The following is a 123,453-nucleotide window of genomic DNA, read 5'->3' on the forward strand; positions in this document are numbered from 1 at the left end:
AATATCTTCAAACCATCAGCATGATGTTGTCATGACTCACTGGGGATAGTGCGCTGCAATATCAAGCTGCACTGCTCCCCAAGACAAATGTGAAAAAGTTTGATCAACCCACCTAATTGTTTAATTTAGGTTAACATAATACAAGCACTAGTTTTGTAAACTTAAATAACTGTTTATTGAACAAATTGTCTTTAACCCGTGGCAAAAGAAAGAAATATGAACTTCTAACTCTATGGGCAGAATTTTCTGTTCGACGAGCGGGGGTGGAGCCTGCTCACTGACACGTAAAATGACATAGGGCGTGCGTCCTGACATCACACCGTGTCATTTAGATTTTCAGGTTGGTGCCCGCCGACCTGTCAATGGCCTATTAAGGCCATTAAAAAACTAATTGAAATCATTAATGGGCCTGCCTGTCCAACCTTAAGGCTGGCGGGCAGGCTGAGAGCCCAAGCAGGCTTCTGAAAAAGCATGAAACCTCATCCATGGGTGGGATGAGGTTTCATGAGTGATTTAAAAATCTCGAAATATTTCAAAATAAAAGTTATGGACATGTCCCAACTCATGACACTGCCGCACATCCACCCAGATGGGGGAAAATGTTGCCTTGTAACCTAAACTCTACCCCTTTTTAAATCCCTATGCATACACTTACAAGACAAACAAAAACATAGATTTTAAAGGTGGGATAAAACAGTTCAATAGCACCAATTCTGGAGTACAGGATGCAATGGGTTGATTTTGATCAATGTCTTCCAAATTCCTTTCAGTTCTTTGTTGATGACGTGAGGCGGTCTTCCAGCACTTTGTCTTTAGTTTACTGGTTGAGCACTTGCCTTTCAATGCCTTGAACAGTAACTTTCCCCTTTGCCTCCTAACAGGGGTTTTCAGAAAGAGAGAGCAGGTTATAGAGATACGAGGAGAAAAAGCCAGCTAGCTATTATTGTAGAATTATGGGAATCTTACACACAGGAGAGAGAGGTTTTAGGTCTTTTTCCTTTAAGGCAAGGAGCTATTCTGCTGTACTGCTCTCACTCAAACCCTGGTTGGGAGCCAATTAAAACGTCGTTGCCAGGCAGCTCCCCGTTAGACCAGACTGTTCCTCAGCACCATCCTGTCTTTCATGGCACATTCTGTTCCAGGACAGCAACACTGTATATATCCCTCACACTGTTCCAATAGGCATGTCCTTCAAACTGCAGCCATTATAATTTTAATCCACAGTCCAACAGAGATAAAAAGATATGTTCTTTACAATGTGTAATGGTGATGCAAAATATAAATAGGACCATGTGGTGTCGAGTACAAATGTCAGAAAGAATAACATGTAAATTGTATTGGTTTTGCATGTACTAATCCAATTTGCCTGTAACTTATTTTGTCTTGTTGCCAAAAGAGCCAGCATGCTTTGGCCTACATACTATGTCCTGCAAATGGAATGTCCCATGCTTCTTTGAATAAGTCATGAAGGAACACCTATGGTAGCACCATCTCTGCAAACACTTTGGTACCTGTCCCTCAACTGGTTTTGATCACTATAATTAAACCAAAACCTTTTCCTCAACTGTAACACTGCTATTTCAGGTTGAGACACTTATCTCATGCAGCGCAGGGCATCAGAGCAGCTTGATGGGCTCCTTAAAACTTAGGCTTATCCTGAGAGAACAAGTCTGATTCCTTAGAAAACTATCTAATCATTACAATCTTCACTGAATTTTATATAAAAATATGCCCATGTGACCTCAATCCATCCCTGCACCTCTGAGCTAAACAAACCAGCACCACCAACATGTGGAATGTGCTGGGTCTGTATACTAGCCAAACTTTATAGGTTGATCTGGGCGATGGAGGTAATTTTAAAAAGCCTGAATATTGTAACTAATGTGTTTTGATGAGAATTGTAAATACACATCTTGTTTCAGCCATTGATACATTCCAGTGGTACTGGAGGCCTAATATCTTGGATCCCTATGAGTACAATTATATGTGATCACTTCATCAGGGAACTGGCCCTCTGGTGGCCTTTCTGATTCTAATTACAATGTCCTCTAGTGGTACATGCACTCATATTAATGTTGCAACTGAAATATTAGCACATTAAGGATGCATTGTCTTATTGCAGCACTTTTTGAAGCTGAACCAACATGCTGGTTATTGAATGAATAATCCTTACCTTGTGTGGCATTTAAAAAAAGAACTATTAAACAGTGCAGGAAAAAGAAACACATTTTTGTGAGCAGTCACATGAGCATATAGAGAAGTTGCTGGAATTTCATACTGTGGGGAAGCCACATCACACTAGTGTTGGGGCTTGTTACTCAGAAAAGGTTCCAATAGATGTAGCTCATTGACAAGTTTTGTGACCTACTGTGGGTGTTACATTGCCCCAAAGATATTTAGCAGCCTAGCTTAGAAACAAACTAATTGCAGAATAGAAATTATGCTTAACTGACAAGTATTCAGGACAAGCAAACTCAATGGTGCTAGAGTGTGCCATCATTGTATGTATTGCCTATAAGATAATATTTCATTCTAGTAACTGTTAATATTTAACTGTTAACTTCCCTCCTCCTCAAGTTCGCAATATGCTTCAAGAAAGCACAATGCACTTGGTGGTGTATATAGAACAGACTTTATTGATGTCCAGTATAAGTGACTGGCCCAACTAGATAAACACAGTGGCATTTGGTGTCTCGCTCTATCTATCAAGCTCTCTGAAGAGCTATTGAAAACCATGTTCCTTTGTACACCATATTTTGCCTACATCAAAAGTACATGTCACAAATAGGACCTCATGATGTATGCTGAATCCCTTGAAAGCAATCTATTCATGGAAACAATTGTAGTTGTTCACTCCAAAACTATTTCCATCAAACAAAACTTCCTGACTTAACTGTTTTCAAATCCTTTGACTAGTAGGTTTATTAACCTTTATCTTTCTATACTATAGTTAATGGATTCCAGTATGTTTATTCCACTAGCCACTAAAATTATACTTTAATCATGTTTGATGTCATTATTGTCCCTTGTTCCTTTGCACAAGCATTTCTTGTGTATATAGGTCATTTGAAGAATAGAGTGTAGGCAAGAAAGAGATTGATTTTTTTGTCCACAAGAGAAAGCAAGGGATGTGGGTAGGTTGGGGGTGGGGTGTTGAGTTGAGGTAAAAGAGTAGCCATCATTGTATTGAATGGCAGAGCAGGCTTGAAGGGCCTTGTGGTTTACTCCTGTTCCCATTTCTTATATTCTTAGAACACTCACACTAAAAACAAGACAAGTCACAATTTCCTCTTGTGACACTTCAAAGCCGTCCTGTTTATACTGGAAAGCCTGTTGCTTTAAGATACAAGGATGTTTGACTATTAACCCTTAGTGTCCAACAGTAACAAGATTACACTTTGTGTTTCAGAAGATGAACAGTGTGTGACTTGAAGGCAATGAATAGAGCTCTGGAGCCAGAAAAAGTGAATCAGAGTTTGTTGGATTGCTGTTGGCATCAGCCAGGTTGATGTAATTTATATGGTTTTATTTGGGGGTGGAGGCATGGAGAGAGGATTTAGACTGAAATAAAACTTAATTTGTACTTTGCAGCCAACCAGTTGAGCATTCCTTAAGTCTTCCAAGAGTACCTTGCCCCAGCAAAAATAATTTTAATTTGAACTCTGTGATTCTTTCAGAAGTTCTTTGATTTTTGTACAATTGTAAACTGCCCTGTTTAGTGCAGAACATAACCCCTTACCCATCCCCAAATCTTTAGGTGTTCTGAGGTGTACTATAGCACAGTTACTGGTTACAAATCCCATCATACCAGCTAGGGAACTTAAATTCAGTTAATTAAATCTGGAATTAAAAAGTTAGCATCAGTAATGGTGACCATGAAACTACCAGATAATTGTAAAAACCCATCTGGTTCATGAATGTACTTTAGGGAAGGAAACATGCCATCTTTAACTGGTCTGGCCTACATGTGATTCCAGTCCCACAGTAATATGGTTGACTCTTAACTACCCTTTGAAATTGTCTAATGAACCACTCAGTTGTATCAAACTGCTACAGAAAGGTATAATAAGAATAAAAACAGGAATCACCCATAATTTACCTAGGCACTGTATTTGAACAGGATAAAGGCACAACCAACCCAGTCAACCCTGCAAAATCCTCCTCATTAACACCTGGGGACTAGTGCTAAAATTGGGTGAGCTGCCCCACAGACTGGTCAAGCAAAAACCTGACATGGTCATACTCAATGAATGTTACCTTTCAGTCAACATCCCAGACCCCTCCAACACCATCACTGAGTATGTCCTGTCCCACCGGGTGGTGGCACCATGGTATACAGTCGGGAGGGAGTGGCCCTGGGAATCCTCAACATTGACTCTGGATCCCATGAAGTCTTACGGCATCAGGTCAAATGTTGGCAAGGAAACCTCCTGCTGATTATCACATACTGTTCTCCCTCAGCTCTTTCATGTTAAACTGTTCTAATGAAAGGTCACAGATCTGAAACATTAACTTTGTTTCTTTCTCTATAGATGCTACCAAACCTGCTAAGTATTTCCAGTGTTTTCTGTTTTATTATTATTAAAGAATGCGTACACTAATTAGAAGTGCTTAAACTGAGACTGTAAACAAACACATAAGAGGAAGAATTCAAGCAAACTGGCACTAGGGCAATGAAGTTTTGCACAAGTATGATGCTAAAGAAAAGGAGAAGCAGTAACAACAAGACCTTGGAATAGCAGAATAATTTGCAATGAATACAGTACTGGTGGGAAAACTAGCCTATGATTTGGTGCACAGGAGGCTTTATTCATCCAAATCCACTTTGAAAACAATGACTGGGAAGACACAGCACAGGAAGAGGCCATTTGTTCCATCATGTCTGTTCCTTCTTTTTGCTTGAGCACTCCAAATCAATCCCTCTGCTCTGTGCTCTCCCCATGGTTCTGTATCCTCCGCTTCAAACATTTATCCACTTTTCCCTTAAAAGATGCAATGGTCTCTGCTTCAACTGCCTGCTCCAAGAACTCATACCTTCTCTCCTTACTCTTTGTGACAATTTTACATTGATGATCCCTCATCACTGACTCCCAATAGTCTTTATTCATGCTATTTTAACCAATTATAATTATTATTTTTAAAAATCCTATTAAATTCTTCCACCTCCAGCACTATAGGTGCCTAACCGTGACTTTGTTGACAAGTAGCATGTGAAGGTTTGCACTAGTTGTTACTTTGATGAGCTGTTAATAGTGGGGGAAAATATCTTCCTCATGGCTACTGTCTCCTATGGACAGTGTAACAGCTTTGGCTTTGCCATTGCAAGAATTATTATTGGAGTAATAGCACATTCCCACAATGAATTGTCATTTTTCTTCTAGCAAGTTATACGCCTTAGCAATTCTAGAGTCGGAAATTGTTTCCTGAAATAGTCTGGTTATGTGACTCTGCTTAATTAGAAAAACCACAAGAAGTGCTTTAGCTTTCGTGGTGGCATTCATTCTGACAGCTGTTTGATTTGCAGCTACCCAGGTGTTGATGCTGCAGGATGCAGTGATAGCTTGCGCGTTGTCTTCTTGTGTTTTACAGTTCCCAAATGATATGACATCTAGACAGCCCTATTGTTGCATTACTGATCAGCACAGTATGTTTTTCAAAAAGAATGGTGTTGTCCAGTGTCAATCCACCATTCTTTATGAATCAAAGTTTTGTGGGCTACTCTGGGTTTTAATAGCAAATGTCATTGGTTTCTTTCTTTGCCACAATGACAAGAAGATAGAAATGAATGCTATGCACAAACAGAACAATTCTCAAGCAACCGATTGCTCTTCTGATCAAAACAAAATTTCAACAGAGAACTTCAAATCTGATATTGATAGTATTCTACTTGTAGCAACATCCAGCGAAAGAGTTGGAAATGCATACTAATTAAAACTATGCCATGGAACAGTTATTCAGTCACAACAATAATGTTGTGATTTATACAATTTCTGTATAAATTGAATGAATTAGTTTACAAAATTGGCTTTGTCTATGGCAAAATGTGGAAAGCACAATATGATAGAAGTCAGCGACTGCAAAATTGGGCAGGGCAGAGCAGGAGTCAGCGACTACAAAACTGGGCAGGGCAGAGCAGGAGTCAGCGACTGCAAATTGGGCAGGGCAAGAGTCAAAAGCTGAATGTAGCCAGGATTGTAAGCTGCAGAGTCACTGTGGTCTGCGCACAGGAATCAATCCTAGTTGACACTGGCCAGTCCTCGGTTGGTTATCCTGGCTGTGAAAGAGATTTTGTCTTCTGGTGGGTGCCTTGGCTTTAGAGCAGCTTTAAGCATTTGAATTCCTGAGAAGTGGGAGCCTGCAGTCTGGAAGCAGAGACGTCCTCTTTAAAGGCAGGTATTTGCAGTTCAAATGGGGAGTATTTGTCAGAGGTGCAAGGCTGCTGTTTGGACAGGTGGAATTCTAAGATGGGAGCCCACATTGCAGTTCTCCTGCAAGTCCTTCTCTTCCAACACCTGTACTATTATTTCTACAGTCCCCCAATGATCTATGCTTGTGCCCCCCTCCTATCTCTCATTACATGCTGCCCCTCGGTGACATCAGGTTCTACAGGTACGCTGATGACACGCAGCTCTACTTCAACACCACCTCTCTCGCTGCATGTGTTGTCAGATTGCCTGTCCCAAATCTATTCTTAGATAGACTGCAGTTTCCTCCAATTAAACATCAGGAAGGTGGAAGATCTTCATCTCCCACCAAAATCTCTGCTCCCTCTCCACCAATTCCATTCCCCACTATCTAAGGCTGAACCAGACAATTTAGAGCTCACATGCTATTTAATCCTGTGTTGAGCTATCAGCCTTATACTTCTCCAACACAAAGCCACCTGTCATAACATTACCCACCTCTGCCTAGTCTCAGCTTACTGGCTACTAAGACCCTCAAATTGGCTACTGAAACGTTCAACCATGCTCTTGTTCCATCTAGATTCAACTATTCCTATTGCTCACCTGGCTGATCTCCAATTTTCCATCTTTCATAAACATAACCTCATGTAAAACTCTGCTGCCCATTTTCTAATAGGCACCAAGTCCTATTCACCCATCACCACTATGTTAGCTGACCTACAATGGCTCATGAAAAAACAAAAACAGAAATACCTGGAAAAGCTCAGCAGGTCTGGCAGCATCGGTGGAGAAGAACAAAGTTGACGTTTCAAGTCCTCATAACCCTTCATCAGAACTGAGTAAAATTAGAACTGTTCTGTTGAAGGGTCATGAGGACTCGAAACGTCAACTTTGTTCTTCTCCGCCGATGCTGCCAGACCTGAGTTTTTCCAGGTATTTCTGTTTTTGTTTTGGATTTCCAGCATCCGCAGTTTTTTGTTTTTATCTCCAATGGCTCATGGTCCACCAATGCCTTGATTTTATAATTTTATGTTCAAATTCCTTTAGGGCCTCACTCTTCCCTGATCTCTATGAACTCCTCCAGCCCTAGAACTGTCAAAAAATGTGTCTTATTCTAACTTCCTGTGCATCCCACTCCCTTCACCCCACCATTGGTGGCTATGCCTTCAACAACTGTCCAGGCCCCAAGCTCTGGAATTTGCTCCATAAACCTCTCCACCATCTTTAAGACACACCTGAAACCCACTTCTTTAACCAAGCTATGAGTCACCCATCCTATCTTCTTTAACTTGATGTCAGGTTTTAGTCTGCTTAAGCAATCGGGAAGTGCCTTGTAAGGTTTTACTGTGTTAAACATACTGCATAAATAAGGGCTTTTTTTAAACTATGATGATGATGGCAGAATCTTCACAGGTGAAGATCATGGGAAGCCATGTCTCTACAGTAGCATGGTCGTTGGTGACTGAAGAGGCCAATTCCATCTTTCCTGGAAGTCCATGTTTGAATCCCTCCAATCAGGTTTCTGCCCCAGCACAGTACTGAAATGGCTCTTATCAAAGTCAAAAATGTCTTTACACATCCTATGTTGCTGTGACAAAGATAGACTATTACTCATTGTCCTGTCGGCTTGTCTGTAACCTTTGAATCGTTTGACCAGGACATCCTCCACAACTGTTGTCATCCAGTTGGGTGGGACTGGCAGGCTCTTGTGCAGTTGGGGCGCAGGGTCCTGGCTTGCAGGAGTTCTGGTTGCCTGCACCTTTCTTCAGCAGCCAGTTTGTTTCAAACCTGTGGGTTGTCCTGCGCAGCAGTCTCTGTTGGCAAGTCTCCTGCCCCCACACCGGCTGGTCAACGCCAGGTAGAGAGAGAGAGAGCTGTCTTTTCGGCTGGTCTTTAAAGCATTTGCGAGGTGCACCTCGAACTTGCTCGCCGGAACACAGTTCACCATAAAGCACTGCTTTTGGCATTCTGGAATCCTCCACGTGCTGCCCAGCGCAATTCGCATTGTAAGAAAATGCATTCGATGCTGAGCAGACTGGCTCTGTTGGCGACTTCATTGTTTATGATGTAGTCCTGCTCTTTGATCATGTACATGGAAAATAAAATCCTAATATAAGGGCATCTTACCATTCGTGCACCTTTCAGTTTAATGGGACGATTAGTGTTATATTAGGGGTGCCTGACTCTTAAGGAAGCACTCGTGTTGGTTCTTGTTCTGATGACACTGTGGGCCACACCCAGTCTCGCCCTAGTGGCGCAATTAAAATCGTCCTTTTCCAGTGCTGCTATGGAGGCTGCTTCTGTTACCGATTCTGGTAGGATTTTTCCCTCCATCTTTTTTGTTGAAAAAGATGATACAAAAAAGCCATTTAAACGCGGGGAGGGGGTGAGTTTATGTTTGCGAAGTGAGATGGAGTAAAGTAGGTCACTTTTACTGAGCTTTAAAATTGAGCGAGGCTTGGAGGGGGGCCCGGGGCCTGTGGAAAGAGTCGACACAGCCAAGGCAAGCGTCGAAGGGAAGGGAGAAAATGGAGGATTCATAACTTCTTCATACCCCCTCCTCCCCCTCCCACCCTCCAAGAACTCGATACTTTGAGGAAATTAGAGCTACTTTTTCCTCCGGTTTTTGCTCGATGCGGTTATTCACTCCGCTATGGTAGGCGAGAGGGGCGCAACTTCCGGCGGGTGCATCATGGCGGCCTATGTGACGGACGAGACCGGTGAGTGCGCTTCTTACCTGCTCCCGGGCGTCAAATGCTTCGCCACCTTTCACCCGACCCCGGCCGGCAGCTCTCCCGAAGGCAATTGCCTCTAAATGCTCACCGCTGCTTTCTCCTTTTCTATCGCCAAAATCCCCAGGCCCGCATCCATTATGAGCTTTAACTGGAGCAACTGCCGGCGAGAAGAGTTAGGAAAGTCCGAGGCGGTGTTTGCGGCCTAGTGCAAAACGCCTTGCAAACTTGAATTCATAAATCTGGTTCATTTCTTTAAATACTCAATTGAAATGTTATGAAGATTTATAATGTTTAGCTCACATATTCCAAAACTGATTTTTAAAATGCTTTTATTAAAATACATTTTGAAATTATAAATTCATTCGATCTTATGTTTGATAAGGGGTCAAAAGTATATCACTTCTGAAGTCTTGATATGAAAAGTCTAAAGATTGAACGATAACTGTGATTCATATTCCAATAATCAATGACTTTCATGAATTGCTCAGCGCCCTGGACTAGCTGAATGTTGTCCCTGCTTCGCCATTTTAAACTGTGATTCTTGAGTTTGATACCTTTTTCAAATAAATTGAATGTTTGAAGAGTTAAAATGTATGGCCCAGTAACTAAAATGGTGGGTGGGTACCACTGATTTTCTGGGATGTGCTTTTGCCCTTATTCCACGTTTGGTTGGTCCTGATTTTTGCCATTGTAGAAAGCTACTGAATGAAAGCCAGGAGCTTCCTCAAAGGGAGGCAAAATTGTTGAGGCTAAATGTAAACTATGCTCATGGGCACTGGTGAGAGGTAGATGCCTGGAAGTAGGTTTGCAGCCCCTTCCCTCAATCGGGCAAGGTATATTTGTTTCTTACAATTGTCACATTGTGAAATTTAAGAAAAGCATATTGCATTGTGTGGTATGAAACCATATAGGATTTGGCACTAAGCTATCAAGCTCAATGCATGCAAAATGGTTCAATTAGACATTTGAGGGTTATTGTTGCTTATGGAATTTTGTTCTTACATTTGTTTAGTTATTTATTTACCAAAGTTTGGTTGGTGCCTCAATAGAGCCTGATGTTTTGTTTTTAAGTGCTGAAACCTAACTTTTCAATATTTTAACCACTTCCTGGCTTCAGTGGGGCACCAGGGCCAGGTGAGAGTTGAGGATTTGGGTGTTTACTAAATCAGTATTAAAGTGAGATTAACAGGGCTATAATTTATCGTGATCACCTGGAAGATAAAGCTATTGTGGGATTTAACCTGTAGGATTTCGTTCAATAACTTCTACGTTTTTAAACGTAGGATCCCACTTTTTAATCCACAGTAAAAACCTAGCCATGTAAATATTTAATTTTTATTTTTCTTCATTTGTAGGGAAATATATTCCTGCATCTCAGCGCCCTGATGGGACCTGGCGGAAACCAAGGCGAGTAAGGGAAGGATATGTCCCTCAAGAGGAGGTGCCAGTGTAAGTAACATTTTATAGAAACTAAATATTTGTAAGGCAAAATTATTTCTAACTTTCCGTTTTGTGAAAAGGTATGGTGTAGCATCTAATTGCAGCATATGTTCTAACTGCCAGTCATAATGCCTCTTACTACCTACCTACTGTCGTCTTCAGCAGTGCGTCACTTGTCACTTGCTGACGGTCAAACCTACAAGAGCTACCTGGGAGTGTTTTAGCTTTCAAAAATTCAGACAGTTTCTTTTGCACCACATCTGTGCATATCATTTAGAGCTTAAATTCTAACTGGCAATCAAATATCAGCTTTGTCCTGGGAAGTTACAGATGGGTGAACTTGCCAGGTGATCACTACCCACTGCTACACACCTGCAAGTTCATTGTGTTGGTGTTTGACTTAAGGTGCAGTAGAACTCTGCCTGAGCTGTGTCTTTAATTGTGTTGTGGTATCTTCATCAAATGTGAAAGGATAACTATATTAACAGTTTGTAAAAAGGGGAAGGAATGCTTTCAATGCAGAGACCTTCCTAGTTGCATTACTGATAATTAAGAAAAGTTTTGGGTTTATTTGAAGTACATGCATTTTCTTCAGCCTATGTACACCACCAACTCTGGTCTCATTGTCACAGACCAGCTTAGTGTACATTCGCCCCACACACAAGATTAGGTTTGAATGCTAATTAGGAGGCACCCAAACCTTAAAACTTCAGTATCTTTTGAAGCAATGAAAGAAGTTGAATTGAGTTATACCCTGCAGAAGTGCTCACTGCCAGGTCCTCCTGCTGGCATGACCTGAGCTATCACCAGCTTGGTGACTGAACCTTCACATCTCTGGAGCTCAAGAATTTCACTCGCACCTACCCCGCTGGCCTCGTTGGGTAAAGACACTGTTCCTTGCTGTACTAAGCAATAAGGATTAAGAAGCCCCACATTTAATTTCTCCATCTGTGTAACCTCAGCATGCAAGGGCTAAGAAGGGAAAAATCAGCTAGGGCTTCAGTTCTGAATTGCTATCCAGCAATCTCTGCTGAGACCCACAATGTGATGTGGAGTCCAAGAAAATTAACTATATATTCTTTAAAATTTTGAAACTAGAATGATGTAACTTTTTCTCCATTCCCACACGCCTATCTTTAAGTTGAGGTGAAAAAATCTGGTGACCTCTTATTGTGTTCAGCGGATCCATTATCATTTTTGCTCCTTGTGTTGCAAAAATCCCTTCGAATTTACAAGTGAGGCATTATGTATTGTACATGGCATCCACTTCTTAACACAGCTGACAGCTGGGAACTTAGTATTAGTGAATCTGTTCTAAGCCTCTTCCATTTAGCTTTTGCCAAAGGAAACAGTGGCTTGGGGGTGGGGTGGGGGGTGTAGGTGGCTCTTCCAATGATTGGTGCCATATATATATATATATACATATATATATAGGGTAAAGACTTAGAACATAAGAAATAGGAACCGGAGTAGACCATTTGGCCCTTCGAGCCTGCTCTGCCATTCAATAAGATCATTCCCATCTAACCTTGATAACCTTTGATTCCCTTGCCTAACACGAATCTACCTACTTCTGCCTTAAAAATATTCAATGACCCTACTTCCACCACCTGCTGAGGAAGAGTTCCAAAGTTGCACAACCCTCTAAGAGAAAAAATTTCTCCTTATCTCTGTCCTAAAAGGGCGACCCCTAATTTTAAAACAGTGCCCCCTAGTTCTGGACTCACCCACAAGAGGCAACATCCTTTCGATGTCTACCTTGTCAAGGCCGTTCAGGATCTTGTATACTTCAATCAAATCACCCCTCACTCTTCTAAACTCCAGTGGAAACGAGCCCAGTCTGTCCAACCTTTCCTCATAAGACAACCCACCCCTTCCAGGTATCAATCTAGTAAACCTCCTTTGAACCGCCTCCAATGCATTTACATTCTTCCTTAAATAAGGAGACCAAAACTGCATACTGTATTCGAGGTGTGGTCTCACCAATGCCCTGTATAATTGAAGCATAACGTCCTTACTTTTATGTTCAATCCCTTTTGTAATAAAGGATAGCATTCCATTAGCCTTTTTAATTGCTTGCTGTACCTGCGTACTAACTTTTTGTGACTCGTACTAGAACACCTAGAACCCTGTGCACCTCAGAATTATGCAGCTGTTCTCCATTTAGGTCATACTCTGCTTTTTTGTTCTTCCTGCCAAAGTGAACAACTTCACATTTTCCCACATTAAACTCTATTTGCCAGATCTTTATCTACTCACTCAACCTATCTGTATTCATCTACAGCCTCCTCATGTCCTCTTCACAACATACTTTCCTACCTATCTTTGTGTCATCTGCAAATTTAACTACCTTGCCTTCACCCCTCTCATCTAAGCCATTGATGTAAATCGTAAAACGTTGAGACCCCAGCAAAGACCCCTATGAGACTCCATTCGTCACATCCTGCCAATCTGAAAAAGACCCATTTATGCATACTCTCAGCTTTCTGCCATCCAGCCAATCTTCTATCCATACTAATATGTTGCCCCCTACACCACGTGCTTTTATCACAGATTTTTGCAGTGAGTTTCAAACCACAGTTCAGTGATGTGGTTTTGCTTATCCTGATTACTTGGGCTTCAATTTCGTGGTATCAAAAGTGCTTAATTAAACTACCTTGTAACTCATTGATGATCCTGTTTATAAAATGCTGTAGCAGCCCCAATCCTTTAGACGAAATTAATGAAGTGCTGCTATACCAATCTGATACCAGACTAACCAGCAGTGCTAGAATACGGAGCAATGACCTTGTATTACTGTTTCTTAAAGCAATTATGTCAAAATTTAGATGTGCATTAATGATGTGTCCAGAATGCCAGAATGTAATGTTTAGGGACTATAATTTTTAGCAACTACTTATGGGATATGAGCTTGCAGAGACTGCCTGATCGCAATCACATAGATTACTGTAGAGAAAATTGGACACCAGATGATTCTGAAGAGGCAAGGAAATTACCCTGGGCAATTCTTCCTGGCAAGCTGCAGAATGGCATTAAAGATTTGCAGGCAGGTTGCTCACATGCCCTTTTAGCCACAGTTAAGATCTGGAGAGGAAAGGAGAAAAAAATTTTTTTAAAATTTATTCAATTCTTTTCTCCCCACCCTGCTCTTGAAGGCATTGGCTCTTTGAGGTTTCCTATTCTTGGCATGTGAGCCAAGATAATATGTCGGCAAACTATTTGGCTGGGAGGATGCATCAGGAACCTAATTCTGACCTTCAACCCATCTCCACACATGGACTTTCTGGTAGATGCAACTGGATGGTGATTGGGAATGGCTGACTTTGTTTCTCTTTCACATTCCCTTCCCTCCCACCCACCACCACCACCAAACAATCAAACCCAGGACTAGCACATGTACCGTTACCCCACAAGGCCATCAGGGAGCTCAAATAAAATAATTTGCGAACATACCCAATGTTGCCCAAAATAGTAAACTTTAGAAGAAAAAATTTTTCTGTGTGCAGAAATAAAGGCAGAAACATCAGTTTTTATTTTTGACCTAACGTAATTACCACAGGCACAAATTTTGAAATATGCGTTATATGCAAATAATTCTTTAAATCCCTGAGAATGAAATCAAAATTGGGATGAACCTGTAATCCTTTAATATTTCCTAGCATTAACAACCCACTTAATTGGGATAAATATTGAAAGACCTTTAATTCAGCTGATGGCATGCGCAATTTTGTGCAAAATGGCTACGCAAAAGTTGAGAGAATGCTATTTTACTCAACAGGTATTGCATTTCCAGGGGCATATCTTCTGCATTATAAAAGGTATTGGATCTGAATCTTTACTGCTCCCTCGTGATGAATAATGCACGCCTTCTGATTCCCATGCTCGCTCACTGCGCAAAGTAGCTTTAATATTGATTTTGGCACAATGTCAATGTTAAGTTTTGTCTTTTTTAATAGGAAAACATCATCCATCATATTGGCACCCAACGACAGTCAAGTTTTCCAAGTATTGCTGGATTGCAGTGCACCCACACTACTCACTCATGTAGCAGATCTTGATAAAATGCACTTTTCACATTTATGTGCAAAGGGCCTTTTGTTATTTAAAAACTATTTCAACATGTGGCATTGAATTAACACACTCCATCGTGAAAGCTTAAGATATTTTGAAATTTAATAAACCTAGTTAGCATGTTGGATGTCTTGGAGTTAGCAAGAAACACAGGAGTTCATTACAAACCATACCTTCCTCACTATGACTATCCTTCTAAAGTTTGCATTCATAACTAGAAATATTCCTCTAGTTTTGCATGACTCTCCCTTGAACTGTTTTACCTCTTCACTATTTTTAAAGAAAATTTACAAATCTACCTCTTGTGGCATTGTGGATGGCCAAGACATCGTTAACATTTTCAGATTGAGCTGGGTTAGAGGATGGGCAATAATAGAACTGTTTTGGTGGGGGGTGGGGGCGTGTGTTGGAGTTAAAGAATTAGGTAAATAAAGGGAGGCAAGAGAAATGGAGGAGGTGGAGTAGGGTGAAGAACATGGGGAAGAAATGGTAAAGTGGAAGAGCACAGTAGAATGGCGGTGGTCACTGGGATGGATCTCTGCCTTAGACTTCAGTGCAGAGATCTTAGGGATGAAATGATAATGACTAGACAGTTCAGCCAACAATTCAGCTGTGATACTGAACAAGGAATTTAGATCAGTGAGTTTTGGTAATTGAGAATTCATAGTTAGGCATCCGTCAGGAGAAGACATTGGTGTGATTAGAAAATGGGATAGGGAATGTTACTGAAAACTGGAAAATGAAGCGGGCTAAGTGAAATCTCCAAGGGGAGCTACAGGCAGTGTGGGGCTGGATTGGCAGCCAGCTGGCGGGTTGGAACAGACAATGCAATGAATGGATGGGAGGAGTAGGGTTGGCGTGGGAGATTTAGCCACGGTGAGCAAATAGGAATTTTAGTGCAATCCTTGAGTTACTGCTTATTTGGGGGGGTGGATGCTCTTGGTTAAAAAGGAGGTGCTGGTATTGGGTGAGGGTGGGGACAGCAGGATTTGGGGGACATCTTTTGGCCGAAATCATCCCTTCTGTGGCTTTCATATTCTTTTTGCTTTCTTTCCCTTTAAAAGCAGGCTTCTGTTGACATTTCTGTCCTGCTTTCTATGCTTAGTTTGAGAATTCACTTGAGGTATTGTTTGGGCTGTTGCATCATGTTAAATGGTGACTCTGTTTCCTATTTGTCATGTTGGTGGCTCTGTCAATGTAGCACCTTTTGGAATTCTGATACTACTTGTCATTTTTAATATTGGAGCTTGAGTTTTTAGCTTTCTATCTTTTTAAATATTTGGTCCTGTCATTCCATCTTCCATCTTTTTATCAACCTCTAATAAGCACAACCTGAATCAGTGCTGTAAAACGTCATGCTATGATGGAAAGTTCAGTTCATACTTTTTTAAGCTTGATAAATCCATTTTCTCTCATTCTTTTTCAACCCTGACCTAGGTCCAAGTAACAAATACAACATGCTTTAATGTTCCTTTTCCTCTATTCCACACTACATCCCCCGCTATTTGTTCTGCTTGCAATATTGCATGCGCAAAAGTAACTGCATAATTGGAGATGTTTAATTTAATGTTCAGTTAATGCCATGCCCCTGCAGCTCCCTTTGCCTGCTTTATTCATTTCAATCACTGCTATGGTGATACCTTGACTGTTGGTTCAGCTAATACAGACCAGACCTGACTTGGTGTAAAATGCTCCCTTTTTGATTTGATGCACGAGTTCATTGATAACCAACGGAACTCTGCTTCTTTGTGAACGTGTACGCTGAGGCGCAAGATTGCTCGGGGCAGCGCTAAGCACAGGCGAATAAGCCACTTGCACTTTTTGACTGGCCAATTGCCAGCCCTTATCTACTTTTTAAAAAAATGTCAAAGGAGAACATTGTGATGCCATAACTGCAAAAGATTGTTCAGAGAGTGATGCAAAACTTATACAAAGCAAATGAATCTTAATCTAAAGCCCCTAAATCAGTAATTCGCAACAACTACTTGTTTGTCAAGTAGACACTTTTCTATTTGTGCACCAGTCTTCAGATAGTACAGTGTGAGCAAGATTTTATTACTGCTTTTTTTCAGCCTATAATTGTGTAAAGCAGTAAAAAGTTACTGTATTATGGCTACTGTAAGTTTTGGGGTTTTCTGCAAACTGCTAACAACTGTAATGAGCAAATGTCTTGCCAGATTGACCCTGGTGGTTGCTTTCAACTAATTTTTTTTTACTGCTTTGGGTGATTTAGCTTAAAAAGAGAAGCAGCAAAGTGGCTTATTTTCACTTTGCCAGCTCCTAGGCTGGTGCATAAACAGCTGCAATGTTTAGTAACTAAATTAGCACTTTCTTTAAGGAAGGGATCTTAGTGGAAAATTTTCACTGTTCTTGTGAGCAGCTTTTATGAGAGTTTCTTCCCATATCCCTTGAGACAGCCATGATGAGACTGTTATAACTGCCCTCAGTTAAAGGCCATCCTTTTTCTACATAATTTGAAGCAAGAATTATGTTGACTGTTGGCAGTAGTATTCCCTAAGTCTTCATGTTCCCACCAACCACCAGAGCCAAATTTGAGGGGTACCTCTTTTTTTAAAAAATTCATCCACAGGATGAGTGTGTTGCTGTCTAGGCCAGCATTTATTCCCCCATCTCTAATTGAAGGTGGTGGTGAGCTGCCTTCTTGAACAGCTGCAGTCCTTGTGGTGTAGGTACACCCACAGTGCTGTTAGGAAGGGAATTTCAGGATTTTGACCCAATGAAGTTTGTTACAGTTGTTTCTAGCTGCAGCCTGTCATCCGACCTGATGTGCAGGATTTAAAACCTTTCCGTGTTCTCTGTGTAGGTGCAGATGTGCTGTATACTGACACAATAACCATTATACTACTGAAGGCTGGATTCGCATGCCTATAAATAAGCCCCTTTCCTCTGCCACCCACCTTGATTACTCATTTACTTCTCTCTCTCGCACGCACACCCCCCCCCCCCCCCAAACCTTCCCACACGCTCTAATTTGTATGGGGTGTTGTTCATCAGGTGCCGTCTAGCCTCCCAAGTGGCCATTCTTTAAGTGTCATTCCTCTGTTATGTCAGTCTCAACAAGCTATTTAGTTACCAGGGGCATCACAGCCAGGCCTGATCCTGTATTCATTTGAGTGAGGCAGCACCGCTAAAGGAAAAGAGAGATGTGCTCCAGCAGGGCAGGAGTGCATGTTAACAGAACATGCAGTATGTTGTAAAGGGGGTGGGGGGGGGGGGGGGAAGTTTTGACTCACTGTAGATTTTTATCCCTGATAGCTGGCCACCACCTCGAGGGCATTTAGGGATGGGGAATAAATGCTGGCCTTGCCAGCGACACCCACATCCTATGGAAGTGTAAAAAAAAAAAAATTAGACCAGTCACTTTTGAGTGATTGCTTCAAATGGGGGGGAGGGGTGGGGGGGGATGTGGGGGGTGGGGGGGCGGTGGGGGGTGGTACTGGAATTGATGTGGCAGTGGTGTGCTTAGAAATCAGATGAGGATGTCAGGATCAAGTTTGACTGTTAATTCTCTGCATAGTTGGCACACTCTCAGTTCAGGCATATAGTAGTCACTTGAATGAGGTACCAGAGGGTGGATAGTGCCCATGGAACAGTCACCCAGCAAGAGTCAGGAGAGGCTCAGATCAGGAAAAAATAGATTAACTGTTTTTGATAACGCAGTCTGATTGTATCCCACTTCGCATGGCCTGTTATTATCTGTATTTGTTGTGTGCAGGTACGAAAACAAGTATGTGAAGTTTTTCAAAAGCAAACCCGACCTGCCACCTGGCCTTAACCCAGATGAATCCGCCAAAAGCAAGCAGCAACAGTCAAAGCACGATGGAGAGCTGGCTGGGTTATCCAAGTCAGCTAAACGCAACCTCAAGCGCAAAGAGAAGCGCAAACAGCAGCAAGAAACTGACGGCACCGCCGAGGCCGATGAGCTGAGTCAAACATTGCAGAAAGCCACCATTGGTGGTGGTCGCGGCAGCAGTCCAAACTCGCAGGCTGCTGCGTTGCAAGGTGATCACGATGGAGTAGAAAAGGCGAAGAAGGTAAAAAATCTTAAAAAAAAACTGCGCCAAATCGATGAACTGCAGCAAAAACTAGACTCTGGGGAGATTAAACAGGCAACGAAAGAGCAGCTGGAAAAGCTGAGCCGCCGGAAACTGCTGGTGGAGGAGCTGGAGGGTTTGGAACTGAGTTAATAGTACTAACTATTGTATGCTGCCAAGGATACTGGGAGAGTCATTGTTCCATACCCACACAAGATATCCACGCCAAGTAATTATCAGATAATACAGGTTCGTGTCTTAAAGAGACCAAGGGTCACACAATAGGACGTCATCGCCTACGCTGGTCCTCGTGCTGCCTTTCACACTGTTAGTTTTATCAGAAATGGAGGAAATATTTTTCCAAAAAGTTTAATTCCTAAGCCTTGAGAATGAGGCATGGAATAAATGTACTATTCAGTGGACTGCATTGGGTATTCTCTGTTAGACTCAGTGACTTCAGAATATTGTCTGTGCACTGCATCTGTCGTCGTGTGCTTGGTCTGGACTAGGAGATTTGCCATGTCAAGAAGCCTGACCATCATCTCATTCCTTCATGTTGCTGGGGAGAAAAAAATCCAGTGTTCAATTCAGCAGAAATTTTCAAGGCAACTCCCCACCCCGTCCCTTTTTTTATTGTATGCTAGAATTCAGGCCAAGAAGCACATTTGATGAGGGGAGTAAGATGCATTGTTGAATGGGAACATTGAAGTAGAAATGACCCTCTTTGGGATGCTGCTGCACTTCTGATTATTTTTGAATTGTGCTTGCTCCCAGTAACATGATGGGGGATAATTAAATTGCTATTTGTACGTCTCCCAAATGGTGAGCTCTTGTCTAAAGGCTTTAATAAAATCATTTTTGTGTGTCCTTCAAAAGTGCAGAAAGAAAATGATAAGCACTTTTTTATGAAGTGCTAGCTGTGCTTTAACTGGTATAAAGTTAACAATGCAATACTGGTTTGAAGTCATCAACTTGAATGGTGCTGTTAATCTCTGTTCAGCTTTGATTTCAACACTGTTTGTCTTGTGTGCCATCACTATCATTTCAGAGTTGTGCGGCATTCCCTGAACATGGACAACAAGCATCACCATGAATTATCAAGAATTTACCTACAGACCAGCCATTGCGCTTCAATGTAATTCACTCTACGTGAAATTCTTTAGGATGTTTCTCAGATGAGGCGCTATATAAATGCAATCCTTTCTTTAAGCTACCCATCTATATTAAATGCAAATGTCTGTGGGATGGGGGGTGGCACTAATATGTGGTGGGGTGTGCAGTGGGGGTAAGAGATATCTTGACCACAAGAGTCATTGGCTTGAGAAATAAAACCAACTTGCGTACCCCAGCAGTAAGACATGAACATTAGCATGCGTGAGGGCAGGTGCATAATGGCTAACGCAAACTCTCTATTCAGGTAATGGAGGTAATTTCGAGGGTGATTTTGCAGCTCCGGATTCAGTGGCATACAAGATTTCCGATCAACGTGATACATTGGCTGCAGATGGGTATGGAATGGGCTGTGGCATTGGTGGTTGTGCTGCCAAATTGCAATGCTTTGGGGAAGTTGGCAAAAGAGACCTCAACTGCTGGACTGATTCTCAATATGGGACAGATTGTCTGCCTCAATATATGCAGGTAATGTATTTGCCCTCACATGCTAACAGCCATCTCAAACTCTCTATGTAATACAGAGGCAAACATTTTGCAGTCATCTAAATTCAATGCTATATAATGAGGATGCCAGTTAATTGTCTAAGGGTTAAAAGCCATATTTTATATCATTTTTAAATTGTCCATTCTAAAGGAATACCAAAATCAACTCCATCAGTTTTCTTTATAATTTAATTACTAGATAACAATTTATTTTTATGATCTGATTAAGGATTGAAAATGAGTTATGAAAGCGGCCAATATTGTATTTGGCGCTTTCCAAGTTTGTTAGTCCTTGTATCATTGACATTTTAACTTTTTTTAATAATTGTATACTGTATATATTTTAGATGTACATTTAGGAAAGTAATCTGGAATGATATGCACGGAATATAGAGTTAACAAATGGAGCAAAATTCTTCGTGGATATGACTTCAAATGGCAGCTGGTAATTAGTGTAAATTTCACGGTGTAACTGTCTAACTTGCAGTCTTGTTTTTGACTGGAGTTCTGGTTGAATATAATCCAGATTTAATATAGATCATCTTTTTGCAACATTTAAGTGCTCTCTGATTGAATGCTAAGAGGTTGTGGAAGTGTTGATGATCTCCCTGATGAGAGCAATGAATTCCCTTTGAAAAACTTAGTGGTTGCAAATGAGCAGCAAGGAGCTTGGTGCAGAGGGCCTAAGAATGGTTCTTGGGACCTTCTTATCATTCCAGCCTCCCAGATTCAGTGTTAGTATGATTGGTTTCTGAGACAGTTTTGGGTGCACATTATCCCACAAGGACACAACCGAATGAGGACTTGTGGAATACTTACCCCAACCTGCCACTTTTAAATTTTATTAGTTAATTTGTACTAAAGCTTGTGTTGATAGGAGAGCAGCACTGATGCTTTCAATAACAATATTTACTGTAAACCTGGGACCAAACCAGTCTTAAAATGAGTGCAAATTGTTGCAGCAGTAATGTGGTATTACATTATGGGATGCTGGCTCCTGCCAACAGTTCCTCACATGCAGCTAGGGTGAGTGGAAAATGGGTTTATTTCTCCAAGGAAAGGTGAGAATACTGAAGGATCAGTTGCCTTGGTTTACTAAATGTGCACACCTGTCTGAAAAATGTAGCACTGCCAGAGGCCTGTTCTCTTGACTTGTGCTTGTACAGGGGCAACTTGTGATGCAGGAGAACAACACTTATTTTCAAATCCAGTTTTCTGTTGTTTGGAAGGTGCTAGTTGGATATATCCAGTATTCACCTCCCAGTCCCAAAGCGCTGGCAGTCTCTGGTACCTGAGTAAGTGAGCCTTTGCTTGAGGGCATCCAACCCAAGTATAATCTTCTGCTCATACTGTGCCCTTCCTGCAGAGGTCATGTTCCCTAGCCCAGCAACACTGGCTAATTGTAGTTCCTCCTACTGCCACCCCATTCTAGATGGGTTAACAGACTGCAAGGAACTGGGCATTGAGTCTGGGAACTCTTAAGGACTTAGTACCACACTTGGGTTATACATTTACCTATTAAGACACCAAGTGAGGTTGGAAGAAAATTACCAGAAATGGTTGACATCGTTCACAAAATATTTAACTGGCAGATACTGTAATAAGTCATGCAGTTTTTCTTTATTTGTCTGTTCATCTAGGTACTTGGTCTTCCACCCTTTTCCTTTCCAAAACTTTGAAGGTTCAGTAACAACCTACAGCAATAAGATGGAGACCAAGTTTCATAGATTACATTTTTTGTAATTACTTCAGCTTTTCAAATTTTTCCATGACCTTTCTTAACACACCACTTTTTATTGCTCCCACTTTACCTAATAGCACTTGTAATGATTCCATGATCAAGGAGCAGGCCTATGATTGGTGAACAGAACTAGGGAAAATGAAGAAAACTACCTTCTATCTGGCTTGAGCTGCCCTGGCAGTCTAGAGGTTTGATTGGCAGCCTGTGCTGAGTTAGCTGATCTCTGCAGTACTTTGGGTTATTATATGCCTGTAGTGCAAAAATTCAGCCAGGGCTTGAGTTCCTGCTTGCTATCCAGTAACTCCTAGAAAGTGTGCATCTATGGACAATGGATGACCATTAGGATCGAGGTAGAATGGCCTATCGCTAGAGGCCGTAACTTGAGCACAATGATTGGCCACTTAAGCTAGTCGGTACTGTTGAAAATCATACCTTTTAGAATAGATTTCATTTGGAAGGTCAGTGCTGATGAGTGAGTATACATATGCTGTCCAAATACGGTTTTTTTTGTGATAAAATTCAGGCCATTCTTTTTGGGAGCCCTTACAAAATTGATTTTTTGGGGGGGGTATAAGATTGTGGGGTTGAAATAGAGTCCTTAAGTATGACTTTGAAAGTTGAACAGTATTATTAATCTCCATATGAGTTAAGCAAGTATTACTTAGTATTACTAATTTCTTTAAGCTTCCCCCCTTCTCTTCCCTCTCCCGGCTTTGGTTCGTTACAGGTATGCAGTTCTTGGTCACCCATCAATACCTTACTTGAGTGGCCATTTAAATAGGAGCTTAGATGAGTGCTGGCAGACTATTTTGATCATTAAGGGCATCATAACGTGGCCCAAATCCATCTGCTCCTGATGTCCATATATTTGTGTGCTTCCAGCAGTAATCATTGGTTAGTGATTGAGAGTGGGAGCCAGGGTTGACTTTCCTGTCTTAAGCTTTGGGAGGTTGACTCAGCTTTTAGCATCCCTTCAGATGCTATGGCCAATAGCTAGCTCAGCACAGAGCAAACATTGAATCTGATGCTTCATAGTTTGTATGGCTTAGCATCTCGAAGTGATGCTTTTACCTATAAGGTCACTTGGGAAACTAGTTTTATTATCTATTCCCCTTTTCTTTGGAAGCATTCAACAAATGTGAATCCTGCGGTTGGGTACCACAGTTTGCAGTGCTGCATAGACAATGCCAGGTTTTCACTCTTCAAAGAATTGAAGAGTAACTTCTATCTATTGGTACCAGCCCACTCTATAAAAAGTACATGCTGAATTTGATTCAGGGTGTTGGAGATATCTAGTATTCACCTCCCGGTTCTTGGTATTGGAACATTTGACTTTAAACAGGATTGAAACTTAGAAGAAAAGTGGAAATAAAATGTTTTACTGTAAGTAACTATCAGAAATGTGTTGCTTGCTGTGTGTGATGTGTGGATTATCAGTGACTTGGTTTAAAAAAAAAGCTTTTCCAGAGCTAGTGAATAAAGTTGAAATATATGTTATCAATCAATGCCTGTGCTTGCTTGCTTTTAGTTAAACTGTTCATCCAGAACGTGGATGAAGGTAAATTCGCGGTGTCTCAGTAATCACTTGATTTACTCCTAGCCCAGGTTTCAGTTAGCAGCTTCTTAAACCCCAGTTGGAATGGAACTACAATTCTTTACGCAAAACATTAGGTACCTAAAGTGGAAAAATATTAGCTATGCATTGATGCACGATAAAAGGGTTTGTCTAAAGAGTCATCTGAGTGCAATATAACTGATCACTTCCTATGAGCCTTTGGATGTGGTGTCAAATTCAATTTCCACACTACGCAAGCTGCTACCTAATAATAATATAGGAGCCAGCTGTGGCTTAAATGGCAGCACTCTTGCCTTTGAGTTAGTAGGCCAAGGGGCAAAGTCCAGCTCCAGAGACTTGAACACATAAACTAGGCTGCCCTGTTGTGAGTTTCTGTCTTTCAGCTGAGACATTAAACCAATGCTTTGTGCTCAGGTGAACACAAATCCCTGGCAGTATTTTGAAGAAAATTGATGCTGGTGTCCTGCCAATGTTTATTCCTCAATCAGTATTGTTAAGACAAATCACCTGATCATTATATTCTTACTTGTGGGACCTTGCTATGCGCAAATTGCATTTCCTACATTGCAACAGTGACAACACCAAAGTACTATGTTTGCTATAAAGTGCTTTGGGACATCCTGAGGTTGTCTAAGGCACTATAGAAGCGCAAGTCCTTTGAGGGGAAAATTACCTTTTATTTTCAAATTACATATTTGCAGATTGAATACCTACTGTTAGCGATCCAGCTAATTGCAAGTCAAAATCATTGTTTAAGAAACTTTCTTGTAGTTGAGCATGCAGCCCAGGTAGGTCCCAGCTCCCGTGCCTGGTCTTGATCGAGTCAGCAGATGTCAGCCAGGAAGGCAATACAGAGCACTGCAATTGGTCTCCATATCGATGGGTTCTGGGAAGGAAAATAATCCACGATTCCCAATGCTCATCACAATCCATTGACCCTCCCCCCCGCCCTTTTTTTTGTGGGTGGGTGAGGACAGGGTCAGCATTTCCTGTGATGACTCATAATAAAATACCCCTCAAACTTGGGTGACATACCAGAGAGTGACAATGCTCATGGAACTGGACCTCAGCAAACAATCAAGTGACTCGAGGAAAATGAAATAGAAATAATTATTCATAATTCTCAATTGATGCAGTTTAAAATGTTAAAATCTGGTATTATAAAGCTCTTGGGAGTGCAGCAGTGTATTTTTTTTAAAAACAGACCTACCACTGGTTTCTGTGCTACAACTGACTTTCTGCATCATGTGGGAAAATCTGTTTCTGACTCATCCTTTTTTTGCCCACGGGTTGATGTCCCACAGACTCTACTTATGTCTAATTAGATGATGTGACAACAGAAGGTCCAAATTCAAACAGTCTATCAGGTCAGTATGTGTCAGAGGTGTCTTGAATAGAGAGCCAGAGGAAAGGAAGTTGGGAAACTAAGAATGTGAATGTGTGGCTCGGGTCAGATCTGAATCAGATGGTTAGGGGCTCAAATCTTACTCCAGGGAAAATAATCTCGGCTGACACTAATGCTGAGGGAGTGCTGCACTTTGAGGTGCCATCTTGCGGATGAGATGTTTAGCAGAGGTCCCATCTGCCCTCTAGGGGAGATGTAAAAGACCCTGTGACAAGATTTCTTCGCAGAGCAAGGAATTAAGATTGTCTTGGCCAATATTTAATCCCTAAATCAACATCACTAAAGGAGATTATCTGGTGATTATCACATTGTTTCTGGGAGCTTGGTGTGTGCAAATTTACTGCCATGTTTCTTATATTACAACAGTGAATATATTTCATTGGCTGTAAAATGCTTTGGAGTGTCCTGTGGTTGTGAAAGGTACTATATAAATGTAAATCTTTGTTTTGTGAGGGAGCGTAAGGAGTGATTTCTCATGGGTGGATAGTGAACATTGGAAGGTGGGGGTATGTGGGTGATAAGGAAAATGAAGTGGTCAGAGATAATTTGTGATTGAAGTATTGGGTGTGGAGAGGCTACAAGAGATGATGTAGTCAAGGGGTGCCATGTAAAGTAGTGGGGAATCTTTGAACAGCAAGCACTGTCTAGGATTCCATGCCCTTTAGCCATGTGTTTTTGGTTTTTACTTGTGGGTAAAACTCCTACAATTGGATGTCTTAAATTACTAGGTATGTGTGTATGTGCTGCGTTACAAAAAGCCTGCTTAAACAAACAACTTGCCATTTTGAAATGTCAGTCTTCGGGTGAATGGTGGTTGAAATGCTAAGAAACAAGTCTCTACCATTTCAGAAGGTAATGTGGGTATATAGTGTCTGACTGCCATCTGGACCTATTACAGTTAGCTGCCGGAGTCATGGTGTAGTTCTAGATGTACAATAGGGACAGAAAATTAGAAGTAAATTTTAGCTGTTTGTAGGAGCTCTGATGTCAATATGAAAACAATTGGTTTTAATCGTCCCCCCACTTTTGACCCCTATGTTTCTTACAACAATTCCCAAGCAAGGGCACTGGGTAAACCAATATCCGGCTTCTGTCAGTTTCTCGTTGGTTGGACAAGAACAGTTCAAGTTCACTCACCCTTTGATATTCCATCCCTCCTATATTGGTCTCTGCTTGATATCTTGGCCCAATGATTGGAAAAGCTCTAAGATAAAAGCAAAAAACTGCAGATGCTGGAAATCCAAAACAAAAATAAAAATACCTGGAAAACTTAGCAGGTCTGACAGCATCTGTGGAGAGGAACACAGTTAGTGTTTCGAGTCTGTATGACTCTTCAACAGAACTGAGGAAAAATAGAAGAGAGGTGAAATATAAGCTGGTTTAAGGGGGCAGGGGGACAGGTGGAGCTGCATAGAGGTGCCTTTAGAGTCTAGGAATCTACCTAAACCTCCTTGAATATATATTGTGACTTGACCTCCACAGCCCTCTGTGGTAGAGAATTTCATATGTTCACCACCCTCTGAGTGAAGAAGTTTTTTCTCATCTCAGTCCTAAATGGTCTGCCCCGTATCCTGAGATTGTGATCCCTTATTTTGGACCTCCCAGCCAGAGGAAATATCATCCCTGCATCCTGCCTGTCCAGCCCTGTCAGAATTTTATACTTGTCAATGAGAGGGGATCTCATTCTTCTAAACTCCAGTGAATACAGGCCTAGCCGGCCCAATCTCCTATGACAATCCTGCCATCCCAGGAATCAGTCTAGTGGACCTTGGCTGCACCCCCTTTATGGCAAGTATATCCTTTCTTGGGTAAGGAGCCCAAAACTGCAAACACTACTCCCGGTGTGGTCTCACCAAGGCCCTGTACAGCTGCAGTAAGACATCCTTGCTCCTGTATTCAAGTGCACTTGCAATGAAAACCAAAATACCATTTGATGCCTTAACTGCTTTTTGCACCTATGTGCTTGCTTTCAGTGATTGGTGTGTACAAGGACACCCAGGTCCCTTTGTACATCAACATTTCCCAATCTATCACCATTTAAATAATACTCTGCCATTCTGTTTTCCTACCAAAATGGATGACTTTACACTTATCCACATTATACTGCATCTGCCATGTATTTGCCCACTCACTCAACCTGTCTAAATCGCCTTGATGCCTCATAACACCCTCCTCATTGCTCACATTCCCAACAAGTTTTGTATCACCAGCAAACTTGGAAATATTACATTCGGTTCCCTCATCCAAATCATTAATATATATTATGAATAGCTGGGGCCCAAGCACTGATCCCTGCAGTACCCCACTAGTCACCACCTGCCATTCTGAAAAAAACCCATTTTATTCCTCCTCTCTGTTTCCTGTCTGCTAACCAATTCTCAATCCATGCCAATCCCCAATCCCACGTGCTTTAATTTTGCACACTAACCTCTCATGTGGGACTTTATCAAAAGCGTTTGAAAATCCAAATACACCACTTCCACTGGTTTTCCCTTTATCTATTCTGCTAGTTATGTCATCAAAGAACTCCAGTAGATTTGGCAAACATGATTTTCCTTTCATAAATCCATGTTGACTTTGTCTAATCCCGTTGATATTTTCTAAGAGTCCTGTTATCACATCCTTTATAATAGACTCTAGCATTTTTCCTATCACTGGTGTTAGGCTAACTGGTCTGTAATTCCCTGTTTTCTCCCTTTTTTAAATAATGGGATTCCATTTGCCATCCTCCAATCTGCTGGGACTTTTACAGAATCTATAGAATTTTGGAAGATGACAACCAACACATTCACTATTTCCATAGCCACCTCCTTTCATACTCTGGGATGTAGATTATCAGGCCCTGGGGACTTACTAGCTTTCAGCCCCATTAATTTCTCCAGCACAATTGTTTCACTAATACTAATTTCCTTCAATTCCTCCTTCTCACTAGACCCTTGGTTCCCTAGCATTTCTGGGAAGTTATTTGTCTTCCTCCATGTAGACAGAACTAAAGAAGTTGTTTACTTGCTCTATTTCCTTGTTCTCTATTATAAATTTTCCCATTTCAGACTGTAAAGGACCTACATTTGTCTTCACTAATCTTTTTCCTTTTTACATACATATGGAAGCTTTTACAGTCTGCTTTTATGTTCCTTGCAAGTTTACTCTCATACTCTATTTTTCCCCCCTCAATCAATCTCTTGGTCCTCCTTTGCTGAATTCTAAACTGCTCCCAACCCTCAGGCTTGCTACTTTTTCTAGCAATTTTATATGACTCCTCTTTGGATCTAATACTAAGTTTCTTTTGTTAGCCATGGTTGGGCCACTTTTCTTGTTGCTTTTCTGCCAAAAAGGAATGTATAACTGTTGCAACGTATGCATTAGTTCCTTAAATATTAGCCATTGCCTATCCACCATCATACCTTTTTAATGAAGTTCCCCAACCTATCTCAGCCAACTCACCTCTCGTACCTTCGTAGTTTCCTTTGTTTAGATTTAGGACCCTAGTTTTGGATCGGACTACTTCACTTTCCATCCTAATGAAGAATTGCATCATGTTATGGTCACTGTTCCCTCAAGGACCCGGCACAAGATTATTAATTAAACCCTTCTCGTTGCACAAAACCAAATCTAGGATAGCCTGTTCCCTAGTTGGTTCCTTGACGCACCAATCTTTAAAAAAAATCTTGTACACACTCCAGGAATTCATCCACCACAGTATTATTGCTAATTTGGTTTGCTCAGTCTATATGTAGATTAAAGTCACCCATGGCTACTGTAGCACCCTTGTTACATGCATCTCTAATTTCCTGTTTAATGCTGTCCTCTACCTTACCACTACTGTTTGGAGGCCTATAGACAACTCCCACTAATGTTTTCTGCTGTTTGTTGCTTCTGAGCTCCGACCCAGGGTGATTCTACATCTAGATTTTCTGAGCCAATATCCTCTCTCACTATCGCGCTGATTTCATCTTTAACGAACATTGGCACCCCACCTCCTTTTCCTTTTTGCTTGTCCTTCCTTAATATCAAGTACCCTTGGATATTCAGTTCCCAGGCTTGGTCACCCAGCAGCCACGTCTCCGTAATCACAATCACATCATACCCTTTAACGTCTATTTGCGCTGTTAGTTCGTCTATCTTATTGCAAATGCTCTGTGCATTCAGACACTTCCTTTTTAACATTTTTACACATCTTTTTTGTACTCTGGCCCTATTTGCTGCTAGCCCTCATTTCCTCCGCCTTCCACTTTTGCTTTCTACTTTTCTGGCTTTCATTCCTATCTGTGTTTCCCTCTTGGGCTCCCATCCCCCTGCCACTCTAGTTTAAACCCTCCCCTACAGTAATAGAGAATACCCCTGTGAGGATATTGGTCCTGGTCCTGTTGGGGTGCAACCCATCCAGCTTGTACAGGCCCCATCTTGCCCCAGAATCAGTCCCAAAGCCTCAGGACTCCCTCCTGCACCATCTTTCCAGACATTATATAATTTCATGTTGGTAGTGATTTATAGATTTGTTTTTCTTTTAAGGTACAATGTGATGTTTAATGAGCTAAGGTTCACAATTGGTCAGCTAAAGTGTAAAATAATTCTGATGAGTAAATATAGTGGAACCTCCATCTGGTCTATTCTCCTATTCCTGATCTCAGTAGCACATAGCACTAATCCTGAGATTACTACCTTTTGGGATCCTGCTTTTTAATTTTCCTAGCTCCCTATATTCTGCTTTCAGGACCTCATCCCTCTTTTTACCTATGTCATTTGTACCGATATGGACCACGCACTCTGGCTGTTCACCCTCCCTCTTCAGAATGTCCTGCAGCCACTCAGTGACATCCTTGACCCTGGCACCAGGGAGGCAACATACCGTTCTGGTGTCACGTCTGCAGCCACAGAAACGTCTGTCTGTTCCCCTTACGATAGAATTCCCTATCACTGTTACTCTCCCACTCTTTATTCTCTCCAAACCACCACCCCCACCCCCACCCCCCAACCCCACCCCCACCCTGCAGTGCAGCTGAGTCACTCGTGGTGCCATAGGCTTGGCTCTTGCTGCATTTCCCTAAGAAACCATATCCCCCAGCAATATCCAAAACGGTAAGGCTGTTAGTGAGGGAGATGGACCAAGGGGGACTGTCTAGTTTTGGCAGTCACCCATTCCCTTTCTGCCTGTGCACTCTTTACCTGTGGTGTAACCACCTCACTGTGCATGGTATCCACAAAGATCTCAGCCTTGCAGATGCTCCACAGTTACCCCAGCTGCAGCTCCAGCTCCGAAACCCAGCTGCAGCCGGAGACATTTCCTGCACACATGGTTGCCCTGAACACTGGAAGTGTCCCTGACTTCCAACATTTTTTTTATTCATTCATGGGATGTGAGCATCGCTGTCCAGGCCAGCATTTTTATTGCTCATCCCTAATTGCCCTTTTTCAGAGGGCAGTTAAGAGTCAACCACATTGCTATGGTTCTGGAGTCACATGTAGGTTAGACCAGGTAAGGGCAGCAGATTTCCTTCCCTAAAGGGCATTAGCGAACCAGATGGGTTTTTACAACAATTGAAAATGGTTTCATGGTCATCAGATCCCAAATTTTTATTGAATTCCAATTTCACCATTTGCCATAGTGGGATTCGAACCCGGGTCCCTGCAATACCAGTGACAATACCACTATGCCACCTCCCCATGAGACATCTCACAGGAGGAGCATTCAACATGGCTGAGCTCCCTTGCCATGACTTACCCTTAAATTACTCCCTTTACTTTTACTTTCTCTAGTTTAAGGAATATTAAATATATACTTGGGACCTTTACACAACTACTTAAACTAAAGACCAATTTTACTTTAAAGACTGGACAGTAAAAATACTCACCCAGTCCTACTTACCAAGGCCACTGCTCCTCTCGTGCTGGCTCCTGGTCCCGCTTTGATCTCTGGCCTGGTTCCCCTCGCTCTTTAAGGCCTCCACTCCTTGCGTTATCAAATGCCAAAAGCAAAGGAGTACCTCTTTCCCTTCCTCCCCTAACTCCTTTAATCACCCAACTCCCAGCACTCTATTCTAAACTGCACTCAGTTGGCTAGCTTTACATTTGCCTAAGACAAAGGCTGGCTGACCCAGTCACAGAAGAACCAGTTTCAGCTGCTTCTTTAATTAATTAAGCCCAACTGCCCACCCAGTGGAGACCTTGTTAAAACAAAAACAGAATTACCTGGAAAAACTCAGCAGGTCTGGCAGCATCGGCGGAGAAGAAAAGAGTTGACGTTTCGAGTCCTCATGACCCTTCGACAGAACTTGAGTTCGAGTCCAGGAAAGAGCTGAAATATAAGCTGGTTTAAGGTGTGTGTGTGGGGGTTAAAACCCTGCTTAAGGCTGTGAACTTTAGAATTTAAACTATAGATTTCAGTTAAATGCTAACTACAAACAAAATTAGATTTTTACAACAAGGTATTAAAAAATTAACCCTCCTTACTCAGCATCCAGTCCTAGCCTAGATATGTTTCCTTTGTTCACTTTCCTGCCATCCCCTCAAGATACCAACTCAGGCATCCTAGACAAAAGCAAATTCAATATAGAAAATGAATGAAATATCAAGAGGAAAAAAAAACACCCCAGTAGCTTGCCTGGAGGCCATAATTGAGTGAGCTAGTGCAGTGAGCAAGTCAGCAACCTGACATCACACAGTGTTATGCAGATCAGAAACCCTTCACTGCAAAATCCAGGGGTTGCTGCTTCAATTGAAGTGCCCCTACTGACAGATGAGCAAACAGTGCAGACTGGGGAATGAATCTGGGACCATCTGGTCTGTATGGCTGTTCCCCATGCAGTGTTTTCTCTACAAGGTCTGGTGGCTTCTTTATATAAAGAGTGAATGCGTGACTATTCAAGGGATTAAGTGAGGAGATTCATTTGGAGAATTTTTTGTGGAACTTCCTTAAGTCAAGCTGTGGCTTCTTAGTTGCAGCCTACATCATACTCTTAAACATCAGCTGCTGCTTAATCAGGAACTTCAAGGTCATTTTAAAGTGTGGATGCTGATCATTATTCAGATTTGTTTTTCTCCTGTCAGCACATGTCTCGCCAGAGACATGGGGCTAGTTGGGCTGTTTATTTTTCCATCATAGCATTACATCAAGATCATTTGCCAGCAAGTGCTATTTGAGTCCATGTGTCGTTGTGTCTGATAGCCCGAGATTGGACCTAAAACCTCAGTTGCCAATGGCAATCATGCAGTAGTAATTGGCAAGCCTGGCATAGAGGGACATTGGCGCTGGACTAGTAATCCAGAGACCCAGGGTAATGATCTGGGGACCAGGGTTCGAATCCCATCACAGCAGGTGGTAGAAATTGAATTCAATAAAAATCTGGAATTAAAAGTCTGATGATGACCATGAAACCATTGTCGATTGTTGTAAAAAAAAAACCATTTGCTTCACTAATGTCCTCTGTCGTGCTTACCGCTACAAAATCACAAAAGGGGAATGAAATTGGACGGGCCACCTGGCATCAACCTAGGCACCGGAAACAGCAATCTCAGCCTTGTTGACCCTGCAAAGTCCTCCTTATTGACATCTGGATGCTAGTGCCAAAATTGGGAGAGCTGCCTCACAAACTAGTCAAGTGACAGCCTGACATAGTCATCCTCATGGAATCATACCTTACAGATAATGTTCCAGACACCACTGTCACCATCTCTGGGTTTGTCCTGTCCCACCGGCAGGACAGTCCCGGCAGAGGTGGTGGCATAGTGGTATAGAGTTGTCCTGGGAGTCATTGACATCGGACATTTTCCATCAGGTCAAACATGGGCAAGGAAACCTCCTGCTGATTACCACGTACTGCCCTCCCTTAACTGATGAACCAGTGCTCCTCCATGTTGAACACCACTGGAGGAAGCACTGAGGGTGGCCAGGGCACAGAATGTACTCTGGGTGGGGGACTTCAATGTCCATCATTCCAAGAGTGGCCCAGTAGCACCACTGCTGGCCGAGTCCTAACTGACATAGCTGCTAGACTGGGTCTGCGACAGGTGGTGAGGGAACCAACAAGAGGGAAAAACCTGCTTGACCTCATCCTCACCAACCTACCTGCCACAGATGCATCTGTCCATGACAGTATTGGTAGGAGTGACCACCACACAGTCCTTGTGGAGATGAAATCCTACCTTCACATTGAGGATACCCTCCATCGTGTTGTGTGGTACTACCACCGTGCTAAATGGGATAGATTTAGAACAGAGCTAGCAACACCAGACTGGGCAATCATGTGGGCCATCAGCAGCAGCAGAATTGTACTCAAACACAATCTGTAACCTCATAGTCCGGCATATACCCCACTCTACCATTACCATCAAGCCAGAGGATCAACCCTGGTTCAATGAAGAGTGCAGGAGGGCATGCCAGGAGCAGCACCAGGCATACCTAAAAATGAGGTGTCAACTTGGTGAAACTATAACACAGGACTTGTTGTGTGCCAAACTGGATAAGCGATCCCACAACCAAAAAATCAGATCTAAGCTCTGCAGTCCTGCCACATCCAGTTGTGAATTCTGGTGGACAATTAAACAACTCACTGGAGAAGGAAGCTCCACAAATATCCTCATCCTCAATGATGCAGGAGCCCAGCACATCAGTGCAAAAGATAAGGCTGAATCGTTTGCTACAATTTAGAGCCAGAAGTGCCGAACGGATGATTCATCTCAGCCTCCTCCGGAGATCACAGATGCCAATCACCAGCCAATTCAAATCACTCCATGTGATATCAAGAAACAGCTGAAGGCACTGGATATGCAAAGACTATAGGGCCTGACAATATTCCGGCAATATTGCAGCTCAACACTGGCATCTACCTGGCTCTGTGGAAAATTGCCCAGGTATGTCCTGTATTCAAAAAGCAGGACAAATCCAACCTGGCCAATTACCACCCCATCAGTCTACAATCCATCCATCAGTAAAGTGATGGAAGGGGTCATCAACAGTGCTATCAAGCAGACTTGCTTAGCAATAACCTGCTCACTGGCACCCAGTTCGGGCTCCGCCAGGGCAACTTAGCTCCTGACCTCATTACAGCCTTGATTCAAACATGGACAAAAGGTCTGAACTCCAGAGGTGAGATGAGAGTGACTGCCCTTGACATCAAGGCTGCATTTGACAGAGTGTGGCATCAAGGAGCCCTAACAAAACTGGAGTCAATGGGAATCGGGGGGAAACTCTCCACTGGTTGGAGTCATACCTAGCACAAAAGTAGATGATTGTGGTTGTTGGAGGTCAGTTATCTCAGGACATCATTGCAGGAGTTCCTCAGGGTAGTGTCCTTGGCCCAACCATCTACAGCTGCTTCATCAATGACCTTCCTTCCATCATAAGGTCAGAAGTGGGGATGTTCGCTGATGATTGCACGATGTTCAGCACCATTCGCGACCCCTCAGATACTGAAGTAGTCCATGCCCAAATGCAGCAAGACCTGGACAATATCCAGGCTTGGGCTGATAAGTGGCAATTAACATTCGCATCACACAAGTGTCAGGCAATGACCATCTCCAACAAGACAGAATCCAACCATCGCCCCATGACGTTCAATGGCATTACCATCACTGAATCCCCCACTATCAACATCCTGGGGGTTACCATTGACCAAAAACTGAACTGGACCAGCCAAAAAAATATTGTGGCTACAAGAGCAGGTCAGAGGTTGGGAATCATGTGACGAGTAACCCACCTCCTGACTCCACAAAGCCTATCCACCATCTACAAGTCAGGAGTGTGATGGAATACTTCCCACTTGTTTGAATGAGTGCAGCTCCCACAACACTGAAGAAGCTGGACACCATCCAGGAAAAAGCAGTCCGCTTGATTGGCACCACATCCACAAACATTCATTTCCTCCACCACCGACGCACAGTAGCAGCAGTGTGTACCATCTACAAGATGCACTGCAGGAATTCACCAAGGCTCCTTTGACAGCACCTTCCAAACCCACAACCTCTACCATCTAGAAAGACAAGGGCAGCAGACACATGGGAATACCACCACCTGGAAGTTCCCCTCCAAGTCACTCACCATCCTGACTTGGAAATATATCGCCGTTCCTTCGCTGTCGCTGGGTCTAAATCCTGGAACTCCCTCCCTAACAGCATTGTGGGTGTAGCTACACCACGTAGACTGTAGCAGTTCAAGAAGGCAGCTCACTGCCACCTTCTCAAGGACAATTAGGGATGGGCAATAAATGCTGGCCCAGCAAGCGAAGCCCACATCCCATGAATGAATTTTTTTTAAAAATGTGAGCCAGCAAGCTTCTGGTTTTGGAGTTGATTAACCTTTCTCTGCTAGATCAAGTGCATGTTGATCCGGCTTTTCCTGTCTTTCTGGTATCTTGGCTGGTAATTATCCCTCAACCAACATCAATCAAACGCATGATCTGATCATTATCATGAAGACGTTAATGGGACCTTACTGTGCAAAAAATGGCTGCCATACTTTGTACATTACAAAAGAAATCTGTTGGCTGCAAATTTCCTTGGGTTGCCCTGAAGTCATGCATGGTGCTAAATAAATGCAAGTCCTTCACTTTCTGCTTTCTAAATATTGAAAGAAACATTTGCACATTTAACTGTCGGAAGAGTGCTCCACCAGTGTCTGTAGGTGAGCAGTACACGGCTTTCTCTTGCCAAGGCTCTTAGTTGTGCAGCCAGGCAGGGGTCGGGAATTATAAATGCAGCTTGGCTCAAAATTGAACTGCTTTTAATGCGAAGTTGAGCGAGTATACATTAAGGCAACTGCAGCAGTGATGCAGATAAACTTCAGACCTGTGTGAGTCTTTTTCTGTTGGCCATCATTGATAGACCATACTTCAATAGTGAATGACAGCAATGTGGAATCATCCTAGAGTCTTAACAGAAGTGGTTGCTGAGATTGGGAAAATTAAAACCAATGTATTTACAAACTCCCTAGATTTTGGAAAAGTCCCCTCAGATTGAAAAAAATAATGAATGTGACTGCTCTATTCAAAAAAGGAGCGAGACAGTAAGCAGGAAACTACAGGCTAGTTCGGCTAACATCTACCATAGGGAAATTGCTGGAATCTATTATTAAGGAGGTTATAGCAGGGCACTTAAAAAATCTCAATGCACTCAGGCAGAGTCAACATAGTTTTATGAAAGGGAAATCATGTTTGACTAATTTATTGGAGTTCTTTGAGGAAGTAACAAGCAATGTGGATAAAGGGTGTGGATGTGCTGTACTTAAATTTCCAGAAGGCATTTGACAAGGCGCCACATCAAAGAAAGAGCTCATGTGTAGGGGGTAACATGTTAGTATGGTTAGAAGATTGGTTAGCTAACAGGAAAAATACTAAGCATAAATGGGTCATTTTCGGGCTGGCAAGATGTGACAAGTGGAGTGCCACAGGGGTTAGTGCTGGGGCCTCAACTATTTACAATTTATATCAATGGCTTGGATGAAGGGACTGAATGTATGGTTGCTAAATTTGCTGATGACACAAAGGTAGGTAGGATAGTAAATTGTGAAGAGGACATAAATTGGTTAAATGAGTGGGCAAAAAATTGGCAGATGGGAATATAATGTGGGAAAATGTGAACTCATCAACTTTGGCAAGAAGAATAGAAAAGCAGCATATTATTTAAATGAAGAGAGGTTGCAGAAACCTGAGGTTCAGAGGGATCTGGGTGCCCTGGTATATGAATTACAAAAGTTAGTATGCAGGTACAGCAAGTGATTAGGAAAGCATATGAATTAGGAGCAGGAGTAGGCCACTTGGCCCCTTGAGCCTGCTCTGCCATTCAATAAGATCATGGCTGATCTGATTGTAACCTCAACTTCACATTCCTGCCTACTCCCGATAACCTTTCACCCCCTTGATTATCAAGAATCTATCTAGCTCTGCCTTAAAAATATTCAGACTCTGTTTCCACTGCCTTTTGAGGAAGAGAGTTCCAAAGACTCACTATCCTCTGAGAGACAAAAAATTCTCTTCATCTCTGTCTTAAGTGAGCGACCCCTTATTTTTGAACCCCTAGTTCTAAATTCTCCCACAAGAGGAAACAGCCTATCCACATCCACCCTGTCAAGACCCCTCAGGATCTTAAAGGTTTCGATCAAGTCGCCTCTTACTCTTCCAAACCTAAATGTCTGACCTTTCCTCCATAAGACAACCTGCCCATTTCTGGTATTAGTTTAGTAAATCCTCTCTGAACTGCTTATAATGCATTTACATCCTTCCTTAAATAAGGAGACCAGTACTGTACATAATACTCCAAATGTGGTCTCACCAATGTCCTGTATAACTGAAGCATAACCTCCCTACTTTTGTAATCAATTCCCCTCAATAAATGATAACATTCTATTAGCTTTCCTAATTACTCGCTGTACCTGCATACTAACCTTTTGTAATTCATGCACTAGGATACCCAAATCCCTCTGCATCTTGGAGCTCTGTAATCTCCCACCATTTAAATAATAAGCTTTTTTATTCTCCTTGCCAAAATGGACAATTTCACATTTGCTCACATTATACTCCATTTGCCAGATCTTTGCCCACTCACTTAACCTATCTATGTCTCTTTGTAGCCTCAGGTCCTCTTCGCAATTTACTTCCCTACATATCTTTGTTTCGTAATGGAATGTTGTCATTTATTGCAAGGGAATGGAATATAAAAGTAGGGATGTTTTACTGCAGCTGTACAGGGCATTGGTGAGACCACACTTGGAGTACTGTGAATTCTGGTCTCCTTACTTGAGAAAGGATAAAAATGCATCAGAAGCAGTTCAAAGAAGGTTCACATGACTGATTCCTGGAATGAAGGGGTTATCTGATGAGAAAAGGTTGGACAGGCTGGGCCTGTATCCATTGGAGTTTAGAAGAATGAGAGGAGACTTTCTTGAAACATATAAGATCCTGAGGGGACTTGACAGGGTGGATGCTGAAAGGCTGTTTCCCCTTATGGGAGAGACTAGAACTAGGGGACACAGTTTAAAAATAAGGGGTCTCCCATTTAAGATGGAGATGAGAAGAAACTTTTTCTCTTAGAGGGCCATAAATCTTTGAAACTCTCTTCTCCAGAGAGTGGTGGAGGCAGGGTCACCGAATCACAGAATTTTAATGGCACAGAAGGAGGCCATTCGGCCCATTGTGTCTGCACTGGCTCTCCAAATGAGCTTTATGACATAGTGCCATTACCCTGCCTTTTCCCCGTATCCCTGCACATTGTTTCTATTCAAATAATCATCTAATGCCCTCTTGAATGCCTTGATTGAACCTGCCTCCAGCATACTTCCAGGCAGTGCATTCAATGACCAGGCAGGTCATTGAATAATTTTAAGGCAGTGGTAGATAGATTCATGACTAACAAAGGAGTCAAAGGTTATCAGGGGTAGGCAGAATGTGGAGTTGAGGCCACCATAGGATCAGCCATGATCTTACTGAATAGCGGAGTAGGCTCGAGGGGCCAAATGGCTACTCCTGCCCCAAATTTTTATGTTCATATGTACCACATCAGGAATTGTCGCCTCCAGGAAAATGGGGTTAAGAAAAGCGATTAGGCAGCTAGGGAGGGGAATCAAATCAGTCAAAGTTCACATTCCTGATCGCTGTCCAGTGACCCCCAACTGGAAAGGATGTGGTTTTGGTTGAGGGCAGGATGAGGCTCATCTTCCATCTGTCCAGTTCACCTTGTATTATGCAGTATTGTCTGGCTAAGAGGGCAGCCAGAATATTACTGGGCCAGTGCTAATGCCAAATGAGTTAGCAATGAAAAGATGCATAACATCTCCCTTAATCCTTGTGCAGAGATGCCTAGCGTTTGCTTGTCACCTCCCCCTGCTGTGATTGTCATTGAAGCCTAATGTATGGAATTGTAAATTTGGCCCACCATGTTGGGAATCAAAGGGAACAGAAAACTGCACGTAAAAAAATCTTGTGTGTGTACTTCCCTTGCTGGAAATTGGGAGCTTAGTTATTTTTCCTAATAAAATTGCATCATAGAGAGTCACTTTGCAAGTAGAGAGGCTGCGCCCATTCATTTTAAATCTTATAGTTTTGTTAACTTTGCTGGGAGTGTTGGCCACAGGCTATTGCAATGTATTGCTCAGATATAATAGAAGCAACCTAGCAATGCAGTAATTCTTGAGTCCTCATTTCCCAAAACAAATTAGTTGGAAAAGTAGAAATGTTTGGGTCTTCAGCAGTGACATTTTGCACCAAGTGGACTGACAAAGTACAGATTTTTATTACTTATTTTGGGATATCCTACTCATAATTGATATTATCTATAACCATGCACAAAGTCTCCAGTGGGATGAAAGGGACATTCAACAGTCCATTATATCTTGTTCTACATTGTAAGTAGGAATTGCCAACATAAGGCTTCTTTGTTCCTGCAAGGAGGTCGAGAAGACACTTTGAATGCCTCAGTGCCGATACACAGGTTTGGAAGTGATGATGGCTCCTGATTGCTATCCATTGACCATTGCTGACAAGTGTAAATGTGTACTTTGGGGTTTATTACAGCTAAATGTGACCCTGCCTGTGCCCAATGTCAACACCAACGCATGACAAATGGCCACCTGGATGATATCTTGAAAATTTTCTGGTCAACTTTTCTATTTCAACAGTTTTCTTACGCTGCTGTGGCTCAGATTTTATTTATTCTGATGTATTATTTAATATATTTATCACATAGTATTCTTGGAATAAAAAAGCATACTCTGGAACTAGTCTGGTAAACTCACTCCATTTGGCTGTGCAGTGGTTATTTTTTCATTTGAGAATGTTGGGCCCAAGCTGTTGTAATTGCTCAATCCTGATTCAAACCTTTAGTTGGCTAAATTGAGTTTTTAGAAGTATCTTTACAGTGACACTCGAAGGATTTTTTTCATTATTAACTTACGGGATCTGGGTGTCACTGGCTAGGCCAACATTTATTGCCCATCCCTAATTGCCCTTGAGAAAGTGGTGGTGAGCTGCCTTCTTGAACCACTGCAGTCATGGGATGTAGGTACACCCGCAGTGCTGTTAGGGAGGGAGTTCCAGGATTTTGACCCTGTGATGGTGAAGGATCACCAATATATTTCCAAACAGTCCGTCTCCAAATGCAGCATGACCTGGACAATGTCCAGGCTTGGGCTGACAAGTGGCAAGTAACATTCGCGCCTTGCAAGTGTCAGGTAATGACCATCTCCAACGAGCGAATCCAACTATCGCCCCTTGATGTTCAATGGCATTACCATCACTGAATCCCCCACTATCAACATCCTGGGGGTTACCCATTGACCAGAAACTGAACTGGACCAGCCATATAAATACTGTGGCTATAAGAGCAGGTCAGAGGCTAGGAATCGTGCGACGAGTAACTCACCTCCTGACTCCCCACTTGCCTGGATAAGTGCAGCTCCCGCAACACTGAAGAAGCTCGACACCATCCAGGACAAAGCAGCCCCGCTTGATTGGCACCACATCCACAAACATTCATTCCTTCCGCTACCAATGCACAGTAGCCGCAGTGTGCACCATCTACAAGATGCACTGCAGGAATTCACCAAGGCTCCTTAGACAGCACCTTCCAAACCCACGACCACTACCATCTAGAAGGACAAGGGCAGCAGATAGGTGGGAACACCACCACCTGGAAGTTCCCTTCCAAACCACTCACCATCCTGACTTGGAAATATATCACCGTTCCTTCACTGTCACTGGGTCAAAATCCTGTAACTCCCTCTCTAACAGCACTATGGGTGTACCTACACCACATAGACTGCAGCGGATTAAGAAGAAAGCTCAACACCACCTTCTCAAGGGCAACTAGGGATGGGCTAGAAATGCTGAACTAGCCAGTGACGCCACATCCCGTGAATGAATACAAAAAAAGTCAGGATGGTAGTGGTTGTGGGTTTGGAAGGTGCTGTCAAAGGAGCCTTGGTAAGTTTCTGCAGTGCATCTTGTAGATGGTACACACTGCTGCCACTGTGTGTCGGTGGTGGAGGGAGTGAATGTTTGTGGATGGGATTCCAATCAAGCAGGCTGCTTTGTCCTGGATGGTATCAAGCTTCTTGAGTGTTGTTGGAGCTGCAAATTCCAGGCAAGTGGAGAGTGTTTCATCACATTCTGGACTTGTGCCTTGTAGTAGATGGTGGACAGGTTTTGGGCAGTCAGGAGGCGAGTTACTCGCTACATGATTCCTAGCCTCTGACCTGCTCTTGTAACCATAGTATTTACATGGCCGGTCCAGTTCAGTTTCTGGTCAATGGTAACCCCCAGAATGTTGATAGTGGGGGATTCAGCGATGATAAAGCCATTGAATGTCAAGGAGCAATGGTTAGATTCTCTCTTGTTGGAGATGGTCATTGCCTGACACTTGTGTGGTGTAAATGCCCTCTGAACAAAGGCAATTTAGGATGGGCAATAAATGCTGGCCTACCTAATGACGCCCAAATCCCATGAACGAATAAAAAAAATGTTACTTGCCACTTGTCAGCCCAAGGTAGTCACTATGACTGCACTGTCATATGTCACTCTTTCCTGGAATAATCATAGTGTTCACAGTGGCAACATGTCACTAATTTTTGTCATGATGCAGAAATCAAAATTTTCTTGATACTCAGTCCTTGAAACAAGTCAGGCATTTCCAAATGGACTAAAGAGGTCATATTGGGTGAATTGGTGAGCTTTGGAGCCAAAATGAAGGAACGAGCAGATCAACATGAGTGGGGAAGAATACTGAATGTCAGGATATATATACTGTACATCTATGGATGGCTGTAGTGAATTTTAGGATATACCTTGGTTGGAAGCATAGCTCGGGTAGATGTTAAAATATAATGTACATGCACACAGAATCATAGGTGTTGGAATATAATATAGAGGCAAACCAGGGTATCGTGGGTGTTGGCATATAATGCAGGGGCAGTGCAATAAAGTTTCATAAAAACAGATAGAAGCCCTGGTACCAATCCATATAGTGTGTTTACTTACTGAACCATCAGCAATCCACAACAACTTATACTTATACAGCATCTTTAACATTGTAAAATGTCACAATGCTCCTGTGAAGCACCTTATCAAAGACAAAATTTGACATCATACTATTTCTATAAAAATATTGATTGTCCGATTGGTTTCAGGCTGTTGTTCTCTCTAGTGTGCTGTGCATGTTGGAAATAACCTGTGACAATGGCACAGTGGATTAAAGCACTAAGGCAAGCTTTGCTGATGACTTGGTGAGTAGCTGAGGCACATAAAGCAGGAAAGTCCTAGTTATGATCTCTGCTCTGTGCTGAGTAGGTTGATCTCAGCCGATTAATGCTAGGACTGTTTCAAATGTCTTCAACACCCCTCAAAGCCATCAACTGGGGATCGTGCTCCAGCAGCCCTTGCTGGAATCATGTAGAAAAATGTCAGGTGGGAGAACAGTTTTAGGCTCCAGTGTGAAATGTGGTCCTTCGGTTAAGGGACTGGGAGTACTGCCTGTGAAGCATCACTATAAAAGGAATCAATTCTATCAGGACAGGAGTGGGTGAGAAAACTGACAAGAAAATTATGAATAATAGGTTTGCATGTACTCCTTGTCAACAAAACCTTACTTCCTGCTGTTATGTTTTTGCCACACATTACACATTCTTCAGTCCACATCTATAATGAGAACTGCCGATGTAAACGTGTCACACCCTCCTGCCTGTGGAGGCACTAGAGTACCTCCATTCTGTGTCTCCCAGCTCCTCAGGCAAAACTGCTAGATTCCAACCAACTCTACTCCTCTGTTTCCCAAATTTCTCTGTGTTTTCCTGCTTACCTAATAAATAATGTAAAATCAAGCTATCCTATCAAAATAAAGATAGAATGTACCTTTAAAAATGGGGCTTGAATTGTGGCTGCGGACCCTGATTCAATTATGCCTTCCCTCAAACGCTGCTTCATTTGAAGGTTATATTTAGTCTTGACTGCCTCTGTGCGATGGCATAGGAGCCTTTCTGCCTGATGGAGAGAAAATTATTTTCAAGCTACTCCCATACACCTCTTGGTAATTAAGCCAAATTAGCAATGGCACAGCCATGGATTTTCTCACATCTGTTGTTTCGCCCGGCAAGATCTGGCCCATCTTGTACCTGATCGCTGTCCAACAAACCCTGATCTCGAGAACAAATATATTTTAAAAGTCAGTGTTTATGCATATATAGCTTGATTAAAGGCCCGTGAATCTCACACTAGCACACACTGAAAATTAATAATTCTACATGACCAGTTTCTATATTATGGCTCCATATTTGCACAGTTATTTGTCTGACAGCACCTGACCCAAGTCCAATCATCTGTAGACCCATAGCTCAGGAGGAGCCACTGCGTCCAGGAAAAGTTGGGGATGGGGTGTGGGGATGATGGCAAGGTGGAATTGATAAAGCAGCTGTTTTTGTTTTAATATAAGGTTTCTGCCATGAAATGGAAATAGGTTGAGGATTAAAATCAGTGAGTACAAGGCAGAGAGAGAGCATCAGAAAGAAAGGCTTGTATTTATACAACGCCCTTCATGACTTCAGGATGTCCCAAAGTACTTCACAGCCAATGAAATCATGGAATTCTACAGCACAGAAAGAGGCCATTCGGCCCTTGGTGTCAGTGCCAGCTCTTTACCGTGACAAAATTATGCTACTTGGGCGAGCAGTAGAGAACGAGGATTTTAAATGAGAGCTGTGACAGGTGGAACAAGGTGAGATGTTCAAAGGATGAAAAAGTGCAAAAGGAGGAGGACAAATCTAAGGTGAGATTTTGTGATAAGAGCCGCACTGCCACAGCAACGCTCTGGATGAGGCAAGTGATGAAAGGTATAGCCAGGTAGGGAGGCATCACTTAGGGGGAAGGTGTTATCACCCCTCAGCCACATTTCTGACAAAACCATGATGTCAATGCAACCATCCAGAATAAGCTCATAGATGGCAAGAGTCCTATTCACAAGTTAATGGACGTTCTAGAGGGAAATGCGGAGAGAGGTGATGAGAACTGAGTCTACAGGGTCAGCACTGGGAGGGGTGGGTTGGACGGGGAGGAAATTGACAGGATTAGGCCCCAGTGGATGTACTGGACAGGAAGGTCAGTGAGAGCCTGGGATGGGGCAATTGCAGTTATTGCCCATAAGGAGGCAGCAAGGAGTGCCCTGATCAGCCCTTTGGAGGATGCCAAGATAGGCACAAAGGTAAGCTATAGACTTATCTAACAGGGAGTCAAACCTGGGACAGCAGAAAGAGATTAGGATGGTTGAGGAATATTGAAGGGTTGGGAAAGGGATTTGAAAGCGCAGAGTACCTGAGAGTGGTGAAACGAAAGGCATGACAACAGAAGGGAAGGGTCTAGGAGGGGGTAAGGTAAAAAGAAGTTGGAAAAAAAAGTGGTAGATAAAGAAGTGAAAATAAAACTAATAGGTTCAAATCCAGAGTGGCAGCCAGAATGCGCATATGAATGCACAGTTACATAGGCCTGGTTATGTAGCAATTATTAGGATACTGTACATATCTCCTGTAAGTAAACAGGGAATAGACAGGAGACGATAGAAAGGAGTCCAGAGTGAAAGTCAGAGGACCCATGCTGGGATAAAGTTGATGTAGGTAGGGTGAGTCATGGAGCATTGATGAATTCTTGTCTGAGTTTGGAGACAGGTGTGAGGGGTGAGTGAAGTCCAGAAGCTATTTGAAGGGTAGAGAATTGGAGGACGCACTGCACTGATGGAGGGATTACTCTGGGAATGAAGGTCCAGGAGATGTGCAGAATCGGTTGCAGGGCAGAGAGATGATGGTGAAGTTGGAGGCCACCTTAAGATTCAAATGCAGTAGAGTAATGTACTTCAGGCTAGATGAGTGAATCCCTGGCCAGGAACTAGAGTGTAGCTGAAGCTGAAAAACCAGTTGAACCAGTAGTCCAATCACAGGCTCAGCAGGGAACAACAGCAATGGGGATGGGCTATAAACTGATTTAAATTACCTTAAAATTTGAGCATCATATCAGAGACTGAATAGCTAAGACATATGGTGTAGTCCTACCTCTCAGGTTTTTCCCCATAATCCTGCAGGATATTTTTAAAAAGGTGCGAAACTCGTAAATGTTGATTTTCAGAGAGACTTGGGTGTCCTTGTACAAGGAACACAAAGTTAGCATTCAGGTGCAGCAAGCAATTAGGGAGGCAAATAGCATGTTGGTCTTTATTGCAAGGGGATTGGAGTACAGGAATAAAGAAGTCTTGCTACAGTTGGTGAAACCACATCTGAAAGACTGTGCATGGTTTTGGTCTTCATATTTAAGGAAGGGTATACTTGCATTGGGGACAGTAGCGAAGTTTCATTGGATTGGTCCCTGGGATGAGGGGGTTGTCCTATGATGAAAGGTTAAGTAAATTGGGTCAACACTTTCTGGAGTTTAGAACAATGAGAGGTGATCTCATTGAAACATACAAGATTCTGAAGGGGTTTGACAGGGTAGATACTGAGAGATTGTTTCCCCTGGCTGGGGAATCTGGATAAAGGGGTGATTATTTAGGACTGAAGTGAAGAGAAACTTCTTTACTCAAAGGGTTGTGAATATTTGGAACATTGTACCCTAGAGGGTTGTGGATCCTCAATCGTTGAATATATTTAAGATTGAGATAGACAGATTTTTGGTCTCTCAGGGAATCAAGGGATATGGGAAGGCGATGGCATAGTGGTATTGTCACTGGACTGGTATTCCAGAGACCCAGGGTAATGCTCTGGGGATCCAGGTTTGAATCCCACCACAGCAGATGGTGGAATTTGAATTCAATAAATATCTGGAATTAAAAGTCTGATGATGATCATGAAACCATTGTCGATTGTTGTAAAGACCCATATGGTTCACTAATGTCCTTAGGGAAGGAAATCTGCCATTCTTACCTGGTCTGACCTACATGTGACTCCAGACCCACAGCAATGTGGTTGACTCTTAAATGCCCTCTGAACAAGGACAATTAGGGATGGGTAATAAATGCTGGCCTAGCCAGCAACGCCCACATCCCTTAAATGAATAAAAAAAAGGTTTGTATGCCCCCTCTGACTTGTGTGCTTGCCTCTGTGAATGATGTATAAGTCATGAATCAAGTCCCTAAGTGGGATTGGAACCCACAACTTTTGTGAATCAGCAGCAAGAATGCTACCAACTGATCACAGTGAGATACAGCAGGTGATGTGAGTGTAGGAGTCTGAAGAGAGTGAGGGCTGAAATGGCTGAACCTCCCAGTAACTCATTTGCTTGCTATTAATAAACGGGGGGAAAAAAGCCCAGCTGTTTCTTGTGATTCAAGACATTAGCTTTGTTGGCTATGCAGCTCTCAAACAATCAGCTCTCTCGACTTGGAGCAGCCCATTTGGTTGCAGTGAGCGTGTCTAATTCTCGTGCGTGTGTGTGTTGCTGATCAGGAGACGGGAAGTAAAGTGCTGGGAGATTAACAATTTGACACATGACTCCCAGTTCAACCTCAGATAAAATGCTGCCTCTGACTGATAACATCTCACACAATTGCAAAAGAAATAGTGCTGTGGATTGTGACTTCTGATTATCCCGTCTCATTTTACAAACAATGTTTTAACAGCTCAGAAAAAGTGATATTTTCATCCCATGTTGGAGCTGGATTGCAACCCATGTCTCAGAGATAAAAGCCCACTGGTGCCTGCACTTCTATGGCTCTTCCATATTTTACAACAACAGCTTACATTTATATAGCACCTTTAACACAGTAAAACCAGCGACTCCATTTTAGAAAACAAACTTGTTCTTGAGTGTCTTTCTTAGCCATAGCTATTTAGGAGTGTGGATGGTGTCATCTAGTTAGCAATAGAGAAAAAAATCTTGTGTTTAGACAACTTGCCTTTATATAGCACCTTTAATGTAGTAAAACATCCCAAGGTGCTTCACAGGAGCACCATCAAATGATGTTTCACACTGAGCCACATAAGCAGATAATAGGACAGATGGCCAAAAATTTGGTTAAAGAGGTAGGTTTTAAAGAATGTCTTAAAGGAGACTAGAGAGGTGGAGAGTGTAGAGAGAGAATTCCAGAGGTTAGGGCCTAGGCAGCTGAAGCCACCTAGAAGTTAGCAATGTCACTTGTTATAAAATATAGAGTAAACAATGAAACTAGTGTCATTCATGACCTCAGGAAATGCAAGAACACTTCACAGCCAACTAATTACTTTCTGAAGTATAGTCAATGTTGTAATGTAAGAAACATGGCAGCCAAATGCCACACAACGAGTTCCCACAAACAGCAGTGAGACAAATGATCAGCTAATCTATTTTGCTAGTGTTGGTTGATGGCTAAATGTTGGCCAGGACACCAGGAAAAGAAGAAAAAATGATTGTGCTAAGTATTACACTAGCAACCAATTTAAGATTATCAGTCAGGCTCGCAATATGGCTCACTTACGGTGTGCTAGAAGTTACATATATTCACACACAGGGCCCTGTCCTTTGCAATTAGAAAGAACATATCCATAGGCATTGTGCCTTTTTCAACTAAAAAACGTTTGGGGGACAGCCATTCCCTGGTTCATTCCCCATGGCAATGCCTTGACCAATCAGAGTCAACCTGCCTGGTTTGAATTTAAACCAAAGATTGGCAGTTAACTGTTTCCTGGTGCATTCTCCATGGCAACGCCTCTGCCAATCCACTTGGCAACCAAGCAGCACCCTCTTTCCACACAGTATAAATTGTTGTTCCGTTGAGATTTGCTATTCCTGCAATTCTGTCCTGTTGAGTGCAAGATGAAAAGTTTCAACAGCATGTCTCTTTGCAGCAAGAAAAATCTAAGAATATACACCTGCTTGACTTTTTCCTCCTTTCCTTCTCCCTGCTGATGGTGCTGATACTTGCTGAGATAAATTTGCTAAAGGCATAGATTCTTGTTGAAGGTACTGACTCCGACTGGAGCTATTGACACTGGACGGAGGTGCTGACACTCACTGGAGGTGCTGACTCTGGTTAGAGGTACTAACTGGCTGGAGGTGCTGAGTTCCACTGGATGGACTGACTCTCGCTGGAGGTACTGGCTTGCTAAAGGTGCTGGTTATTTTTAGAGGCGCCGACTCTGGCTGGAGGCGCCGACTCACACTGGACATGCTGACTCTGGTTTGGAGATACTGACCCCGGCTGGAGGTGTAGGCTCCGGATGCAGGTGCAGGCTCCGGCTGGAGGTGCAGGCCCCGGCTGGAGATGCAGGCTCTGGCTGGAGATGCTGACTTTAACTGGAAGTGCTGGCTCTGGCCAAAGGTCCTGGCTCTGGCTCGAGGTACTGACTCTGGCAGGAGTTGCTGGTTCTCCCTGGCGGTGCTGGCTCTGGCTAGAGGTACTGACTCTGTTTGGAGGTGCTGGCTCTGGCTGGAGATGCTGACTTTAACTGGAGGCACTGAGTCTGGCTGGAGGCGCTGACTCTGGTTAGATCTACTTGCTCTCACTGGAGGTGCTGACTCAGGTTGGAGGCACTGACTATCTGGAGATGCTGACTGTAGCTGGAGGCGCTGGCTTTCTCTGGAGGCGCTGAATCTCGTTAGAGGGACTGACTAGCTGGAGGGACTGACTCTGGCTGGAGGTGCTGGTTTTCTGTGGGGGTCCTGACTCTGGCTGGAGGTGTTGACTCTGGCTGGAGGTGCTGACACTGTTATGATCCCAGCTGATGTTACTACTGGACAAGCCAAATCCCAGGCGGGAACCTGGCTTGATAGATCCTAACTTTTATTTTTTGTTTAGATACATGGAGAGTGGCTACTGAACAGACTCACAGAAGTCAGTTGATGAGCTTTTAACAAAAGAATAAAACATGCATTAAACAAGAAAAGATGAACTATATTACAATACTCCTTCACCCACAACTATACCTTTACAAATATATACAGATTTGTAAGGATAACACAAGTTACAAAAGCGATTTTATACCTAATTTTCACAGTAAGTAAATAGCCCTTGTAAACCAATAGGTGACCTGTGGTCAGACACACTATGAAACCAAGTGACAGATGCCACCCTAGACAGATGCAATGGAACTCTTCTCAACTGCCCCCAGATGTTTGTCACACCATGAGCCAACCGTCCTCACTGAGCTCCGTCTTTCACATGGGGGTTTCCATTCTCCATTCTTGATGAACTTGCTCTGGAATCTTCTCCTAAACCGATGCTTTCTCTCAGACGCCTTCCACAAGAGACCACATCCAGGGTTTCGAAATCTCCTTCCAATGTTCCTCTCCCCCGTACATTCAGGTTTTCTTTTACCCACAATCTCTCACTGACTTAGCCATCAACAGTACACCACTGCTTCACACGTCCATAGTAAAGAGTTATAGACCTTCAGCTGTCTCCTTGGATCTTCTGGTTTCTCACAAGTCTATATCACTTTAAATCTGCTTCCTGCAGCTTTCTCCCTTTAAGCTTGAAACTTGGAGCCTTCCTCTCTCCTCCTTACTTTCGCTTACACAGACCAGGACCTTTTCCAGGTTCCTGCCCTTGTCCTTTGACTAGACTGACCTCTTGAGACTTTTCCTTTCTGTCTCAGTCCTTGGCTTTGGGACCTTCCAGTTCTTTTGGGAAATCTACTCTTCCTGCAGTTCCCTCTCCCAGTATCCAGTCTCTCTGGAATCCTGGCTTCAACTTCAGTTTGGGACTTGCTATCTGCCCCTCTGCTGTCTAGTCTCTCTGGCAGCTGCTTCCAACTGAACTCAACCAGCTATTTTTTTTTTTAGTTTTGTGTGTGTGTGTGTGTGTGTGTGTGTGTGTGTGTGTGTGTGTGTGTGTGTGTGTGTGTGTGTGTGTGTGTGTGTGTCCTCCTTCTCGGGACCCGTGTTGCTAGGCAACAGCACAGTTTCTTTTCTACTCTTGTGTTTGTTTTACTCCCCTTGAAGAGTCATAAAACTCATTGGAAATGCAGGTATATAAACAGAGCTTTAGGCCTGCTGTCTCCAATCAAAAATGAAACCAGATCCCAGGTTTCACCTCTTAAGCCACAAATAGAAAAAATATAAATTGAACGTAAAGATATACCTTACTCTTAACATACCAAGTACACATAAACTTACTTAAACTATCTCTATTTCCTAACACCTAATCCCTTGAAAGAAAAAAAGCTAGCTTCACAACAATGAGGGTTTATTTACAATGGCCTTGCATCTGCCTCACACAAACTTAACATCACGAACCTCTAATAATAGCTTATTACATACTATGCAAATAAAACTTTCACCTCATTTCACAATTACACATCATATTGTATAATTACAAAATTGTACTTAAAGTCAATAAATGCAATAAGATTAGCAGAATTTGTACATCATAGTATTATCATAACTCAACCCTTGTGTTTCTTTTTCCTCTTGTTCCCAGTCTTTAACTCAGCAAAGGATGTTTCATATAAGCCCACAGCTCAATCATCCTTTTTGTTAGTTGTAGGCATTATTCCATCCCCAAGCCCATTTTCTGAACTGAACTGTAGTAAATTCTCATCTTGATTTAGCAAAGTCAAAATGGCATTTTTGTGAGTTAACATCTTATTTCTTCACTGGTCAAAATCTCTTTTTGCTGTTTCAAGGATGTTATTGAGATGCTTTTTGTGTTCGCACAAAAGGGTTTTGTATTCCTGCTTGTTTTGATCTTTGAACTTTTTATAATATTGTTTCTCCCAAACCTATTTTGAACAGGTCTTTGTCACTTCTCTTTGAGCAATGTCAATCATTTTTTCCCTGTAGAGTTTCATTCTTCATTCCACTCCTTTACAGGTTTTCGATAGTCTTTTGCAAGCTGTCCACTTGCCTGGATTCCAACTGCTGTATCTTGTGTATTAACACCAGCAAACACCTGTAAGTCAGTATCTCTGGTCATTGACCTGGAAGAGTCATTTTTTGATTTCAGTCCTTTTTGTTGACAATTATTGAGTTCCAAATCTGCAGGCACTTTAGTTGTTTTCACCTTTTCTGTTACTGAAGTTCATATTATCAGTAATGTTACTTGGATCAGTTCTTTGCTCAACTGGATCACAATTTGGCAAGAAATTTTTGTTCACAGGAACAACTTTGGAACTGTGATACTCCATGCCACATATCCACATATCTCCTGTTCAATTTTCTCCAGTTTGCTTCAAAGTTCAAAAATCTCATTACTCTTTTCACAATGCTGTTCTAACAATTCGCTAGTTTTGGCTTTTAATTCTGCATTCAACCAATTATTCTGATTTACCAACAATTCCTTTTCTTGTTCAAGGCCTTTTCCATGATATTTCATAGAGACTACTGATTCATCAAGTTTTAACTGAAGATTGACCTTTGTTAAATTTGCTTCTACAAGTTTATCATTTAGACATTTCAAGTCCTCAGTCAAGTGTTCTACTTTCTGTGACTGATTCTCAATTATTCTCATCAATTCTCTTCTTTCATTTGCAAACTCCTCTGTCATACATGAAAGTTGGTTTTCTACATTAATCAGATTTTCCTTCAATTGCTTGTTATCATCAATAAGCATCTCATTGTTGGCCACAGTAGTTTCCTGAAGTTGTTTAAAATTAACATGATCAATTGCCTGCTGGAATACATTACTGTCTCCACTAGTCAAATCATTACCCAGAATAAAATCTACCCCTACAATAGGTGATTTAGGAATAATTCCTACTGTAACAATTCTGTTTACAATGTGACTTTGTAAGTTGACTTTACACAAAGAAACAATTCCATAAATTCCAGTAATACCCTTTATTGATACTCTTTCCTTCATAAAACTATCTGGAACACAAATTGTATCATCAGCCACAATCAATGATTGATCCGCCCCAGTATTTTTCAACATTTTAATCTGTTTACTTACTTTGTTGGAGGAGTGAGGGAACAAAACATCCAGAACCTCTCTTAGTCTGACTTCCTTCACCAGTAATCAAAGAAGACTTTTCTGGACTATCCTGAACCATATTCCCTTTTCTCGTAGGTTCTGAAGGAACACCTTTCACCTGTACCACTGCTACAGTTTTAACAACCATTTCCTTTTCTGAAGCTACCTTTCCTGAGGATTCCTTAGGTGTTCCTACTACTGCAATATGCCTACCATTTAGTTTCCAGCAATCTGCCTGAACATGTCCCATCTTGTTACAATGAAAACACTTAAACCTTTGAATGTCACTGCCACCCTCAGCATCTTCCTTTCTTGTTTGAGGAGGAATTTCCTGAGAATTCCCAACTGTCCCTTCCCTTCCCTTCCCTGGTTACTTGCCTTCCTTTCACCTTCCCATATATTCTTCTTGGGTTTGTGGGGGTGACAGGAAAAGGGTTTAGATCTATGGACCAGCTCAGAATCGTCTGCCATCTCTGCTGCCTGTCTAGCCATTTTAACTTTCTGGTCTTCAACATGGGTTCTAACTACAGGAGGAAGTAAATCTTTAAATCCTTCCAAGATAGTTATTTCCCTAAGAGCTTCATACGTCATCTCTACCTTTAATGCCCACATCCAATGGTCAAAATTATTTTGCTTTACCTTCTCAAACTCAGTATAGCTCTGCCCAGGCTGTTTCTTTATATTCCGAAATTTCTGCCTGTATGCCTTAGGGACCAATTCATATGCACTAAGAATAGCCTTTTTTACTGCATCCTAATCCACTGATACCTCTTCTGAATGTGAAGCATAAACCCCATGAGCTCCACCCACCAACCTACTCTGTAAGAGAAACGTCCAGATTTCTTTTGGCCACTTCATTTGCTTAGCCACCTTTTCAAATGAAATAAAGAATGCCTCTATATCCCTTTCCTCAAACTTTGGGAAGGCTTGCACAAACTTAAACATCTCCCCACTAGGCTTTAGGTTGAAGGTCTTCTCATCATTAGAACTTTCCTTGGCATCTAAGGCCTCTTTTTTAAAGTCCAGCCTTTTAAACTGGTATTCTCTTTCTTGTTCCTTCTCTCTTTCCTTTGCCTCTCTTTCTTTATCCTTCTCCTTTGCCTGAAATTCCAGTTCCAGCTTCCTAAATGCTCTTTCTCTTTCCTTTTCTGCCCTTGCTCTTTCCTTTTCTTTACCTTTTGCCTCTAGCCTTTTCAATTCCAATTCTCTTCCTTTTTCTTTTGCCTACAATTCAAGTTTTTCATTTGCAACTGAATCTTAGCCAATTCAATTGACCCACCCCCTGGAGAAAGTGACCTCTCTGGTATCCCTTACAGTTTCAAATGCTGCGCTATTATCTCAACTATGTCTGCTTTCCTTGCCTCTGCAGGTAATTCTAACTCTAGCTTATCTGCCAATTCCATTAGCTTATTCTTGGTTAATTTCTGTAAACCAGTCAGGGTTACACTTTCCATCTGTAAAAAAGTCTTAGCAAACTCCAAAGCCATTTTGAATTCTAACCTGTACAATATACCTCACTGCAACTCCAATTCCAATGTCCAGTACCTCTGCATCTCCATGTACTTGTGTTTTTAAGGATCTACTGGTTCAAGGATTTCCAATCCCACAAGAGATCCCACCATAATGATAACCCCAGACCAATTATTATTCTGCGTCCAATCACCATCTGTCCGCTTTTCAAATCCTGGACGGGCCCCCAATTTATTTTACGACTGGGATGGGAGGGGTGTGTGAATTATCAAGCCCCACTATTCTGCAGGCCGTACCATTAATTTAAATGTTTAATTTTCTCACCAAAATGGCCAATTGTGTACCTATACCTCTAGTAGCCAGAAGAGAGACTCTGACTAGGCTTCTTTCAAAAACTCAATGATTAATTTATTTTAAAACAAAACTTATTTTAACAAGTTGCAAGAACTGATTGACACACAATTGTAATCAGAAGTATAACTAACTATCTCTTCCTAAATAATTCCCTCAGCACACACACACATGCACACAGACAAACAAAGAATAAACAAATGGGCTTTGGAGGATGGGCATTATAAAATAAAGGATAAAGTCCACAGGCTCTCGATGCTGTCGATCTGGAGTTCTCTCGTGTGTTGGTCCCAGTAGATGGCTGGAAGTTCCAACTTCCCAACTAGTCCAAAGTTGCAGGGACAAGTGCAGACTAGTTACACTCAGATGAGAGTTCTCTGGCCACAGGTTGATAGCCGCACATAATTTTAGGCAAGGTAGAGAGAAGGAGCCTTCTTTCCTCAGCTTGTCCTCCAACAAAACTGCCTTCCAAAACAAGCAGGTTCACAACTTAAGTTTTATTCCCTCCCATGTGATTCCCAGCAAATTATCAACCTTCCTTCAGATTTTTTTTCCATCATTAAAATGAGTGCAGTTTAAACAAACCACCAGATCTTCCTCAAGTACCATATAGGTCAATTGATTTCTTGGAAGAGGCCTACTTGTTTACACTTCCAAGGTGAACTTATGACCTGTTTTTAAAAAATCCCAGGTTAACATCCAAATGTCTAGATCATGCCAGGTCCTTCCATTTTGTAAAAGAAAAATTCAGTCTTGAGAGATATGATTCTAACAACACTGACTTGAGGTACTGGCTCTAGCTGGAGGTACTAGCATTGGTTGGAGGTGCTGACTCTGGCTGGAGGTGCTGACTCTGGCTGGAGGTGCTGGCTCTGGTTGGAGGTGCTAGCATTGGTTGGAGGTGCTGACTCTGGCTGGAGGTGCTGACTCTGGCTGGAGGTGCTGGCTCTGGTTGGAGGTGCTGGCTCTGGTTGGAGGTGCTGACTCTGGTTGGAGGTGCTGACTCTGGCTGGAGGTGCTGACTCCGGCTGGAGGTGCTGACTCCGACTGGAGGTGCTGACTCTGGTTGGAGATGCTGACTCTGGTTGGAGGTGCTGACTCCGGCTGGAGGTGCTGGCTCCGACTGGAGGTGCTGACTCCGGCTGGAGGTGCTGACTCCGGCTGGAGGTGCTGACTCCGACTGGAGGTGCTGACTCTGGTTGGAGGTGCTGACTCCGGCTGGAGGTGCTGACTCCGACTGGAGGTGCTGACTCCGACTGGAGGTGCTGACTCCAGCTGGAGATGCTGACTCTCGCTGGAGGTGCTGGTTCTCGCTGGAGGTGCTGACTCTGGCTGTAGCTGCTGATTTTCTCTGGAGGCACTGACTCTGGCCGGAGGTACTGAATCGACTGGATGTACTGATCGGCTGGCATATGCTGACTTTCAGTGGAGGCACTAACTCCAGCTGGAGCTGCTGACTCTCAATGGAGGTGTTGGCTCTGGCTGGAGGTACTGATTTTGGCTGGTAGTACCAACTCTCACTGTAGGTGCTGACTCTGGCTGGAGGTGTTGGCCCTGGTTGGAGGTGTTGGCCCTGGCTGAAGGTGTTGGCCCTGGCTGAAGGTGTTGGCCCTGGCTGGAGATGCTGACCCTGGCTGGAGATGCTGACTTTGGCTGGAGGTGCTGACTCTCGCTGGAGATGCTGACTCTGGCTGGAAGTGCTGACTCTGGCTGGAGGTGTTGGCCCTGGCTGGAGATGCTGACTCTGGCTGGAGGCACTGACTCTCTGGACCTGCTGTCTCTCACTGGACGTGCTGACTCTGGTTGAAGTTACTGACTCCGGCTGCAGGTGTTGGTTCTTTCCAGAAGTGCTGCTTAGTTCTCAGGGTACTGACTCTGGCTGGAGGCATTGACTGGCTTCAGGTGCTGGCTCCCTCTGGAGGTGCTGACTCTGGCTCTAGGTACTGAGTCTGGCTGGAGTTGCTGGTTCTCTCTGGAGGTGCTTAGTCTTGCAGAAGCTGCTGGTTCTAGTTTGAGTACACTTGCATATATTTTAGGTGTCCTCTGGTGCCTCACCTAAGTAACAAATCTTGTCCCTAGCTGACTGGCATCAGCGGGTCTCTAGGTGGTAATCAGTGGGGATGGGCCTTTTGGATATTATTCACCCCTTGTTGATCCAGAGCACTGGGGTCAGCTGTAGACAGCCATACCCTACTCTAGCTGCGATCAGTTCATTAGTGGAGTTCAGGGATCGAGATTTGGATCTTACTGGTCCATCTACTTTATACTGCACCACATAGTGCATTCACCTACTGTCATTAAAACAACAGAGATTTAAAAATAGAAAGTAAGCAATAAAGCACCAAGTGGAATGGAATTGTGACAGGGTTCATCCATAATTCCATTAAAAATGTGCAAAGGTGCCAACCTGACAGCTGCAGTCTCATGGGATGCCCTGCTGTGGTCCTGCTTAAGCTTTCAAGTATCAATATCCTGAGCCACTTGCAAAAATATAGTTTGCTTCTCTTTTTCTCCTTCTACAAAAATGCTTAACTGCGGAAATCAAGTGAGCCAGAACCCCATCAGCATGGTGAAGTAATAGAACAGCTCTACAATTCATCACAGGTATTGAGGTTAATGTGTACCGCTGACAGTTTCTACAAGAGATCGATATTACCACCCCACCACCAACCTCCCATCTTCCCAAACTGGAGACGTTTCCTAAAGCCTCTTGGGTCCTGGCCAGTGGCTCCCAGTCACCTGATACTGTGCTCCCACCTGCTGTCCTGCTTCAAAGACTGGAATGAGGATTTCCCATCAGAGTTCTCCCTGCCGGTATCCTTGAGTCTCATTCTTTTCAGTCAGTTTTCACAGTTTTTAATCATTTTTTTGTACCATGGTATAAAAAAGGAGATAGGGATAGACCGAGTAATTCTAGGCCAGTCAGTCTAACTTCGATGAAGGGGAAATTATTCTGAAGGGCCAGGATAAATCTTCAGTTAGAAAGACATGGGTTAATCAAAGACAGCCAGGATGGATTTGTTAAGGGAAGGTCATGTCTGACTAACATGATTGGATTTTTTGAGGAGGTAACAAGGACGGTCAATGAGGATAGTGAATTTGATATAGTTGATATGGATTTTAGCAAGAGTTTTGATAAGGTCCCTCATGGCAGACTGGCCATGAAAGTAAAAGCCCATGGGATCCAAGGCAAAGTGGCAAGTATCCAAAATTGACTCTGAGGCAGAGGGAAATGGTTGATGGGTGTTTGTGTGACTGGAAGGCTGTTTCCAGTGGGGAACCACAGGGCTCAATATGAGGCCCTTTGCTTTTTGTGATATAGATCAATAATTTGGACTTGAATGATTAAGAAGTTTACAGACCATACAAAATAAATGGCTGTGTGGTTGATAGTGAGGAAGAAAGCTGTAGAAATCAATGGACTAGTCAGGTGGGTGGAACAGTGGTAAATGGAGCTCAATCCGGAGAAGTACAAGGCAATGCATTTGGGGAAGGTGAACAAGGCAAGAGATGATAGGATACTGAGAAATGTCAAAGAACAAAGGGACCGTGGAGCATCAGGGCTGGGAGGTTATGCTGGAACAGTTTAAAACACTAGTTAGGCTAAAGTTGAAGTACTAGGTGCAGTTCTGGTCACTGCTGTATAGGAAAGATGTGATTGCACCAGAGAGAGCGTAGAGAGGAGATTTACAAGGATGCTGCCTGGACTGGAGAATTTTAGTTATGAGGAAAGATTGGATAAGCTAGAGTTGCTTTCTTTGGGAGAGTGGAGGCTGAGGGGCAATCTAATTGAAGTCTGTAAAATTATGAGGGATCAAGATAGAGGAAGGACCTATTCTCCTTGGTTGAGAGGTCCATAACCAGGAGGCATAGATTTAGGGTAGGAGGCTTAGAGGGGATTCAAGGGAATTTTTTTCACCTAGAGGGTGGTGGGGATCTGGAACACACTATCTGAAAGAATGGTAGAGGCAGAAACCCTCACAACATTTATAAAGCACTTGGATAAGTACCTGAAGCATAACCTACAAGGCTACAGGCCAAGAGTTGGAAAGTGGGATTAGGCTGGATGGCTACTTGTCAGCCAACATGGACACAATGGGCTGAATAACCTCCTTATGTGCTGTAAATTTCTATGATTTTATGACATGAAGTAACCAGCAGCTTAGAAGGGTCCAGGTAAAAAGCTGTATGATTACAGAAGTGTCCCTTTAATTGAGTGCAAGACTCTGGAGGGCACTAGAAGATGAGTCAGACATACTCGTCCTCTGCATCGCTGACAGCCTGCTCAATAAGTGCTTATAAGGGATGAGAACAGAATTAGCCAAGAAGCTCCTGAAAGCTTGCTGAAATGCAAGAAAGCTTTGTGTCGACAGTTGCTTTGCTGTTCGGTGTGAGGGTCTCTGTGCATCGTTGGATGCTCTCCACTCTGCTACTGCACTCTCTGTCTGCTGCCATATTCCAGGAGTCAAAGGAGCAAGAGGCGATGGTATAAGTTTGCTTGATTTTCCTGTTGTTTAGATAGCCCCTCTGCAGTTTTTCCCGATTTCCCCTTCTCACTCAGGGCCATTTGCTCATTCATATCCTTTCTCCACACTCCCCAATCTTGATTATTTTGAGTTTGCTTTGTTCAGATGGTGCAGTTTCTGTGTGATGAGGAACAATGAGTGAGATTCTGAAGGATGCTGGTAGGAACAATTCTGATTGGGAATCATAATTCCAGTCATTGAGAATGATTGTTTCCCAGGAAGGTCCCAAGTTCCACTTATAGCCATGCTGAGCTAGTTGGGGCAGCAAGCAGGGGGTCTACAAATGGTCTTTGAACTAAAAAGAGAAGTCAACAAGATTCTTGCCTCCTGCTGCAAAGAGTGCAAGTGTGATTGAGGACAAGATCAGATGTACCTGTAATGACCCCTGTGGTTGAATAGTTTGCCAACACTCACTGGCCATTGTTGTACATGGAGGATGGTCACTGGGGAAGGCACCAAAGGACAACTGACAATTGTAGGACTGCACCTGAGATGAGATGGGCATGAAATCTTTTCTTACAGACAAGAAGGACTGAACTATGACCTTCAATCATTTCCTAACATGTTTTCCACAAGGGCTAAATGTGTCTTTTAACAATTAAATTGCCAAAAATGTTGAGCAGCAAAACCTCTCCAATGTTTTGTGTTGCTGTGGTTTTGTGAGTAACCTCACTTGCTTTAAATCATTGACTAAAACCTAAGCGGTTGTCGACAAATAAAGTGTCAAATTGAAACTTTCCTCTGACTTCTGCTGAGCTGGGCCCTGAATTGCTGAGGTAATGACAATTCTTAAATCCTTCTCATGTGAAGCACGATGGTTCAGAGGCTTGAATGACAGCGTGGGGTGGGAAAAAAACAATGACACTGACCCATGCAGCTGAGTTCCCTATCTTGGACATACTGCTCTGGGTGGACAGCAAAGAGGATAGGACAACTGGGCAACTTTTTCACATCTCCTCGCGTTTCAGAGAGACTTTGACAGAAGACTGGAGCAGGCTGCCCACACTATAACCAAGGGAGGGCTTGGGGTTGAGAGAGAATTTGAAGGAGTGTATTTTAATTTGTTTCTCCCTGACAATTTGCATCCCTCCTCTCCTGACTCTTCATGGGGTACAGTTGCGTGAGTGCCTTCATGACAGGAGGCAGGGAAAAGCAGGGGGGGCAGGGTGTGGTGATTGGAAGGAAAGAAAAGGGGGACAAAGCAGAATGACTTTGAAATCAGCCAATATTAGCCCCTGATGGTGTTACCAGAGAGTTGCAGGTGAAACATCAGGCCTGATTTTAACCCTGTGCAATTGGATGGGTTTTGCATGGGTTAAAATCAGGCCCTCAGTAAAGTCCATACTTTGGTGATTAAACTGTTGAAATTTTTCACTGCAGAATTATCTGGTGACATACGGCTATATGGACAAACCAATTGAGATGTCAGATAAACCAATGGAGCAAGCGGAAGGAGTTCATCGAAGCACTCAGGTTGGTTTTCAATCTGATCGCTTTTCCAGCTTCCTCTTTCTAAGTGCTGTCCTGGTGGTTGTTTTCTATACAAATTCCCATATTTGGCTCCAAGTTCAGCTGGCTCTATAAACCTGGTGGAAGCAAGCCAACTGTGTGTGGATCAAATTATACAGGAAAACCAAAAGCAATTATATAAATATTTAGAGGAGCTTTTTCTTTGTGCTCAGAGGTCCCAGATGCACCCGCAGCAGGGCCAGACTACCTGACCTGCAGAGAGAAGCCTCTTCAAGGAGTTAGCACTGACAGCAGCGGGTATCAAATCGAAGCCCAAATCTGTCTTCACCTAAATCCAGACCCCCCCCCACAACAAGTCACAAGCTAGCGATTAGGAACAGGAACCCTGGCATCTTTTTTCCATCCTAGACCAAGAACACTGGTCAATTGTAGGCTTTCCGATCATAGGGTGCTTCACATTCCTGAGATGCAGAAGCCCCTGGCAAACAGCATGGCAGTACTGCCAATTTTGTCAGTGTTTTATAGCTATCAGAAATGATTGAGTTTTGTTGCTTATTGTTAATTCTTGATTACTGAGATTACTGTAGATTTTGGGCCATTCATTAAAACGAATGACCAGAGTTTTTTTTTTGTCATGGCTCTACTCAACAAAAACTGTGTGCCCTAAGTAATGCTTTAAATATCCATACTGCTTATCCAGTAGCATATTTTAATTTCAGGCCTTTTTGCCATACCAGAGTGCCATTGACTGCAGATGCATGGCTCTTGTGCTGCCAACGGAGCTCCTGAACATAAAGGACTCTGTCGAACAAACAGATCAATTTCTCAACAACTTGGCTGTTTGTGCGAAGTTGCTGGTGCGGACGGAATATTGCAGCCACCTACATAACAATGGTCACTTTGCTTAAGGCATATGTGACATACTTTGGAGATGTGGTGGAGAGAAAATTATGGGGTGTTCCTGTGTGGTACTCCCAGCAGGCACAAAACTGAAGCAGAAAATGCCCCTTTTTGTAAAGGCAAGTGGTGTTGCAATATTAGAGGAGAACAAGGCAGGCATTAGAAGATATCAGAGCTATATTCAAGATTCAGTGAGACTGCCATCTGCAGGTGACTCCTGGCTAGCTAGCATTGTGTCATTTTGTTACAGCAATCATGTTGTTGAACAGATTCCAAAGCACAATCAATTGCCTATTTTTAACAAAAATAAATCTTGCTTTGAAGGTTCATTTTATCTACGTATAATGCTCCTTAGTCTGAGATCTCTGAGGTGATACCAGTTCCTGAATTCTTAAGGAGGAAATTCTCAATCACGTTCGCATGAGGCTGCACGATAAGGCTGATAACTTTTAACTCTCGACTTCATTGTTGAAACTCCAGCTGTAACACATGCAAACAATTACTGGGCTTCAGACCTTTAATATTTCTGCCTCCCCACTACTGAGTAACTGTCAGATGCTTCGTTTGGCAGTTATTGTAAAATATTGTTCACATTCGTTATTGGGAACTGATCTGTTATGGCAAATTATATGGAGTTCCTGTTGTTTCAGGAGCGTAACCATGAAAGGGCTGAACGAGGTTTTCAACCAGTTTATTCAGCATGGAGGGATGAAGGGCTGGTTCCACTCATTATCCTCACTACTCTATAGAGTAACATGCATGTGTAGACTTGAACATGGATAAAATGTATTTTTGCCAGTGGTGTGGTGATATGCAATAGCAAATTAGTAGCCTGTTTTACACCATGCTTGGATTTCCTTCCCCATGACTTTAATGCAGAACAAAATCGAACAGGGTGCAAATTGAGTTGCAAATTCACAATGGCCCATTTCCACACTGTTGGAAAACACTAATTTCACTCCCACTGTCTACAAAATATGCAAGTATTTGTGCAAGTATGCAGATATGCAACCATATATCTAAGAGCAGAAAAGTCAACCAGGCATCCTTCTCCACATTGCTTTCTCATAAACCCTGCTGATAGTGTGCCAGTGTGTATGTCAGGATCAGACTGGGTTTGAAAATGATGCCTCCTGCAGTTGAATAGCCTGCTGGGAATCACTACTTTGGCTTACACATGGTGAAAGCCTATCAGAGAGGGGGTAAAGATGCCTGTAAGACAGCAGGAGCATTGGAGGCGGGGGGGGTGGGGGGGTGCGGGGGGCGGAATAAAAGGAAATCAGTTACTTAGCAAACTGAAATGAGCTTCATCCGATGTTCCAGTAGAGTTAGAGATCAGCCAAAATGTACTGCTTTGGATTCTTTTTCCCCTTTTTTCTGTCCTTTCTCTCTTTCTTCCTTACATTCTCCTGTGCCATCTTCATTCTCATATTCCCTTTCTATGTCTCCAGGTCCTTGCAGGCGATGTTCGGCCTCCCTGTCACTAGAGTTTTGGACAGAAACACACTGGAAATAATGAGGCTGCCCAGAAGAGTGAAGGATACTGTTAATCATAGGATTCTAAAGTTTTCCATTTTAGGTAAATCTGTTCTTTTCCAGTGCTCTTATTGCTGTGATCCCAAAGCACATGTTTTTCTGTATTCATTCTTGGGATGTGAGCTTCGCTGACCGGGCCAGCATTTATTGCCCATCCCTAATTGCCCTTGAGAAGGTGGTGGTGAGATGCCTTCTTGAACCGCTGCAGTCCATGTGGTGTAGGTACACCCACAGTGCTGTTAGGAAGGGAGTTCCAGGATTATGACCCAGTGACAGTGAAGGAACGGCAATATATTTCCATGTCAGGATGTGAGTGACTTAGAGGGGAACTTCCAGGCACTGGTGTTCCCATCTACCTGCTGCCCTTGTCCTTCTAGATGGTGGTGGTCGTGGGTTTGGAAGATGCTGTTGAAGGGGCCTTGGTGAATTGTTGTCCATATTCTAGTATTCACATGTGGATCTTTGGAAGTGCTCAGTTTCCCAACTGTCACTGGACTCCCAAAGTAATTCATTGCTTGAAATGCTTTGAGATTTTGAGATGTCGTGTTCTGATAATGTGAAATGTAAATGCAAATGTTAGTTCCTCAGAAGTGAGGTGTTAATGAAGAAATTGGAGCCTCTTCCTGTCGTTTGCCTGTCACATAACTCCTCACACGCTGCTGCAAAAACTGTTAACTATATCCCATTCAAAGTCAACATTTGAAATATGATTTTAAAATTTTGTAAATCTAAATCAGGCTCTTCTTGACTATTTTATCTTCAAGTTCTTTTTTCTTGAATGAAATATAAAACATATTTTTAATATTGACTCGCAAAAAAGTTGAGAGATTCCTTGCTATTGTCTTACCAAATCTGGCCTCTTTTGTTTCTTTCAACATACAGCTTCCTTCAGAAGGACCAGATTTGTCTAATGCCTGTGACTGCAACCATCATTTTTTGGGAGTTCTTCACAGCTGTCATGTCATTCTTTCAGCATGTCTCTGTCCCAGCCTTCAGTACACTATCTTATCTTTTAGCACTTCATTGCTGGTGTCTGTGTCCTTGTCTTGCTCTTGCATCCCTCAGTCCCTAGCTTTCAGACTGTCTCTCTCTCTTCCCTACCCTCCTTTACCTCAATCACTCCGCTTGCAGCAACTCCAACCCACTCTTGTGCCTCTCTCTCACTCTCCTTATCTGACTCTCTATCTCTTTCTCAATGTATAGCTCACCCCCTTCTTTTCCTGGGGGTCATCACTCAGTCCCTCCTTCTGCACCACCTCACTTTCACTCTTAATGTTTCTATCTCTTTCTCTTTTTCCTTTTCTCTCTCTCTTCTCCCTCTTGCATTCTTCATTTCTCAACCACTATCCCCATCTACATTCTAAGTCGCAGTGCTTTTCAGTAGTGTGTGTTGTCTTGTGATTTGAAACTCTGTGATGCTGGCAGAGAAAACATTTAACTTACCAATCTTAAAGTACACCCCAGACATGACCTTGAGTGAGGTCAGGAAAGCCATACAAACTGTGCTCTAGTACTGGAGTGACGTCACTCCCCTCACTTTTCAAGCCATCAAGAATGGACAAGCTGACATTGCAACCCATTTTGCTCGTGGAAGCCATGATGGTAACACGTGTTTCAATGGGCCAGTTAGGAGAATTGTGAGGATCCTGGGGCTAACAGATAGGAGCAAGACCTGCTTTATTATAGCTCTGAGAGGGTTGTGAATGAAGTAAACTGAATAATGGACCAAAACTTTGAAACTACCTTGACCTGTGTGGAGTCGATTAGGCTGGGTTTGGATTTCTTGATCAAGGACTTTAGTTGAGAAAAGCACCGAAATCCAGACCGACCAGCATGGAAAAAGGGCCTTTTAAGTTGTGCAATGCCACAGAATGAAAACCAGGTTAAATTTGTGGAGAGAGAGACACACGGAGTTAATGTTTCAGATCAGTGATCTTTTACCAGAACTGGTAAAAGTTAGAGATGTAACAGGTTTCAAACAAGTACAGAGGCAGGAAAAGGGTGAGAGGGAGGGATAGAACAAAAGGGAATATCTGTGATAGGCTGGATGACAGGAGAGATTAAATGACAAAAGGGATGATGGTGCCAGGCAAAAGGAGATGGTAATGGGACAAGTGAAGATAATGAAAGATGGGTCTTGAGGAGGTGCAAACCTGAAAACCTGACTCTGTTTTTCTGCATATATATTCCCAGACCTGCTGAGTATTTTCAGCCTTTTCTGTTTTAATTTCAGTTTTCCAGCATCTGCAGCATTTTGCTTTTGTGCCAGTTATAAATTTGATAGGCAAGTTAGAAAGCTCAGTGGGAGGCCACTTGGGGACTGTTACAATTCACCTCAATTTGCACCCCCACCCCAATTACTTGCGTGTAAGAAGAACTGGAGGATAGAGCTATCAATTTACGTTCAGTACAAATAGGAATCACTTATTGGAGATGAAAGTCAAAATTACCAATGCTGGAAATCAGAAATATACACCAAAAACGCTGGAAATATAAAGCAGCACCTAGGGGAAAAAATGGCAGGTGCCAGTTTTATACAGTCATTAAATTGGGATATAGTCGACAGTGAATGGAAAACATTTTCTGCAGCAGCATGTGAGGATATGTGAAACTTACAATCGACAGCTTATGTAAAATCTCAGCCAACTTACTTCAAACCGTACACTAGATCTGAACCCTACATGTGTCTCATGTTCTTCTCCAGGTAGGACCCTCACACATTTCTTCATCCCTGAGGATAGGCGGGCCTACTTTGATGAAGGTGAGACCTGGACACAAGTAACAACACAAGGGACTAACCTGAGCTTGGTTGTGGCCTATGAGATTGGACACGTCCTCAGACTTGGCCACTCCAAGGTCCACAGTGCCCTAATAGCATCATTCTACTCTGGGTACAACCCAGCTTTCCGGCTACACTCAGATGACACAAAAGGAATACAAGCTCTTTTTGGTAAGTAACAGCCACTTGTCTCAATTGTATTTGTTTGATCCTCTTCCCCACCAAGCCCAGAGTTTCTGAGGCTAGCTGTAAAAGCTCCAGTTGAGATCAATTATCTCAACACAGTCCAATGCTTGAAGCTGGGTCCTTTCTGAGGCATTTTTTGCTTGAGGCATTCTCTATTAATGATGGGGGTGAAATCAGTTGCTCTTGAAGATTGCCAGGAATGTATTGGAAATGTTGATTATCTTGTTTTTTGGGAATTCCCCAGGTAAAGAAGAATCTGACAACGAGCCCATCATCTTGGCGCTGCCACCGCATCAGTGCCACCAACCAGCGGAAACCAGATCACTGCATGGCAGATCTCAACGTCTTCATTCTCAGTAAGTCTTAGGCTTTAATGAGCAATGGGCAAAGGCACCTCTGTATAGAATAATAGTTGCACTATATTCAGATGACCTTACCCAAGACTTTCAGAGTAGATACAGTGTCAGCCATGACTCAGTGGGTGCCTTTCTCACCTCTGAGTTGGAAGGTTATGGCTTCATAGTCTCACTCCAGAGACTTGAGCACATAATCCAGGCTGACAATCCCAGTGCAGTACTGAGGAAATGCTGCACTGCCACAGGCACTGTCTTTTGGATGAGTTGTTAAACTGAAGTTGTCTGTGGGATCATGCTGTGGATGAGATGTTAAACTGAAGTTGTCTGTGGGATCATGCTGTGGATGAGATGTTAAACTGAAGTTGTCTGGGATCATGCTGTGGACAAGTTGGCTGCCTTTTTTCCTATATTGCAGCAGTGACTGCATTTCAAAAGTACTTAATTGGCTGTAAACACTTTGGCCTGTCCTGAATTTATGAAAGGTGTTATAGAAGTGCAAGTTCTTTTTCAACACAATTGGTCTCAGACTACTGTAGGAATGGAATGAGGGAATGAGAATTTGCACAATCTGTTTTGACCAGGGCACGCTCATGTCACAAGAGCCCTGGAGCATGGACATTTCATGCCACAGAGTGGAAAGCACCAACTTCATATACTGCATGTACAGGGATTGGCCGTGATCTGAATGAACACGGGATACTGTATATTTGTGAATCATCCTCATTGTGGCGTTTTCCCTTTAGGCTCAAGCCAGTAGGGCTATACCTTCAAAGGCCATTATGCTTGGATTGTTAGTGACAACCATGGCGCTAGATATCCCATAAGAATCAACCAACAGTAGAAGGAACTACCTGGAAACCTGGATGCTGCCATTCGCTCACAGTTCACTGGGAGAATGTTCTTCTTTAAAGGTAAGACAGCTGAATGACTTCACTGATGGGAGAGAGGGAGACAGCTGCCCATTTTGCTTGGCCTCTCAGGTTGTAAATACTCACCATAGAGCTCTTCCTGCACCATCACTGATGGATACTCACTCATACATAAGAAATTGAAGCTCAGGGCTGCAGTACCTGTAAGTGCATTGTCGTGGTGCTGTTGAGATTAGGGAGTTTGACAGGTGTAGTAGCATTGCCAGTAGATATTAGTGCTGCAACTGTTTGTAAAGTGCAGGTTAAAATAAGCTGAGGTCACTTAGCAGCTTTTACTGTTGATTTCAAAAGTAATAATTTTAATAGCTGAACAGATAAATTACCAGCAATATGTTTTTTTTTCTGTTCCTTCTCCTCCTCTCCTGAAGAGGCTAACACCCTGCTGGGATGAGCAGCCACCAACATTTCTCCCTGTGATAATTATTAACAACCTAGTCAGGGCAATGTGTGTTGGCAGGCAATTCGAGCAAGTGGGTGGAGTGAAAATCACAACCAAGCCCAAATACTATCCTTCCACAGGCACAGTCCCTGCAAGGGAAACCTGATAGCCACCAGAAGCTGGGAACTTGGCTGATTTACCCCTCCCTGTGCCATTCCTGTCAGGGCTCCTACAACAATTGGCGTTCTTTTTTTAATTCATTCATGGCATGTGGGTGTCACTGGCTAAAACAGTGCCCTTCTCTAATTGCCCTTGAGAAGTTGGTGGTGAGCAGCCTTCTTGAACCACTGCAGTCCATGTGGTGTTGGTACACCCACAGCACTGTTAGGAAGGGAGTTCCAGGATTTTGATCCAGTGACAGATGAAGGAGCGGCCAATATATTTCCAAGTCAGGATGGTGAGTTGCTTGGAGGGGAACTTCAAGGTGATTGTGTTCCCATGTATCTGCTGCCCTTGTTGTCCTAAATGGTAGTGGTTGTGGGTATGGAAGGTGCTGTCTAAGGAGCCTTGGTAAGTTCCTGCAGTGCATCTTGTAGATGGTACACACTGCTGCCACAGTGTATCAGTGGTTGAGAGCGTGAATATTTGTAGATGGGATGATAGATGGTGGACAGGCTTTGGGGAGTCAGGAGGTGAGTTACTCACTGCAGGATTCCTAGCCTCTGACCTGCTCTTGTAGCCACAGTATTTATATGTCTCGTCCAGTTCATTTCCTGGTCAATGGTAACCCCAAGGATATTGATAGTGGGGGATTCAACAATGGTAATGCCATTGAATGTCAAGGGGCGGTGGTTAGATTCTTTCTTGTTGGAGATGGTCATTGCCAGGTACTTGTGTGGCATAAATGTTACTTGCCACTTGTCAGCCCAAGCCTGGATATTGTCCAGGTCTTGCTGCATTTGGACATGGACTGCTTCAGTATCTGAGTCGCGAATGGTGCTGAACATTGTGCAATCATCAGCGAACATCCCCACTTCTGACCTTATAATGGAAGGAAGGTCATTGATGAAGCAGCTGAAGATGGTTGGGCCGAGAACACTACCCTGAGAAACTCCTGCAGTGATGTCTTGGAACTGAGATGATTGACCTCCAACAACTCTTCCTTTGTGCTAGGTATGACTCCAACCAGTGGAGAGTTTTCCCCTAATTCCCATTGACTCCAGTTTTGCGAGGGCTCCTTAATGCCACACTCATCAAATGCTACCTTGATGTCAAGGGCAGTCACTCTCACCTCACCTTCGGAGTTCAGCTCTTTTGTCCATGTTTGAACTCAGGCCAATTGTTGCAACACTAGCCTCACCCCAACTGAGATCAGCTGACTGAGCACAGAGATAGAACCTGGGATCTTTTCAGTTGGCATGATCCACCTAGTGAACAATTCACTGAGCCCATAATAGCTTTCTGTAACTGAAGAAATGATAATAGTCAGCCTTAAGATTCACATAAATAGTTAGGAACAAAAGTATTGATCCTGTGAAAGCTGAATGTTGTTCATGTTGTTCCAACTCTGTTACAGGTGATAAAATGTGGAGTTACCAAAACTTTGTTCTGCAAAAAGGATTTCCAAGATTGGTGATGCTTTACAATCTGCCTCCAAGCCCAGATGCTGCCTTCCAGTGGAAGGGCAACAGAAAGATTTTCATTTTTAAGGTATGATCTTTCCACCATTCCAGCACCGATGCTGTATAATCCAGGCCCAATAGTTCACGGGAGCAAAATTATATATTTATTTATTTACTTTTGGGATGTGGACTTCACTGACCAGACTGGTATTTATTGCCCACTTGTCCTGAATATGTGGTACTTAAATTGCTGCAGGCCCTGTGGTGGTGGTCCTTGCACACCGGTGTTAGACAGTTAAACAGATGGTCACAATTAGATATGCAAGTCAATTCTAATGCTCTATGAATTGTTATGACCCAGCAGTTGGTAAAACTGAGTTATTTAAAAATCCCAGAGGGAAACTTTAAACAACTGTCATAACCTATATTTTAAGTGTTCTGTTTGAGATGCAGCTCTAAATTCAGGAATCAGACCAGTTCTCGAGAGTTTTTATATTAAACAAAATAAAACGTTTTATTAAGTTACAACACATTAAACAAATACACATGGGTACAAATTACTACTATCATAACTTTTAACAAATTCTCAGACTAATCTCCACTAAGGCAACAGCAACCCATAGACTTTAAGCAGACACCAGGCAAAGCATTTTCACTTTACAAATTCAAAATGAGGTCCCTTTCACTTTGGTTCCTTTGCAGACACAGTGGCTTTGATCTTACATTACCTCTGCCCTGCACACACAAAACTGCTATTGGTTATATCCAGCACATCTCTTTGAATGTAAATTCTCACTGTATCACCAGCCCCTTTGAACTCCACCTCTTCTAGCAATAAAACACGTTTCATAGTACCAATTTTATTAGTAATATAAACATTGCTTGGTCTCTGCTAGCTAGGTGCCAGAATTCACTTCCCTTCAATAAAATGCAAATGCACTCTACCTTGCTTACATCTCAAAACTAGTATACCTTAAAGCGCCCAGACTAGCTGGCTTTAATCCAATTAAGAAACACCACAGACTACCCCTCTAAGAAAAAAATTCCATTAATATTTTATACATTAATAACTTCATGACAGAATGATACAAGTCATTGCTTCATAATCGTTCTCCGTAAATTGTTGTTTATTGTCCCAGAGCTGTTCCAAAAATAGAGTCTGCCAGTTTCAGCTTCCAGAGCTGTCTTAAGCAGTTGGTCTGCCAACTCTGGATGTTCCCACAGTTGTGTGACCCCGTGCATCTGACTCTTTGATCAATCTGATGCACCAATCTGCAGCTCTAGGGAGGTCTCCCTGCAGTGTGACACCCTGATCCGCCTTTTGCCTGACCACCCTGCATCTGAGTAACAAAGCACCACGGGCAGGAGAAGCATTCTCGTAATTGTGAAAGTAAAGCTTGCCCTCAATTAAGCACAGAGTTGTGATCTATTTGCGTAGCTTCCTTTGAGTTCAGTACTGCATTTTGGAAGGAAAAATGAAGAGAGGCAATATGAACTAAATGGCGAAGTTTCAAAGGTATGCAGCAAGAAAGAGACCTGAGGGTATCTTTGAACGTGGAAGGACAAGTTGATGAGGCTGTTAAGAAAAACATACAGGATCCTTGGTTTTATAAATAGAGGCATAGAGTACAAAAGCAAATAAGTTATGCTAAGCATTTATAAAACACTGGTTAGGCTTCAGCAAGGATGTCAAGATCTTGGAGAGGGTAGTGAGGAGATTTACCAGAATGGTTCCAGGGACGAGGGACTTCAGTTATTGTGGAGAGACTGGAGAAGCTAAGATTGTTCTCCTTAGGGCAGAGAAAGTTAAGAGGAGGCTTAATTGAGGCATTCAGAATCATGAGGGGTTTTAATAGAGTAAATAAGGAGAAACTGTTTCCAATGACAGGAAGGTCAGTAACCAGAGGGACACAGGTTGAAGATAATTGGCAGAAGAACTATAGAGGCTATTTAGAGAATTTATTTACACAGTGAGTAGTTGTGATCTGGAACCCACTGCCTGGAAGGGCAGTGGAAGCAGATTCAATAATAACATTCAAAAGGTAATCTGATAAATACTTAAAGGGGATATTTGTTTTGTTGTAGGACGATGGTTACTGGCAGTGGGAGGCAAACCACTGGAACAACCTCAGCAGTTCTCCAAAGAATATTGGCAACCTGTTCACCATCAAACCTCGATACTGCAATCACTTGGAAAAATGGTGAGATTTACTTGTTCATGGGGGATAAGTACTGACGTGTCAACAGTCAGTTACTCACAGAACCAGGATACCCAAAGAGCAAGTCCAAGATTTGGATGCAGTGTTTGTAACAGGGTGACCTGTACACATTGATTGGTTCAATGTTGAATATCAGTCAGTCATCTGGGGGGGAATCACAAAGGGGCCACTGATGGATATAATTTCATACATGGATACCTTTTGCTGGATTCGTGCATTGGATAGTTTTTACCATGAAGAAGACCACAACTGAGAACGTCTCGACACGTTTGATCTCTGAATCTTAACAAGCAAAAACAGGAGACATCTTTGATTACTCATTCCTAGGATGGATTCAGTGCCAATACTCCAGAGGGAAGAGGCCCAGTCAACAGGCTTCAACAAAGACAAGGAATTTGTTTCTCCTCGATATGTAAAGTCATCATTTTGTTGGATCATTAAAAAAGGAAAGCTGGTAAGTGGTAAGAAGAGTGATTTTGTGACAGCCTCTAACTTGGTGTCACTGATGTGTATTTGTGACAGGCCTCACATAGTCTCAAATCCAGCTCAGTGCTGAGCTCACCCTCTGGTAACATTAGTCTCTCTTCACTGCTTATTTTACACCCTGTGGTATAAAAACATTCTTGATAGACAGCACTGCTGCCTTATCACTAGAGTTTTTCTGTTCTTTAATGCTATTGGTTCACAACCCCCATCACTTACGGTCATATCACAAGTGTCAGCCTGCGATAGGTTGGCATTACTCTTACTTCAGAATCAAGGGTTGTGGACTTAAGCCCCACTCTAGCACATTTTCTAGGCTGACATTTCAGTGCTGTAAAGTGAGCATTGCACTGTCAGTGTTGCTGTCTTTCAGATGAGATGTAAAACTAAATCTGTGTGAGCTCAAGTGGATGAAAAGGATCCCATGGCACTATTTGAAAAAGAACGGGGATTTATCCCAGTGTTCTGGCTAACATTCCTCCCTCAACCCCCATCATCAAAACAGGGTATCTGACCATTTATCTCATTGCTGCTTGTGGGATCTTGCTGTGTACAAATTTGAGGCTACGGTTGCCAAAATAACAGCACTTCTGAAGTAATAATTTGGCTATAAAGAGGGTCAGGATGTCCTGAGAATGTGATGCCACACCATGTCAATGCAAGTTCTTTCATTCTATTTAAGGAAAGGTTTCTCATCATTGTGGATTTCGATCCTGGGGTTTAACTACATGCTCTCGAGCTGAATTCTATCTGTGTCACCTTCTTCAAAAGAAAGATGCTTTGTCTTCAAATAATGTTATTAAAGTAGTCTTTAAATTTTGCTGTCTGCCTCTTAAGTTTCATTGGTCAGGTTTTTTCACCCAGAAAATTTGCCATTAATTTCATGGTCACAAGTTTAGAATGTATAAAAAAGAGTGGATAGAGAAAATATAGAGATGTCACGCACCAAGAGATTCACCCAGAGAGGGAGAGTACTTCCCCGGTCATCTAGTGAGAACATGTCCCTCTTCACCCAGAGAAAGAGAGAGAAAACAAATCACTGTTCACTGAGAGAGAAAACAGATCCCTATTCAGAGAGAGAGAAAACAGATCTCAATTAAAACAGAGAGAGAAAAAAACAGATTGCCATTCACCAAGAGAGAGAAAATGGATCCCTATTCAGAGAGAGAGAAAACAGATCCCAGTTAACACAGAGAGAGAGGGAGAGAGAAAGAAAAACAGATTGCCATTCACCAAGAGAGAAAACTGATCCCTATTCAGAGAGAGAGAAAATAGGTCCCCATTCAGGGAAAGATAGAGAGAGAGAAAACAGATTGCTATTCACCAAGAGAGAGAAAATTGATCCCTATTCAGAGAGAAAGGAAACAGATCCCCATTCACAAAGAGACAAAAAAGCAGAACCCCATTCACCGAGAGAGAGCAAACAGATCCACATTCACAGAGGAGGGTGAAAACAGATCCCCATTCAACGAGAGAGAGGCAACAGATCCACGTTCACAGAGAGAAAAGAACAGGCCCCCATTCACGGAGAGAGAGAAATAATAGAACTCCATTCACCAGGAGAGAGAACACAGATCACCATTAATGGAGAGAGAAAACAGATCCCTGTTCACGAGAGTGAGAGAGAAAACAGATCCCCATTAAGCCAGAGGGAGAAAACAGATCCACATTCACCCAGGGAGAGAAAACAGATTACCATTTACCCAGAGACAAAACATCCCCATTAACCTAGAAAGAGGAGAGAGCCCCATTCACCCAGAGAGAGAGGTAGAGAGACAGAACAGATCCCCGTTTAGCCAGCGAGAAAACATCCCCATTTGTCTAGAGAGAAATCATCCCCTTTACCGAGAGAGAAAACAGATCCCATTCAAGCAGAGGGAGAAGACAGAGCCCATTCACCCAGAGAGAAACCAAAACCCCATTCACCCAGAGGGAGAGAACAGACCCCCATTCACCCCGAGGGAGAAAACAGATCCCCATTTACCCAGAGAGAAAACAGATCCCCACTCACCCAGAGAAAAAACAGATCCCAAACTACTCAGAGAGAGAGAACAAACCCCCATTCACCCAGAGAGAGAACACAGATCCCCATTCACCCAGAGAGAGAAAACAGATCCCCATTTACACAGAGAAACAACAGATCCCCATTAACCCAGAGAGAGAAAATAGATCCCCATTCACCCAGAGAGAGAAGACAGATCCCCATTAACCCAGAGAGAAAACAGATCCCCATTCACCCAGAGGGAGAAGACAGATCCCCATTCACCCAGAGAGAAACAACAGATCCACATTCACCCAGAGAGGGAAAACAGATCCCCATTTACCCACAAAGAGAAAACAGGCCCCCATTCACCCAGAGAGAAAATAGATCCCCATTCACCCAGAGAAAATCAACAGGTCCTCAATCACCCAGAGGGAGAAAACAGATCCCCATTTACACAGAGAGAAGACAGACCCCAATTTACCCAGTAAGAGAAACAGATCCCCATTCACCCAGAGAGAAACAACAGATCCCCATTCACCCAAAGAGAAAAGAGATCCCCATTCACCCAGAGGGAGAAAATAGATCCCCATTCACCCAGAGAGAAACAACAGATTCCCATCCACCCAGAGAGAGAAAACAGATCCCCATTCACCCAGAGGGAGAAAACAGATCCCCATTCACCAGAGAGAAACAACAGTTACCCATTCACCCAGAGTGAGAAGACAGATCCCCATTCACCCAGATAGAAACAACAGATCCCCATTCATCCAGAGAGAAAAAACAGATCCCCATTTACACAGAGAAACAACAGATCCCCATTAACCCAGAGAGAGAAAACAGATCCCCATTAACCCAGAGAGAAGACAGTTCCCCATTAACCCAGAGAGAGAAAACAGATCCCCATTCACCCAGAGAGAAACAACAGATCCCCATTCAAACAGAGGGAGAAGACAGATCCCCATTCACCCAGAGAGAGAAAACAGATCCCCATTCACCCAGAGAGAAACAACAGATCCCCATTCACCCAGAGGGAGAAGACAGATCCCCATTCATCCAGAGAGAAACAACAGATCCCCATTCACCCAGAGAGGGAAAACAGATCCCCATTTACCCACAAAGAGAAAACAGGCCCCCATTCACCCAGAGAGAAAACAGATCCCCATTCATCCAGAGAAAACCAACAGGTCCTCATTCACCCAGAGGGAGAAAACAGATCCCCATTTACACAGAGAGAAGACAGACCCCAATTTACTCAGTAAGAGAAACAGATCCCCATTCACCCAGAGAGAAACAACAGATCCCCATTCACCCAGAGGGAGAAGACAGATCCCCATTCACCCAGAGAGAAACAACAGATCCCCATTCACCCAGAGAGAAACAACAGATCCCCATTCACCCAGAGGGAGAAGATAGATCCCCATTCACCCAGAGAGAAACAACAGATCCCCATTCACCCAAAGAGGGAAAACAGATCCCCATTTACCCACAAAGAGAAAACAGGCCCCCATTCATCCAGAGAGAAAACAGATCCCCATTCACCCAGAGAAAATCATTAGGTCCTCATTCACCCAGAGGGAGAAAACAGATCCCCATTTACACAGAGAGAAGACAGACCCCGATTTACCCAGTAAGAGAAACAGATCCTCATTCACCCAGAGGGAGAAGACAGATCCCCATTCACCCAGAGAGAGAAAACAGATCCCCATACACCCAGAGAGAAACAACAGATCCCCATTCAGCCAGAGATGGAAAACAGATCCCCATTTACCCACAAAGAGAAAACAGACCTCCATTCACCCAGAGGGAGAAGACAGATCCCCATTCACCCAGAGAGAGAAAACAGATCCCCATTCACCCAGAGAGAAACAACAGATCTCCATTCAGCCAGAGAGGGAAAACAGATCCCCATTTACCCACAAAGAGAAAACAGGCCCCCATTCACCCAGAGAGAAAATAGATCCCCATTCACCCAGAGAAAATCAACAGGTCCTCAATCACCCAGAGGGAGAAAACAGATCCCCATTTACACAGAGAAGACAGATCCCAATTTACCCAGTAAGAGAAACTGATCCCCATTTACCCAGAGAGAGAAAGCTGATCCCCATTCACCTAGAGAGAAAGAGATTCCTATTCACCCAGAGAGAGAAAACTGATCCCCATTTACCCAGAGAGAAATCACCCCCATTTATCTAAAGAGAAAACAGATCCCAATCTATCCAGAGGGAGAGAACAGACTCCCAGTCACCCAGAGAGAAAACATCCCCATTTATCTAAAGAGAAAGCAGCTCCCAATCTACCCAGAGAGAGAGAACAGGCCCCCATTCACCCAGAGGGAGAAAACAGATCCCCATTCACCCAGAGAGAGAAGACAGATACCCATTCACCCAGAGAGAAACAACAGATCCCCATTCACCCAGAGAGGGAAAACAGATCCCCATTTACACAGAGAAGACAGATCCCAATTTACCCAGTAAGAGAAACTGATCCCCATTTACCCAGAGAGAGAAAGCTGATCCCCATTCACCTAGAGAGAAAGAGATTCCTATTCACCCAGAGAGAGAAAACTGATCCCCATTTACCCAGAGAGAAATCATCCCCATTTATCTAAAGAGAAAACAGATCCCAATCTATCCAGAGGGAGAGAACAGACTCCCAGTCACCCAGAGAGAGAAAACAGATTCCCATTCACCCTGAGGGAGAGAACAGGTTCCCATTCACCCAGAGGGAGAGAACAGATCCCCATTCACCTAGAGAGAGACAACAGATTCCCATGACCCCAGAGAGAGAAAACAAATCCCCATTCACCCAGAGGGAGAAGACAGATCCCCATTCACCCAGAGAGAAACAACAGATCCACATTCACCCAGAGAGGGAAAACAGATCCCCATTTACCCACAAAGAGAAAACAGGCCCCCATTCACCCAGAGAGAAAATAGATCCCCATTCACCCAGAGAAAATCAACAGGTCCTCAATCACCCAGAGGGAGAAAACAGATCCCCATTTACACAGAGAGAAGACAGACCCCAATTTACCCAGTAAGAGAAACAGATCCCCATTCACCCAGAGAGAAACAACAGATCCCCATTCACCCAAAGAGAAAAGAGATCCCCATTCACCCAGAGGGAGAAAATAGATCCCCATTCACCCAGAGAGAAACAACAGATTCCCATCCACCCAGAGAGAGAAAACAGATCCCCATTCACCCAGAGGGAGAAAACAGATCCCCATTCACCAGAGAGAAACAACAGTTACCCATTCACCCAGAGTGAGAAGACAGATCCCCATTCACCCAGATAGAAACAACAGATCCCCATTCATCCAGAGAGAAAAAACAGATCCCCATTTACACAGAGAAACAACAGATCCCCATTAACCCAGAGAGAGAAAACAGATCCCCATTAACCCAGAGAGAAGACAGTTCCCCATTAACCCAGAGAGAGAAAACAGATCCCCATTCACCCAGAGAGAAACAACAGATCCCCATTCAAACAGAGGGAGAAGACAGATCCCCATTCACCCAGAGAGAGAAAACAGATCCCCATTCACCCAGAGAGAAACAACAGATCCCCATTCACCCAGAGGGAGAAGACAGATCCCCATTCATCCAGAGAGAAACAACAGATCCCCATTCACCCAGAGAGGGAAAACAGATCCCCATTTACCCACAAAGAGAAAACAGGCCCCCATTCACCCAGAGAGAAAACAGATCCCCATTCATCCAGAGAAAACCAACAGGTCCTCATTCACCCAGAGGGAGAAAACAGATCCCCATTTACACAGAGAGAAGACAGACCCCAATTTACTCAGTAAGAGAAACAGATCCCCATTCACCCAGAGAGAAACAACAGATCCCCATTCACCCAGAGGGAGAAGACAGATCCCCATTCACCCAGAGAGAAACAACAGATCCCCATTCACCCAGAGAGAAACAACAGATCCCCATTCACCCAGAGGGAGAAGATAGATCCCCATTCACCCAGAGAGAAACAACAGATCCCCATTCACCCAGAGAGGGAAAACAGATCCCCATTTACCCACAAAGAGAAAACAGGCCCCCATTCATCCAGAGAGAAAACAGATCCCCATTCACCCAGAGAAAATCATTAGGTCCTCATTCACCCAGAGGGAGAAAACAGATCCCCATTTACACAGAGAGAAGACAGACCCCGATTTACCCAGTAAGAGAAACAGATCCTCATTCACCCAGAGGGAGAAGACAGATCCCCATTCACCCAGAGAGAGAAAACAGATCCCCATACACCCAGAGAGAAACAACAGATCCCCATTCAGCCAGAGATGGAAAACAGATCCCCATTTACCCACAAAGAGAAAACAGACCTCCATTCACCCAGAGGGAGAAGACAGATCCCCATTCACCCAGAGAGAGAAAACAGATCCCCATTCACCCAGAGAGAAACAACAGATCTCCATTCAGCCAGAGATGGAAAACAGATCCCCATTTACCCACAAAGAGAAAACAGACCCCCATTCACCCAGAGAGAAGACAGATACCCATTCACCCAGAGAGAAACAACAGATCCCCATTCACCCAGAGAGGGAAAACAGATCCCCATTTACACAGAGAAGACAGATCCCAATTTACCCAGTAAGAGAAACTGATCCCCATTTACCCAGAGAGAGAAAGCTGATCCCCATTCACCTAGAGAGAAAGAGATTCCTATTCACCCAGAGAGAGAAAACTGATCCCCATTTACCCAGAGAGAAATCACCCCCATTTATCTAAAGAGAAAACAGATCCCAATCTATCCAGAGGGAGAGAACAGACTCCCAGTCACCCAGAGAGAAAACATCCCCATTTATCTAAAGAGAAAGCAGCTCCCAATCTACCCAGAGAGAGAGAACAGGCCCCCATTCACCCAGAGGGAGAAAACAGATCCCCATTCACCCAGAGAGAGAAGACAGATACCCATTCACCCAGAGAGAAACAACAGATCCCCATTCACCCAGAGAGGGAAAACAGATCCCCATTTACACAGAGAAGACAGATCCCAATTTACCCAGTAAGAGAAACTGATCCCCATTTACCCAGAGAGAGAAAGCTGATCCCCATTCACCTAGAGAGAAAGAGATTCCTATTCACCCAGAGAGAGAAAACAGATCCCCATACACCCAGAGAGAAACAACAGATCCCCATTCAGCCAGAGATGGAAAACAGATCCCCATTTACCCACAAAGAGAAAACAGACCTCCATTCACCCAGAGGGAGAAGACAGATCCCCATTCACCCAGAGAGAGAAAACAGATCCCCATTCACCCAGAGAGAAACAACAGATCTCCATTCAGCCAGAGATGGAAAACAGATCCCCATTTACCCACAAAGAGAAAACAGACCCCCATTCACCCAGAGAGAAGACAGATACCCATTCACCCAGAGAGAAACAACAGATCCCCATTCACCCAGAGAGGGAAAACAGATCCCCATTTACACAGAGAAGACAGATCCCAATTTACCCAGTAAGAGAAACTGATCCCCATTTACCCAGAGAGAGAAAGCTGATCCCCATTCACCTAGAGAGAAAGAGATTCCTATTCACCCAGAGAGAGAAAACTGATCCCCATTTACCCAGAGAGAAATCACCCCCATTTATCTAAAGAGAAAACAGATCCCAATCTATCCAGAGGGAGAGAACAGACTCCCAGTCACCCAGAGAGAAAACATCCCCATTTATCTAAAGAGAAAGCAGCTCCCAATCTACCCAGAGAGAGAGAACAGGCCCCCATTCACCCAGAGGGAGAAAACAGATCCCCATTCACCCAGAGAGAGAAGACAGATACCCATTCACCCAGAGAGAAACAACAGATCCCCATTCACCCAGAGAGGGAAAACAGATCCCCATTTACACAGAGAAGACAGATCCCAATTTACCCAGTAAGAGAAACTGATCCCCATTTACCCAGAGAGAGAAAGCTGATCCCCATTCACCTAGAGAGAAAGAGATTCCTATTCACCCAGAGAGAGAAAACTGATCCCCATTTACCCAGAGAGAAATCATCCCCATTTATCTAAAGAGAAAACAGATCCCAATCTATCCAGAGGGAGAGAACAGACTCCCAGTCACCCAGAGAGAGAAAACAGATTCCCATTCACCCTGAGGGAGAGAACAGGTTCCCATTCACCCAGAGGGAGAGAACAGATCCCCATTCACCTAGAGAGAGACAACAGATTCCCATGACCCCAGAGAGAGAAAACAAATCCCCATTCACCCAGAGGGAGAGAACAGACCCCCATTAACCCAGAGAGAGAAAACAGATCCCTATTCACCCAGAGGGAGAAAAGAGATCCCCATTCACCCAGAGAGAAACAACAGATCCCCATTCACACAGAGAGAGAAAACAGATCACCATTACCCAGAGAGAAACAACAGATCCCCGTTTACACAGTGAGAAACAACAGATCCCCATTCACCCAGAGAGAAGACATATACCCATTCACCCAGAGAGAAACAATAGATCCCCATTCACCCAGAGAGGGAACACAGATCCCCATTTACACAGAGAAGACAGATCCCAATTTACCCAGTAAGAGAAACTGATCCCCATTTACCCAGAGAGAGAAAGCTGATCCCCATTCACCTAGAGAGAAAGAGATTCCTATTCACCCAGAGAGAGAAAACTGATCCCCATTTACCCAGAGAGAAATCATCCCCATTTATCTAAAGAGAAAACAGATCCCCATTCACCCAGAGAGAAAACAGATCCCAATCTACTCAGAGGGAGAGAACAGACCCCCATTCACCCAGAGAGAGAAAACAGATCCCCGTTCACCCAGAGAGAGAAAACAGATCCCCATTCACCCAGAGAGAAAACAGATCCCCATTTGTCCAGAGAAAATCAACAGGTCCTCATTCACCCAGAGGGAGAAAACAGATCCCCATCGACACAGAGAGAAGACAGACCCCAATTTACCCAGTAAGAGAAACAGATCCCCATTCACACAGAGAGAAACAACAGATCCCCATTCACCCAGAGGGAGAAGACAGATCCCCATTCACCCAGAGAGAGAAAACAGATCCCCATTCACCCAGAGAGAAACAACAGATCCCCATTCAGCCAGAGATGGAAAACAGATCCCCATTTACCCACAAAGAGAAAACAGACCCCCATTCACCCAGAGAGAGAAGACAGATTCCCATTCACCCTGAGGGAGAGAACAGGTTCCCATTCACCCAGAGGGAGAGAACAGATCCCCATTCACCTAGAGAGAGACAACAGATTCCCATGACCCCAGAGAGAGAAAACAGATCCCCGTTCACCCAGAGGGAGAGAACAGACCCCCATTCACCCAGAGAGAGAAAACATCCCCATTCACCCAGAGGGAGAAAACAGATCCCCATTTACCCTGAGAGAAAACAGATCCCCATTCACCCAGAGAGAAAACAGATCCCAATCTACTCAGAGGGAGAGAACAGACCCCCATTCACCCAGAGGGAGAAAATAGATCCCCATTCACCCAGAGAGAAACAACAGATTCCCATTCGCCCCGAGAGAGAAAACATATCCCCATTCACCCAGAGGGAGAAAACAGATCCCCATTCACCAGAGAGAAACAACAGTTACCCATTCACCCAGAGGGAGAAGACAGATCCCCATTCACCCAGAGAGAAACAACAGATCCCCATTCATCCAGAGAGAGAAAACAGATCCCCATTTACAAAGAGAAACAACAGATCCCCATTAACCCAGAGAGAGAGAAACAGATCTCCATTCATCCAGAGAGCGAAAACAGATCCCCATTAACCCAGAGAGAGAAAACAGATCCCCATTCACCCAGAGGGAGAAGACAGATCCCCATTCACCCAGAGGGAAACAACAGATCCCCATTCACCCAGAGAGGGAAAACAGATCCCCATTTACCCACAAAGAGAAAACAGGCCCCCATTCACCCAGAGAGAAAGCAGATCCCCATTCACCCAGAGAAAATCAACACGTCCTCATTCACCCAGAGGGAGAAAACAGATCCCCATTTACACAGAGAGAAGACAGACCCCAATTTACCCAGTAAGAGAAACAGATCCCCATTCACCCAGAGAGAGAAGACAGATCCCCATTCACGCAGAGGGAGAAGACAGATCCCCATTCACCCAGAGAGATAAAGCAGATCCCCATTCACCCCGAGAGAAACAACAGATCCCCATTCACCCAGAGAGGGAAAACAGATCCCCATTTACCCACAAAGAGAAAACAGGCCCCCATTCACCCAGAGAGAAAACAGATCCCCATTCACCCAGGGAAAATCAACAGGTCCTCATTCACCCAGAGGGAGAAAACAGATCCCCATTTACACAGAGAGAAGACAGACCCCAATTTACCCATTAAGAGAAACAGATCCCCATTCACCCAGAGAGAAACAACAGATCCCCATTCACCCAGAGGGAGAAGACAGATCCCCATTCACCCAGAGAGAGAAAACAGATCCCCATTCACCCAGAGAGAAACAACAGATCCCCATTCACCCAGAGAGAGAAGACAGATCCTCATTCACCCAGAGAGAAACAACAGATCCCCATTCACCCAGAGAGGGAAAACAGATCCCCATTTACCCACAAAGAGAAAACAGGCCCCCATTCACCCAGAGAGAAAACAGCTCCCCATTCGCCCAGAGAAAATCAACAGGTCCTCATTCACCCAGAGGGAGAAAACAGATCCCCATTTACACAGAGGGAAGACAGATCCCAATTTACCCAGTAAGAGAAACAGATCCCCATTCAACCAGAGAGAAACAACAGATCCCCATTCACCCAGAGGGAGAAGACAGACCCCCATTCACCCAGAGAGAGAAAACAGATCCCCATTCACCCAGAGAGAAACAACAGATCCCCATTCAGCCAGAGAGGGAAAACAGATCCCCATTTACCCACAAAGAGAAAACAGATTCCCATTCACCCAGAGAGAAGACAGATCCCCTTCACCCAGAGAGAAACAACAGATCCCCTTCCCCCAGAGAGAGAAAACAGATCACCATTACCCAGAGAGAAACAACAGATCCCGTTTACACAGAGAGAAGACAGATCCCAATCTACCCAGCGGAAGAGAACAAGCCCCCATTCACCCAGAGAGAAAACAGATCCCCATTCACCCAGAGGGAGAAAACAGATCCCCATTCACCCAGAGGGAGAGAACAGAACCCCATTAACCCAGAGAGAGAAAACAGAGCACCATTCACCCAGAGAGAAACAACAGATCCCCATTCACCATGAGGGAGAGAACAGATTCCCATTCACCCAGAGGGAGAGAACAGATCCCCATTCACCTAGAGAGAGAAAACAGATTCCCATGACCCCAGAGAGAGAAAACAAATCCCCATTCACCCAGAGGGAGAGAACAGACCCCCATTCACCCAGAGAAAATCAACAGGTCCTCATTCACCCAGAGTGAGAAAACAGATCCCCATTTACACAGAGAGAAGACAGACCCCAATTTACTCAGTAAGAGAAACAGATCCCCATTCACCCAGAGAGAAACAACAGATCCCCATTCACCCAGAGGGAGAAGACAGATCCCCATTCACCCAGAGAGATAAAGCAGATCCCCATTCACCCAGAGAGAAACAACAGATCCCCATTCACCCAGAGGGAGAAGACAGATCCCCATTCACCCAGAGAGAAACAACAGATCCCCATTCACCCAGAGAGGGAAAACGGATCCCCATTTACCCACAAAGAGAAAACAGGCCCCCATTCACCCAGAGAGAAAACAGCTCCCCATTCGCCCAGAGAAAATCAACAGGTCCTCATTCACCCAGAGGGAGAAAACAGATCCCCATTTACACAGGGGGAAGACAGATCCCAATTTACCCAGTAAGAGAAACAGATCCCCATTCAACCAGAGAGAAACAACAGATCCCCATTCACCCAGAGGGAGAAGACAGACCCCCATTCACCCAGAGAGAGAAAACAGATCCCCATTCACCCAGAGAGAAACAACAGATCCCCATTCAGCCAGAGAGGGAAAACAGATCCCCATTTACCCACAAAGAGAAAACAGATTCCCATTCACCCAGAGAGAAGACAGATCCCCATTCACCCAGAGAGAAACAACAGATCCACATTCACCCAGAGAGAGAAAACAGATCACCATTACCCAGAGAGAAACAACAGATCCCTGTTTACACAGAGAGAAGACAGATCCCAATCTACCCAGCGGAAGAGAACAGGCCCCCATTCACCCAGAGAGAAAACAGATCCCCATTCACCCAGAGGGAGAAAACAGATCCCCATTCACCCAGAGGGAGAGAACAGAACCCCATTAACCCAGAGAGAGAAAACAGAGCACCATTCACCCAGAGAGAAACAACAGATCCCCATTCACCATGAGGGAGAGAACAGATTCCCATTCACCCAGAGGGAGAGAACAGATCCCCATTCACCTAGAGAGAGAAAACAGATTCCCATGACCCCAGAGAGAGAAAACAAATCCCCATGCACCCAGAGGGAGAGAACAGACCCCCATTCACCCAGAGAGAAACAAATGATCCCCATTAACCCAGAGAGAGAAAACAGAGCACCATTCACCCAGAGAGAAACAACAGATCCCCGTTTACACAGAGAAGACAGATCCCAATTTACCCAGTAAGAGAGACAGATCCCCATTTACCCAGAGGGAAAAAAACAGATCCCAATTCACCCAAAGAGAGAAAACAGATCACCATTTACCCAGAGAGAAAACGGATCCCCATTCACCCAGAGAGAAAACATCCCCATTTATCTAAAGAGAAAACAGATCCCAATTTACCCAGAGGGAGAAAACAGATCTCCATTCACCCGGAGAGAGAAAACAGATCCCCATTTACCAAGAGCGAGAAAACAGATCCCCATTCGGCCAGAGAGATAAAACAGATCCCCTTTCACCCAGAGAGAAAAAAACAGATCCCCATTCCCCCAGAGGGAGAGAACAGACCCCCATTCACCCAGAGAGAGAGAGAGAACAGATCCCCATTCACCCAGAGAGAGAGAGAACAGATCCCCATTCACCCAGAGAGAGAAAAAAAAACAGATCCCAATTCACCCAGAGAGAGAAAACAGATCCCCATTCACCCAGAGTGAGAAGACAGATCCCCATTCAGTCAGAGAGAAACAACAGATCCCCATTCACCAGAGAGAGAAAACAGATCCCCATTCACCCAGAGAGAAACAACATATCCCCATTAACCCAGAGAGATAAAACAGATCCCCATTTACCCACATAGAGAAAACAGGCCCCCATTCACCCAGAGAGAAAACAGATCCCCATTCACCCAGAGAAAATCAACAGGTCCTCATTCACCCAGAGGGAGAAAACAGATCCCCATTTACACAGAGAGAAGACAGACCCCAATTTACCCAGTAAGAGAAACAGATCCCCATTCACCCAGAGAGAAACAACAGATCCCCATTCACCCAGAGGGAGAAGACAGATCCCCATTCACCCAGAGAGAGAAAACAGATCCCCATTCACCCAGAGCGGAACAACAGATCCCCATTAACCCAGGGAGAGAAAACAGATCCCCATTTACCCACAAAGAGAAAACAGACCCCCATTCACCCAGAGAGAGAAAACAGATCCCAGTTTACCTAGAGAGAAAACAGATCCCCATTTACCCAGTGAAGGAGAAAGCAGATCCCGATTTACCTAGAGAGAAAACAGATCCCCATTTACCCAGTGAGAGAGAAAACAGATCCCAATTCACCCAAAGAGAGAGAACAGATCCCCATTCACCCAGAGGGAGAAAACATGTCCCCTTTCACTCAGAGAGGAACAACAGATCCCCATTCTCCCAGAGAGAAACAACAGATCCCCATTCACCCAGAGAGAGAAAACAGGCCTCCATTCACCCAGAGGGAGAAGACAGATCCCCATTCACACCGAGAGAAACAACAGATCCCCATTCCCCCAGAGGGAGAAAACAGATCCCCATTCACCCAGATGGAGAAGACAGATTCCCATTCACCCCGAGAGAAATAACAGATCCCCATTCCCCCAGAGAGAAACAACAGATCTGCATTCACCCAGAGGGAGAAGACAGATCCCCATTCAGTCAGAGAAACAACAGATCCCCATTCACCAGAGAGAGAAAACAGATCCCCTTTCACCCAGAGAGAAACAACAGATCCCCATTAACCCAGAGAGATAAAACAGATCCCCCATTCACCCAGAGAGAGAAAACAGACCCCTATTCACCCAGAGAGAGAAAACAGATCCTCATTTACACAGAGAGAAACAACAGATCCCCATTAACCCAGAGAGATAAAACAGATCCCCCTTTACCCACAAAGAGAAAACAGACCCCCATTCACCCAGAGAGAGAAAACAGATACCAGTTTGCCTAGAGAGAAAACAGATCCCCATTTACCCAGTGAAGGAGAAAGCAGATCCCCATTTACCTAGAGAGAAAACAGATCCCCATTTACCCAGAGAGAGAGAAAACAGATTCCAATTCACCCAAAGAGAGAGAACAGATCCCCATTCACCCAGAGGGAGAAAACAGGTCCCCATTCACCCAGAGAGAAACAACAGATCCCCATTCTCCCAGAGAGAAACAACAGATCCCCATTCACCCAGGGAGAGAAAACAGATCTCCATTCACCCAGAGGGAGAAGACAGATCCCCATTCACCCTGAGAGAAACAACAGATCCCCATTCCCCCAGAGGGAGAAGACAGACACCCATTCACCCAGAGGGAGAAGACAGATCCCCATTCACCCCGAGAGAAATAACAGATCCCCATTCCCCCAGAGAGAAACAACTGATCTCCATTCACCCAGAGGGAGAAAACAGATCCACATTCACCCAGAGGGAGGAGATAGATCCCCATTCACCCAGAGAGAGAAAACAGATCCCCATTCACCCAGAGGGAGTGAACAGATCCCCATTCATCCAGAGGGAGAAGACAGATCCCCATTAACCCAGAGAGAAACAACAGATCCCCATTCACACAGAGATAAACCACAGATCCCCATTCACCCAGAGAGAAACAACAGACTCCCATTCACCCAGAGAGAAACAACAGATCCCCATTCACCCAGAGAGAAAACAGATCCCCATTTACACAGAGAGAAACAACAGATCCCCATTCACCCAGAGAGAGAGAAAAAACAGATCCCCATTCCCCCAGAGAGAAAACAGATCCCCATTCACCCAGAGAGAAACAACAGATCCCCATTCACCCAGAGAGAGAAAACAGATCCCCATTCACCCAGAGGGAGGAGATAGATCCCCATTCACCCAGAGAGAGAAAACAGATCCCCATTCACCCAGAGAGAAACAATAGATCTCATTCCCCCCAGAGAGAGAAAACAGATCTCTATTCACCCAGAGAGAAACATCAGATCCCCATTCCCCCAGAGAGAGAAAACAGACCCCATTCACCCCGAGATAAACAACAGATCCCCATTCACCCAGAGAAAGAAAACAGATCCCCATTCACCCAGAGGGAGAAGACAGATCCCCATTCACCCCGAGAGAAACAACAGATCCCCATTCCCCCAGAGAGAAAAAACAGCTCCCCATTCACCCCGAGAGAAACAACAGATCCCCATTCCCCCAGAGAGAGAAAACAGACCCGCATTCACCCTGATAAAATCAACAGATCCCCATTCCCCCAGAGAGAAACAACAGATCCCCATTCACCCAGAGAGAGAAAACAGATCCCCATTCACCCATAGGGAGAAAACAGGTCCCCATTCACCCCGAGAGAAACAACAGATCCCCATTCCCCCAGAGAGAGAAAACAGACCCCATTCACCCAGAGAGAAACAACAGATCCCCATTCACCCAGAGAGAGAAAACAGATCCACATTCACCCAGAGGGAGGAGATAGATCCCTATTCACCCAGAGAGAGAAAACAGATCCCCATTTGCCCAGAAGGAGAGAACAGATCCCCATTCACCCAGAGGGAGAAGACAGATCCCCATTAACCCAGAGAGAGAGAGAAAACAGATCCCCATTTACTCGCAAAGAGAAAACAGATCCCCATTCACCCAGTGAGAGAAAACAGATCCCCATTCACCCAGAGAGAGAGAGAACAAATCCCCATTCACCCAGAGGGAGAGAACAGATCCCCATTCACCCAGAGAGAAAACAGATCCCCATTCACCCAGAGGGAGAAGACAGATCCCCATTCACCCAGAGAGAAACAACAGATCCCCATTCACCCAGAGAGAAACAACAGATCCCCATTCACCCAGAGAGAAACAACAGATCCCCATTCACCCAGAGAGAAACAACAGACCCCCATTCACCCAGAGAGAAATAACAGATCCCCATTCACCCAGAGAGAAAACATCCCCATTTACACAGAGAGAAACAACAGATCCCCATTCACCCAGAGAGAGAGAACAAATCCCCATTCACCCAGAGGGAGAAGACAGATCCCCATTCACCCAGAGAAAGAAAACAGATCCCCATTCACCCAGAGGGAGAAGACAGATCCCCATTCACCCCGAGAGAAACAACAGATCCCCATTCCCCCAGAGAGAAAAAACAGCTCCCCATTCACCCCGAGAGAAACAACAGATCCCCATTCCCCCAGAGAGAGAAAACAGACCCGCATTCACCCTGATAAAATCAACAGATCCCCATTCCCCCAGAGAGAAACAACAGATCCCCATTCACCCAGAGAGAGAAAACAGATCCCCATTCACCCATAGGGAGAAAACAGGTCCCCATTCACCCCGAGAGAAACAACAGATCCCCATTCCCCCAGAGAGAGAAAACAGACCCGCATTCACCCTGATAAAATCAACAGATCCCCATTCCCCCAGAGAGAAACAACAGATCCCCATTCACCCAGAGAGAGAAAACAGATCCCCATTCACCCATAGGGAGAAAACAGGTCCCCATTCACCCCGAGAGAAACAACAGATCCCCATTCCCCCAGAGAGAGAAAACAGACCCCATTCACCCAGAGAGAAACAACAGATCCCCATTCACCCAGAGAGAGAAAATAGATCCCCATTCGCCCAGAAGGAGAGAACAGATCCCCATTCACCCAGAGGGAGAAGACAGATCCCCATTAACCCAGAGAGAGAGAAAACAGATCCCCATTTACTCGCAAAGAGAAAACAGATCCCCATTCACCCAGTGAGAGAAAACAGATCCCCATTCACCCAGAGAGAGAGAGAGAACAAATCCCCATTCACCCAGAGGGAGAGAACAGATCCCCATTCACCCAGAGAGAAAACAGATCCCCATTCACCCAGAGGGAGAAGACAGATCCCCATTCACCCAGAGAGAAACAACAGATCCCCATTCACTCAGAGAGAAACAACAGATCCCCATTCACCCAGAGAGAAACAACAGATCCCCATTCACCCAGAGAGAAACAACAGACCCCCATTCACCCAGAGAGAAATAACAGATCCCCATTCACCCAGAGAGAAAACATCCCCATTTACACAGAGAGAAACAACAGATCCCCATTCACCCAGAGAGAGAGAACAAATCCCCATTCACCCAGAGGGAGAAGACAGATCCCCATTCACCCAGAGAGAAACAACAGATCCCCATTCCCCCAGAGAGAAACAACAGATCCCCATTCACCCAGAGGGAGAGAACAGACCCCCATTAACCCAGAGAGAGAAAACAGATCCCCATTCACCCAGAGGGAGAAAAGAGATCCCCATTCACCCAGAGAGAAACAACAGATCCCCATTCACCCAGAGAGAGAGAACAAATCCCCATTCACCCAGAGGGAGAAGACAGATCCTCATTCACCCAGAGAGAGAAAACAGATCCACATTCACCCAGAGAGAATCAACAGATCCCCATTAACCCAGAGAGAGAAAAAACAGATCTCCATTTACTCACAAAGAGAAAACAGACCCCCATTCACCCAGAGAGAGAAAACAGATCCCCATTTACACAGAGAGAAAACAGATCCCCATTAACCCAGAGATAGAAAATATATCCAAGTTTACCTAGAGAGAGAACAGATCCCCATTTACCCATTGAAGGAGAAAGCTGATCCCCATTTACCTAGAGAGAAAACTGACCCCCATTTACCCAGTGAGAGAGAAAACAGATCCAAATTCACCCAAAGAGAAAACAGATCCCAATTTATCCAGTGAAAGAAAACAGATCCCAATTCACTCAGAGAGAAAAAAGGTTCACATTCACCAAGGAAGATAGAAAATAGATCCCCATTCACAGAGAGAAAGAAAACAGATCCTCGTTCGCCGAGAGAGATTGCAAACAGATCCCCATTGACCCAGAGGGAGAAGACAGATCCTCATTCGCCCAGTGAGAAACAACAGATCCCCATTCACCCAGAGAGAGAAAACAGATCCACATTCACCCAGAGAGAAACAACAGATCCCCATTAACCCAGAGGGAGAAAAAACAGATCCCATTTACCCACAAAGAGAAAACAGACCCCCATTCACCCAGAGAGAGAAAACAGATCCCCATTTACACAGAGAGAAAACAGATCCCAATTAACCCAGAGATAGAAAACAGATCCCAATTTACCTTGAGAGAAAACAGATCCCAATTTACCCAGTGATAGAAAACAGATCCCAATTCATCCAGAGAGAAAATAGGTTCACATTCACCAAGGAAGATAGAAAATAGATCCCCATTCACAGAGAGAAAGAAAACAGATCCTCATTCGCCGAGAGAGATTGCAAACAGATCCCCATTGACCCAGAGAGAAAACAGATCCCCATTTACCCACAAAGAGAAAACAGACCCCCATTCACCCAGAGAGAGAAAAGAGAGAGAAATGGAGAAAAGGGGAGGGCAAAACCCTTCCCCGTTCACCCAGAGTGTGAAAGAAATACATCCTCATTCACAGAGAGAAAGAGAGAGGATGGGGTGGTGGAAAGAGATTGAGAGAGATAAAGTTATAAAAGAGAGAGGGAAAACCCCTTCCCATTCACCCAGAGGGTGAGAGTGAGGGAAAGACCAAGAGAGAGTGAGACACACTTCCACATTCAGGCACAGAGAGACAGAGAGAGAGAGGGAGAGAGACACTTCTGCATTCGTACAAAGAGAGAGAAAACACTTCTCAGTCCCCCAGAGAGAGAAAACACTTCTTCAGTCACCCAAAGAGTGAGAGAGAGGAAAAGAGAGAGTTCACTGTGAGAGAGAGTGAGAGACACTTTCCCATCCACCCAGAGGGAGGGAGACAGAGACAGAGGGAGTGAGAGACAGATAGAGAGGGAGAGAAAACACTTTCCCGTTCATCCAGGAGAAACTCAATGGGGAAATGTCACTTATTTCTTTATGAATATGTTTCCTTGAATCGATCATGGTTGAATTTCAATGATTTATGTACTTGGATGGAAAAGAAACTTTTTTTCCCCCTGCTCCCCTGTTGGTGCTGATCTAACTAGGGAAGGTTCTTCTCTCACAGTTGTTCCTATTTTTGTCCCCACCTGAAGTCCACATGTGAGCACTATCCAGCACATCTCAGTCAGTAGAAAACCAGCGCAGAAATCCAGCCCAGTGTCACTAAGTCCTATTATCAGCTTCCTGCCTCTGGCCTGCCTGATATCAGCTCAGTCCATGCAGAACTGGAAATGTTGACATTGTCTTTTTGTCTTACTGTAGGACAATGGTTACTGGCAGTGGGAGGCAAACCACTGAAACAACCTCAGCAGTGCTCCAAAGAACATCGGCAACCTGTTCACCATCAAACCTCGATACTGCAATCACTTGGAAAAATGGTGAGATTTACTTATTCATGGGGGATAAATACTGACGTGTCAACAGTCAGTTACTCACAGAAACAGGATACCCAAAGAGCAAGTCCAAGATTTGGAGGCAGTGTTTGTAACAGGACAACCTGTACACATTGATTGGTTCAATGTTGAATATCAGTCAGTCATCTGGGGGGAATCACAAAGGGGCCACTGATGGATATAATTTCATACATGGATACCTTTTGCTGGATTCGTACATTGGATAGTTTTTATACCGTGGGGAAGACCACAACTGAGAACGTCTCGACATGTTTGATCTCTGAATCTTAACAAGCATCAACAGGAGACAACTATGATCACGCGTTCCTAGGATGGATTCAGTGCTGGTTCTCCAGAGGGAAGAGGCCCAGTCAACAGGCTTCAACGTTTAGGTAGGACTGGAATCTTTTTTATATAACAAAAGCAGGCCAGTGTATAGAAGTCTGATATTGTGAGAGTCTCTAACTGGATGTCACTAGTATGTATCTGGGACAGACCTTACCCTGGAACTTAACCCCAGCCAAGTGCTGAGATTAAACTGGATCACCCAAGGCTCCAGGGGATTTCATTCAGTCACCTTCAAATTCATGTAATTTATTAGTAATTGTAAGGTTTTATTCATATTAGTAAACTTTACCAGCAGTAGTGAAGCTTATTAGGTGTGGTAGGGTAAATTATAGACTAAATTAGAAAATAAATTAATTAACACACAATGAAGATGACAGGGCAGTGGATGTGTTGTGACTGCAGAATTTGTGAGTTCCTGGACACCAGTCTAATCCAGAGCAAAAACATCTGCTGAAAGTGTCTGTGGCTTGAGGAGCTTTGGCTCAAATCATTGAGTTGGAGGCTGAGCTGCGGACACTGTGACACATCAGGGAGGGAGAATGTTACTTGGACACATTGCTCCTGGAGGCAGTCACACCCCTTAGAATAGGGCTTTCTGTTTTGGTCAATGGTCAGGGACAGGAGGGTGTAACTGCGAGTGAGGCAGGTACGGGGACCCAGAAGGTAGAAGCGGAGCAGCCTCAGCCTATGCCACTGTCCAAAAACATCAAGGTTCTTGCAGCCCTTATGGATGAAAGTGAGAACTGCAAGATGGATGAGCAAACTGATCATGGCACCATGATACTGGAAACCATTCAAGCAGGGGGAGCTAACAGGAATATAGTGGCATTAGGGGACAGTATAGTCAGAGGGAGAAAATGAGATTAAAGTCACCCATGATTATTGCAGTACTTTTCTTACACACCCCATTTATTTCTTCCTGGATACCCTGTCCTACCATGTAACTACTGTGAGGGAGCTTATAAACTACTCCCACAAGTGACCTCTTACTTTTACTATTATTATCTCTACCCAAACTGATTCTACATCGAGCCAAGGTCATCTCTCACTACTGTACTGATGTCATCCTTAATTAACAGAGCTACATGATGTAGCGGGTAACATATTAGCATGGATAGAGGATTAGTTAGCTAACAGGAAGCAGAAAGTAGGGATAAGTAGGTCTTTTTCAGGTTGGCAAGCTGTAACTAATGGAATGCCACAGGGATCAGTGCTGGGTCCTCAACTATTTACAATCTATATCAGTGAGTTGGGTGAAGGGACTGAATTGTATGGTAGCTAAATTTCCCATTGACACCAAGATAGATAGGAAAGTAAGTTGTCAAGAGGAGATAGAGAGTCTGCAAAAGGATATAGACAGGTTAAGTGAGTGGGCAAAAAACTTGGCAGATATAGAAATAATGTAGCAAAATGTGAACTTGTCCACTTTGGCAGGAAGAATAGAAAAACAGTATACAATTTAAATGGAGAGAAATTGCAGAACTTGGTGGTCCATTCACCATCCTGACTTGGAAATATATTGCCGTTCCTTCACTGTCGCTGGGTCAAAATCCTGAAGCTCCCTCCCTAACAGCACTGTGGGTGTACCTACACCACATGGGCTGCAGCGGTTCAAGAAGGTAGCTCGCCACCACCTTCTCAAGGGCAATTAGGGATGGGCAATAAATGCTGCCCTAGCCAGCAAAGCCCACATTCCATGAATGAATAAAAAAGAGGGATATGGGTGTCCTGGTACATGAATCCAAAAAGTTAGTATGCAGTTAATATACAGAAAGTGATTAGGAAGGCAAATGGAATGTTGGCACTTATTGCAAGGGGAATGGAATATAAAAATAGTGATGTTGTATTGCAGCTGTACAGGGTCTTGGTGAGACCACATCTGGAGTATATACTGCGTACAGTTTTGGTCTCCTTATTTGAAAAAGGATATAATTACATTGGAAGCAGTTCAGAGAAAGTTCACTCGACTCATCCCTGGGATGAAGAGTTTATCTTACGGGGAAAGGTTGAACAGGTTGGGCCTATACCTATTGGAGTTTAGAACATTGAGAGGTGATCTTATTGAAACATATAAGAGCCTGAGGGGACTTGATAGGGTGGATACTAGGAGGATGTTTCCACTTTTGGGAGAGATTAGAACTACAGGGACACAGTTTAAGGAAAAGAGGCCTACCATTTAAGACAGAAATGAGGAGAAACTTTTTCTCTCAAGGGGTCATTAGTATGTGGAATTCCCTTCCCCAGAAAGCAGTAGAGGCTGGGTCACTGAATTTATTCAAGGCTTTTAGACAGATTAAGGGTTATGGGGGGGCAGGTGGCAAAGTAGAGTTGAGATCACAACCAGATCAGCCATGATTTTATTGAATGGCGGAGCAGGCTCGAAGGGCTGAATGGGCTACTCCTGCTCCTGAGTCCTGTGTCCCTACAAGGAACACAGTCTCCAACATATGCAATAATTCTTAGTCCTTCCTTCTGGGGAACATGTTGCGTTCATTAATTTCAAACTTAACTACAAATCATGTAAAAGTGAGGAGGAGAGATGGGTCAGTGCCTGGTCTTGGCACGATCGACTAATACACGAGACAAGTGCCAGTTCAATGTGGGAAATACACACCTTCTTACAAAGAACAAAAGGCTGATTTGGAGAACTCAGTCGTCCTTGGACACAGGACAAATTTGAAATTTGGAGAGGAACAATGTTGGCTTTATTTGGATGGGGAATTGGGGTGGGGGGGGCAGGTGGGCACGCAGGGGAAGAGGGAGAGCAGCTTCCAAAAGGCCTGTAACATTCCTTAATCTGATCTGGTCACTGCAGCTGGGAGCCCTGACTGGAAATCAATTGGACATGCTATTTTCTCATTCAGGCCTCAAGGCTCCTGGCAAGAATTTTTAACTGTATTTTTCGGAAGGTGTCTAGTTCTAAACATCAGCTGGGGATCCTATGCCAGATAGCTCTTCAGTGACCCCTGGTGGAAAGCTGATATATGTAAAGACACAATTCAGCTTGATTGGGACAACTTGCACAGTTGAACAGCCTTTGGACTATTGACATTTACGCTTGAAAGGTGACAATTAGTGCGTGCTCATAAGGATGTTAGTGTCCATGAAACTGTATCCTGGCAAAACTCAAGAGACAAAAGTGGCAGTGGGGCAGAAATGAGGAAAATCTTGGGAAGCAGAGATTGAATTTTTTGTTTCAAATGGCTCAGTGATTCAATTTGGTTCTGAGATTTCATAGTAACAAATGTTAAAGTTTCACAATGACTGTATTTTCCAAAATGTGCATTGTATTAGGAATGGATTTCTAATTTGCAAAGCTGTTACTTTTTCTTGCAGGATACAGAGCGATGTACTGGAATAGAAAGACCACATTCATGCCTGGAGGACTGGAGATAGAGGGACACACTAGACACTGGAGCAGGGTAACATCGAAGCACTGCTGGGCCTGAATGAGGTAAGGTGATCGAACAGAGGTCCACGTGATGGTGAACAATATGGAAAAGATAAATCCAGATGAGTTTAAATTAAATTGTGAGTGTAAGCCAAGGAGGTTCACAGGTTTAAACCAATAAAAGGGAAAATTAGGACTGATATCAGGAAGATTTTCTTCACAGACAATGATCAACACTTGGACTGAACTCCCAAATTGATGCAAGAACCCAGGAATCAGCTGCAGTGGGGGTGTGTCGACACTATCTGGCTGGGTGGACTAAGATGGGGCAATTAACCTTTCTCATCTGTAGTTATCTTGTGAATTCAAATTGCTTCTGTGAGGTGTGTGATCCACATTGTACCCTCTGAGTGAGTGGTTCACAAGGTTAATGGCAATTCATTGCAGTGAGGCCAGACCAATATTTATTGCCCATCCCTGGGAAGGTGGCTTTGGGCCTACTTGAACTGCTGCAGACATGGTGTTGACTGTGCTCCCACAATGGTGTTAGGTGATTAAATAGATATGCTAAGTTGATTCTGACTAACTGCATAACAGTACAAGCGATTGCTTCATAATTGTGCTCCATGACAGAGTGTTGTTCCAAAGCTGCCCAGCAGCAGAGACTGCCAGTAAGCACACACAATCGTGTGACAATGCTCCATCTCACTCCAGCTTCATTGATCAATCTGATAATCTGGTGCACCAATCTGCAACTCTAGGGAGCTCTCTGCACGGTGTGTGGCACCCTGATCTGCCATTTGCCTGACATCCTGAGTAACAATGAACCACAACAGGCATTATAGTAACTATGAAGGGAAAGCTGGCCCTCACAGAAGCAGGGTGTCCTGGTCTGTTTGCAGAGTTTTGATTGAATTCAGGATGAAATGGAAGGCGGATTCCATGTGGAGAAATTCTAACTCGGGAAGACATTGGAGTCAGTGTGGAATTGGAAAGTTCATTTGTGTCTGAGAGTTTAGATAATAGGACCATGGAAGAGGGAACTGATCAGGGCTTAAATAAAAACTAATTTGAAATTTTAGAGATAAAATAAATGCCAGGAGCCAGTTGTTTCAAGGGCTTTAAACAAAAATTATAAAGCTTCCATAGAAATTAATTTGGAAAAACTGTCACCTTCATAAGTGTCCATTTCCGTAGATTGAAAAAGAAACATTTATTTCCCCTGCTCCTCTGCTAAAGGTGATCGAACTAGGGGAGGTTCTTCCCTCACAGCTGTTCCTGTTCATGTCCTCATCGGAAGTCCACACATGAGCACTCTCCAACATGTCTTACTGAGTAGGAACCTAGTGCAGGAATCCAGCCCAGTGACTCTTCCATCTCTTCAGGTACCATGCCCTAAGAGGGCATTTGTAACCATGGACTTCCATGTTAATCTTGCTCTAGAGACGTGGATCATCTTCATTGGTGATAACATCATCCAGTTGGTGAGGCTCTTTAGAAAGATCGTCTTTGTCTACCCTGATCTCTTTTGCCATCAATCTTTCCCATCAGCATCAGACTTTCTGAATCATAATTTCTTATTGCGTGACCAAGGAATTCCAACTGTCTCTTCCTGATCTTGGTCAGCACAGTTCTTTCGGACTCAGATTTTACGAGCACCTCTTCATTGGTAGTGTGAATTGTCCAAGATATCTTCATTATTCGCCTCAAACACCATGACTCTTCAGCCTCAATTCTTCTCTGCATTGTTTCACTGATCACCCAACACTCATTTCCGTATGTCAAAATTGGTGCGATGGAGCATACCAGGATTCTCAGCTTTGGTTTCATGGCTTATCTTGAGTTCAGCACAATCTTGTTACTCAGTCCAGTTATCAGGTTCCTGCCTCTGGCCTGCCTGATATCGGCTCAGTCCACGCAGAACTAGAAATGTTGACATTGTCTTTTTGTCTTACTGTAGGACGATGGTTACTGGCAGTGGGAAGCAAACTGGAACAACCTCAGCAGTTCTCCAAAGAACATTGGCAACCTGTTCACCATCAAACCTTGACGCTGCAATCACTTGGAAAAATGGCGAGATTTATTTGTGGCAAAAGGTCACTGACATGAAACATTAACTTTATTTCTATCTCTCCACAAATGCTGCCTGGCCTGTGGAATGTTTCTAGCAAATTCTCTTTTTATGACGCAAGATTTGCTTATTCATGGGGGATAGATACTGACGTGTCAACAATCAGTTACTCACAGAACCAGGATACCCAAAGAGCAAGTCCAAGATTTGGATGCAGTGTTTGTAACAGGGTGACCTGTACACATTGATTGGTTCAGTGTTGAATATCAGTCAGTCATCTGGGGGGAATCACAAAGGGGCCACTGATGGATATAATTTCATGCATGGATACCTTTTGCTGGATTCGTACATTGGATAGTTTTTACCATGAAGAAGACCACAACTGAGAACGTCTCGACACATTTGATCTCTGAATCTTAAGAAACATCAGCAGGAGACAACTTTGATTACGTATTCCTAGGATAGATTCAGTGCTGGTTCTCCAGAGGGAAGAGGCCCAGTCAACAGGCTTCAACAAAGAAAAGGAATTTGTTTCCCCTCGATATGTAAAGTCATCTTTTAATCTTAAAAATGAAAGGTGGTAAGTGATAAGAAAAGTGATTTTATGGGGGTTATAACTGGATGACACAGATGTGTACTCATGACAGGCCTCAAAGCCAGCCCAGTGCTAAGACTCAATTAGCTCACCCATAGGTAACATCAGTCTCCCTTCACATTTGCTTATTTTACATGCAATGATATCAACGTATCTTTGATAGACAATGCTTATCTGATTAGCACAGTCATTTTTAATATATGATTTTGTGTGGTTGGGGTGTTCTTTGGATTGACCAGGGTTCCACGATCCCTCACGTAATCGATGGTTGTAAACAAAAAGAAGTATTTTCCTATCCAGAGATCTGCCTTGCTCCCCTGTTGGTGCTGATCTAACTAGGGAAGGTTCTTCTCTAACCATTGTTCCTATTCTTGTCCCCACCTGAACTCCACATGTGAGCACTATCCAGCACAACTCAGTCAGCAGAAAACCAGTGCAGAAATCCAGCCCAGTGTCATTGAGTCCAATTATCAAGTTCCTGCCTGATATCGGCTCAGTCCATGCAGAACTAGAAATGTTGACATTGTCTTTTTGTCTTACTGTAGGACGATGGTTACTGGCAGTGGGAGGCAAACCACTGGAACAACCTCAGCAGTTCTCCAAAGAACATTGGCAACCTGTTCGCCATCAAACCTCGATGCTGCAATCACTTGGAAAAATGGTGAGATTTACTTGTGGAAGAAGGTCACTGATCTGAAACATGAACTTTATTTCTATCTCTCCACAGATGCCACCTGACTTGTGGAATGCTTCTGGCAAATTCTCTTTTTATGAAGCAAGATTTACTTATTCATGGGGGATAAATACTGACGTGTCAACAGTCAGTTACTCACAGAAACAGGATACCCAAAGAGCAAGTCCAAGATTTGGAGGCAGTGTTTGTAACAGGGCGACCTGTACACATTGATTGGTTCAATGTTGAATATCAGTCAGTCATCTGGGGGGAATCACAAAGGGGCCACTGATGGATATAATTTCATGCATGGATACCTTTTGCTGGATTCGTACATTGGATAGTTTTTACCATGAAGAAGACCACAACTGAGAACATCTCGACACGTTTGATCTCTGAATCTTAAGAAACATCAGCAGGAGACAACTTTGATTACGTATTCCTAGGATGGATTCAGTGCTGGTTCTCCAAAGTGAAGAGGCCCAGTCAACAGGCTTCAACAAAGAAAAGGAATTTGTTTCCCCTCGATATGTAAAGTCATCTTTTAATCTTAAAAATGAAAGGTGGTAAGTGATAAGAAAAGTGATTTTGTGGGGGTTATAACTGGATGACACAGATGTGTACTCATGACAGGCCTCAAAGCCAGCCCAGTGCTAAGACTCAATTAGTTCACCCATAGGTAACATCAGTCTCCCTTCACATTTGCTTATTTTACATGCAATGATATCAACGTATCTTTGATAGACAATGCTTATCTGATTAGCACAGTCATTTTTAACATATGATTTTGTGTGGTTGGGGTGTTCTTTGGATTGACCAGGGTTCCACGATCCCTCACATAATCGATGGTTGTAAACAAAAAGAAGTATTTTCCTATCCAGAGATCTGCCTTGCTCCCCTGTTGGTGCTGATCTAACTAGGGAAGATTCTTCTCTAACCATTGTTCCTATCCTTGTCCCCACCTGAACTCCACATATGAGCACTTTCCAGCACATCTCAGTCAGTAGAAAACTAAGTCCAATTATCAAGTTCCTGCCTGATATCGGCTCAGTCCATGCAGAACTGGAAATGTTGACATTGTCTTTTTGTCTTACTGTAGGACGATGGTTACTGGCAGTGGGAGGCAAACCACTGGAACAACCTCAGCAGTTCTCCAAAGAACATTGGCAACCTGTTCACCATCAAACCTCGATGCTGCAATCACTTGGAAAAATGGTGAGATTTACTTGTGGAAGAAGGTCACTGATCTGAAACATGAACTTTATTTCTATCTCTCCACAGATGCTGCCTGACCTGTGGAATGCTTCTAGCAAATTCTCTTTTTACGAAGCAAGATTTGCTTATTCATGGGGGATAAATACTGACATGTCAACAATCAGTTACTCACAGAAACAGGATACCCAAAGAGCAAGTCCAAGATTTGGATGCAGTGTTTGTAACAGGACAACCTGTACACATTGATTGGTTCAATGTTGAATATCAGTCAGTCATCTGGGGGGAATCACAAAGGGGCCACTGATGGATATAATTTCATACATGGATACCTTTTGCTGGATTCGTACATTGGATAGTTTTTATACCGTGGGGAAGACCACAACTGAGAACGTCTCGACATGTTTGATCTCTGAATCTTAACAAGCATCAACAGGAGACAACTTTGATCACGCATTCCTAGGATGGATTCAGTGCTGGTTCTCCAGAGGGAAGAGGCCCAGTCAACAGGCTTCAACGTTTGGGTAGGACTGGAATCTTTTTTATATAACAAAAGCAGGCCAGTGTATAGAAGTCTGATATTGTGAGAGTCTCTAACTGGATGTAACTAATGTATATTTGGGACTGGTCTTACCCTGGACCTTAACCCCTGTTTAGTGTTCTGTGATGAGATTAAACTGACTTATTCCCAGGTAACATCAGTCTCCTTTCGCACTTGCTTACTTTACACCCTGTGATATAAACAGATCCTAGATAGACAGCACTGCTGTCTGATCATCAGATGTCAGTTTTCATAAGTAGCCAGTAAGGGCACTGGCATTGAGTGTTTCCCTGATCAATACCACATGTGCTATCCTGGAGGTTTATGGGCACATGAAATCAGCCAATGAAATAAGGAGCTAGGATGGCATTTGCCACAGAGACTTTAATCTCAATGATCTATGAATTATGCATTAAAAAGAATGCTTGAGAAACACAAGTTAATGTTTGTTGAAGAGTGGTCAGTTTGGTCCATTGCTCCTAGAATAATTTTCAATGCAGGCATTTCATTGTGTGTTTGTAGGGGAAGGACCAGGCAGTTTAAACACTGTGATTGAGGGTGCCTGTCGCTCCCTCGCTTCCACTCAACTTGAGACATCATAACCTCTGCCTCGCTATGAGAAACAGAACTTCAAATCTGCTCATATATAACACAAATGAAAGAAAACAGGAAAGGAAATGTTCAACTCTTTAAAATGTGCTTGAATATCAATGGCCACTTGTTATCTGTAATGGGAAACCAAGGAAAGTTGGGTGATTGACAATGGCAACATTGTGCATTGCCTCGCTTATCCAACACTGTCTTACACAAAAGCTAAATGTTGTGGATGCTGGAAATAACAGCAGGTCTGGCAGCCTCTGTAGAGAGAGAAACAGAGTTAATGTTTTAGGTCGATGACCTTTCATCAGGACTGGGAAACAGGTTTTAAGCAAATACAGAGGTAGGGAAAGGTGGGAGAGAAGAATGAAAGGGAAGGTCTGTGATAATTTAGAAGACAGGAGAGATTAAATGACAAAAAGGATGATGGTGCAAGGCAAAAGGGCATAGTAATGGAAATTTCCTTAATTTGATAAAATGCTACAACACCTCCAAAAGTACTTCATTGGCTGTGAAGCACTTTGGGACATCTGCAGGTTATGAAAGGTGCTATATAAATGTAAGTTCATTCTTTCTGGTGACATAAAGCAGCAGCTTTTCATTTCATTAATGCTGTTGGTTTTTCCCCTCTCCTATCACTTATAGTTGTATCACATGTGTTAGCCTTGGTTAGGTAGTTATCACTCTTGCTTCTGTGTGAGGGATCATGGATTCAAGCCCAAAACCTGCACTTAAGCACATATTCTAGGTTCACACTTTCATGCAGTACTGAGGGAATGCTGCACGGTCAGAGCTGCCACTTTCAAATGAGATGTTAAATCGAGCTCCACAATATAAAAGACCCCATGGCACTATTTGAAGAAGAGAGTTTTCTCAGTGTCCTGGCCAACTTTCCTCCCTTAATTACCACCACCAAGGCAGATTGTCTGCCAAATTATCTAATTTCATTTTGCGGGATCTTGCTGTGCACAACTTTGGTAATCACCACAGAGCAGGAAATATTGACATTGTCTTTTTGTCTTACTGTAGGACGATGGTTACTGGCAGCAGGAAGCAAACCACTGAAACAACCTCAGCAGTTCTCCAAAGAATATCGGCAACCTGTTCACCATCAAACCTCGATGCTGCAATCACTTGGAAAAATGGTGAGATTTACTTGTGGAAAAAAGTCACTGACCTGAAACATGAACTTTATTTCTATCTCTCCACAGATGCTGCCTGACCTGTGGACTGTTTCTAGCAAATTCTCTTTTTATGAAGCAAGATTTACTTATTCATGGGGGATAAATGCTGACGTATCAACAATCAGTTACTCACAGAACCAGGATACCCAAAGAGCAAGTCCAAGATTTGGAGGCAGTGTTTGTAACAGGACAACCTGTACACATTGATTGGTTCAGTGTTGAATATCAGTCAGTCATCTGGGGGGAATCACAAAGGGGCCACTGATGGATATAATTTCATGCATGGATACCTTTTGCTGGATTCGTACATTGGATAGTTTTTACCATGAAGAAGACCACAACTGAGAACGTCTTGACACGTTTGATCTCTGAATCTTAAGAAACATCAGCAGGAGACAACTTTGATTACGTCTTCCTAGGATGGATTCAGTGCCAATACTCCAGAGGGAAGAGGCCCAGTCAACAGGCTTCAATAAAGAAAAAGAATTTGTTTCTCCTCGATATGTAAAGTCATCATTTTGTTGGATCATTAAAAAAGGAAAGCTGGTAAGTGGTAAGAAGAGTGATTTTGTGACAGCCTCTAACTAGGTGTCACTGATGTGTATTTGTGACAGGCCTGACATAGTCTCAAACCCAGCTCAGTTTACCGTGCTGAGACTTGCCTAGCTCATCCTCAGGTAATATCATGCCTTTTCTTCATGTTGTGTTTTTAAAGTAGTCTTTGAATTCTGCTTTTTGCCATTTAAATTTCATTAGTCAAATGCTTCATCAGGAACTTTACAGCTAGTTTAATGGCCGCCAGTTTTGGATATATAAAAAAAATATGAGTGGAGATAATATAAAGATATCACACCAAGAGATTGACGCAGAGAGAGAAAGAGAGAAGACACTTTCCCACCCACCATATATATGTGTATATATATATATATATATATATAGAGAGAGAAAGAGAGAGATAAAGAACACTTCCTCATTCACATGCAACGAGCAATATACAGGAATATAATTTATAATGCCAGTGAGAGTAAAAAGGGGGTATTAAACAGGACGAGAGGTATGATTCCGTCACAGAGAACAAGATCTCTGACATGATGCTTCCTCTTGCCTTCCAGGAAACATCCCATACTTAGTAATTTCAAACTCAATGTCATGGGAGCAGTCAGTGCCTGGGCTTGACATCAACATGAAGTAAGACTCAAGAGAGAAAGTGAGGAAAATCTGGGGAGTATAGATTGATTATTTTTTCGATTGGCTCTCAGTGACTCTATTTCCAACTGAGATTTCACAGTAACAAATGTTAGTTTCATGACTGTTTTTGCAAAAATGTGCATTGTATTAGGAATGGATTTCTAATTTGCAAAGGTGTCATTTTTTCTTGTAGGGCACAGAGTGATGTGCTGGTGCAGAAAGACCACATGGGCAGTTCATGACTGGATCACTGGAGATAGAGGGACACACAAGACACTGGAGCAGGGTAACACTTAAGCGTTGCTGGGCCTGAATGACCTAAAGCCATGGTATTCAATGTGCAGCCTGTACTTGTCTTTCCTGCAGCCTGCTTGCCACCTCTCCACCATTCATCGACTTTCCCACTCGCTCCATCTTTCCCATTTACCACCTCCCTCCCTGATGCTCCCACTTGATCCCTTGTTTTAGATTCTCCCACAAGAGGAAACATCCTCTCCACCTCCACCCTGTCAAGACTCCTCAGGATCATATATGTTTCATTCAAGTCACCTCTTACTCTTCTAAACTCCATTGGATACAAGCCTAGCTTGTCCAACCTTTCCTCATCAGACAACCTGCTCATTCCAGGTATTAGTCTAGTAAACCTTCTCTGAGCTGCTTCCAATGCATTTACATCCTTCCTTAAATAAGGAGACCAATACTGTACACAATACTCCAGATATGGTCTCATCAATGTCCTGTACAACTGAAGCATAACCTCCCTACTTTTATAATCAATTCCCCTCACAATAAATGATAAAATTCTATTAGCTTTCCTAATTATTTGCTGTACCTGCATACTAGCCTTTTGTAACTCATGCACTAGGACACCCAGATCCCTCTGCATCTCAGAGCTCTGCAATCTCTCACTATTTAGATAATAAGCTTCTTTTTTATTCTTCCTGCCAAAATGAACAATTTCACATTTGCACACATGATGCTCCATTTTTCAGATCTTTGCCCATTCATTTAATCTATCTATGTCACTTTGTAGCCTCTTATGTCCTCTTCATAACTTAGTTTCCTACCCATCTTTGTCTCATCAGTAAATTTAACAATCATACCTTTGGTCCCTTCATCCAAGTCATTGATATAAATTGTAAAAAGTTGAGGCCCCAGCACTGACCCCTTTGGCACACAACTCATTACATCCTGCCAACCAGTAAATGACCCATTTATGCCAACTCTCGGCTTCCTGTTAGCTAGCCAATCTTCTATCAACGCCAATATGTTACCCCCTACACCATGAGCTTTTATTTTCCACAATGATCTTTGATGTGGCACTTTATCAAATGCCTTCTGGAAATCTAAGTACAGTACATCCGCCAGTTCCCCTTTATCCACAACACATGTGACTCCTTCAAAGAATCTTTTGAAGCCGTTGGGTGTCTTGGCTGCCGGCTGGAGAGCTGGCATGACACCTGTGTCACATATTGTGCCACTCAGGCACTTAACATGTGGTCCTTTTCTGGGATCAAGGGCCCCTGGGGAGGGAGCCCCTCCCACTGAGAGGCCCTCCCGTCTGATTGGCCAGCAGCTCTGCTGTACTCAGCAGCGCTGCCAGGGAGGTAGTGGCCGCCGCCAGTGCTACATCCACCTGAGGCCCTGGATTGAGGAGGAACCAGGCACAAGTGAGTGATGGTGGACAGGGTGTTGCAAGAAGAGGCACTCTGAAGATGGGGATGAGGAGGTCGTCAGCAAGGGAAGGAGCCTGGCTTTCAGTGGACCTCCACCAAATCCCCCCTCCCCCCGGATGCTGGGTCTCGCGATCAGGATTTGCTTATGCTCTCTGCCTGGCAAGCCCCCCGTGATGGTGGGATGAGGCCCATAAATGGGCATTAATTGCCCACTTAAGTGTTCATCGGGGTGGAGGCAGGAAGATGGAGGGATCCCCACTGACATCCTTCCACCAGATTAAATGCCTTCCCCACCTCTAATCTCATCAGGTTAGGGCATAAGACCCTGCCGCGCTGAAGAGAGGCGGTGAGGAGAAGAAAGGCAGTGAAAGGGACAGGTGGAAAGAGGGAGAGTGTTGGCAAGCAGGAGAGAGGGGTTGAGAGAGAGAGAAGCGGAAAGTTGGAGAGATGTGGTGAGAAGGAAGGGGCGGCGAATGGGAGAGAGGGCGTGAGAGGGCCAGAGGGGGCAAGTGGGAGAGAGGGGTGAGAGAGAGAGAGGCGTCAACTGGGGGAGATGCAGTGAGAGGGAGGAGGCAGTGAATGGGGGTGAGTGGGAGAGAGGGGGTGGGGGGAGAGAGGGGGCGAGAGGGAGGGTTGAGGAGCAGAAAGGGCCAGATGGAGGGAGAGAGGGGGGCAAGCAGGAGAGGGGGTTGGGGGGCGAGAGAGGTGGTGAGGGGGGTGTTGAGGAGCGGGAAGGGCCAGCTGGAGGGAGAGAGGGGGCGAGAGGGAGGGTCAGGGAGAGGGAAAGGGGGACGAAACGGAGGGCCAGGGAGAGGGAGAGAGGGGGTGAGAGGGAGGGTCGGGGCGAGGGAGAGAGGGAGTGAGAGAGGGGGTCGGAAAATGGTAGAGGGACGTTTGGAGGAAGAGGGGGGCGAGAGGGAGGATCAGCAAGCTGGAGAGAGGTGGTAGGAGGAAGCGAGAGGGAGAGGGGGTTGAGAGGGAGATTCAGGGAGGGGTGAGAAGGAGGGTCGGTGAGTTGGAGAGAGGTAGTAGGGGGAAGAGAGGAGGTGAGAAGGAGGTACATGGAGGGGGAGAAAGGGTGGCAAGAGGGAAAGAACGGGTGCGAGGGAGGGTCAGGGAGGGGGAGAGAGGCAGCGAGAGGGAGAGATGGGGTAAGAGGGGGGTTTGGGAAGTGGTAAAGAGGCAACTGGAGGGATAGAGGGAGCGAGAGGAAAGGTTAGAGAGTGGGAGAGAGGGGACGAGAGGGAGTGACTGGGCGAGAAGGAGGGTTGGGACGCATGAGAGAGGCGGCGAGAGGGAGTGTCAGGGAGTAGGAGATTGATGGTAGGAGGGAGGGTCAGGGAGTGGGAACGTCGGGCAATGGCAGGTAAGTATGAAGTGTTAGTAAGTTATTAAACACATTAATAACTGTACAATTGGCGTACTGTATACAGTTACTAATGTCTTTAACTAGCATGACCAGTTTTTGCCTTTTACACACCAAGATACCTTTTTGAAGAAGTAAGCCACAATGAATCTATGGGCTGAATTTTAAGTCCCACAGGCGGGCGCATGCCCGACCCGATTGGGAGTAATATAACGCGTGATAATGTCGTCGTGCGATATTTTGGTCGACAGCTGCACGCTAGTGTCGGCAGCACGCCCACCGACAATTGAGAGGCCTTTTAAGGCCATTAAACTAGCAATTTTTCACTGCCTGTGCAACCTTACAGTAGGCGGGTGGACGAATCGGCCGGGCATCCTTTGCATTTTTGAGGAAATTTTTCATCCAAGGGCGGAATGAGGTTTCCGTGATTAATTTAAAAAAAGATTAAAATGCTTTGAAAAAATTCTCATCATCCATATGTTGAGGTGTCTCAATCTGACGTGTGGACATTTTTTCCTGATTTTATATTCTGTCTTTATTAATTTTAAATTCTTCAGCTCCCTGAGGCAGCTCTCTGACTTCAGGGAGCTTTCATTTCGTGCTCTGCCGGCGCCTGCGCTAATTTCAGCGTTCACCCTCCTCCCACCCCCACCCCGGCAGCGCTGAGCGTTTCAGTGGGCCTTTCCTGCTGGTTGGCCGTTAATTGGCCCGCCAGTGTGAAATCACAGTCAGGGGCTGATCACGGTCAGCAGTCCATTCCCCAGTCGCTCCCAAGCCCGCTGATCGCAGCAGCCCACTGACCCAAAAATTCCCATGGGCAGAACTTTTCCCTTGTCGGGCAGGCTTGGCGGGGGCAGCCGGGAAGCCGACCACCACCCACAATTGGGGCCGGACTGCGATTTCACGCCGGCGGGCCAATTAAGACCCACCCACCGTGAAACATGTGCTGCAGCGCTCAGCGCTGCCTGTGTTGGGGGGGCGGGGAGGAGTGCGAGCTGGATGAGCTGGGGAACTTCATGCATGCGTGCGGGAGCACACTGGAAAACGTGTGCCCTCATGTGACTCTGTCACATGAGCAGGGACATGTTATGAATGAGATGTAAAATTTTTTATTTGCTTTTGGAAACCTCATCCCGCCCGTGGATGAGGCTTCCAAAAAAACGCAAAAGCCGCCTGGCCTTTTCGCCTGCCCACCAACCGTTAGGCTGGGTGGGCAGTGAAAAATTTAAGTTAATTAACACTTTAATGGCCTTAATAGGCCTTCTAGTTATTGGCGGGCACACTGCCAATTCCCACGCGCGCCCACCGACCGCACTATTGTCATCGCATGTCATTTCACGCTTGAGCGGATCGGGCGCGCACCCACCAGCTAACGTGAAAATCCTGCCCGATAAGTATTTTTAAAATTCTACTTGTAGCCCGATTAAAATTTTCCAATATCCCAATTGGCCCTCATGATTTTTCTAGTGAATAGCACTGACCTAAGGAAATTTAGGACTGATATCAGGAAGATTTTCTTCACAGAGAATGATCAACACTTGGACTGAACTCCCAAATTGAACAGTGGACGCAAGAATTCAGCAATCGTTTAAGAAACAATTCGATGATGTGTGAAGAAAGTTTCAAGTCTTTCTGGCTGGAAGGACCAAGATGGGGCAATTGGCCTTCCTCATCTGTAATTATCTTGTGAATTCAAATTGCTTCTTTGAAGTGTATGATCCACACTCTTAGTGTGTGGTTCGCAGTTTAATGGGACATGATTGACATCACCATTGATCAGAACCTGAATTGGACCAGCCATATAAATATTGTGGCTACAAAAGCAGATCAGAGGCTGGGAAACCTGTGGTGAGTAACTCACCTCCTGACTCCCTAAAGCCTGTCCACCATCTACAAGGCACAAGCCAGGAATGTGATGGAATACTCCCCACTTCCCTGGATGAGTGCAGCTTCCACAACATTCAAGAAGCTTGACACCATCCAGGACAAAGCAGCCCACTTGATTGGCATCCCATCCACAATATCCACTCCCTCCACCACCGACGCACAGTAACAGCAGTGTGTGCACCATCTACAAGATGCACTGCAGGAACTCACCAAGGCTCCTTCAACAGCACCTTCCAAACCCACCACCACTACCATCTAGAAGGACAAGGGCAGCAGACACATGGGAACACCACCACCTGGAAGTTCCCCTCTAACTCACTAACCATCCTGACTTGAAAATATATTGCTGTTCTTTCACTGTCGCTGGGTCAAGATCCTGGAACTCCCTTCCTAACAGCACTGTGGGTGTACCTACACCCCATGGACTGCAGCGGTTCAAGAAGGCAGCTCACCACCACCTTCCCAAGGGCAATTAGGGATGGACAATTAATGTTGGCCTAGCCAGCGATGCCCACATCTTATGAAAGAACAAAATGAAAACCTATTTTAAAAATAAAGATTCCATTATCCCCCCCGGCATTACCCACTTTCCAACATTGTCCCAGAATCTCCAGGAATTAATTTTCATCTCCTGGACACTGCTGCAAACAACATGGGAAGAACAATCAGAAGCATATTAAAAACAATTATCATTTTCATTTTCTTTGAACACTTCTGTTTGGTAGATGTAAAAAATGTAGGGTCTTGGAGGTCAGGAATACAATCAAAATGAGTTGCAAATCTACTCCTTTCTGTGGTCGATGACATGCAAGTATTAACTATTAAAGTCATCAATGAACTTTCTCATTCACCACAAATCAAACAATCACGAATTTGAGCTCTAGCTGCATTGATCCTGCTCTCCCCCTGCCCCCACCATATCCCTATCCCATTTCAGATGATCCTTAAACCAGCCTGGCACTGCTTCAAGTTCGCTGGCAAGACCCAAAAATAATGCTCGCAGACACTTCATGTAAAAAAAATGTCTTTATAAGTCACAAAGAAACATTACAGGAAGAATCTCCACATTCAATAAATGGATCAATCTTTCAGACAAAGGATACAAGCAAAATTAACTTCTATTAATAAATGGAAATATTGTGGAGGGAGTAAAGTTAGTTCATCAACTTCAACATTGGCACAATATAAAAATGGAATCACCGACTGCAAGGAGCTGTTCATGATATTCAACTTCTGTTTATGAACACAGGCAGATCAGGTTTGCTGATGGCTCAGTGCAATACTGATCCACGCAGAGAAGGAGGGGCAAAGGTTTAATTCCCCAATATGTGCTAGGTTTAACCTGATCACAGCTGGGACAGTCATGAGTGCCAGCGAGCAGGAGAGAGGTGGCAAGAGGAATTGAACATAAAGGTAAGGACGTTATGCTTCAGTTATACAGGGCATTGGTGAGACCACACCTTGAATACTGTGTGAAGTTTTGGTCTCCTTATTTAAGGAAAGATGTAAATGCATTGAAGGCTGTTCAAAGGAGGTTTACTAGATTGATACCTGGAAGGGGTGGGTTGTCTTATGAGGTAAGGTTAGACAGACTGGGATTGTTTCCAATGGAGTTTAGAAGGGTAAGGAGTGATTTGATTGAAGTATACAAGATCCTGAACAGCCTTGACAAGGTGGACATCGGAAGGATGGTTCCTCTTGTGGGTGAGTCCAGAACTGGGGGGCACTGTTTTAAAATTAGGGGTCGCCCTTTTAGGACATGACAAATTTTTTCTCTCAGAGGGTTGTGCGACTTTAGAACTCTCTGCCTCAGAAGGCGGTGGAAGCGGGGTTACTGCATATTTTTAAGACAGGGGTAGAGAGATTATTGTTAGACAAGGTAATCAAAGGTTATCGGGGGCAGATGGGAATGTGGAATTTGAAACAAAAACAGATCAGCCACAATCTTATTGCATGGCACAGCAGGCTCGAAGGGCTGAATGGCCTACTCCTGCTCCTATTTCATATGTTCGTATGTAGGTGGCAAGAGTGAGAGAGGGTGTGAGAGAGAGAGAAGCGGCGAGAAGGAGAGACACAGCAAGAGGGAGAAAGGGAGCAAAAGGCAGGGGGTGACAAGAGAGGGCGGGAAGGAGAGAGGGAGAGCAGGGGCAAGAGAGAGAGGGGTTGAGAGGGAGAGGGGGCTGAAAGGGGGAGAGAGGTGGGATGGAGAGTGGGGGCAAGAGGGAAAGCTGGGGTGAGAGGGAGAGAGGGGTGGGGGGCAAGAGGGAGGGCGGTGTGGCAGGAGGGTGAGAGAAGGTGAGAGCGAGAGGCGGTGTGAGAGGGGGAAAGAGGAAGGGAAGCAGCGAGGGGGAGCGAGGTGACGAGAGGGAATGATGCGGAGGGAGTGGGTGGAAGGGAGAGAGGGAGCAAGAGGGAAGGATGCAGAGGGAGGGGCGAGAGGGAGAGAGGTGGCACGAGGGAGAAAAGGGGCGAAAGGGACCGAAGGGGAAAGAGAGGTGATGAGAGTGAGAGACGTGGCGAGAGGGAGAGAGGTGGCACGACGGAGAGAGTGGACGGGAGGGAGAAACGGAGCAAGAAGGGGAGAGAGAGTTGATGAGAGCGAGAGCGAGTGAGGTGGTGAGAGGGAGAGAGATGGCGAGAGGGAGCGAGGTGGCATGAGGGAGCGAGGGGATGAGAGGGAGAAAATGGGCAAGGGGGAGAGAAGGGGAGAGAGAGGTGGCGAGAGCAAGTGAGGTGGCGAGAGGGAGAGAGGTGGCAGGAGGGGGAGAAAGGGAGAGAGAGAAAGATGATGAGAGCAAAAGGGTTGACGAGAGTGAGTGAGGTGGCGAGAGTGAGTGAGGTGGCGAGAGGGAGAGAGGTGGCGAGAGTGAGTGAGGTGGCGAGAGGGAGAGAAGGGCAGAAGGGGGAGAAGGAGAGCGAGAGAGATGATGAAAGCGAGAGGGATAGAGGCGGTGAGAGGGAGAAAGGGGCGGGAGGGGAAGGAGGAGAGAGAGAGAGGGAGAGATGATGAGACCGAGAGGTGGGAAGAGGGAGAGAGGGGGCGGGAGGGAGAGAGAGAGAGAGGTAAGAGCGAGGAAAGGAGAGAGGCGTTGAGAGGGAGAGAGGACAGGAGGGAGGGTCAGGGAGCAGGAGGGAGAGAATGGGTGAGAGGGAGTGAGCTGGCGAGAAGGAGTGGGAGGCAGCGAGTGAGAGAGGCAGCCAGAAATTAAGGGAGCTGGAGCGAGGTGGCAGGAGGGAGAGAAGGGGGCAAGAGTAAGGGTTGGAAAGCGGAGAGAGAGGTGACAGGAGGGAATGTTGGGGAGCAGGAGAGATGTGGCAAGAGGGAGGGTCAGGAAGCAGAAAAGAGGTGGACAGATTGAGAGAGCAGCCGAAAGGGTGGGAGGCGGTGCGAGGGAATGATGGAGTGAGAGAGGGGGCAGGTGGGAGAGAAGGGATGGAGGGAGGCGGTGAGAGAGAGAGGCGGCAAGAGCAAGCAAGGGGCTAAAGTGGGGGAGGAAATAAATACAATAACTATCTCTAGAGAAAAGTACTAGGGAAACTAATGGGGCTAAAGGCCGATAAGTCCCCTGGACCTGATGGGTTGTATCCTAGGATAATAAAGGAAATAGCTACAGAGATAGTGGATGCACTGGTAGTATTCTTCCAACAATCTTTTAAGGTTTAAGGTCTTTTTGTGGTTTATATTTTGTATATTCTGTAGTAATGAGGATCAGGAAAGAAGGGCCCTAGAGTACTTGATTTAAAAGGTTTAATTTAAAGGGATAGGTCATGGCAGGAAAGCTGAAAGCCATGGTGCACTCATCGTGCTCCATGAGGGAAGCCAGGGGCACTTCCAGTGCCCGGGACCAGCATGTGTGCAGGGAGTGTGTCCAGCTGCAGCTCCTGGAAGCTCGGGTTTCAGAGCTGGAACGGCGGCTGGGGACACTATGGAGCATCCACGAGTCTGAGAGCATCGTGGATAGTACGTTTAGAGAGGTGGTCACACCACAGCTGAAGGGAATTGAGGAAGGAAGGGAATGGGTGACCACCAGGCAGTCCAAGAGAAACAGGCAGGTAGTTCAGGAATCCCCTGGGGTCCCGCTCGCAAATCGGTATTCCATTTTGGAGGCTGATCAGGGCGCTGGTTCCTCCAGAGAGTGCAGACAGAGCCAAGCTTCTGACACCACAGGCAGCCTGTCTGTACAGGAGGGGAGGAAGAGAGGATTCTATAGTCATGGGAACAGATAGGCGCTACTGTGGCCATCAACGTGACTCCAGGATGGTGTGTTGCCTCCCTGGTGCCAGGGTCCAGGATGTCACTGAACGGCTGCAGGGCATCCTGTTTGGGGAGGATGATAAGGCAGAGGTCATGGTACATGTGGGTCCCAATGACATAGGTAGAAAGAGCGATGAGGTCTTGCATCAAGAATTTAGGGAGTTAGGCAGTAGACTAAAAAGCAGGATGTCTCGGGTTGTAATCTCTGGATTACTCCTAGTGCCACGTGATAGTGAGAACTGAAATAGGAGAATAGCGCAGATGGATATGTGGCTTAAGAGTTGGTGCAAGAGGGAGGGTTTTAGTTCCTGAATCACTGGGACCATTTCTGGGGAAGGTGGGGCCTGTACAAGCCGGACAGTCTACATCTGAACCAGAGCAGGACTAACATCCTTGCGGGCGGGTTTGCTAGTGCTGATGGGAGGAGTTTAAACTAATACGGCAGGGGGAGGGGACACAGAATGTTAGCAGAATAGGGACACATCGTAATACAGTAAAACAATCAAGTCAGAGGGAGTACAGCTGCATTAAGTTTCATGGAAGTAAGGCAAGGCTGGATGGCCTCTACTTTAATGCCAGGAGTATTACAAGTAAAACGGATGAGTTAAGGGTGAGGATTGAGACATGGAATTGTGATATAGTAGCCATCACAGAGACGTGGTTGAGGGAGGGGCAGGATTGGCAACTCAACGTTCCAGGATATAGAATCTTCAGGCGAGACAGGGGAGGGGGTAAAGGAGGAGGAGGCATTGCATTATTAGTCAAGGTGTCAGTTACTGCAATAAGGAGAGATGATATCTTAGAGGGGGCATCGAATGAAGCTTTGTGAGTAGAGCTTAGGAATAAAAAAGGGGCAGCCACATTGTTAGGTGTTTATCATAGACCCCCAGATAGTCAGCAAGAAATTGAGGAGCAAATATGTGCACAATTCTCGGAGATGTGTAAAAACATTAACAATGGGGTAATTATATTAGGAGATTTCAACTTTCCCAACATTAGTTGAGATAGACATGGTGTTAAAGGCTTGGATGGAGTGGATTTCTTGAAATGTGTACAGGAGAACTTTTTAGGTCAATATGTAGAAGGTCCAACAAGGGACGGTGCAGTGCTGGACCTAATTCAGGGGAATGAAGCCGGACAGATGGCTGAGGTGGTTGTGGGGGAGCATTTTAGTGTTAGTGACCACAACATGGTACAATTCAAGCTTGTTATGGACAAAGAAATAGACAAGTTGCAAAAAAATGTTTTGGATTGGGGGAGAGTGGATTTTAGTAAAATAAGGCAGGATCTGGCCAAGGTAGACTGAGAACTGCTACTTGTGGGGAAATCTACAGAAGAGCAGTGGGGGGCTTTCAAAAAGGAAGTGGGGAGGGTACAGGCTCAACATGTTCCCTCTAGGGTGAGAGGAAGGAGTAACAAGCCCAGAGAACCATGGATGACAAGAGATATTCAGGATACGATGAGAAAGAAAAGAGAGGCTTTTGGCAGGTACAAGGGAAGCAAATCAGCAGAGGCATTAGTGGAGTACAGAAAGTACAGGGTGGAGCTTAAGAAAGCAATTAGGAGAACAAAGGGGGGCTATGAGAAAGCTCTGGCTGGTAAAAGTAGGGAAAATCCCAAGATATTCTATAAGTATATCAATAGGAAGAGGATAACCAGGGAAAGAGTAGGGCCCATTTGAGACCAAAGGGGCAATCTATGGGTGGAGCCAGAGGACATTGGTAGAGTGTTGAATGAGTGCTTCACCCAAGAGAATGAGGATGAAGGTATGGAACTCGGGGAGAGAGACTGCGAGGTTCTTGAGCAAATTGGTATAGGGAGTGACAAGGTATTGGAGATGTTGGCAGGCTTAAAAGTGGACAAAGCTCCAGGTCCGGATGATTTGTGGCCCAGACTGCTGAGGGAGGTAAAGGAAGAGGTTGCAGGGGTTCTGACCCAAATTTTTAATTCTTCTCTGGCCACGGGGGAGGTGCCAGAGGATTGGGGAACAGCTAATGTGGTTCCAGTATTTAAGAAGAGTTGTAGAGATAAGCCAGGGAACTACAGGCCAGTGAGTCTCACTTCAGTGGTAGGGAAGCTATTGCAGAAAACTCTGAAGGAGAGAATCTATCTCCACTTGGAGAGGCAAGGTTTGATCAAGGATAGTCAGCATGGCTTTGTCAGAGAGAGGTTATGCCTAACAAATTTGATTGAATTTTTTGAGGAGGTGACCAGGTGTGTAGATGAGGGTAGTGCAGTTGATGTAGTTTATATGGATTTCAGCAAAACCTTTGACAAGGTCCCACATGGGAGACTTATAAAGAAGGCAAATGCACATGGGATACAGGGTAATTTGATAAGGTGGATTCAAAATTGGCTTAGTTGTAGGAGACAGAGGGTGATGACAGAAGGATGCTTTAGTGACTGGAAGCCAGTGTCCAGTGGCGTACCACAGAAATCTGTACTGGGGCCCCTATTATTCGTCATTTATATAAACAACATAGATGACTATGTGGGGGGTAGGACTAGTGAGTTTGTGAATGACACAAAGATTGGCCGGGTGGTTAACAGTGAGGTTGAGTGTCTTGGGCTACAGGAAGATATAGACGGGATGGTCAAATGGGCAGATAAGTGGCAGATGGAATTTAACCCTGACAAGTGTGAGGTGATACACTTTGGAAGGAGTAATTTGACAAGGAAGTATTCAATGAATGGCATGACACTAGGAAGTTCTGAAGAACAAAGGGACTTTGGCGTGTGTGTCCATAGTTCTCTGAAGGTGGAGGGCACATTAGTGGGATGGTGAAAAAGGCATATGGGACACTTGCTTTTATCTATCGAGGCTTAGATTACAAAAGTAGGGAGGTCATGTTGGAGTTGTATAGAACCTTGATGAGGCCACAGCTGGAGTACTGTGTGCAGTTCTGGTCGCCACATTATAGAAAGGATGTGATTGCACTGGAGGGGGTGCAGAGGAGATTCACCAGGATGTTGGCTGGGATGAAATATTTAAGTTATGAAGAGAGGTTGGATAGACTTGGGTTGTTTTCATTGGAGCAGAGACTGATGGGCGACCTGATCGAGGTGTACAAAATTATGAGGGGCATGGACAGGGTGTATAGGGAGCAGCTGTTCCCCTTTGAAGGGTCAGTCACGAGGGGACACAAGTTCAAGGTGAGCGGCAGGAGGTTTAGGGGGGATGTGAGGAAAAACTTTTACCCAGAGGGTGGTGACGGTCTGGAAAGCTCTGCCTGGGAGGGTGGTGGAGGCGGGTTGCTTCACATCCTTTAAAAAGTACCTAGATGAGCACTTGGCACGTCATTGCATTCAAGGTTATGGGACAAGTGCTGGTAAATGCGATTAGGTAGGTAGATCAGGTGTTTCTCATGTGTCGGTACAGACCCTATGGGCCAAAGGGCCTCTTCTGTTCTGTGTGATTCTGTGAATCCTTAGATTCTGGAAAAGTCCCAGAGGATTGGAAAACTGCCAATGTAACACCCTTATTCAAAAAGGGAGGGAGACAAAAAACAGGTAAATATAGGCCAGTTAGCTTAACATCCATCATTGGGAAAATGTTAGAGTCTGTTATAAAGGATGTAATAGCAGAGCATTTAGAAATGCATAATATAATCAAGCAGAGTCAGCATGGCTTCATGAAGGGGAAATCATGTCTGACAAATTTATTAGTATTCTTTGGGGAGGTAACAAGCAGGATTGATAAAGGGGAACCAGTAGATGTAATGTATATTTGGATTTCCAAAAGACGTTTGATAAGGTACCGCACGTAAGGCTACTTATTAAGATAAGAGCCCATGGTGTTGAGGGTAGTATATTAACATGGATAGAGGATTGACTAACCAGTAGAAGACAGAGATTTGGGATAAGGGGGGCATTTTCAGGATGGCACCCTGTAACTAGTGGAGTGCCACAGGGACAAGTGCTGGGGCCACAGTTATTTACAATATGTATTAATGACTTGGATGAGGGAAGTGAATGTACTATTGCCAAGATTGCAGATGACACAAAAATAGGTGGGAAGGCAAGTGGTGAGGATGACACAGAGTCTACAGAGGGATATAGACAGGTTAAGTGAGTGGGCAAAAACTTGTCAGATGGAATATAATGTGGGAAAATGTGAGGTTATGCACTTCAGCAGGAAGAATAGAGGAGCTGAATATTATTTAAATGGAGAAAGACTGCAGAAAGCTGCAGCACAGAGGGATTTGGGGGTCCTCATGCATGAATCCCAAAAAATACAAGTTCAGCAGGTAATAGGGAAGACAAATGGAATGTTGGCCTTTATTTCAAAGGGAATGGAGTATAAAAATGGGGAAATCTTGCTAAAACTATACAAGACACTAGTCAGACCACATCTGGAATACTGTTAGTAGTTTTGGTCCCCTTATCTAAGGACAGATATACTGGCATTGTAGGCAGCCCAGAGAAGGTTCACTAGGTTAATCCCGGGTATGGAGGGATTTTCTTATGAGGAGAGGTTGAGTAGGTTGGGCCTGTGTTCATTGGAGTTTAGAAGAATGAGAGGGGATCTTATTGAAATATATAAGATTCTTAGGGGGCTTGACAGGGTAGATGCTGAGAGGTTGTTTCCCCCTGTGGGAGAACCTAGGACCAGAGGGCATAATCTCAGAGTAAAGCGTCACCCATTTAAGACAGAGATGAGGAATTTCTTCTCTTAGAGGGTAGTGAATCTGTGGAATTCTTTACCACAGATGGCTGTAGAGGCTGGGCTACTAAGTGTATTCAAGGCTGAGATAGACAGATTTTTAATCAGTAAGGGAATCAAGAGTTCTGGGGAAAAGACAGGAAAGTGGATTTGAGGATTATCAGATCAGCCATGATCTCATTGAATGGTGAAGCAGAGTCAAATAGCCTACTTCTGCTCCTACGTGTAATGGTCTTTGGACAGAAGTGGCGCAAGGGAGAGAGAGGGGGAAAGAGGTGGCAGCGAGAGGGAGAGAGGTGGCACAAGGGGGAGACGGGGAGAGAGAGATGGCAGCAAGAGGGAGAAAGGGGACGAGAGGAAGGGTCAGGGAGCAGGAGAGTAGTGGTAGGAAGAAGGGTTGGGCAGCAGGAGAATGGAGGTAGGAGGGAGGGTCGGGGAGCGGGATCGTCAGGCAATGGGAGGTAAGTATGAAGTGTTAGTAAGTTATTAAACATTAATAACTGTACAATTGGCATATTGTATACAGTTACTAATGTCTTTGACTAGTATGATCAGTTTTTGCCTTTTACATACCAAGATACCTTTTTGAAGAAATAAGTCACAATGAATCTGTAAGTATTTTTAAAATTCTACTTGCAACCCGGTTAAAATTTTCCAACATCCGAATTGGACCTTGCAAATTTTTTAGTGAATGGCACTGCTCTAAAGTGATCGAACAGAGGTCCACGTGATGGTGAACAATATGGAAAAGTAAATCCAGGCGAGTTTAAATTAAATTGTCAGTGTAAGCCAAGCAGGTTCACAGGTTTAAACCAGTAAAAGGGAAATTTAGGACTGATATCAGGAAGATTTTCTTCTCAGAGAATGATGAATACTTGGACTGAACTTCCAAATTGAATGGTGGACGCAAGAATTCAGCAATTGTTTAAGAAACAATTCGATGATGTGTGAAGAAAGTTTCAAGTCTTTCTGGCTGGGAGGACCAAGATGGGGCAATTGGCCTTCCTCATATGTAATTATCTTGTGAATTCAAATTGCTTCTTTGAAGTGTGTGATCCACATTGTGTCCTCTTAGTGTGTGGTTCGCAGTTTAATGGGACATGATTGACGTCAACATTGATCAGAACCTGAACTGGACCAGCCATATAAATATTGTGGCTACAAGAGCAGATCAGAGGCTGGGAAACCTGTGGTGAGTAACTCACCTCCTGACTCCCTGAAGCCTGTCCACCATCTAGAAGACATCTAGCCAGCGATGCCCACGTCCCATTGAAAGAACAAAATGAAAATCTATTTTAAAAATAAAGATTCCATTATCTCCCCCAGCATTACCCACTTTCCAACATTGTCCCAGAATCTCCAGGAATTAATTTTCATCTCCTGGACACTGCTGCAAACAACATGGGAAGAACAATCAGAAGCATATTAAAAACAATTATCATTTTCATTTTCTTTGAACACTTCTGTTTGGTAGATGTAAAAAATGTAGGGTCTTGGAGGTCAGGAATACAATCAAAATGAGTTGCAAATCTACTCCTTTCTGTGGTCGATGACATGCAAGTATTAACTATTAAAGTCATCAATGAACTTTCTCATTCACCACAAATCAAACAATCACGAATTTGAGCTCTAGCTGCATTGATCCTGCTCTCCCCCTGCCCCCACCATATCCCCATCCCATTTCAGATGATCCTTAAACCAGCCTGGCACTGCTTCAAGTTCGCTGGCAAGACCCAAAAATAATGCTCGCAGACACTTCATGTAAAAAAAATGTCTTTATAAGTCACAAAGAAACATTACAGGAAGAATCTCCACATTCAATAAATGGATCAATCATTCAGACAAAGGATACGAGCAAAATTAACTTCTATTAATAAATGGAAATATTGTGGAGGGAGTAAAGTTAGTTCATCAACTTCAACATTGGCACAATATAAAAATGGAATCACCGACTGCAAGGAGCCGTTCATGATGTTCAACTTCTGTTTATGAACACAGGCAGATCAGGTTTCCTGATGGCTCAGTGCAATACTGATCCACGCAGAGGAAGGGCAAAGGTTTAATTCCCTAATATGAGCTAGGTTTAACCTGATCACAGCTGGGACAGTCATGACATTCCATAGGATATACGAAACAGAAAGAGGCCATTCAGACCATCAAGTCCTTGTCAGTGTTTATGCTCCACTCAAGCCTCCTCCCATCTTTTCTCATCTAACTCTATCATTGTAACCCTTTATTGGCTTCTCCCTCATTTGCTTGTCTAGTTTCCCGTTTAATGCATCTAACACTATTCATTTCAACCATTCCCTCTGCTAGCAAATTCCACATTCAACAGAGAAGTGCATTGGTGAGCCTAAGTGCCTCTGCACCAGGGAGGAGAAAATAGAGACCAACTAGGATGCCCACTCCTGAGCACTGCCCAGTAACCCATGCCTGAGTGTCCATCAGGAAGAACAGGACTGGGCTCAAATGCGAAGTTCCTACAGTTTCCTTCTTATGTGTGGTCAGAAAGGACAGCCTCTCAGGCCAGATACCAGAGGCACCACAGAACAGCCAACATCCATAGAACTGAGTTAGCACCTTCAGGAGCAGCTTCTTGGCTGGGCAGAAGAGCAGGTCAGACAACGTGAATGATTTATGTTTGATGGCAAAAAATGAATGAGCCTTGCCTGTTAAACACTGGTGTAAAATTACAACATTAGGAAAGCTGACTGACCATCTGACTTGAAGGAACCTTAGGAGGGTGAAAACTCAGCCAAATGCCAAGGACATGCGCTGTAACCAAATTCAGAAACTTTTTTAGGACCCCAGATGCTTCAGGCTGTTAGAAACCATGGTGAAACCTGAGAGAAGAAATTTAAAACAAAACTCAAACGCTTTTAAATTCTCCACTTGCTTGTTGAAAGTTGACAGATTCAAAGCTGAAATGTTTCGCCCTCTCTGACAGGGCTGGTTACACAGGCTGAAGACCCAAGGCTATGATAGTGACTGAAGACTGGAATCTGACTGTCACAGAACATGCAAGTCTGCAGAGGGAATTACAGTCTGCTCTGTATTAAGTTCCTACATTTAATTGTAACCAACAAGCTAAGGTGATGCTGCAATGCTTCCCCAGTGCAAATACTTCACTGCACAGTACTGTCCATCATTACAGAGACCAGCCTTGCATTTTATGCTGCTCTTTCAATAACTTTACCCAGACAAGTCTAAGGAATCATTGAATGCTGCAGCACTGACGCACTGTGAGGTAGGCACTGGTGTTTTCTCCATGTGAGTCTTCTAGACTGACCCCACTTTCCTGCTCACTCCTCAGACTCCCTCACGTACCTCTTTTTTTTCAAGCTAAAATGTATAAAGACACTTTTTCTATCCTTTCATTTCATTCATCTTCACTGCAATTAAGAGCTGAATTTTAAAAAGAACATCCTAATTCATGTTCCTGTGCATACAGACTAGGTGATGGAGCCCTGCTGTACAGAACATCCACAAGATACAGGCAGTCTATGTGATGAAGCCCTGCTACAGTGGACAGAACATCCACAGAATACTGGCAGTCTAACTGATGGAGCCCAGCTGTAGTGTACAGAACATCCACAAGATACAGGTAGTCTATTTGGTGGAACCGTGCTATAGTGTACAGAACATCCACAGGGTACAGGCAGTCTATGGAGCTGGAACCCTGCTGAAGTGTACAGATTATCCAAGGGTTACAGGCAGTCTATGCGATGGAGCCCAATTGTGCACAGAACATCCACAGGATATAGGCAGTCTACGTGGATGGAGCCCTGCTGTCGTGTACTGGACATCCACAGGATACAGGCAGTCTATGAGGATGGAGCCCTGCTGTAGTGTACAGGGCATCGACAGGATACAGGTAGTCTATATGGTGGAACACTGCTGTAGTGTACAGAACATCCACAGGATACAGGTAGTCTAACTGATGGAGCCTGCTGTAGTGTACATAACACAAACAGGATACAGGTAGTCTATATGGTGGAACCCTGCTGTAGTGTACAGAACATCCACAGGATACAGGTGTTCTACATGGATGGAGCCCTGCTGTAGTGTACAGAACATCTACTGGATACAAGTAGTCTAACTGATGGAACCCTGCTGTAGTCTACAGAACACCCACAGGATACTGGCAGTCTATGGGAATGGAACCCTGCTGTTGTGTACAGAACATCCACAGGATACTGACAGTCTGTGTGATGGAGTCCTACTGTAGTGTGCAGAACATCCACAGGTTACAGGCAATCTATGGGGATGGAGCCCTGCTGTAGTGTACAGAACATCCACAGGATACAGGTAGTCTAACTGATGGCACCCTGCTTTAGTGTACAGAACATCCACAGGATACAGGCAGTTTATGTGATGAAGCTCTGCTGTAGTGTACAGAACACCACAGGATACAGGTAGTCTAACTGATGGCACCCTGCTTTAGTGTACAGAACATCCACAGGATACAGGCAGTTTATGTGATGAAGCTCTGCTGTAGTGTACAGAACACCACAGGGTACAGGTAGTCTATGGGGATGGAACCCTGCTGTAGTGTACAGAACACCCACAGGATACAGGCAGTCTAAGTGATGGAACCCTGCTGTCATGTACAGAACATCCTCAGGATACAGGTAGTCTATATGGTGGAACACTGCTGTAGTGTACAGAACATCCATAGGATGCAGGCAGTCTTATTGATGGAGCTCTGCTGTAGTGTACAGAACCTCGACAGGATACAGGCAGTCTTACTGATGGAGTTCTGCTGTAGTGTACGGAACATCGATGGGATACAGGCAGTCTATGTGATGGAGCCCTGCTGTAGTGTACAGAACATCACAGGGTACAGGCAATCTATATGATGGAGCTCTGCTGTAGTGTACAGAACATCAACGGGATACAGGCAGTCTATTTGATGGAACCCTGCTGTAGTGTACAGAACATCCATAGGATGCAGGCAGTCTTACTGATGGAGCTCTGCTGTAGTGTACAGAACCTCGACAGGATACAGGCAGTCTTACTGATGGAGCTCTGCTGTAGTGTACAGAACATCGATGGGATACAGGCAGTCTATGTGATGGAGCCCTGCTGTAGTGTACAGAACATCCACAGGATACAGGCAGTCTACATGGATGGAGTTTTGATGTGATCATGGACAGAGCTTCAGTTACTCTGCACAACCGACATCTCTCAGCCACCTCCAGGGTAACCTGAAGCTGATTCACTTATGAATTGTTTCACTATGTTATAAAAAGGTGGGTGGAGTCTAACATATATATAAGTGAAATCAGCCCCGTGAGATTTTTATTATTAAACACTGAAAATCAATGACTCCCTCTGCAAGTGGAGGATTCAAACAATCCTATATTCAATACTCTGAAGACTTCACTGATATTTTCAAGGTGTTTCCAACACTTTGCAGATTATAAACATGTCCTGTGTAGTCTTCTAAATAGATCCCAAAATTGACAGTATACTTTTAATAGTCAGATAACTGACAGATTCTCTCCTCCCAACCATGCACCACGCGCCACACCCCCCATTTATAACCTTCAAACTCTAAATCAAAGGCTTAATTAATTTTGCCAAATTATTATTACTATCACTTTGTCAAATGAGTGGTCATACTAGTTAAGATCACTGGGAAGTCATGGCTGCTTATCTATCAGAGGACTGTGTGCAGATAGCAAGAAATTTCTGAAGGACCATGGTTCAAATTTGGCAACAAAAGTTAGAAGGGAAACTATGTAGACAATCAATTTATCTAAGTAAAGATTGGCAATGGGGGGTTTGGGGAGGGGTGTGGTAGTTGATGTTTTTCTATCCGAGCAGTGGGACCCACCTGGGCACCAGGAAACTGAACCCTTTTCCCTAACCCATGATACACTGTAGACGTAGGAGTTGAAACACTATCCTTTCATTCTCTGAGCAAATTTGCTACAGTTCAAAGTTCACCGTAAATTGGCCATTTGATTTTCTCATCTCTGCTATAATACAAATACCTATTATCTTTTCACTATAGGGATTTTCTGTCTTCATCCACCTTAGACCTAGCACTTATTTTGTGCATTGAATTTCATACATATAAACACCATCAGTCCATCTCCAACAGATTCCTGTCCAGAGTTCATCTCAGTGCAGAAACAGTGTAAGTGTCCTTTGCCCTTCATTGGCTGAGTTGATGACAGCTGTAGTTCAGAGTGTGAGGTCCACTGGGAGAGTACCTGAACGGTCAAGAGGTGCTGGAGATATTCACACTGGTCAAAGAATGTAAAAAAGGACCTGTCCCTTCGAGTGGTATTTGAATCACATGTTTGCTGATTTATACAGACCTGGAATTTGAAAAGATGTTGAAATGGGAAATACCAAGTATTCAACCACAAACAACAGGTTTGCCACCACTCTTATATCCCTGATTGGCAATAGGAGGAACATAGGTAAAGAAAGCTACAGTATAATATAAAAGGAGCAATTGCATTTTATATTTAAAATTTGGCCATTTACTCTGCTGGATTATACTTGAAGAGGCAGGTTTAGTTGAACAGCATTAAAGTGAGACAATTTGCTGATTAAAGGCCTATTGTGCTTGCACTGAATGTTTAAACATGTTTAAACTACTACAGAAGGGCATTAAATCATTCTGGCTTCAAAAGCAAACAGTTGAATAGGTTATATATTAAATGGCACCTTCAAAAGAAATAGTTAAAGATGAATCTTGGCTGCATAAAAAGCCACACTGATGGCCCAAAGAGAACAGCTATAGGTCTTGCTATGAGTGGGTGACAAGCTAATTGAAAAGCATGCAGCCTGAAACAGGCGGAATCCAAGATCATTTCAAAAATTAGCTGTACACTTGTCATGCTTATTCTTCGTGTGCATGGGGCACATGGTTTTATTTGCTGGGTCACCAAGGCACACATTTCCCTGACGGGTGATATGCCATGTTGGTCTGCTTCCCATGAAAAGCCCCTTTTCATTAGTGAAAGATGAGGTGGAGCGGTTTGCATTGTGTTCG

General features: G+C 44.0%; 1 protein-coding gene across 6 annotated transcripts; it reads left to right on the plus strand.

The window, feature by feature from the left end:
- Positions 1-8,647: 8,647 nt before the first annotated feature.
- On the plus strand, positions 8,648-103,169 carry pym1 (PYM homolog 1, exon junction complex associated factor). 6 transcript variants are annotated; one of them, XR_005941966.1, is made up of 17 exons: positions 8,726-9,124; positions 10,495-10,588; positions 59,652-59,744; positions 62,093-62,220; positions 64,882-65,127; positions 65,387-65,498; positions 66,242-66,409; positions 68,383-68,516; positions 70,514-71,101; positions 90,664-91,186; positions 94,479-94,596; positions 96,494-97,184; positions 97,745-98,438; positions 98,972-99,087; positions 99,154-99,608; positions 101,252-101,952; positions 102,788-103,169. XR_005941966.1 is itself a non-coding variant. In XM_041180249.1 (3 exons), the coding sequence occupies exons 1-3, from the start codon at positions 8,692-8,694 to the stop codon at positions 18,856-18,858; spliced, it is 594 nt and encodes a 197-aa protein (XP_041036183.1). In that variant the 5' UTR covers positions 8,648-8,691; the 3' UTR covers positions 18,859-23,603. The 6 variants fall into 6 exon arrangements, 2 of the variants coding, with proteins under 2 accessions (XP_041036183.1, XP_041036182.1); XR_005941964.1 differs by lacking the exon at positions 8,726-9,124 and adding an exon at positions 8,690-8,719 and having other exon boundaries at positions 98,972-99,608; XR_005941963.1 differs by having other exon boundaries at positions 98,972-99,608.
- The last annotated feature ends 20,284 nt before the right edge of the window (positions 103,170-123,453 follow it).

This window comes from Carcharodon carcharias, chromosome X (genome assembly GCF_017639515.1).
Source record: "Carcharodon carcharias isolate sCarCar2 chromosome X, sCarCar2.pri, whole genome shotgun sequence".
NCBI classification, from domain to species: domain Eukaryota; kingdom Metazoa; phylum Chordata; class Chondrichthyes; order Lamniformes; family Lamnidae; genus Carcharodon; species Carcharodon carcharias.

Excerpts from the sequence above, each read along its gene's own strand:
- pym1 (XM_041180248.1), top strand. The coding sequence starts at position 9,058 with ATGGTAGGCGAGAGGGGCGCAACTTCCGGCGGGTGCATCATGGCGGCC. Across the intron at positions 9,125-10,494 it reads CTATGTGACGGACGAGACCG|GGAAATATATTCCTGCATCT; the intron begins GTGAGTGCGCTT and ends CTTCATTTGTAG. Across the intron at positions 10,589-18,386 it reads CCTCAAGAGGAGGTGCCAGT|GTACGAAAACAAGTATGTGA; the intron begins GTAAGTAACATT and ends TGTTGTGTGCAG.